This window comes from Ranitomeya variabilis, chromosome 2, assembly GCF_051348905.1.
Source record: "Ranitomeya variabilis isolate aRanVar5 chromosome 2, aRanVar5.hap1, whole genome shotgun sequence".
NCBI lineage: Eukaryota > Metazoa > Chordata > Amphibia > Anura > Dendrobatidae > Ranitomeya > Ranitomeya variabilis.
In genome coordinates, this window is record NC_135233.1 from 497,160,434 (window position 1) to 497,294,764 (window position 134,331).

General features: G+C 46.9%; 1 protein-coding gene across 3 annotated transcripts; it reads left to right on the top strand.

Moving 5' to 3' along the window:
• Positions 1–36,053: 36,053 nt before the first annotated feature.
• PTDSS2 (phosphatidylserine synthase 2) lies at positions 36,054–109,706 on the top strand. Of its 3 annotated transcripts, XM_077288015.1 has the most exons (13): positions 36,310–36,582; positions 38,665–38,845; positions 78,614–78,715; positions 86,689–86,771; positions 87,676–87,743; positions 88,721–88,855; positions 92,086–92,136; positions 92,372–92,485; positions 93,577–93,695; positions 93,966–94,080; positions 96,757–96,902; positions 106,213–106,398; positions 109,375–109,706. In XM_077288015.1, the coding sequence occupies exons 1-13, from the start codon at positions 36,417–36,419 to the stop codon at positions 109,499–109,501; spliced, it is 1,593 nt and encodes a 530-aa protein (XP_077144130.1). In that variant the 5' UTR covers positions 36,310–36,416; the 3' UTR covers positions 109,502–109,706. The 3 variants fall into 3 exon arrangements, with proteins under 3 accessions (XP_077144131.1, XP_077144130.1, XP_077144132.1); XM_077288016.1 differs by lacking the exon at positions 38,665–38,845 and having other exon boundaries at positions 36,054–36,582; XM_077288017.1 differs by lacking the exons at positions 36,310–36,582; positions 38,665–38,845 and adding an exon at positions 61,166–61,247.
• Positions 109,707–134,331: the final 24,625 nt, after the last annotated feature.

The window sequence follows — 134,331 nt, forward strand, 5'->3', positions numbered from 1 at the left end:
CCTCTGCTTGGGGGTTATATGGCTGTGACCCTCTGCTGGGGGGTTATATGGCTGTGACCAACTGCTGGGGGGTTATATGGCTGTGACCTCTGCTGGGGGGTATATGGCTGTGACCTCTGCTGGGGGTTATAGAGCTGTGACCCTCTGCTGGGAGGTAATATGGCTGTGACCCTCTGCTGGGGGGTTATATGGCTGTGACCTCTGCTGGGGGGTTATAGAGCTGTGACCCTCTGCTGGGGGGTTATATGGCTGTGATTGACCTCTGCTGGGGGGTTATAGAGCTGTGACCCTCTGCTGGGAGGTTATATGGCTGTGACCCTCTGCTGGGGGGTATATGGCTGTGACCCTCTGCTGGGGGGTTATATGGCTGTGACCTTCTGCTGGGGGGTTATATGGCTGTGACCTCTGCTGGGGGGTATATGGCTGTGTCCCTCTGCTGGGGGGTTACAGTGCCTACAAGTAGTATTCAACCCCCTGCAGATTTAGCAGGTTTAATAAGATGCAAATAAGTTAGAGCCTTCAAACTTCAAACAAGAGCAGGATTTATTAACAGATGCATAAATCTTACAAACCAAAAAGTTTTGTTGCTCAGTTAAATTTTTATAAATTTTAAACATAAAAGTGTGGGTCAATTATTATTCAACCCCTAGGTTTAATATTTTGTGGAATAACCTTTGTTTGCAATTACAGCTAATAATCGTCTTTTATAAGACCTGATCAGGCCGGCGCAGGTCTCTGGAGTTATCTTGGCCCACTCCTCCATGCAGATCTTCTCCAAGTTATCTAGGTTCTTTGGGTGTCTCATGTGGACTTTAATCTTGAGCTCCTTCCACAAGTTTTCAATTGGGTTAAGGTCAGGAGACTGACTAGGCCACTGCAACACCTTGATTTTTTACCTCTTGAACCAGGCCTTGGTTTTCTTGGCTGTGTGCTTTGGGTCATTGTCTTGTTGGAAGATGAAATGACGACCCATCTTAAGATCCTTGATGGAGGAGCGGAGGTTCTTGGCCAAAATCTCCAGGTAGGCCGTGCTATCCATCTTCCCATGGATGCGGACCAGATGGCCAGGCCCCTTGGCTGAGAAACAGCCCCACAGCATGATGCTGCCACCACCATGCTTGACTGTAGGGATGGTATTCTTGGGGTCGTATGCAGTGCCATCCAGTCTCCAAACGTCACGTGTGTGGTTGGCACCAAAGATCTCGATCTTGGTCTCATCAGACCAGAGAACCTTGAACCAGTCAGTCTCAGAGTCCTCCAAATGATCATGAGCAAACTGTAGACGAGCCTTGACATGACGCTTTGAAAGTAAAGGTACCTTACGGGCTCGTCTGGAACGGAGACCATTGCGGTGGAGTACGTTACTTATGGTATTGACTGAAACCAATGTCCCCACTGCCATGAGATCTTCCCGGAGCTCCTTCCTTGTTGTCCTTGGGTTAGCCTTGACTCTTCGGACAAGCCTGGCCTCGGCACGGGAGGAAACTTTCAAAGGCTGTCCAGGCCGTGGAAGGCTAACAGTAGTTCCATAAGCCTTCCACTTCCGGATGATGCTCCCAACAGTGGAGACAGGTAGGCCCAACTCCTTGGAAAGGGTTTTGTACCCCTTGACAGCCTTGTGACCCTCCACGATCTTGTCTCTGATGGCCTTGGAATGCTCCTTTGTCTTTCCCATGTTGACCATGTTTGAGTGCTGTTCACAAGTTTGGGGAGGGTCTTAAATAGTCAGAAAAGGCTGGAAAAAGAGATAATTAATCCAAACATGTGAAGCTCATTGTTCTTTGTGCCTGAACTACTTCTTAATACTTTAGGGGAACCAAACAGAATTCTGGGGGGTTGAGGGGTTGAATAATAAATGACCCTCTGATAAAACGTTTCACAATTTAAAAAAAAAATAAACAAAGAAATAACATTCTTTTTTGCGGCAGTGCATTTCACTCTTCCAGGCTGATCTACAGTCCAAATGTCACAATGCCAAGTTAATTCCAAATGTGTAAACCTGCTAAATCTGCAGGGGGTTGAATACTACTTGTAGGCACTGTATATGGCTGTGACCTCTGCTGGGGGGTATATGGCTGTGACCCTCTGCTGGGGGGTTATATGGCTGTGACCTCTGCTGGGGGGTATATGGCTGTGACCCTCTGCTGGGAGGTTATATGGCTGTGACCCTCTGCTGGGGGGTTATATGGCTGTGACCTTCTGCTGGGGGGTTATATGGCTGTGACCTCTGCTGGGGGGTATATGGCTGTGTCCCTCTGCTGGGGGGTTATATGGCTGTGACCTCTGCTGGGGGGTATATGGCTGTGACCCTCTGCTGGGGGGTTATATGGCTGTGACCTCTGCTGGGGGGTATATGGCTGTGACCCTCTGCTGGGAGGTTATATGGCTGTGACCCTCTGCTGGGGGGTTATATGGCTGTGACCTTCTGCTGGGGGGTTATATGGCTGTGACCTCTGCTGGGGGGTATATGGCTGTGTCCCTCTGCTGGGGGGTTATATGGCTGTGACCTCTGCTGGGGGGTATATGGCTGTGACCCTCTGCTGGGGGGTTATATGGCTGTGACCTCTGCTGGGGGGTATATGGCTGTGACCCTCTGCTGGGAGGTTATATGGCTGTGACCCTCTGCTGGGAGGTTATATGGCTGTGACCCTCTGCTGGGGGGTTATATGGCTGTGACCTTCTGCTGGGGGGTTATATGGCTGTGACCTCTGCTGGGGGGTATATGGCTGTGTCCCTCTGCTGGGGGGTTATATGGCTGTGACCTCTGCTGGGGGGTATATGGCTGTGACCCTCTGCTGGGGGGTTATATGGCTGTGACCTCTGCTGGGGGGTATATGGCTGTGACCCTCTGCTGGGAGGTTATATGGCTGTGACCCTCTGCTGGGAGGTTATATGTCTGTGACCCTCTGCTGGGGGGGTATATGGCTGTGACCCTCTGCTGGGAGGTTATATGGCTGTGACCCTCTGCTGGGGGTTATATGGCTGTGACCTTTTGCTGGGGGGTTATATGGCTGTGACCTCTGCTGGGGGGTATATGGCTGTGTCCCTCTGCTGGGGGGTTATATGGCTGTGACCTCTGCTGGGGGGTTATATGGCTGTGACCCTCTGCTGGGGGGTATATGGCTGTGACCCTCTGCTGGGAGGTTATATGGCTGTGACCCTCTGCTGGGAGGTTATATGGCTGTGACCCTCTGCTGGGGGGTATATGGCTGTGACCCTCTGCTGGGGGGTTATATGGCTGTGACCTTCTGCTGGGGGGTTATATGGCTGTGACCTCTGCTGGGGGGTATATGGCTGTGTCCCTCTGCTGGGGGGTTATATGGCTGTGACCTCTGCTGGGGGGTATATGGCTGTGACCCTCTGCTGGGGGGTTATATGGCTGTGACCTCTGCTGGGGGGTATATGGCTGTGACCCTCTGCTGGGAGGTTATATGGCTGTGACCCTCTGCTGGGGGGTTATATGGCTGTGACCTTCTGCTGGGGGGTTATATGGCTGTGACCTCTGCTGGGGGGTATATGGCTGTGTCCCTCTGCTGGGGGGTTATATGGCTGTGACCTCTGCTGGGGGGTATATGGCTGTGACCCTCTGCTGGGGGGTTATATGGCTGTGACCTCTGCTGGGGGGTATATGGCTGTGACCCTCTGCTGGGAGGTTATATGGCTGTGACCCTCTGCTGGGAGGTTATATGTCTGTGACCCTCTGCTGGGGGGGTATATGGCTGTGACCCTCTGCTGGGAGGTTATATGGCTGTGACCCTCTGCTGGGGGGTTATATGGCTGTGACCTTCTGCTGGGGGGTTATATGGCTGTGACCTCTGCTGGGGGGTATATGGCTGTGTCCCTCTGCTGGGGGGTTATATGGCTGTGACCTCTGCTGGGGGGTATATGGCTGTGACCCTCTGCTGGGGGGTTATATGGCTGTGACCTCTGCTGGGGGGTATATGGCTGTGACCCTCTGCTGGGAGGTTATATGGCTGTGACCCTCTGCTGGGAGGTTATATGGCTGTGACCCTCTGCTGGGGGGTTATATGGCTGTGACCTTCTGCTGGGGGGTTATATGGCTGTGACCTCTGCTGGGGGGTATATGGCTGTGTCCCTCTGCTGGGGGGTTATATGGCTGTGACCTCTGCTGGGGGGTATATGGCTGTGACCCTCTGCTGGGGGGTTATATGGCTGTGACCTCTGCTGGGGGGTATATGGCTGTGACCCTCTGCTGGGAGGTTATATGGCTGTGACCCTCTGCTGGGAGGTTATATGTCTGTGACCCTCTGCTGGGGGGGTATATGGCTGTGACCCTCTGCTGGGAGGTTATATGGCTGTGACCCTCTGCTGGGGGTTATATGGCTGTGACCTTTTGCTGGGGGGTTATATGGCTGTGACCTCTGCTGGGGGGTATATGGCTGTGTCCCTCTGCTGGGGGGTTATATGGCTGTGACCTCTGCTGGGGGGTTATATGGCTGTGACCCTCTGCTGGGGGGTATATGGCTGTGACCCTCTGCTGGGAGGTTATATGGCTGTGACCCTCTGCTGGGAGGTTATATGGCTGTGACCCTCTGCTGGGGGGTTATATGGCTGTGACCTTCTGCTGGGGGGTTATATGGCTGTGACCTCTGCTGGGGGGTATATGGCTGTGACCCTCTGCTGGGAGGTTATATGGCTGTGACCCTCTGCTGGGGGGTTATATGGCTGTGACCCTCTGCTGGGGGGTTATATGGCTGTGACCTCTGCTGGGGGGTTATATGGCTGTGACCCTCTGCTGGGGGGTTATATGGCTGTGACCTTCTGCTGGGGGGTTATATGGCTGTGACCTCTGCTGGGGGGTATATGGCTGTGACCCTCTGCTGGGAGGTTATATGGCTGTGACCCTCTGCTGGGGGGTTATATGGCTGTGACCCTCTGCTGGGGGGTTATATGGCTGTGACCTCTGCTGGGGGGTTATATGGCTGTGACCTTCTGCTGGGGGGTTATATGGCTGTGACCCTCTGCTGGGGGGTTATATGGCTGTGACCCTCTGTAGGGGGGTTATATGGCTGGGACCCTCTGCTGGGGGGTTATATGGCTGTGACCTCTGCTGGGGGTTATAGAGCTGTGACCCTCTGCTGGGAGGTTATATGGCTGTGACCCTCTGCTGGGGGGTTATATGTCTGTAACCCTCTGCTGGGGGGTTATATGTCTGTGACCCTCTGCTGGGGGGATATATGGCTGTGACCCTCTGCTGGGGGGTATATGGCTGTGACCTCTGCTGGGAGGTTATATGGCTGTGACCTTCTGTAGGGGGTTATATGGCTGTGACCCTCTGCTGGGGGATTATATGGCTGTGACCTCTGCTGGGGGGTTATATGGCTGTGACCCTCTGCTGGGGGGGTTATATGGCTGTGACCTCTGCTGGGGGGTTATATGGCTGTGACCCTCTGCTGGGAGGTTACATGGCTGTGACCCTCTGCTGGGGGGTTATATGGCTGTGACCTCTGCTGGGAGGTTATATGTCTGTGACCCTCTGCTGGGGGGATATATGGCTGTGACCCTCTGCTGGGGGGTATATGGCTGTGACCTCTGCTGGGAGGTTATATGGCTGTGACCTTCTGTAGGGGGTTATATGGCTGTGACCCTCTGCTGGGGGGTTATATGGCTGTGACCTCTGCTGGGGGGTTATATGGCTGTGACCCTCTGCTGGGGGGTTATATGGCTGTGACCTCTGCTGGGGGGTTATATGGCTGTGACCCTCTGCTGGGAGGTTACATGGCTGTGACCCTCTGCTGGGGGGTTATATGGCTGTGACCTCTGCTGGGGGTTATAGAGCTGTGACCCTCTGCTGGGAGGTTATATGGCTGTGACCCTCTGTAGGGGGGTTATATGGCTGTGACCTTCTGCTGGGGGGTTATATGGCTGTGACCTCTGCTGGTGGGTTATATGGCTGTGACCCTCTGCTGGGAGGTTATATGGCTGTGACCTCTGCTGGGGGGTTATATGGCTGTGACCCTCTGCTGGGAGGTTATATGGCTGTGACCCTCTGCTGGGGGGTTATATGGCTGTGACCCTCTGCTGGTGGGTTATATGGCTGTGACCCTCTGCTGGGGGGTTATATGGCTGTGACCTCTGCTGGGGGGTTATAGAGCTGTGTCCCTCTGCTGGGAGGTTATATGTCTGTGACCCCCTGCTGGGAGGTTATATGTCTGTGACCCTCTGCTGGGGGGTTATATGGCTGTGACCTCTGTTGGGGGGTTATATGGCTGTGACCCTCTGTAGGGGGGTTATATGGCTGGGACCTCTGCTGGGGGGTTATATGGCTGTGACCCTCTGTAGGGGGGTTATATGGCTGTGACCCTCTGTAGGGGGGTTATATGGCTGTGACCCTCTGTAGGGGGGTTATATGGCTGTGACCCTCTGTAGGGGGGTTATATGGCTGTGACCTCTGTTGGGAGGTTATATGGCTGTGACCCTCTGCTTGGGGGTTATATGGCTGTGACCTTCTGCTGGGGGGTTATATGGCTGTGACCTTCTGCTGGGGGGTTATATGGCTGTGACCTTCTGCTGGGGGGTTATATGGCTGTGACCCTCTGCTGGGGGGTTATATGGCTGTGACCTTCTGCTGGGGGGTTATATGGCTGTGACCCTCTGCTGGGGGGTTATATGGCTGTGACCTTCTGCTGGGAGGTTATATGGCTGTGACCCTCTGTTGGGAGGTTATATGGCTGTGACCCTCTGCTGGGGGGTTATATGGCTGTGACCCTCTGTTGGGGGGTTATATGGCTGTGACCCTCTGCTGGGGGGTTATATGGCTGTGACCCTCTGCTGGGGGGTTATATGGCTGTGACCCTCTGCTGGGAGGTTATATGGCTGTGACCCTCTGTTGGGAGGTTATATGGCTGTGACCCTCTGTAGGGGGGTTATATGGCTGTGACCCTCTGCTGGGGGGTTATATGGCTGTGACCTCTGCTGGGGGGGTTATATGGCTGTGACCCTCTGCTGGGGGGTTATATGGCTGTGACCTCTGCTGGGGGGTTATATGGCTGTGACCCTCTGCTGGGGGGTTATATGGCTGTGACCCTCTGTTGGGGGGTTATATGGCTGTGACCCTCTGTTGGGGGGTTATATGGCTGTGACCTCTGCTGGGGGGTTATATGGCTGTGACCCTCTGCTGGGGGGTTATATGGCTGTTACCCTCTGTTGGGGGGGTTATATGGCTGTGACCCTCTGTTGGGCGGTTATATAGCTGTGACCCTCTGCTGGGGGGTTATATGGCTGTGACCCTCTGCTGGGGGGTTATATGGCTGTGACCCTCTGCTGGGGGGTTATATGGCTGTGACCTCTGCTGGGGGGTTATATGGCTGTGACCCTCTGTTATGGGGTTATATGGCTGTGACCTCTGTTGGGGGGTTATATGGCTGTGACCCTCTGTTGGGGGGTTATATGGCTGTGACCCTCTGTTGGGGGGGTTATATGGCTGTGACTCTCTGTTGGGCGGTTATATAGCTGTGACCCTCTGCTGGGGGGTTATATGGCTGTGACCCTCTGCTGGGGGGTTATATGGCTGTGACCCTCTGTTGGGGGGTTATATGGCTGTGACCTCTGCTGGGGGGTTATATGGCTGTGACCTCTGTTGGGGGGTTATATGGCTGTGACCCTCTGTTGGGGGGGTTATATGGCTGTGACCCTCTGTTGGGGGGTTATATGGCTGTGACCCTCTGTTGGGGGGTTATATGGCTGTGACCCTCTGTTGGGGGGTTATATGGCTGTGACCCTCTGTTATGGGGTTATATGGCTGTGACCTCTGTTGGGGGGTTATATGGCTGTGACCTTCTGTTGGGGGATTATATGGCTGTGACCCTCTGTTGGGGGGTTATATGGCTGTGACCCTCTGCTGGGGGGTTATATGGCTTTTACCCTCTGCTGGGGGGTTATATGGCTGTGACCCTCTGCTGGGGGGGTTATATGGCTGTGACCCTCTGTTGGGGGGTTATATGTTTGTGACCCTCTGCTGGGGGGTATATGGCTGTGACCTCTGCTGGGAGGTTATATGGCTGTGACCCTCTGTAGGTGGGTTATATGGCTGTGACCCTCTGCTGGGGGGTTATATGGCTGTGACCTCTGCTGGGGGGTTATATGGCTGTGACCCTCTGCTGGGAGGTTATATGGCTGTGACCTCTGCTGGGGGGTTATATGGCTGTGACCCTCTGCTGGGAGGTTACATGGCTGTGACCCTCTGCTGGGGGGTTATATGGCTGTGACCTCTGCTGGGGGTTATAGAGCTGTGACCCTCTGCTGGGAGGTTATATGGCTGTGACCCTCTGTAGGGGGGTTATATGGCTGTGACCTTCTGCTGGGGGGTTATATGGCTGTGACCCTCTGCTGGGGGGTTATATGGCTGTGACCTCTGCTGGTGGGTTATATGGCTGTGACCCTCTGCTGGGAGGTTATATGGCTGTGACCTCTGCTGGGGGGTTATATGGCTGTGACCCTCTGCTGGGAGGTTATATGGCTGTGACCTCTGCTGGGGGGTTATATGGCTGTGACCCTCTGCTGGGAGGTTATATGGCTGTGACCTCTGCTGGGAGGTTATATGGCTGTGACCCTCTCTGGTGGGTTATATGGCTGTGACCCTCTGCTGGTGGGTTATATGGCTGTGACCCTCTGCTGGGGGGTTATAGAGCTGTGTCCCTCTGCTGGGAGGTTATATGTCTGTGACCCTCTGCTGGGGGGTATATGGCTGGGACCTCTGCTGGGGGGTTATATGGCTGTGACCCTCTGTAGGGGGGTTATATGGCTGTGACCCTCTGTAGGGGGGTTATATGGCTGTGACCCTCTGTAGGGGGGTTATATGGCTGTGACCCTCTGTAGGGGGGTTATATGGCTGTGACCTCTGCTGGGGGGTTATATGGCTGTGACCCTCTGCTGGGGGGTTATATGGCTGTTACCCTCTGTTGGGGGGGTTATATGGCTGTGACCCTCTGTTGGGCGGTTATATAGCTGTGACCCTCTGTTGGGGGGTTATATGGCTGTGACCCTCTGTTATGGGGTTATATGGCTGTGACCTCTGTTGGGGGGTTATATGGCTGTGACCTTCTGTTGGGGGGTTATATGGCTGTGACCCTCTGTTGGGGGGTTATATGGCTGTGACCCTCTGCTGGGGGGTTATATGGCTTTTACCCTCTGCTGGGGGGTTATATGGCTGTGACCCTCTGCTGGGGGGGTTATATGGCTGTGACCCTCTGTTGGGGGGTTATATGTTTGTGACCCTCTGCTGGGGGGTATATGGCTGTGACCTCTGCTGGGAGGTTATATGGCTGTGACCCTCTGCTGGGGGGTTATATGGCTGTGACCTCTGCTGGGGGGTTATATGGCTGTGACCCTCTGCTGGGAGGTTATATGGCTGTGACCTCTGCTGGGGGGTTATATGGCTGTGACCCTCTGCTGGGAGGTTACATGGCTGTGACCCTCTGCTGGGGGGTTATATGGCTGTGACCTCTGCTGGGGGTTATAGAGCTGTGACCCTCTGCTGGGAGGTTATATGGCTGTGACCCTCTGTAGGGGGGTTATATGGCTGTGACCTTCTGCTGGGGGGTTATATGGCTGTGACCCTCTGCTGGGGGGTTATATGGCTGTGACCTCTGCTGGGGGGTTATATGGCTGTGACCCTCTGCTGGGGGGTTATATGGCTGTGACCCTCTGCTGGTGGGTTATATGGCTGTGACCCTCTGCTGGGGGGTTATAGAGCTGTGTCCCTCTGCTGGGAGGTTATATGTCTGTGACCCTCTGCTGGGGGGTATATGGCTGGGACCTCTGCTGGGGGGTTATATGGCTGTGACCCTCTGTAGGGGGGTTATATGGCTGTGACCCTCTGTAGGGGTGTTATATGGCTGTGACCCTCTGTAGGGGGGTTATATGGCTGTGACCCTCTGTAGGGGGGTTATATGGCTGTGACCTCTGCTGGGGGGTTATATGGCTGTGACCCTCTGCTGGGGGGTTATATGGCTGTTACCCTCTGCTGGGGGGTTATATGGCTGTGACCCTCTGCTGGTGGGTTATATGGCTGTGACCCTCTGCTGGGGGGTTATAGAGCTGTGTCCCTCTGCTGGGAGGTTATATGTCTGTGACCCTCTGCTGGGGGGTATATGGCTGGGACCTCTGCTGGGGGGTTATATGGCTGTGACCCTCTGTAGGGGGGTTATATGGCTGTGACCCTCTGTAGGGGGGTTATATGGCTGTGACCCTCTGTAGGGGGGTTATATGGCTGTGACCCTCTGTAGGGGGGTTATATGGCTGTGACCTCTGCTGGGGGGTTATATGGCTGTGACCCTCTGCTGGGGGGTTATATGGCTGTTACCCTCTGTTGGGGGGGTTATATGGCTGTGACCCTCTGTTGGGCGGTTATATAGCTGTGACCCTCTGCTGGGGGGTTATATGGCTGTGACCTCTGCTGGGGGGTTATATGGCTGTGACCCTCTGCTGGGGGGTTATATGGCTGTGACCTCTGCTGGGGGGTTATATGGCTGTTACCCTCTGTTGTGGGGGTTATATGGCTGTGACCCTCTGTTGGGCGGTTATATGGCTGTGACCTCTGCTGGGGGGTTATATGGCTGTGACCTCTGCTGGGGGGTTATATGGCTGTGACCTCTGCTGGGGGGTTATATGGCTGTGACCCTCTGCTGGGGGGTTATATGGCTGTTACCCTCTGTTGGGGGGGTTATATGGCTGTGACCCTCTGTTGGGCGGTTATATAGCTGTGACCCTCTGCTGGGGGGTTATATGGCTGTGACCCTCTGTTGGGCGGTTATATAGCTGTGACCCTCTGCTGGGGGGTTATATGGCTGTGACCTCTGCTGGGGGGTTATATGGCTGTGACCTCTGCTGGGGGGTTATATGTCTGTGACCCTCTGCTGGGGGGTATATGGCTGTTACCCTCTGTTGGGGGGGTTATATGGCTGTGACCCTCTGTTGGGCGGTTATATAGCTGTGACCCTCTGCTGGGGGGTTATATGGCTGTGACCCTCTGCTGGGGGGTTATATGGCTGTGACCTCTGCTGGGGGGTTATATGGCTGTGACCTCTGCTGGGGGGTTATATGGCTGTGACCTCTGCTTGGGGGTTATATGGCTGTGACCCTCTGCTGGGGGGGTATATGGCTGTGACCCTCTGCTGGGGGGTTAAAGAGCTGTGACCCTCTGCTGGGGGGTTATATGGCTGTGACCCACTGCTGGGGGGTTATATGGCTGTGACCTCTGCTGGGGGGTATATGGCTGTGACCTCTGCTGGGGGTTATAGAGCTTTGACCCTCTGCTGGGAGGTAATATGGCTGTGACCCTCTGCTGGGGGGTTATATGGCTGTGAGTGACCTCTGCTGGGGGGTTATAGAGCTGTGACCCTCTGCTGGGAGGGTATATGGCTGTGACCCTCTGCTGGGGGGTTATATGGCTGTGACCTTCTGCTGGGGGGTTATATGGCTGTGACCTCTGCTGGGGGGTATATGGCTGTGTCCCTCTGCTGGGGGGTTATATAGCTGTGACCTCTGCTGGGGGGTATATGGCTGTGACCCTCTGCTGGGGGGTTATATGGCTGTGACCTCTGCTGGGGGGTATATGGCTGTGACCCTCTGCTGGGAGGTTATATGGCTGTGACCCTCTGCTGGGAGGTTATATGGCTGTGACCCTCTGCTGGGGGGTTATATGGCTGTGACCCTCTGCTGGGGGGTTATATGGCTGTGACCCTCTGCTGGGGGGTTATATGGCTGTGACCTCTGCTGGGGGGTATATGGCTGTGACCTCTGCTGGGGGTTATAGAGCTGTGACCCTCTGCTGGGAGGTAATATGGCTGTGACCCTCTGCTGGGGGGTTATATGGCTGTGACCTCTGCTGGGGGTTATAGAGCTGTGACCCTCTGCTGGGGGGTTATATGGCTGTGACCCTCTGCTGGGGGGTTATATGGCTGTGACCTCTGCTGGGGGGTATATGGCTGTGACCCTCTGCTGGGGGGTTATATGGCTGTGACCCTCTGCTGGGGGGTTATATGGCTGTGACCTCTGCTGGGGGGGTATATGGCTGTGACCTGTGCTGGGGGTTATAGAGCTGTGACCCTCTGCTGGGAGGTTATATGGCTGTGACCCTCTGCTGGGGGGTTATATGGCTGTGACCTTCTGCTGGGGGGTTATATGGCTGTGACCCTCTGCTGGGAGGTTATATGTCTGTGACCCTCTGCTGGGGGGTATATGGCTGTGACCTCTGCTGGGGGTTATATGGCTGTGACCCTCTGTAGGGGGGTTATATGGCTGTGACCCTCTGCTGGGGGGTTATATGGCTGTGACCTCTGCTGGGGGGGTATATGGCTGTGACCTCTGCTGGGGGTTATATGGCTGTGACCCTCTGCTGGGGGGTTATATGGCTGTGACCTTCTGCTGGGGGGTTATATGGCTGTGACCCTCTGCTGGGAGGTTATATGTCTGTGACCGTCTGCTGGGGGGTATATGGCTGTGACCTCTGCTGGGGGGTTATATGGCTGTGACCCTCTGTAGGGGGGTTATATGGCTGTGACCTTCTGCTGGGGGGTTATATGGCTGTGACCCTCTGCTGGGAGGTTATATGTCTGTGACCCTCTGCTGGGAGGTTATATGGCTGTGACCTCTGCTGGGGGGTTATATGTCTGTGACCCTCTGCTGGGGGGATATATGGCTGGGACCCTCTGCTGGGGGGTTATATGGCTGTGACCTCTGCTGGGGGGTTATATGGCTGTGACGCTCTGCTGGGGGGTTATATGGCTGTGACCCTCTGCTGGGGGGTTATATGGCTGTGACCTCTGCTGGGGGGTTATATGGCTGTGACCTCTGCTGGGGGGTTATATGGCTGTGACCCTCTGCTGGGAGGTTATATGGCTGTGACCCTCTGCTGGGGGGTTATATGTCTGTAACCCTCTGCTGGGAGGTTATATGTCTGTGACCCTCTGCTGGGGGGATATATGGCTGTGACCCTCTGCTGGGGGGTATATGGCTGTGACCTCTGCTGGGAGGTTATATGGCTGTGACCCTCTGTAGGGGGTTATATGGCTGTGACCCTCTGCTGGGGGGTTACATGGCTGTGACCTCTGCTGGGGGGTTATATGGCTGTGACCCTCTGCTGGGAGGTTATATGGCTGTGACCTCTGCTGGGGGGTTATATGGCTGTGACCCTCTGCTGGGAGGTTACATGGCTGTGACCCTCTGCTGGGGGGTTATATGGCTGTGACCTCTGCTGGGGGTTATAGAGCTGTGACCCTCTGCTGGGAGGTTATATGGCTGTGACCCTCTGTAGGGGAGTTATATGGCTGTGACCTTCTGCTGGGGGGTTATATGGCTGTGACCCTCTGCTGGGGGGTTATATGGCTGTGACCTCTGCTGGTGGGTTATATGGCTGTGACCCTCTGCTGGGAGGTTATATGGCTGTGACCTCTGCTGGGGGGTTATATGGCTGTGACCCTCTGCTGGGAGGTTATATGGCTGTGAACCTCTCTGGTGGGTTATATGGCTGTGACCCTCTGCTGGGGGGTTATATGGCTGTGACCTCTGCTGGGGGGTTATAGAGATGTGTCCCTCTGCTGGGAGGTTATATGTCTGTGACCCTCTGCTGGGAGGTTATATGTCTGTGACCCTCTGCTGGGGGGTTATATGGCTGTGACCTCTGCTGGGGGGTTATATGGCTGTGACCCTCTGTAGGGGGGTTATATGGCTGGGACCTCTGCTGGGGGGTTATATGGCTGTGACCCTCTGTAGGGGGGTTATATGGCTGTGACCCTCTGTAGGGGGGTTATATGGCTGTGACCCTCTGTAGGGGGGTTATATGGCTGTGACCCTCTGTAGGGGGGTTATATGGCTGTGACCTCTGTTGGGAGGTTATATGGCTGTGACCCTCTGCTGGGGGGTTATATGGCTGTGACCCTCTGCTGGGGGGTTATATGGCTGTGACCCTCTGCTGGGGGGTTATATGGCTGTGACCCTCTGCTGGGGGGTTATATGGCTGTGACCCTCTGCTGGGGGGTTATATGGCTGTGACCCTCTGTTGGGAGGTTATATGGCTGTGACCCTCTGCTGGGGGGTTATATGGCTGTGACCCTCTGTTGGGGGGTTATATGGCTGTGACCCTCTGCTGGGGGGTTATATGGCTGTGACCCTCTGCTGGGGGGTTATATGGCTGTGACCCTCTGCTGGGAGGTTATATGGCTGTGACCCTCTGTTGGGAGGTTATATGGCTGTGACCCTCTGTAGGGGGGTTATATGGCTGTGACCCTCTGCTGGGGGGTTATATGGCTGTGACCTCTGCTGGGGGGGTTATATGGCTGTGACCCTCTGCTGGGGGGTTATATGGCTGTGACCTCTGCTGGGGGGTTATATGGCTGTGACCCTCTGCTGGGGGGTTATATGGCTGTGACCCTCTGTTGGGGGGTTATATGGCTGTGACCCTCTGTTGGGGGGTTATATGGCTGTGACCCTCTGCTGGGGGGTTATATGGCTGTGACCTCTGCTGGGGGGTTATATGGCTGTGACCCTCTGCTGGGGGGTTATATGGCTGTTACCCTCTGTTGGGGGGGTTATATGGCTGTGACCCTCTGTTGGGCGGTTATATAGCTGTGACCCTCTGCTGGGGGGTTATATGGCTGTGACCCTCTGCTGGGGGGTTATATGGCTGTGACCCTCTGCTGGGGGGTTATATGGCTGTGACCTCTGCTGGGGGGTTATATGGCTGTGACCCTCTGTTATGGGGTTATATGGCTGTGACCTCTGTTGGGGGGTTATATGGCTGTGACCCTCTGTTGGGGGGTTATATGGCTGTGACCCTCTGTTGGGGGGGTTATATGGCTGTGACCCTCTGTTGGGCGGTTATATAGCTGTGACCCTCTGCTGGGGGGTTATATGGCTGTGACCCTCTGCTGGGGGGTTATATGGCTGTGACCCTTTGTTGGGGGGTTATATGGCTGTGATCTCTGCTGGGGGGTTATATGGCTGTGACCTCTGTTGGGGGGTTATATGGCTGTGACCCTCTGTTGGGGGGGTTATATGGCTGTGACCCTCTGTTGGGGGGTTATATGGCTGTGACCCTCTGTTGGGGGGTTATATGGCTGTGACCCTCTGCTGGGGGGTTATATGGCTGTGACCCTCTGTTATGGGGTTATATGGCTGTGACCTCTGTTGGGGGGTTATATGGCTGTGACCTTCTGTTGGGGGGTTATATGGCTGTGACCCTCTGTTGGGGGGTTATATGGCTGTGACCCTCTGCTGGGGGGTTATATGGCTTTTACCCTCTGCTGAGGGGTTATATGGCTGTGACCCTCTGCTGGGGGGTTATATGGCTTTTACCCTCTGCTGGGGGGTTATATGGCTGTGACCCTCTGCTGGGGGGGGTTATATGGCTGTGACCCTCTGTTGGGGGGTTATATGGCTGTGACCCTCTGCTGGGGGGTATATGGCTGTGACCTCTGCTGGGAGGTTATATGGCTGTGACCCTCTGTAGGGGGGTTATATGGCTGTGACCCTCTGCTGGGGGGTTATATGGCTGTGACCTCTGCTGGGGGGTTATATGGCTGTGACCCTCTGCTGGGAGGTTATATGGCTGTGACCTCTGCTGGGGGGTTATATGGCTGTGACCCTCTGCTGGGAGGTTACATGGCTGTGACCCTCTGCTGGGGGGTTATATGGCTGTGACCTCTGCTGGGGGTTATAGAGCTGTGACCCTCTGCTGGGAGGTTATATGGCTGTGACCCTCTGTAGGGGGGTTATATGGCTGTGACCTTCTGCTGGGGGGTTATATGGCTGTGACCCTCTGCTGGGGGGTTATATGGCTGTGACCTCTGCTGGTGGGTTATATGGCTGTGACCCTCTGCTGGGAGGTTATATGGCTGTGACCTCTGCTGGGGGGTGTTAAGTCCTTCTCAGTCCCTGGCTTACTAGAGGTAGGGATCCGAGTAAAATGACACGCAGCACAAAAGGTTGTGTGATCATATACAGGGGAAGCCCAGGAGCACGTCTGACTCACTGGGCTCTACCCCTCCTTTATATAGAAAAGAGTTATACATTTACAGACATGCGCACAAGCGCTCATATTTCACATCCTTTTAAAAAAACAGTCTATACTAGAGATAAGGTACAGCTTCTGGTATGTAGGTAAAAGGTTACAATATCAAGAAGGAATGCGTCCATAAAAGGAAATGTCAACTTTGCTTAAGTTTCCTGATATATGCCAGATGTCTCAGGAGAAAGACACAATGGATTCTTTCAGTCTGATCTCCACAATTCCCCCCTTTGACATATTCTTTTTTTATTACCACAGGGCCAAAGACAAAGCCTTTATTTTTGGTATTACACATGCACACACTTATATTATTAATAAGAGAATCAAATCTAGTATTAATTCTTCTATCGCAAATTATTTTCTTCTTTAGCATTATACTAAAATATAGAAACAAAAATTAGTACGGTAATATTAATTAGAATCACTAGAGGATAATAAAAGAAAAAAAATTTATACTCTTGCATCTATTACACAAAGTTTATCTGTGCATACTGAGATACCCTTGAGCACAATCTGGAATAGTACGTATATGACTACAATAATCATAACTATATGTATTATGCTCTGCATAATCCCAGCAACCCACCCACCGATTCCTCTGAACCAGTTGGCTGGGTTAAGAAAAGAAAAGGTATCTGACCACCAGCTATCCTTATTCTGGTCATTATCTTTGTCATACTGATCTCTGAGTCGTTGTACGTCTTCTAATTTAAATGTCATACTCATAGTACTATTCGGGTCTATATAATGACAGCAGGTGGGTCCGATGATTTGACACATACCCCCTTGTGAGGCAGTTAGGTAATCCAATACCAGGGTATGTTGGTTGACGACTATTATAAGCTGATTCTGTACAGCTATACTAGTGTTTAGTATATCCAATATATCCCAGATCTGATCATCTAAATAATCCGTGGCTCTAACTAATTTATCCCACATTTGTGTTAACATAGGATAAATAAAAATGGTACTAGCAATTTTGTTAGGAATTCCCATTTGTACTATATGTGGCCTCCCCGAGGGACGTGGTGAGTTATCTGCAGCTCTTTTATATAGTGTGTGCTTGGGCACGGCTTGCATATTCACTTGTTTATTTGAAATTATGAATGTAGCTGGGGTTAGGCGTCCTAATGTACAAGTACCCTTTATACCTACGGGAAGCCATTTATATGCTCCTTCTCCGCATATCCAAAATGTACCTTCAGGCAGATCCCATAGAGCTGAGTGCTGCAATACCAATCTGTGAGCCAAATCCACAAATCTAGATACATCCTGAAGCATACACCAAGAGGGTTTTTGTCCCAAGGGGCTACAGTACCCGGCTGCGGGATTTCCACATACAGGCATTCCATTGACATACTCATCAGATTCATTACAAACCAGGTTCCCCGGTTTGCTTGTACAATCGCTTGCATTACCTTGAGGGAACAACTCAGAATGTTCCCAATTTCTATTGTGTATGTATCTTTCCAATACTACAGGTTTGAAAGCATCAGAGGGATCGGCGGTTGTACTGAAACTGAGCTGTAGATTTTCTGTGGGGACCTGTCCTAAATTAGTTAATCCAGTCTTATTCCTAGGTACCCAGGCCCCACCCTTATAGGCCAAATATTGTAGATGTGTACCAGTCCCTGAGAGATTACCCTGCCACCAAGGAAATTCTACCCATCCCACAATTGGTATGGCGATTGTAGTATTCCACAGCCTAGCATTACCAGTTTGGTTGTTGGCCAGGTTGTCTGAACAATTAGGCCAAGCGAATATTTCTTCTGCTGATACAGGAACTGCTAGAAAAGGTATACTTGTGGCTGATACCGGTGAATGGGTACAGATCCAACAATCTGTCAGGGTTTGTGTATTGTTTAACAAGTCATGCACTAATTTTTTATGATGTTGTACTAATCTATTGTTCAAAGGGGCTAGAGAATTCAGTCTATCCCATGCCTCCGTTGAGGTTATCATTATTAACATCAATATCATGAGTTTATATTGCTTTTTTTGCAATGGCTTGCATGTATCCATGATGCCTTTCCTTCAAGCTTGACTGATGTAGGTGTTGTCAACAGGACTTGGAAGGGTCCGTCAAACCTTGGTACTAGAGCCTTTCTGGTGTGTCTTTTTACATAGACTTGATCACCTGGTTCCAACTTGTGACTTCCTTCTGTGTTGTCAGGATCTGGAAGGGAAGCAAAAACTTGTGCATGCACCTTAGTTAATTGTTTCTGAAGATTTTGCACATAAGAAGTCAATGACTCAATATTTAACACAAGTTGCTGTGGAAAATAACATCCTAAATTGGCAGTCCTGCCAAACAAAATTTCATATGGAGACAGTTTAGTCTTACCCCTTGGGGTATTGCGTATTGAGTAAAGGGCCAGTGGAAGGCATTCTGTCCAAGGCTTTCCTGTTTCAGCCATGGCTTTCTGTATTTTTAATTTTAAAGTTCCATTCATGCGTTCCACCTTACCAGAACTTTGAGGATGGTACGGAGTGTGTAACTGACTTTCAACACCCAACATTTTCAGTACATTTTGAAATATTTCTCCAGTGAAATGAGTACCCCTATCTGACTCGATCACTTCAGGGAGACCGTAACGGGGTATCAGTTCGGCAACTAGCTTTACAGCAGTGTTTTTAGCTGAAGCCTTCCGAACTGGATAGGCCTCTGGCCACCCTGAGAACATGTCCACACACACCAACACATACTCATACCCATTACTTTTTGGCAGCTGGATAAAGTCTATTTGTAATCGCTGAAACGGATAGAGAGGTCGGACGTGGTGCTTCATAGGGGTCTTTGTTGTCTGTCCGGGATTATGTGCCAGGCATATAACGCATGCAGCACAATAGTCTCTTGCGTAGTTGCCAAAACCTGGAGCCAACCAGACTTGCTTTGCCAGTAGTGTCATTGCATTTGCAGACACATGAGTAGGGTGGTGTAGTCCACCAACTACAATCGGGTACCAGGCTCTAGGTAGACATATTAGTCCATCTTTCTTCCAAATTCCCGCTTGTTCTTCTGCCCCTTCCTTTTTCCACCTGTCCCTCTCCTCTTCTCCTGCATCTTCCTGTGCTTGTCTCAGTCTATCTTCAGTATTTTCTGTGAGGTTTACAGTATGAACCTGTTGTAAGGGTTTGACTGCTGCTGCTTTGGCTGCTTTATCAGCCCTATCATTTCCCCTAGATTCCCTAGTGTCGAGTCTCACATGTGCAGCTACCTTAATTACTGCTACTTCTTTTGTTTCTTGTGCAGCCTCTAAGATCTGTTTGATCAAAGAAGCATGTTTTACAGGTTGTCCTGACGCTGTCATGTAACCTCTAGCTCTCCAGATTACTCCAAAGTCAAACACAATACCATGTGCATACCTAGAATCAGTGTATATATTAGCTGTCTGATTCTCAGCTATTTTTAGCGCTTCGATCAATGCTGTTAGTTCTGCTTCTTGTGCAGACTGTTTTGGTGGAAGTGGTTCTGCTTTGAGAGTTTCAGATTCTGACACAACTGCATACCCTGTATGGAAGTTACCTGTGTCATCTGCAAACCTACTACCGTCTATAAACAGCTCTAAATCTGGATTTTGAAGTGGTGTTTCGGATACATTGGGTAAGCCTGCCGTTTCTTGTAAAATGAGCTCTGTACAATCATGTGTGTCTGTAGGGAAAAAATTTGCGTGTGGATCAGTGTCCTTATTCCCCCCTTCAGACTCGAGAGGTAGCAGTGTTGCTAAATTAAGAGTCTGAAGCCTTGCAAATGTGATAGTAGAGGGGAGCAGCAAAGAACACTGTAGCCGCAAATGTCTGGCCATGGAAATGTGTTTTGGTTGGACCTGGTTTAATATCCCATAAACATCATGCGTAGTTTGAACTGTGAGTGGATACTCTAGGACAATTTCTGATGCTTTGTCCAACAATAGTGAGACAGCAACAACTACACGTACACAGGTTGGCGCTGCTCTAGCTACGGGATCTAACCTTGCTGAAAGATATGCAATTGGTCTTTGTTTCCCTGCAAGCTTCTGGGTAAGAACTCCTGTAGCATGAGAATCAACTTCTGCAGCCATAAGCTGAAATGGTTTGGTGTAGTCTGGTAGCCCTAACGCTGGAGCTGAAACAAGGGCATCTTTTAATTGTTGGAACGAAATCTGACCTTCTTTTGTCAACAAATAAGGTTCACTTTTTACACAGTCATACAGTGGTTGCATTAGTTGACTGGCATGTATAATCCATTGTCTACAATGAGACACTATTCCTAAAAATGCTCGTAGCTGTTTATGATTTCTAGGCTCATTCATCTGTCTTATTGCTTCAGTTCTTTGAGGTGTAAGATGCTTTTTACCTTGAGAAATGCAATGACCTAGAAAGACCACTTTGGTCTGACAAACTTGTAGCTTTTGTCTATTCACTTTACACCCTTCTTTTTCTAGAAAACATAGTAAACTCACAGTGGACCTTTCTGCAGTTTCTAGATCTGGGCAGCAAAGTAGTATGTCATCCACATACTGTAAAATTACTACCTGTGGTTCGGGTTCAAACCTTTGAAGAACTGTTTGTAGGGCATTTGAATAAAGAGTAGGGGAGTGTATCATTCCCTGTGGAAGGCGTGTCCACGCCAACTGTTTGCCCTTAAATGTAAATGCAAACAAATGCCAACTATCTTGGTGTAAAGGAACCGAGAAAAATGCATTTGAAAGATCTATTACAGTAAACACTTGAGAACTGGCTGGTATCTGTGATAGTAACGTATGAGGATTGGGTACAACTGGGGTGATTGGATCTAGAACTTTGTTTATGTCTCTTAGATCATGTACCATACGATATTTGGGCATAGAACCCTTATCAAGAGTTCTCTTCTTGACTGGATACAGAGGAGTGTTAGCAGGTGATTGTATCTCTACCAAAACTCCTTTCTCTCTATATCCCTCTATCTGTTTTGTAATCGCTAATTCCTGCTGGGCACTCACAGGGTATTGTCTGAGCTGTGGGAGAACAGTTCCTGGTTGCACAGATAATTTTACAGGAGAAATATGCAATAATCCCACATCAGTGTCACCCTGTGCCCACAGTGTTTCTGGGATCATTGAGAGGTCTAGATCTGTAGTGTACTTTTTCTTCAGTATAATCCTCAAAAGCCTGAATTCTGACATATTGTTCTAATGATTCTGCATCATCAGGGATAGTCAGCATAACTGTGCCATCTTCCCTAAAATTGATGTTAGCTTCTAATTTCTTTAGTACATCAGTTCCTAACAGACATGTTGGGGTACCTCTGGCATACAAAAATCTGGATGCAAAACATTTAGGTCCTAATGAGACCTCTAGGGGCACAGTATATGGCAGTGTTCGAATTACCCCATCATAACCCTCAGCAAAAGTTGTTTGTTCTGAAATATCTTCCGGATTCGGAAGAAAATCTTGATTCAAAATTGAGGAAGTTGCACCTGTATCTATCAAAAATGGAATCTCTCTCCCCCCCACATTCACCTGTATCATAGGTCTTCTAGCTGGTAGGGAAGTTTGTAACACATCGAGTCAATCTGAATCTGGTATGGGACCATCTATGATGGTAGATTTCTGCTGGTTGTCCGTTTGGGGAGGGTTATTTCTGGGAACAAATTTGCCTGACTTTATATCTGCCAACTTCTTCCTGCACTCTCTTTGGAAATGACCTGGCTTTTTACAGTAGTGGCAAGGAAAATTGTGTCTCACTCTTCCTCCTGTATTAGCTTGTGCTATTCTAACAGGCTTACGATTCTCTCTCATATCCATGGCTATTCCTAAACATCGTTGTTTCACAATATTTGGTTGTTCAATTGTTCTCCAATCTGGAGTAGAGGATTTAAATTTTTCTCTGATTTTCGGATCTAGCCCCTCTATTAATTGTTTTGTAAAAAGTCTCCTTACTGAAGCATCAGTCAAATCCAATCCTTCATCCCTAAAGCTATTTTCTAGTTCTTGACTATATTCTTCAATACTTTGCCCAAATTTCTGCATAATCACACCTGTAGACCCCCTTTCCCTCTGTTTTCCTCTCATGAAAATTATTAATGCCTCTGTGAACTGGGTACCTGATGCTTCTGTCTGTAAGGCACCCCCTTCTGCCACTGGTCTATTGGGCTGTAGGTGTGTCAATAATTCCTGAAAAAGTCCGGGGGACATTTTCATTCTACATAATTCTTCCCCGTCCGCCCAGACCCCAGCATGAGTCTGCATGATTTGTTGTATGTATTGTGCAAATCGGATAGGATATTGAGTGGGATCAGGCGCATTATGCAGGAGGGACATACCCTCGGCTGGAGACCATGGAAAATACTGTCGGGTCTGATGATATCTAGTTCCCATTACCCCGTCAGCACCAGGTTCCCTAAAGGGTCTTGGTACTACCCTAACAGGGGCAAGTACAGCGCCATATCTAGGTGTACCACAGGCTAGGCAATCATTTCTCCAATCTGGATTTTGTTGTCCACAGTGTGAACATTCCCATCCTCCTACCCCACCAAGATTGGGATACAAGGCTGGAAATTGTTTTCCTCCTTCTGCTCCTCCAGATGGTACAAATGATTGGGCATTTGGATCTAGGTAAGGTGGCGGGATTATGTCACAACTTTTTCCCTTCCCCATGATCCATTTGGAAGTGTCTGGATCGTACTTCCAATTCTCCTCTTTAGCTGTTTTTGAGACCTCTATCATACAATGTATGATTTCTTCCCACCCATTGTCTTTGATAATTCCACCTCGTTCTTTACTCAGTTTTTCCCATTCTGTACTGAACATAAGTGCTTCTGAAATTCCCAATTTTTCTCTTACCCTTCTAATCTGACTTCTGACTGTCTTTCCACATCTTTCCTGTATGATATCTGCTGCTTCCACTTGTCCTAAGACGGTTTTTGTCTGTTTATTTCCCATTTTTCTTTTTCAATATTAGCTATTTCTACCCCAGGTGACGTTTGGACAATCACTTACTCTATGGTGATGTCTCGTTGCCTTCTCTCCTAGGGAGCTAAAATATTGAAAGGCTTGTCTGCTCCGTTCTTCCTAACGTGCAGAACGTACTTAAGTGCTATTATACACGCAAACAGACCCAGCAACACCATACAGATCACAAAACTTTCTGTGTCAGTTAGCATACTTGTCCCAGGCTCATGAAACCGCGTCCTGGGCTCATTCTATCAAACCTTATCCAGAAATGAAGGAGGTTAAGCACTTAATGAGAGTCAAGCATGGGCGGAGGTCTCCCAGAAGGACGCAACCACATGACCCAGTTAGGCTGACTTCCGTGTATAAGGCTTATACCCCAACTATTTCGGCTTATTTTTCTACGCACTTTTGCTCTTCTTTCACAACATACCACAACCTTCACACTGTTCACACACTGCCAGGGACAGGACTCATAAATCTATACAATATGGTAACCCGAGTTTTATAGGTATCTACTCACTACTAGACTAACCCAGCGTGACACGGCTCATAGAGATCTTTCGGATAATACAGGGCAGATAAAAGAGAACTAATAATGTCTCTTACCTGGCCAGGTTTTTCAGTTCATTTGCCGTCCATTATCCCAGATCTCCGTTGTCCGTATCCGCAGGTAAATCTCGAGCAAATACTCTCACCTCGGGTCCCTGTTCGGTGCACCAAAGAAATGTTAAGTCCTTCTCAGTCCCTGGCTTACTAGAGGTAGGGATCCGAGTAAAATGACACGCAGCACAAAAGGTTGTGTGATCATATACAGGGGAAGCCCAGGAGCACGTCTGACTCACTGGGCTCTACCCCTCCTTTATATAGAAAAGAGTTATACATTTACAGACATGCGCACAAGCGCTCATATTTCACATCCTTTTAAAAAAACAGTCTATACTAGAGATAAGGTACAGCTTCTGGTATGTAGGTAAAAGGTTACAATATCAAGAAGGAATGCGTCCATAAAAGGAAATGTCAACTTTGCTTAAGTTTCCTGATATAAGCCAGATGTCTCAGGAGAAAGACACAATGGATTCTTTCAGTCTGATCTCCACAGGGGTTATATGGCTGTGACCCTCTGCTGGGAGGTTATATGGCTGTGACCCTCTCTGGTGGGTTATATGGCTGTGACCCTCTGCTGGTGGGTTATATGGCTGTGACCCTCTGCTGGGGGGTTATAGAGCTGTGTCCCTCTGCTGGGAGGTTATATGTCTGTGACCCTCTGTGTTGTGAATTTGCTTTTTGCTCCCTCTAGTGGTTACTAGTTTTTTGACTCTGGTTTTTCTGTCATTCCTTTTATCCGCACCTGGGTCGTTAGTTAGGGGTGTTGCTATATAAGCTCCCTGGACCTTCAGTTCAATGCCTGGCAACGTAGTTATCAGAGCTAGTCTGCTGTGCTCTTGTCTACTGATCCTGGTTCCAGTTATATCAGCTAAGTCTGCCTTTTGCTTTTTGCTATTTGTTTTGGTTTTGTATTTTTGTCCAGCTTGTTCCAAATCTATATCCTGACCTTTGCTGGAAGCTCTAGGGGGCTGGTGTTCTCCCCCCGGACCGTTAGACGGTTCGGGGGTTCTTGAATTTCCAGTGTGGATTTTGATAGGGTTTTTGTTGACCATATAAGTTACCTTTCTTTATTCTGCTATCAGTAAGCGGGCCTCTCTGTGCTAAACCTGGTTCATTTCTGTGTTTGTCATTTCCTCTTACCTAACCGTCATTATTTGTGGGGGGCTTCTATCCAGCTTTGGGGTCCCCTTCTCTGGAGGCAAGAAAGGTCTTTGTTTTCCTCTACTAGGGGTAGCTAGATTCTCCGGCTGGCGCGTGTCATCTAGAATCAACGTAGGAATGATCCCCGGCTACTTCTAGTGTTGGCGTTAGGAGTAGATATATGGTCAACCCAGTTACCACTGCCCTATGAGCTGGATTTTTGTATTCTGCAGACTTCCACGTTCCTCTGAGACCCTCGCCATTGGGGTCATAACAGTTTGCCAGGCCAGTATTAAATGTTTAATGCATTGCAGAAGAGGGATTATAAGAAAGAAGATTCTGAGTTTTTTTTTTCTTTTTCCCCTTTACCTCAGAGTGGCTATGCTTGCTGCAGACATGAATGTCCAGACCTTGATTACAAGTGTGGACCAGCTGGCTACTCGTGTGCAGGGCATACAAGACTATGTTATCAGAAATCCTAGGTCAGAACCTAAAATACCGATTCCTGAACTGTTTTCCGGAGACAGGTTTAAGTTTAGGAATTTCGTGAATAATTGTAAATTGTTTTTGTCCCTGAGACCCTGTTCATCTGGAGATTCTGCTCAGCAAGTAAAGATTGTTATTTCGTTCTTACGGGGCGACCCTCAGGATTGGGCTTTTTCGCTGGCGCCAGGAGATCCGGCATTGGCTGATCTTGATGCGTTTTTTCTGGCGCTCGGTTTACTTTATGAGGAACCCAATCTTGAGATTCAGGCAGAAAAGGCCTTGCTGGCTATGTCTCAGGGGCAGGATGAGGCTGAAGTGTATTGCCAAAAATTTCGGAAATGGTCCGTGCTGACACATTGGAACGACTGTGCACTGGCCGCTAATTTTAGAAATGGCCTTTCTGAAGCCATTAAGAATGTTATGGTGGGTTTTCCCATTCCCACAGGTCTGAATGATACTATGGCACTGGCTATTCAAATTGACCGGCGGTTGCGGGAGCGCAAAACCGCAAATTCCCTCATGGTGTTGTCTGAACAGACACCTAATTCGGTGCAATGTGATAGAAAAACCGCAAATTCCCTCATGGTGTTGTCTGAACAGACACCTGATTTAATGCAATGTGATAGAATCCTGACTAGAAATGAGCGGAAAATTCATAGACGCCGGAATGGCTTGTGCTACTACTGTGGTGATTCTACACATGTTATCTCAGCATGCTCTAAACGTATAGCTAAGGTTGTTAGTCCTGTCACCGTTGGTAATTTGCAACCTAAATTTATTCTGTCTGTAACTTTGATTTGCTCACTGTCATCTTATCCTGTCATGGCGTTTGTAGATTCAGGTGCTGCCCTGAGTCTCATGGATCTTTCATTTGCTAAGCGCTGTGGTTTTACTCTTGAACCATTAGAAAATCCTATTCCTCTTAGGGGTATTGATGCTACACCATTGGCAGCAAATAAACCGCAGTATTGGACACAGGTTACCATGTGCATGACTCCTGAACACCGCGAGGTGATACGTTTCCTGGTTTTACATAAAATGCATGATTTGGTTGTTTTAGGGCTGCCATGGTTACAGACCCATAATCCAGTCCTGGACTGGAAGGCTATGTCAGTCTCAAGTTGGGGCTGTCGTGGTATTCATGGGGATTCCCTGCCTGTGTCTATTGCTTCTTCTACGCCTTCGGAAGTTCCGGAGTATTTGTCTGATTATCAGGATGTCTTCAGTGAGTCTGAGTCCAGTGCACTGCCTCCTCATAGGGACTGTGACTGTGCTATAGATTTGATCCCAGGCAGTAAATTTCCTAAGGGAAGACTGTTTAATCTGTCGGTACCTGAACATACCGCTATGCGTTCATATATCAAGGAGTCTCTGGAGAAAGGACATATTCGTCCGTCTTCTTCCCCTCTTGGTGCGGGATTCTTTTTTGTGGCAAAAAAGGACGGATCTTTGAGACCTTGTATTGATTATCGGCTTTTAAATAAGATCACTGTCAAATTTCAGTATCCTTTACCGCTGTTGTCTGACTTGTTTGCCCGGATTAAGGGTGCCAAGTGGTTCACCAAGATAGACCTTCGTGGTGCGTACAACCTTGTGCGCATTAAGCAAGGTGATGAATGGAAAACCGCATTCAATACGCCCGAAGGTCATTTTGAGTACTTGGTGATGCCTTTTGGGCTCTCCAATGCGCCTTCAGTTTTTCAGTCCTTTATGCATGACATTTTCCGGAAGTATCTGGATAAATTTTTGATTGTTTATCTGGATGATATTTTGTTTTTTTCTGATAATTGGGATTCGCATGTGGAGCAGGTCAGGTTGGTCTTTAAAATTTTGCGTGAAAATTCTTTGTTTGTCAAGGGCTCAAAGTGTCTCTTTGGTGTTCAGAAGGTTCCCTTTTTGGGGTTCATTTTTTCCCCTTCTGCTGTGGAGATGGACCCAGTCAAGGTCCGAGCTATTCTTGATTGGACTCAGCCCTCGTCAGTTAAGAGTCTTCAGAAGTTCTTGGGCTTCGCTAACTTCTACCGTCGTTTTATCGCTAATTTTTCTAGCATTGTGAAACCTTTGACGGATATGACCAAGAAGGGCTCCGATGTAGCTAACTGGGCTCCTGCTGCCGTGGAGGCTTTCCAGGAGTTGAAACGCCGGTTTACTTCGGCGCCTGTTTTGTGCCAGCCTGACGTCTCACTTCCCTTTCAGGTTGAGGTGGATGCTTCGGAGATTGGGGCAGGGGCCGTTTTGTCGCAGAGAGGCCCTGGTTGCTCTGTTATGAAACCTTGTGCCTTTTTCTCTAGGAAATTTTCGCCTGCCGAGCGAAATTATGATGTGGGCAATCGGGAGTTGTTGGCCATGAAATGGGCATTTGAGGAGTGGCGTCATTGGCTCGAGGGTGCTAAGCATCGTGTGGTGGTCTTGACTGATCACAAAAATCTGATGTATCTCGAGTCTGCTAAACGCCTTAATCCGAGACAGGCCCGCTGGTCATTGTTTTTCTCCCGCTTTGATTTTGTTGTTTCGTATTTACCAGGTTCAAAGAATGTGAAGGCCGATGCTCTTTCTAGGAGCTTTGTGCCTGATGCTCCTGGAGTCGCTGATCCTGTTGGTATTCTTAAAGATGGAGTTATCTTGTCAGCTATTTCTCCGGATCTGCGACGTGTGTTGCAGAGATTTCAGGCTGATAGGCCTGAGTCTTGTCCACCTGACAGACTGTTTGTCCCGGATAAGTGGACCAGCAGAGTCATTTCCGAGGTTCATTCCTCGGTGTTGGCAGGTCACCCAGGAATTTTTGGCACCAGAGATCTGGTGGCCAGGTCCTTTTGGTGGCCTTCCTTGTCAAGGGATGTGCGGTCATTTGTGCAGTCCTGTGGGACTTGTGCTCGAGCTAAGCCTTGCTGTTCTCGTGCCAGCGGTTTGCTCTTGCCCTTGCCTGTCCCGAAGAGACCTTGGACACATATCTCCATGGATTTCATTTCTGATCTTCCGCTATCTCAGGGCATGTCCGTTATCTGGGTGATATGTGATCGCTTCTCCAAGATGGTCCATTTGGTTCCTTTGCCTAAGCTGCCTTCCTCTTCCGATCTGGTTCCTGTGTTTTTCCAGAACGTGGTTCGTTTGCACGGCATCCCTGAGAATATTGTGTCAGACAGAGGATCCCAGTTCGTTTCCAGGTTCTGGCGATCCTTTTGTAGTAGGATGGGCATTGATTTGTCGTTTTCGTCTGCTTTCCATCCTCAGACTAATGGACAGACGGAGCGAACCAATCAGACTTTGGAGGCTTATTTGAGGTGTTTTGTCTCTGCTGATCAGGACGATTGGGTGACATTCTTGCCGTTGGCTGAGTTTGCCCTTAATAATCGGGCTAGTTCCGCCACCTTGGTTTCGCCTTTTTTCTGCAACTCTGGTTTCCATCCTCGCTTTTCTTCGGGTCATGTGGAGCCTTCTGACTGTCCTGGGGTGGATAGGTTGCAGCAGATCTGGAATCATGTGGTGGACAACTTGAAGTTGTCACAGGAGAAGGCTCAGCGCTTTGCCAACCGCCGCCGCGGTGTGGGTCCCCGACTACGCGTTGGGGATTTGGTATGGCTTTCTTCCCGCTTTGTTCCTATGAAGGTCTCCTCTCCCAAATTTAAACCTCGTTTTATTGGGCCTTACAAGATATTGGAAATCCTTAATCCTGTATCTTTTCGTCTGGATCTTCCTGTGTCGTTTGCTATTCACAATATATTTCATAGGTCTTTGTTGCGGCGGTACATTGTGCCTGTAGTTCCTTCTGCTGAGCCTCCTGCTCCGGTGTTGGTTGAGGGCGAGTTGGAGTACGTGGTGGAGAAGATCTTGGATTCTCGCCTCTCCAGGCGGAGGCTTCAGTACCTGGTCAAGTGGAAGGGCTATGGTCAGGAGGATAATTCCTGGGTGGTCGCCTCTGATGTTCATGCGGCCGATTTAGTTCGTGCCTTTCATGCCGCTCATCCTGATCGCCCTGGTGGTCGTGGTGAGGGTTCGGTGACCCCTCACTAAGGGGGGGGTACTGTTGTGAATTTGCTTTTTGCTCCCTCTAGTGGTTACTAGTTTTTTGACTCTGGTTTTTCTGTCATTCCTTTTATCCGCACCTGGGTCGTTAGTTAGGGGTGTTGCTATATAAGCTCCCTGGACCTTCAGTTCAATGCCTGGCAACGTAGTTATCAGAGCTAGTCTGCTGTGCTCTTGTCTACTGATCCTGGTTCCAGTTATATCAGCTAAGTCTGCCTTTTGCTTTTTGCTATTTGTTTTGGTTTTGTATTTTTGTCCAGCTTGTTCCAAATCTATATCCTGACCTTTGCTGGAAGCTCTAGGGGGCTGGTGTTCTCCCCCCGGACCGTTAGACGGTTCGGGGGTTCTTGAATTTCCAGTGTGGATTTTGATAGGGTTTTTGTTGACCATATAAGTTACCTTTCTTTATTCTGCTATCAGTAAGCGGGCCTCTCTGTGCTAAACCTGGTTCATTTCTGTGTTTGTCATTTCCTCTTACCTAACCGTCATTATTTGTGGGGGGCTTCTATCCAGCTTTGGGGTCCCCTTCTCTGGAGGCAAGAAAGGTCTTTGTTTTCCTCTACTAGGGGTAGCTAGATTCTCCGGCTGGCGCGTGTCATCTAGAATCAACGTAGGAATGATCCCCGGCTACTTCTAGTGTTGGCGTTAGGAGTAGATATATGGTCAACCCAGTTACCACTGCCCTATGAGCTGGATTTTTGTATTCTGCAGACTTCCACGTTCCTCTGAGACCCTCGCCATTGGGGTCATAACACCTCTGCTGGGAGGTTATATGTCTGTGACCCTCTGCTGGGGGGTATATGGCTGGGACCTCTGCTGGGGGGTTATATGGCTGTGACCCTCTGTAGGGGGGTTATATGGCTGTGACCCTCTGTAGGGGGGTTATGTGGCTGTGACCCTCTGTAGGGGGGTTATATGGCTGTGACCTCTGCTGGGGGGTTATATGGCTGTGACCCTCTCTAGGGGGGTTATATGGCTGTGACCCTCTGTAGGGGGGTTATATGGCTGTGATCCTCTGTAGGGGGGTTATATGGCTGTGACCTCTGCTGGGGGGTTATATGGCTGTGACCTCTGCTGGGGGGTTATATGGCTGTGACCCTCTGCTGGGGGGTTATATGGCTGTGACCTCTGCTGGGAGGTTATATGGCTGTGACCCTCTGTTGGGCGGTTATATGGCTGTGACCCTCTGCTGGGGGGTTATATGGCTGTGACCTCTGCTGGGGGGTTATATGGCTGTGACCCTCTGTAGGGGGGTTATATGGCTGTGACCCTCTGCTGGGGGGTTATATGGCTGTGACCCTCTGCTGGGGGGTTATATGGCTGTGACCCTCTGTTGGGCGGTTATATAGCTGTGACCCTCTGCTGGGGGGTTATATGGCTGTGACCTCTGCTGGGGGGTTATATGGCTGTGACCTCTGCTGGGGGGTTATATGGCTGTTACCCTCTGTTGGGGGGGTTATATGGCTGTGACCCTCTGTTGGGCGGTTATATGGCTGTGACCCTCTGCTGGTGGGTTATATAGCTGTGACCCTCTGTTGGGGGGTTATATGGCTGTGACCCTCTGCTGGGGGGTTATATGGCTGTGACCCTCTGCTGGGGGGTATATGGCTGTGACCCTCTGCTGGGGGGTTATATGGCTGTGACCCTCTGCTGGGGGGGTTATATGGCTGTGACCCTCTGCTGGGGGGTTATATGGCTGTGACCCTCTGCTGGGGGGTTATATGGATGTGACCCTCTGCTGGGGGGGTTATATGGCTGTGACCCTCTGCTGGGGGGTTATATGGCTGTGACCCTCTGCTGGGGGGGTTATATGGCTGTGACCCTCTGCTGGGGGGTTATATGGCTGTGACCCTCTGCTGGGGGGTATATGGCTGTGACCCTCTGCTGGGGGGTTATATGGCTGTGACCCTCTGCTGGGGGGGTTATATGGCTGTGACCCTCTGCTGGGGGGTTATATGGCTGTGACCCTCTGCTGGGGGGTTATATGGCTGTGACCCTCTGCTGGGGGGGTTATATGGCTGTGACCCTCTGTTGGGGGGTTATATGGCTGTGACCCTCTGCTGGGGGGGTTATATGGCTGTGACCCTCTGCTGGGGGGTTATATGGCTGTGACCCTCTGCTGGGGGGTTATATGGCTGTGACCCTCTGCTGGGGGGGTTATATGGCTGTGACCCTCTGTTGGGGGGTTATATGGCTGTGACCCTCTGTTGGGGGGTTATATGGCTGTGACCCTCTGTTGGGGGGTTATATGGCTGTGACCCTCTGCTGGGGGCAGAGGCGTAGCTAGGGTTTCAACTTAGGGGGGGCGAAACATCTGAGTGGGCCCCTAACCAGCTAACCCTGATTACAGCTACGGTTGCGCACTCTAGTTGTGAATATAGGGGAACCTCAGAATATGACCCTACTGTTATTGAAAATAAATCTATATACAAAAACGAACGATGACTTTACCGCCATATTGTGACCATATGCAACTTTGATGGTCACAATACTCTGAGTGCCCCTATAACAATGATGCTTAAGTGCCCACTTAACATTTAATAATGGTCCCTAAGTTCCCCCATGTATTGCTCCATTATACACAGTATGGTGAGCTTAAAGCTTCCCTATACACAGTCTAAGGCCCCCACAGCTCCCCTATACACAGTATGGTGATTCTATAACTCCCCTATACACCGCATGATGTTCCCACTGCTCCCCTATAGACAGTATGATGTTCCCACTGCTCCCCTTTACACAGTATAAGGCCCCCACAGCTCCCCTATACATCGTATGATGTTCTCACTGCTCCCCTCTACACAGTATGATGTTCCCACTGCTCCCCTTTACACAGTATAAGGCCCCCACAGCTCCCCTATACATCGTATGATGTTCTCACTGCTCCCCTTTACACAGTATGTTCCCACTGCTTCCCTATTTACACAGTATGATATACTGCTCCCCTCTACACAGTATGATGTTCCCACTGCTCCCCTATAGATATGAGCCCAATGCTCCCCTATACACAGTATAATGCTGACAGAACTCCACTATAGAAAGTATAATGCCCCCCAGAGCTCCCCTATATACAGTGTAATGGGCCAACAGCTCCCATATGCACAATATGCCTTCACAGCTCCCTTATACACAGTATGATTGGCCCGCAGCTCCCGTCAAACAGTATGATGTCCCTCACAGTTCCCCTGTACACAGTATGATGGGCCCACAGCTCCCTTATATACAGTATGATGGACCCACAGCTCCCTTATACACAGTATGATGGGCCCGCAGCTCCCTTATACACAGTATGATGGACCCGCAGCTTCCGTATACACAGTATGATGGGCCCACAGCTCCCTTATACACAGTATGATGGACCCACAGCTCCCTTATACACAGTATGATGGACCCATAGCTCCCTTATACACAGTATGATTGGCCTGCAGCTCCCTAATACACAGTATGATGGTCCCGCAGCTCCCTTATACACAGTATGATGGTCCCGCAGCTCCCTTATACACAGTATGATGGGCCCGCAGCTCCCTTATACACAGTATGATGGTCCCGCAGCTCCCTTATACACAGTATGATGAGCCCGCAGCTCCCTTATACACAGTATGATGGGCCCGCAGCTCCCTTATACACAGTATGATGGACCCGCAGCTCCCTTATACATAGTATGATGGGCCTGCAGCTCCCTTATAAACAGTATGATGTGTGCACAGCTCCCTTATACACAGTATGATTGGCCCGCAGCTCCCTTATACACAGTATGATGTGTGCACAGCTCCCTTATACACAGTATGATGAGCCCGCAGCTCCCTTATACACAGTATGATGGACCCGCAGCTCCCTTATACACAGTGTGATGAGCCCGCAGCTCCCATATACATAGTATGATGGGCCCGCAGCTCCCGTATACATAGTATGATGGGCCCGCAGCTCCCGTATACACAGTATGATGGACCCGCAGCTCCCATATACATAGTATGATGGGCCCGCAGCTCCCGTATACATAGTATGATGGGCCCGCAGCTCCCGTATACACAGTATGATGGACCCGCAGCTCCCTTATATTCAGTATGATGGACCCGCAGCTTCCTTATACACAGTATGATGGGCCCGCAGCTCCCTTATATACAGTATGATGGACCCGCAGCTCCCTTATACACAGTATGATGGACCCGCAGCTCCCTTATACACAGTATGATGGGCCCGCAGCTCCCTTATACACAGTATGATGGACCAGCAGCTCCCGTATACACAGTATGATGGGCCCACAGCTCCCTTATGCATAGTATGATGGGCCCGCAGCGCCCTTATACACAGTATGATGGGCTTGCAGCTCCCTTATACACAGTATGATGGGCCCGCAGCTCCCTTATACACAGTATGATGTGTGCACAGCTTCCTTATACACAGTATGATGGACCCGCAGCTCCCTTATACCCAGTATGATGGACCCGCAGCTCCCTTATACACAGTGTGATGAGCCCGCAGCTCCCATATACATAGTATGATGGGCCCGCAGCTCCCTTATACACAGTATGATTGGCCCACAGATCCCGTATACACAGTATGATGTGTGCACAGCTCCCTTATACACAGTATGATGTGTGCACAGCTTCCTTATACACAGTATGATGGACCCGCAGCTCCCGTATACACGGTATGATGGACCCGCAGCTCCCTTATACATAGTATGATGGACCCGCAGCTCCCTTATACATAGTATGATGGGCCTGCAGCTCCCTTATAAACAGTATGATGTGTGCACAGCTCCCTTATACACAGTATGATTGGCCCGCAGCTCCCTTATACACAGTATGATGTGTGCACAGCTTCCTTATACACAGTATGATGGACCCGCAGCTCCCTTATACACAGTATGATGGACCCGCAGCTCCCTTATACACAGTGTGATGAGCCCGCAGCTCCCATATACATAGTATGATGGGCCCGCAGCTCCCGTATACATAGTATGATGGGCCCGCAGCTCCCGTATACACAGTATGATGGACCCGCAGCTCCCATATACATAGTATGATGGGCCCGCAGCTCCCGTATACATAGTATGATGGGCCCGCAGCTCCCGTATACACAGTATGATGGACCCGCAGCTCCCTTATATTCAGTATGATGGACCCGCAGCTTCCTTATACACAGTATGATGGGCCCGCAGCTCCCTTATATACAGTATGATGAGCCCGCAGCTCCCTTATACACAGTATGATGGACCTGCAGCTCCCGTATACACAGTATGATGGACCCGCAGCTCCCTTATACACAGTATGATGGGCCCGCAGCTGCCTTATACACAGTATGATGGACTCACAGCTCCCTGTCATGATTTGGATGCCCCGGTCATTTACTCATCCTCCGGCATATTCACTATTTTGTGGCACTGCTGCAGTGCCTCTGCTCAAACTTGTGAGCGCAGTTTCTGACCAGAAGTTAGAAGCTATGTCACAAGCGCTCAATGTAAGACTATGAGGCTATGTGCACTTGTTGCGGATTCGTGTGCGGATTTACTGCGGATTTCCTGTGTTTTTTGTGCAGATTTCACCTGCGGAATCCTATACAGGAGCAGGTGTAAAACGCTGCGGAATCCGCAAATAAAATTGACATGCTGCAGAAAATACAAAGCAGCGTTTCCGGGCGGTATTTTCCGCACCACGTGCACTGCGGATTTGGTTTTCCATAGGTTTACAAGGCACTGTAAACCAGACGGAAAAATGCTGCCAATCCGCACCGTGTGCACATAGCCTGAGAGTGAGGAAGAGGCCAGAACGAGGCTCCCATAGACTTACATTGATTAGTGACCTCTGCGCTGCTCCATGAAACACTGGAGCCTCGGACAGGTCACAAACTGCAGGAGACGGAGCCGAGCGGAGACTAAAACAGATGAAAACGCCAGAAGGTGAGTATCAGACAGGGGGCAGGGGACGGGGATTATCAGCACCGCTCCAGCATTGAAATTAAAAAATAATGCTGGAGTGGTGCTGTAAATGTGATGCAGCTCTTGGTTACTGTATGCGGGCTCCTTATACTAATACTCATAAAAGACCCAGGTGGTACGTATCAAAAGCCCCCTACCCCCCCCCCATCTCCAGCCTCCCCAGACAGCAAATATTACATGTGATGGAGTATATATAATATCAGAACAAAACATTATAATATTCAGCCCCCAGTGCCCTGTCCCCCCTCCCCCACTTCAGCCCCAATTCCCCCATCATCTCACATCCACCCCTCAGTGCCCTGTCCCACCTCACCCACCTTCAGCCCCCACAACACCCCCATGGTCTCACATTCACCCCCCAGTACCCTGTCTCCCCTCCCCCACAATACTCCCATGGGCTCACATTCACCCCCCAGTCCCCCGTCCCCCCTCACTCACTTTCAGCCCCCACAATACCCCACGGTCTCACAGTGACATACCTGAATTTAATAAACCTAAAATGTCCCATCCCCAGCACTTACTGATGAAGTTTGCACTGCAGGACCAGGAAGTGTCTAGGTGAAATGCAAGATGTGGGCACTAGGACCCAGCGTGCCTGAGCCAATCCCAGCGTGCACAGAGTGAAGAAAACTGCAGCCAGGAAAAGCTTCATGATCAGGTCAGACGGGCGAAACCATTCACTGCAGGGGGGAGACTGCAGCCGCCACTGTGCTAGCAGCCTGCTGCAGAGTCTCCGTCAGACGGGAGCAGACATTATACTGCTCTGCTCCTATGTGGTGTTCTGCCTCCTCACAGAAGTGGCCCTGGCTCCCGGTGGGCCCCTTCATATGACAGGGCCCGGGGCGATGGCCCCCTCTGCCCCCCCAGTAGCTACGCTACTGGCTGGGGGGTTATATGGCTGTCACCCTACGGCTCCAGGCTCGGGTCAGTGACTGAGCGGTCAGCATTGCGCCTGACAACTACTGGATGGAAATCCACAGACAGACGACCAGACCAACTTCAGCACCGCGGACAGCGCATGCGTGACAAACTCACTTTCGCCTGGCTTGATCCCTAACACCACGCCCCTTAGCAACGACTGTGCGGCCTCGTCGAGCCGGCTGTCAGGGCCGGTGACGTCACGTAGTCATGTGCCCCCCAACCCACGTGGTGAGGTGAAAGCGTGCGTCCCCCTGCTCCTCCCACTCCCCGGTCAGTGGGGGTCGGGAGACTTGTTCCCAGCGGCTGAGGAGGACGGAGCTGCTCATGATAGCGGCGCCCGCTGCTGAGCCATGATCCGCCATGAGGGCAGGAAGGCAGCCGCTAGTAGGAAGTCCTCCCTGGACGGCCTGGACGAGACGGAGGTCAGGAGCAGATACCCGGCCGGCAAGTCCCTGCTCAGGGGGGAGACCTCCAGGACCACCACTGAGTCTGAAGTGTTTGATGATGGCACCAACACTTTCTTCTGGTGAGCCGCCTGCAGGGCTTGTGCCCGGGCATCTTGGGGCTGTGCGTGTGCCAGGCTGGGGCAACCTGTGGCTGCTGCCCTGTAGTACTACTGTCCCCAGCAGTGTCAGTGGGGAGTTAGGCCCGGGCTGTGCTCCCTGCTCGCAGACACAATGGCCCTCTAATAATGCTGAATACTGGGGTCTCCAGTGGCTGGGGAACTACAACTCCCAGCATGCCCCAGGCTTCACGACTGCTGGAGAGCCACAGGTTCCAGCACTTCATCCAAAGCCGAGTGCAGAACTGAGGAACCTCTGATGACCCATAGAGCGGATGGTGCGACCCCCAAAGTTATAGGTCCTGAGGCTAGTAATGGGGCTGTCATCAGCCCCTTCCTAGCCAGGCCAGCCTGTAATAATGGGGGCTTCACCCACCACTGATGAATGGTGTCTATATTAGTGATGCCCCCATTGTTACTGGTGATCTACAGGGGTGTGCTGGGTGGTCCCTGGGGGCTGATGTCTTCGATCAGCTGAGGGTGTATGTAGTGCTGCTCTGTAGACCACCTCAGGGGCAGACATACCATTGGTGCAGCCGCACAGGGGCCCACGACGTAAGGGGCCACTGGAATTGTGCATTATGATGAAACATTAGACTGTTAAGGGCCCGTGTAGTGTTCTTACACAGGGGTCCTCATCTGTCTGTGTGCGCCAGCGGACAACCCAATCCTTGGAGGAACCAAACTTCTCTGTCTGAGTCCATGTGGTAATTGGGTCAGTTACTGCCGATTGTCCGGTGTATGATCCCGTGTAGTGTGCACGCATCCTATAAGTCTACACGGGACCAAACACATGAGGGCAAAGCGTCTGCACCCAAACTTACCGACTGCCGTGTGTGTGTGCTCCTGAGTCTCCCCTGATAATGATGGCCGCCGGTGTAAGAAGGATTGGTCGTGATGATATTCGATGCCCGATAGTCCCCGGAGTCTGGCGGCAGCTCGTTCTTCATTCCATAGAAAGATCAGTTGCACATTTGTCCGAGCCGAGGGTCTGCGTGGTCCGGCACTGGCATCTTGTGCTGCAGATCTCACTGCTGTGGTTGTGGTTTTATTGGAAACTGCAACTCAAATGTGAGCGATGTCTGACAGGCTGGTGACACCTTGGGATGTGGGGAGATCACTTTAGCGGTACTCTATTTAGCGCTCTCCATAGATGTGGTGTATGTATGGAGCCTTTCTGCTCCTGGGATGTGCGGTTGGTTGTTTCTCAGCCCGGCGGGCGCTCCCCCTGTAGCCCGGCGGGCGCTCCCCCTGTAGCCCGGCGGGCGCTCCCCCTGTAGCCCGGCGGGCGCTCCCCCTGTAGCGCTCTTGTTCCCGCGTCCTCCTGTAGTTCACTTATCCCTTTACTGACTTGTAATGGGATGTAACTTGCTGATAACGCCGCAAAGCAAATAAAAGGCTGATAAAATCCTGACCTTGAAAGCTGTAATCGATTTTGTGCTCCTGTGATTGCAGGATGCGGTCACACTACGCCGTGTATCATGTGCTGTCACACTGTGTAATAAATATCACTAATATTATGGTTTACTAACAATATCGGAGCATAAACAAGTTCGACCCCTTCCATGCCGGGCAATAGGATTGTATCTGCCAAAAACTGCATGGCCGTGAGTCGGGCACAGGATAAATATATTTTTCCAGTATATGTTTTTTGTATTTTAATGAGTTTTAGAAATTAAATGTACATGTGATGTTTCTGCTGTGTATTTTACGTAGCGTGTTTGGTGCATAAAATACGTGGCGCTTCACAGTACAAGCCTAATCGATGAGATTTTAGAAATGCATACTGAGGCTGTTTTTGTTTTTAAACTTTATTTCTATAGTGCGAACGTATTCTGCAGCACTTCACAATTAAGCGGTGACATGTAAAAGTATCACATAGGTCACCAGTTACAGGAGGAGTGAGCCGTGCTACTCGCTAGCTTACAATCTATAAGGAAATGGGGGACACAACAGGTAGAACGTGCTGTCATTATAATAAGTAGGGGCTATGATATAAGGCTGCATGGTATAAAAACAATTGTAGAATTTCACTTTTTTTTGCAGTTTCACCGCACTTGGAATTTTTTCTCTGCTTTCCAGTACGCTATATTGTGTCGTTCAAAAGTACAACTCGTCCCGCAAAAATCAAGCCCTCACATGGCCATATTGACCAAGAAATAACAAAGTTATGGCTCTGGGAAGAAGAGCAAAAAATGAAAATGGAATATCCTAAGGTGGTGAAGAGGTTAGTTGGATCATCCAGGGTAGTGCTTTCCAGAATACTGGCGCAGCATGAGAGAAGTCTTGGAGATGGGAGTGGAAGGTTTGGATTATGGAGGATGTTGGCTCAGCTGCAGAACAGCGGGCATGGGAAGGGTGATGGATAGATGAAACAGCAGCTGTAGGGCAGTGCAGAACTGTGGAGCGATTTTTGGGTGAGAGAAGTTTATATTGGACTCTGTAGCAGATGAGTAACCAGTGCAGTGACTGGCACAGGGTGGAGGCATCGGTGTAGCGGCTGGACAGCAATCATTCCTGTTTGCTGCTTCCAGGACTGAATGGAGAATAGAAGGGTTGGTAAGAGGGAGACTGATCAGTAGAGTGTTGCAGTAGTCCAGACGACAGTGACGAAGAGTGACACTAAGTTTTGCAGCTTCAAAGGTGAGAAAAAACAGATTTCGGGGATGTTTTTTAGATGCAGATGACATGAGCTAGTGAGTAACTGGATATTGAGAACAAGGGAAAGTACTGAGGCAGATATGGCCCCAAGACAGCAAGCGTTCTGCTGGGGAGTTATGGTTGAACCCCCGAGGGTAGGTTCGTTAGTAGAGGAGGGGAAACTTGAGCCGTCCTGTCTTGGAGCAATTCAGCTTCATGTAAAGGGAGGACATGATGGTGGGGATAGCGGTCAGGCAATCCCTTCTATTATGTATTAAGGTGGGGGAGATGGCAGGAGAAGAGCTTTATAATTGGGTGTCATCAGCACAGAGCTGGGGCTGGAAACCAAATCTGCTAATATTTTGTCCAATAGGGGCAGTGTATAGGGAGTGTACTGTTCTTTTTGTTGAGTCCTGCTTCATTTTGGCCAAGACTTGGCATATGGTTTTCCAGCACTTTTCATCCATTCAAATGAATAGGGGAAAAATGCTTCCAAAATGCACATGTTGTACACAGCAATTGTTTCCTGCCACCATTCTGATTTTTTTTTTTTTTTTTTTTTTTTTTTTTATTGTTGGTTGAGAAAAAAAAAAGCTGCAAAAACGCCACCTCAGAACTCCACATTAGAGGTAAAAAAAAAAAACTACCTGACTTGTAGGACACTTTTAATTTGCAAGCTGCAAGCATCCACAATCTGATGAACTACAACTCCGTTGATTGTGGCGAATGATGGGACTTGTCAGATGATTGTGAAGCTTCCTCCAGGGATTAGTCTTGTATTATTCATGTGTTCAATGTGCGGGAGATGGTTGAGGATCAGACCTGTGGGAACACTTTCTCTTCATGACAATGGATGCGTATATGGTTTCCGCTTCAATAAACCTTTACATTAGGAGCCACTTACATGGATATATTGGGCTCTGGTAATGCTCTGTCCTGGCTTCTGTCTTGCACAATCTATTTTAGAGCAGTGGTCATTATTTTTCCCATTGATTTTATAATGGATTTTGCTGGATCTCCATTATTTTATTTATTTATTTTTTTTAAGCAAGTTTTCCCATCTAAATGTCAAAGCAATGAAAACTGAAGGGAACTTTAGAGCCTGAACTTCCGAATGCAGCCCACCAACAATCAGCAGGTATGGCCGTGGGCACGCTACTGGCACTCTTACATTTCCTTTCGCAATGATGTTTTAGCCAAAGCTGTAGACTGATCTTAATCTGTGAACGGTGGACATGTTTCCCTGAGTCTTCTGGAACACCAGGGCTGTGGAGTCATAAGCCAGACCTCCGACTCCTCAATTTCCATGTCTCTGACTCCATGATTCCGACTCCACAGCCTTGTGGAACACAAGACTATATGTGACGTGATTGCTGCCGAAAAGCAAAGGAACAGATCAGCAGGGACCACTGAAGCTCCATATTTCATGCCATCAATTGTTCCGTTGTTTTCATGCATTATATGTTGGTATGATTGGTGTCACTCAGAGCTACAGCTGGTTCTGTTAGAAAGAAGCCCTCCTATGGCTATGTCAGGGAGGAAAAAAACACAAGTTCTAGCTTTTAGAAGGGGCAGAAAAAAACTAAAGCGTTAATACTAACAATCTCCTTGTCCTTAAACAGGATAAGAAAAGCAGAGTTAAGACTGTGCACACGTTGCGGATTTTGCTGTGGATCTCAGCAGTTTTCCATGCTTTGTACAATACCATGTAAACCTATGGGAAACAAAATCCGCTGTGCCCATGCTGCGGACAAAAACGCGCGGAAACACAGTGGTGCTTTTTCCGCAGCATGTCAATTCTTTGTGCGGATTTTGCAGCGGTTTACACCTCAACTCAATAGGGATCCGCAGGTGTAAAACCACACCAAAACCGAGGCAAATCCGTGGGTAATCCGCAGTGTGGTTTACCTGCTGATTTTGTAAAAGGCGCTGGAAAAATCTGCACACCAATCCGCAACGTGTGCACATAGCCTTAGAAAACTGCCAAGCAATGTTTCCCAAACTCGTCCTCACTGCCCCAGCTAATGTGCTCAGGGTTTCAGGATAGAAGGCTGCTCTCTGGGATGGAGGTTAAATAGTGGCCCAACACCGTTCAGTACAGTGACTTTACTCTTCAGCAGTACACCCAGCGTGCGAATACTGACCTACCACCTACCAGCAATCTGATGTTTGTTGAAGGTCACCTGAAATGGTAGAAACGTTACGCCCTTGGATTGGATGCCTTTGTCTGTAAGTGATGATTGAGGGCTAACTTCTTTCTGAAACTTTCAAAAGTGGTGTCCACAAATCTAGGCTTTGTATTGCAGCCCCCTAATTGTCTCTATCTGAGCTGCTATGCCAGAGACCCCCTTTGGACCAGAGGCACACTTTTTATGCGTAGTTAAATAGAAAAAAAATAAACATGGTTTTCAGTTCCTGCGTGGCCCCTTCAGCACTTAATTACCCAACTGCTTTCTTCAGCTTTCATTGCCAAGTGTGCCACAGTGGACTTTTGCTTAACCCTAGTACAACATGGACAACTCCTTTACATTTCCTCTTAATTTTTAAATGCAGAATGGCATTAATTAGTGATGAGCGAATATACTCGTTACTTGAGATTTCTCGAGCACGCTCGGGGGTTCTCCGAGTATTTTTTAGTGCTCAGAGATTTAGTTTTTGGCCGGCGTCACACTGGCATATTGCATCGGATGCGATATGCTAATGACCCTCGGTTCCTGCTCGCAGCAGAGTAGGAGCCAAGTGTCATGCGTCTGTGCTCTGATTCTCTCGCACAGGGAGGATCGGAGCACAGCTGCGGAGGAGGCGGAGAACTTAATTTCTCCATCTCCTCCATTGCTGGGGTCCGCTTATAACGCACATCACTCGGATGATATCCAAGTGATGTGCGCTGTCTCACCCGCATCCATAGGCTTATATGGGTGCGAGTGAGCTGAGAGTTTTCCTCGGTCCGAGACAATCGCAGCATTGTCGGCCGAGGAAAACGGTCGACAAAAAGTCGGCTGGTGGGAGCTGCCCCATAGCTTAACATTGGTCCGAGTGCAATGCGATATATGTATATATATATCTATATCTATATCGCATTGCACTTGGCCGTTTAAATCGCCAGTGTAAACCCATGGGAAGCAAAAAACGCTGTGCACATGCTGCGGAAAAAAACGCGCGGAAACGCAGTGGTGTACATTCCGCAGCATGTCACTTCTTTCTGCGGATTCCGCAGCGGCTTTACACCTGCTCCGCAGAAAAACCACGGTAAATCCGCAATAAATTTGCAGCAAAAACGCAGCGTTTTTGCCCTGCAGATTTATCAATTCTGCGGAAAAATCCGCAGAGGTCCTTTAGACGTGTGCACATAGCCTAACACTTAGGCAGCTGTACTGGAGTGAGACCTAATGTCCATTCCCGGTGCTCCCTGTACCTGCCATGTTCAGCTTTGACTGTTACATTTGCTGCCTCTAATTCTTGGCCAAGTGTTGGACTTCCTTTGCTGAGAACGTGTGAATTGTCACCTCTCCTACAGGATGTCTTCTGCTCCAGTTAATGAGCGCTGGCGCTGTCTCACAGCCAACGTGTCCATATTAATAGATAAATGCCTTCACGACTTCTCATCTTCACGCAAATTACTTTTTCTCAAGATCATAAAAATAGCTTGTCTGCTCAGATGGTGTTTTCTTGTCCCTGTAATTGTCACCACTGTGCAGCTCTCGCGAGCGGCACCTTGGGGGATCGGTGTTTGGCATGTTCCTGCTTCTCTTGGGATGTTTCCCGGCTCGGTTTCAAAGACGACATGGAAGCACAGGCTAATAAGTCCTTCATTTATTTTTCTCCTTTCTTTTTTATTCTTGTCGAGAGGGGGGTCACAAATTATAAGTGTAGGCCAAGACTAAAGTTAGACTCATCGCACCACCACGGCTCGTTTCTGACATTTGGGATGTGCAGAGATCCTGTTTGTTTGGTGTCATACTCCTAGTTGCTTTTTGTAAGGTGACATGGATCTTTACGTAATGAATATTTTACAAAACTTGCATTCTTGGCATCTACTTGAGCAGTTCAGAGAACTGTGATGAAGGAACTGGCAGTCCTCAATGTGCTGGCGTATGATTGCTTTCCAGATCTTGATCGCGGGGTCATTACTCTGCAGTGGTAATCCTGTATTGTATGCGCACCCTTCATTATCATACCCGTGTGTTCTCTGCATACCTGCCCATCATGGGGAGTCTATAGCGGGAGTTTATATGCAGGTGTTTTTTTTCTTCAAGGAATGGATCTAAAAAACTGTGTGTTATGCATAATGATTTCTAGGGAGTAACTTTATGGTCTGTTATGGGTACGAGTTTGACCTCCTTTCTGTATTGGTTTCCACTGGTTTAAGGTGCATTTACAATGCAAGCTGATCCTTAACAAGGATTAAGAGCGCTCGTTTCATGATTATCATGCAGTGTAAACAGGCTGACGATCAGCTGATGAAGGAGCTAAACACCCGTTCATGGGGTGCATCTTCTTCTGCATGGTGAAAGATCATCGTTCTCGGTTGTGAAGAAGAAGAACCATGGCAGCCTATATGAACTGAGTGATCTAGTGTAGATCACACAGTGCACATAGATTACTTTGCTCTGCCGGTGTAAACAGGTGTAAACAGGCATTTAAACGAGTTTACTGTATCGTAAGTTCACGTAACCGGACCTTTAGTCTGTGCATATAATATTAGTGATCTATCCTTTAGCTAGGTCATCAACATCAGATCTGTATACATGGGACTAATGGCCTGCAGTGGCCGCATTATGTCCAGCTGCTGTCAGAAGTGCGTGGTGCCCACCAATCTGATACTGCTCACTTATCTTAAGGCTAGCTCATCATTGGGGTCTTTCAGCTATGCATAAAGAGAAGAACATAAATGTGTGTATTCCTCGTAAGAATATTAATTTCCACACTGTCTCCATAAATGAGACCAACATAGAAGGGCGGGGTGAGGCTCAGCGTTGGGTATATTACTGTATATCAATGACAGGGCAGATCCCAGCTCTTGTACCATTCCAGCCCAAGCTTCATTATTGTCACTGTGTATTGGCACAGAGCTGAATGATTGGAAACATGGCCATATCTAAGGTTATGTACTCTATTGTGTGAATTATAGTAGGATTACGGGTACATGCATAATTATGGCAGCTCGTATGATGCGGATTTGTGTGGAAAATCGTGCAGAAAATGCCGCCCACGAGGCCCAGATTTGTCCACTGCAAGTTTAACGTCGTCTTCAATAAGATGGTTGGTATAAGTGCAGTCTGTAGGTGCGCATTCACACTGGCCATTTAACAAAGCCAGCTCATTTCTTTGGTTTTGCTTTAGTTTTTTGCACTTTGTACATACCGGGGCATTTTGTCTATATAGCTTTCTGTGGGCAGGTGCAAATGGTCATGTCAGGCTCCTGCTCTGCCCCCATCTATTTTGAGGCCTGCTGACACATATTGAGAACTAAAGAGTTGGGGACCACCCTGGTTCGGTTCACCTTGCTGCCGTGCGATGACTTTTACACTCTTTTGATCAAAACAGGGTAAGCAAGGTACGTTGTATTAGTATGCAGTATTGCTATTTACTTACTGCAGGGTATTTGCTCACTTTGTTTTTCCCAGGTTTTTACTTTAATAAAACACATGGTACATGGAATTTGATTAATCTGCATGTAGACCCGCAGCACAAGCTGTGAATCCCCAGCTGTTATCACGGGGTCAGTTTTGGATTTTTATTATGCAAATACTTGGCCGGTCCTTCAACATGAAAAATCAGCCAGTCGAATGTACCCAAGGGGCGCTGGGAAGAGCCGGGCAGATGCTTTAAAGTATATTGTCCCTGAAGCCCCGGAGCGGCTCGGAGAATGTACCTGTCTGCCATGGTGCTGCCCGCTGTCTGTCCAGCAGAACTTATCTGACAGGTTCTCTTTACTATAAACTGCTTATATTCCATGTCCACCGGGCCCTGGAAACTGGTTCTGCCTCTGTTTATTCTTGCACCAATACTTTAAAACGCTCGTTCTATTGTCCATTCCTCCTAGTGCATTCCTTTCTGCCACAATCCAGTAATTGACATATCGCCTTCACCCTGGGGCAGAAGCAAGTAACGGTTGATGAACATGCAGCTGTAAAACCTGTTTCAAACCTGCTTTTATTAGTAAGGCTGTGTTCACACAATGCATTTTTTTTTTAATGCAAACTTTCAGCTGCTTATTACAGTACCAGCAAAAGCTTTGAGAGGTCAGAAATCTCGTGCTCATAATGTTGTTTTTTCCTGACTGATTTGGAAAACTGCAACAGCTATCAGATTTTGCAGCATTTTTGGTGCAAAAACCTTAAGGAAGTTGAATCCTGATTTTTTTTTTTTTTTTTTGGGGGGGGCGGGGGGGACACTAAACTTTATCAGCATGCAGGAGAGACCACAAAAACGCAGCAAAGCCCTCTTATTGTAGGCAGCTTCACATGGGCTAATAGTCCGCCCATGAGCATCTGCTTGGCACCTGCTCACTGGTGCCGAGTCCTGGACCTTGGAGGCCCCGACGTCGGCTTGCTGTAATGGAGCCTTCCTTTCTCCTGCTCTCCTCCTCAGGAAACCTACTCATAAATGAATTAGTAGGATGAGAGCGATGCTTTCAATAGCTCGGATTAAGTGGATTGAGATTAATGTTCTGGATAAAGCACTTCATGTTAACATGATGCGTCCTGCAGACACCACAGAATTAAGAGCAGCTCATAAACTCCCCCCAATATAAGCTGTCTTACTGTCCGCCATGCACATACCTCCTGATCCCGTCTCCTCTGCCTTCACTCTTTTCTTTTGCTCCTCTATAGACTCCTCTTAGTGCATACTACTGTGTATGGCCTGCATCTCTTGGCAGGTAAGCCTCTTGGTGTAGTAGAAAAGCTGAGGGATAACTCCTGCGATCCGTCACCATAGGGCTTACCAGTATGCGTGCCATTGTGTAGGCAGCACAGTAATACTTTGTTTGCCCTGTCCTGCTGTAATGTAGTAATTCGGGATCAGACTGCACAATGTTGGTGGTCTGTAACCATATAGAGGCATGGATCCTTGTAGCTGAACATTGGGACACATGTCACTTACTAGGCGGTGTTTTATTAGCAGGAGATTATCACTACAGGACGAGTCCAATTCATGATGAGAGGCACAACAAATCTTACTCCAGCATTATGGGCCTCGCCTGGATTGCTAAGGCTACGTTCACATTTGCGACGCATGCGTCATGCGCCCCTATATTTAACATGGGGGGGCGCATGGACATGCGTTGTTGCATTTTGTGACGCATGCGTTTTTTTGGCACAAGCGTCAGGGCGCAGAGGACGCAGCATGTTGCATTTTTTTGCGCTAAAAAAAATGAACACATGCGTCACAAAACGCTGCGTTTTGCATGCGTTTTTGCGTTGTCGCCGACGCAGCACACAACAACGCAAATGTGAACGTAGCCTAAGAGGTGCGTGCTGCGAATGAATTGGGTGTGTCCACTCCAAAGCACCCCCCTTGTCACCTTGTCAAGACCAGTGAGAGAATCCTCGGTCTTGATTAGTTGCCCCCATTGAGTTTTTAAAACTCCTTCCACTTGTTGGGGGGGAAAATGTTCAGCGTGTGCTTTATATTGCAGAAAGTTCTTTAATTCATCTGAAAAATCGCACCTTGGTGGTAAAAACCTAACTTTTCTGCAAGCCCTCTTAGGATAAATGGGGCAGGTGCTATGAGATGCTGCGTATTATCTCTGTGCCAAAAACACAACGTATTACAGTTCAGCAATGCAAAAGGCGATTTATAGAAAACTCTTCCCACTGTGCATTTATTTTATTTTGTTGTAACGTCGTGTAAACTGACATATCTGTTCCTATTGCGGTAAATATATATTGTAATCACAGACTTTCCCCATAGGCCTGAATGAGACGTGGGCAATCTGCAGGTAAAAAAATCATTTAATTTTTAGAGCAGTGTAAATCTAGTAAGAACCCATAAAATACTCACATGATCGTATCTATAAAGTTATGTCAAAGCCAAATACCAAGAAGTGTAAAAAACAAAGCTTTATTTAAAACCTGACATATCATGAGACAAAAGCCGCAGCTGAAATAAAAAAAAAAAAAAAAAAAGGGATAAAACATATTGAAAAAACAAGTTACCGGATTTTCCTAATGGGCTGCAAAACTCACCAAATACTCATCGTGCGGATTTTGCCTAAAGAAGTTGTCCACTACTTGGCCAACTTCTTCTCATACCCCTCGCTTGGCCTCTATAAAGGGAATTAGACCTACCGGTAATTCGGTTTCCAGGTAGTCCCTCAGGACAGCACAATGGAGGATGTCCTTCCTTTGACCTATAGCGGGACAGGATCATAGAGAGGTTAAAAGGACCCTCCCACCTCCACCCTCCAGTGTTTTTTCAAAGTACCACAGAAGGATGGAAATAAATGGTCTAAACATGCCCTTACAAACACGTGTGTTATAATCCATTTAACGGCTTCATCTTAATTTTGAGCCATGGTGACTCAAAGGACGAACGATCTGCCGGTAGATTAATCCCGTACAAGCCTAAAAAGAGAAACATAAGGGAGGGAACTAAGGGTGCTGTCCTGAGGGACTACCTGGAAACCGAATTACCGGTAGGTCTAATTCCCTTTTTCCATTACGTCCCTCAGGACAGCACAATGGAGAATACCAAAGAAACTCTCCCAGGGTGGGTACAGAAGCCCAGGAATCAAAGTCCCAGGCTAAAACCAGACTAGATGTATAAATGATATGAAAGATCAGAAAAACCATAGATATCTAAAGAGATCCGCAAAGAAAATCACCGTAGTGAGTGTCTGATATACATCTATAATGGCCAATTTCAGTATGAATGTGGTAAACGAAATAAGCATCAGAAACAGAGAGGGAAATTCACCCATTGTACTCCAATACCAATAATGAACCACAGCAAGTTATTTATTGTGATAGATACTTATAGACATCACCGCCCCAGAATATGGTTAGAGAACCTTACTGCCCAGCAAAATATGGTGAAAGTCACAGCCACCACACAATGAGGACTGTACCGACCAATAATAAGCTGCATGTGCTTATAACAGGACTGTTCCTTCATCGGACCTTCTGGGCTCAGGTTAAGTCTTGGTTACAGACCAACTTACCGTACTAGAAGGAGACCTGCAGGACAGAGGCCCTGGACTGGGAAAGATCAAACCAATAACAGTTAGTACATGGATAATGGCACAGCATTGGGATGTACACACATTACTCATCCAGGAGATCACGTCTATTCTAAATCCTTAGATGTCTAATCCCAAGTAAGGGTTGGATATTATTGAAACTAAGGGATACACCATCCGGCAGGTAATATCTCCTGCCATTACCAATGCTGGGCTTCTATTAGAAGCGCTGAAAGAGAAATGTGGATCATCACTCCTGTTTTCCTTGATGTTAGACACAATAAATGTGGTGGTGCTATTAAAAATCTTCCGACACTTGAAATTATTCGAAACTGCATTTATACGAGTCATTAGTCCAGACATTATAAGTATGTCGACTATTTGTCCATATATGCATATTACACTCATACATATCCCAAGAGGCAATCTTCTCAGGAATCTTTATACACCCAGACTGCCATTGTGGGAGTAACCATATTCCATGGCTACAGAAAAGTAGGTTTCTTCCTCATCACAGAGGGAGATTATCTACTGTGAGGCAGTGAGACTATGGGGTCTTAACAGTAAGAACCCTGGATCCAGTTTCATTTATCTTAGGAGCTGTGACTGCTGTAAGAGCCGCGAGTATGGGATCCTCTGCCACACGACACAGTGCTGCTGCTTCACCACAAGGTACAGAAGGCAGTGCTGATGTCCCTGGTAAACATTCGCAACAGACTTATGGGACAAGAATCTGTCTGATTGCCGAATGTAGAGTTTGGGAAGGATCAATAATAACAACAACAATAAACTTTATATAAAGTCAACATATTCCGCAGCGCTTTACAGCTTGACAGTTTCAAACGCAACAGTCATAAGTAACCACCATATAATAATTAAAGCAAAATAAAATGACCCTGCTCGTGAGAGTTCAATCTACAATGAGGCGGGGAAGATACAATGTACAAGTATTAACAATGTTGTATAACAATGATGGCACAGCCATCTTTTAGATTGTGTGTGTGTGTAGCCCATCCACTAACACAAAATGACTGATTAGGGAACGTGATAGGCCGCTCTGAACAAATGTGTTTTGAGGGAGTGCCCAAAACTATGCAAATTGTAGATGGTCCTAATATTTTAGGGCAAATCATTCCAAGGAGGAAGGAATCCTTCCTTTCAACTCGTGGGATTTTTCCCATTCCCAGGACAGTAGTATGTCCTTTTATAGGATTATAGGATGTACCAAAATGACATATGTCATCTTTTAAAGCTAATTATGTAATAGACTTGCCTTTAGCACTCAAGGTAGAATCTACCTGACAGATCTGTTCCAAACAGAAGAAATGCAAATTCTACTAAGACAATTCAAGCATATCTGTTTGCTTGACTAAGCCCTGTTGTAAAGAATGAAGTAACAGAAGCTGGATCTGGGTCCAAAAACACAAGGACTCCATATCCAGAGTTGCGGCCCAAGACAAAATGTGAAGCGGTAGGCCGATGATACAATGTGCAGCCACACAAGGCACAAGACAGAAGTTCTAACCCAGTGGTTCACCGCCAGAGGCGAAAAAAGCACCAAGCCTGACACACTAATGATACCCCCTGAGGCACAGGGCACCAAAACCCTATGATGCAAAATGATGCATGTAGGAACTATGAAGCAATATAATGCAATATGATGTCCAAAGGCACTATTAAGTAATCTGATTCAATACGATGCAATATGATGCAAAGTCACTATGAAGCGCTATAATGCATATAGCAACTATGAAGAAATATGATGCACAAAGGCAATCTGAAGCACTATGATGCATACACGAACAATGAAGCAATATGATGCATATAGGAATAATGAAGCAGTATGATGCATGAAGTAACTATGACGCGCTATGGTGCATATAGGAACAATGAAGCACTATAATGCATATAGGAACTATGAAGCAATATGATGCATGAAGTAACTATAAAGCACAATGGTGCATATAGGAACAATGAAGTAATATGCTGTAATATAATGCACAAAGGCAATATGAAGCACTATGGTGCATATAGGAACAATGAAGCAATATGCTGTAATATAATACACAGTCACTATGAAGCGCTATGATGCATATAGGAAACATGAAGCAATATGCTGTAATCTAATGCACAAAGGCAATATGAAGCGCTATGATGCGTATAGGAACCATGAAGCAATATACTGTAATATAATGCACAAAGGTAATATGAAGAGCTATGATGAGTATAGTAACCATGAAGCAATATGCTGTAATCTAATGCACAAAGGCAATATGAAGTGCTATGATGCGTATAGGCACCATGAAGAAATATGCTGTAACCTAATGCACAAAGGCAATATGAAGAGCTATGATGCGTATAGGAACCATGAAGCAATATGCTGTAATCTAATGCACAAAGGCAATATGCAGTGCTATGATGCGTATAGGAACCATGAAGCAATATGCTGTAATATAATGCACAAAGGCAATATGCAGTGCTATGATGCGTATAGGAACCATGAAGCAATATGCTGTAATATAATGCACAAAGGCAATATGAAGCGCTATGATGCGTATAGGAACCATGAAGCAATATGCTGTAATATAATGCACAAAGGCAATATGCAGTGCTATGATGCGTATAGGAACCATGAAGCAATATGCTGTAATATAATGCACAAAGGCAATATGCAGTGCTATGATGCGTATAGGAACCATGAAGCAATATGCTGTAATATAATGCACAGAGGCAATATGAAGCGCTATGATGCGTATAGGAACCATGAAGCAATATGCTGTAATATAATGCACAAAGGCAATATGAAGCGCTATGATGCGTATAGGAACCATGAAGCAATATGCTGTAATCTAATGCAGAGAGGCAATATGAAGCGCTATGATGCGTATAGGAACCTTGAAGCAATATGCTGTAATATAATGCACAGAGGCAATATGAAGCGCTATGATGCGTATAGGAACCATGAAGCAATATGCTGTAATATAATGCACAAAGGCATTATGAAGCGCTATGATGTGTATAGGAACCATGAAGCAATATGCTGTAATCTAATGCACAGAGGCAATATGAAGCGTTATGATGCATATAGGAACCATGAAGCAATATGATACACAAAGGCAATATGAGCACTATGATGCATATAGGAACAGAGATGCAATATATGATGCAGAAAGGCAATATGAAGCACTCTGATGCATAAAGGAACCATGAAGCACTCTGATGCATAAAGGAACCATGAAGCAATATGATGCAATATGATACACGAAGTAACTATGAAGCGCTATGATGCATATAGGAACTATAAAGCAATATGATGCCGTATGATAACCCAGAGGCACTCAATATGTTGCATAGATGTACTATGATTCAGTATCATGCACAGACACCCTCCATATGATGCATAAAAGCAGTATGATGCAGTATTATGCACGGAGGCACTTGATATGATGCACCGAAAGACTAGGCCATGCTTGAAGGTGCCAAACAAGAGACCAGGCCTACACTTTTAAGCAAAAGAGCAATCTATCAGAGGTCCAGATAAATCTCCACTCTGAACAGTACCTCTCATTTGTCAGACTGACTCCACCCAAAGGAGCTAATTAATGAGCCGCAGCTGGAGGGCAGACTTCATGAAGACAATGTGCTGAATAAACACCTTGTGTCCTCCTACGGACGGAGTAGTTAAGTTGCAAAGAAAAGTGAAACACTTGTTTATTGAACCAAAAAATGGAAAGCATGCTTCCAAAAAAAAAACCACTCTGAAGCCCAATCATAAGGCTCTGTGCAGACAAAACCTGCAACTAACTGAAGTCCAGTCATGAGATGTAGCCTGGACACATGGCCCTACCATAGCCTAGAGGTCCAAGGCCTAGCTGCAAATGGGTTCCAGGTACAGCTTTGACACAAAGACATGAGACTAGAGTCAGCCCAGAGGCCCAGGCCATCAATGCAACATTTAAACCATGCACTCACCTGTGCTGGCTCCATACCTGCTAGAAGACAGGGGGAGCTGGTAACGCCGAAAGCCTACCGTGGAAGGAAGCGGCGTCCCCTTTACTCTTCTCCTGTGCCCCCTTCCGTGTTCCATCGTGGAATGCACGCCAAACCTATGTGCCGGCGCTCCATCACTGTAAGCGCCACGGCCTTCTCCACCACACGACTTTCGGACATAGAGGTGTTTTGCCGGTTGGCGTCCGAGCCGAGAGCCCCCCACCGGGAGGAAGCGGCTCTACCCAGGAGCCCGTCCGCTCGACTGGTCTCTGGGGCTGAGGGACTCCCCACCGGGGAGTTTCCACCCTGGGCTACTTGACAGGGGGAAGGATTGGACCAGCCGCACGATCCCCCTGAGCCCATTGCACAGGCTGACTGTTGGCTGAGGAACCTCTCAAAGAGGAGTCGGCCACAGTCCACTTGACAGGGGTGAGAGAATCCACAGGCTATCTTCGCTCTAGGAGCAACCTCTCATACAACCGTCCCCTGTAGGGACAGGAAAAACACTGGAGGGTGGAGGTGGGAGGGTCCTTTTAACCTCTCTATGATCCTGTCCCGCTATAGGTCAAAGGAAGGACATCCTCCATTGTGCTGTCCTGAGGGACGTAATGGAAAAAATAATAAAACCTATACTCGCGTTCCAGGGGCTGTAATGTGGTGGAGTGACACGTGATGTCCGGCGTCCAATCATCGCTGGCGTCACTGTCTCCGCCTTCAGACAAACTGAACATGAAGAGGAAGTCGGGGAACGAATGCAGCACTGGCTTCCTCTTCATGATTGATTTGTCCAAGGGCGGAGACTGTGACGCCAGCGATGATTGGGCGCTGGGGTCACTTGTCACAACGCCAGCACAGGAGGGGAAGATAAGCTTTATTATATTATGGGGGCCAAACATTTTGATCAAGAAGGGGTTTCCTAATAGTGGACAATCCTTTTAAGGCTTCATCCACACAAGACTGATGTGCAGCAGATTGTTCCACTGTGCGTTACGTTACCAGCAATTTGGATGAGGTTCTCGAAGACCAGCGAGGACGTACTATTAGGCCGGGTTTCTAATGATCAGTTTAATGCCTGGGCCAGAAATAACTGATGCAGAACTTTGTGCTCCGGTCCAGTGACCACATCTGAGTCGGAAAACCTTGCATGCAGGATCTTCTGATCCATATCTAGCACCTGCCTGGTGCCACAACTGATGTCCCGGAAAAATCCCACAGCAACGTGTAGGATCAGTGCTGACATTTAGTTCCACTGGAGCAAAAACCAAATGCATAGCTGAATAAATAGTAAGCCTATGTTCACACGTTGCGTTTTTTTCTGCTGGCAAAAACCTGCTGTCTTGGCAGTAAAGAGGCTGCTTACAAAAAGCAGATTTTGCTGCGTATTTGCCTTTTTATAGTCTCTAGTGCTTGCTGATAAAGATTAGAGGCACCCCGAAAAAACATAATGCAACTTCCTTAAGGTTTTTTATGAAAAACGCAGCAAAACGCTGAAACATGACGTGCTGCAGTTTAAAAACCCAGCCAATTAATTCAGGGAAAAAGTGTGTGCATGAAATTTCTGAAATCTCATAGCTTTTGTTGGTTCTCTAAAATGCAGCTTAAAACTTGCATAAAAAACATCGCCAAAAAAAAATGCAGCAAAAACGCAGTGTGTGAACATGGCATAAGCAGGGGTGAGGAATCTTTTTTTTTTTTTTTTTTTTACCTTACCTCTGCTAAGGGCCATTTGAATATTGATACCATCCTTCGGGGGCCGTACAAACTCCACCCACAAAGTACATCCTGACTCTGGCACTGGTGTCTGGTGTTGCATGCCCTTCAGTGTTCAGTAGTGAACACTCTGTGTGTGCTAACAGAGTAAGAAGAAATTAATGAGCTGGTTGTAATCAAAATACTCCTCCCTGCCCAAGAATGTGATCCCTGAGAATCTGCTCGGGGGCCTGATAAAAGGTCATCGAGGGCCTGAGGTTCCCCACCCCTGGCATAAGGAGTTCTTGGTTGCTTAACTGGGATTTCATTTAGACCCAGTCCTAGTAATGGGATTTTCCCAACAGATGCATTTCTGACATGGGTAATATCCAGTGGATCTTTTCCTGAGGATGCTATAGACTGGTGCTTCACGTGGCTCATATACACGGATGCGGTGACCTCGAAGTACAGCGCTGTGTTGGTTGAGGAACATCTCTGGAGACTTCATGTTCTGGGCCACACAAAGTCGTAATTGTGTGCAGCCGTAGGGTGTTGGTCACCACGTGATCCTTCCACCATTCTCCTGGCAGCGCTTTATAATCCAGTCTTTGTGATGTAATAAATTAATTTTAAAGGGGTTGTTTGCTTTTCGAACATTGAGGGGAAAAAAGTCTGTAAGACTGCGTGGCCTGTTATGTCACACTGGGTGCATTGTCTCTAGGCCGAGTGTCCTGGTATAAAGCCTTGTTACATGACGTTTTTACAGTACGTGTGTTCAGGCATTACGCAGTTTTTTGTTTTGTTTTTTGTTTGTTTTTTTACTGCTTCCCAGTTTCTTTCTTTAAGTTATCCCCCATCTTTGCATTTCATAGATAACCCCTTCTGCTCAGCGAAAATGTTGTGCATAGCGGAGTCGCTGTACCATCATATACTCTACAGAAGGGGTAGACTATTAATTTTCCTTAGTTGCCAGATAAGAGATCGTGACTGTTGTGGAGGCCGAACCACGAGGACAAAATTAATTCTACTCAATATTAACATATTAATTACAATGAATATAATTTTATATTCTCACTTAATATTGCGTAGAATTAAGTGTGCTGACCTCCCCTATACATCGTAAGAGCCCACACACGGCCCCCTATATGCACTGTGAGCCCCCCGCCTCCATATCTACACTGGGAGCCCCCCCCCACGGCCTCCATATGGACACTGGGAGCCCCCCCATGGCCTCCGTATGGACACTGGGAGCCCCCTTCCCCCCCACGGCCTCCACATGGACACTGGGAGCCCCCTTCCCCCCCACGGCCTCCACATGGACACTGGGAGCCCCCTTCCCCCCCACGGCCTCCATATGGACACTGGGAGCCCCCTTCCCCCCCCCCACGGCCTCCATATGGACACTGGGAGCCCCCTCCCCCCCCCCCCCCCCACGGCCTCCATATGGACACTGGGAGCCCCCTTAAACCCCCACCCCCCCACGGCCTCCATATGGATACTGGGAGACCCCTTCCCCCCCCCCCCACGGCCTCCATATGGACACTGGGAGCCCCTTCCCCACGGCCTCCGTATGGACACTGGGAGCCCCCCTCCACGGCCTCCGTATGGAAATTGGGAGCTCCCTCCTCCTCCCCCCCCCCCCCACGGCATCCGTATGGACACTGGGAGCCCCCTTTCCCCCCCACGACCTCCACATGGACACTGGGAGCCCCCTTCACACACACCCCTTAACCCCACCCCCACCCCCCCGGCCTCTGTATGCACACTGGGAGCCCCCTCCCGAAAAAAGATAAAATGACGTAATCGCGTTGGCTGTGTAATACACACATTGGTGGGAGGTGTAAGCGGCTGCTCCCTCACCAATGTATTAATCGTTGTTTGCACCCTGAGAATTCAGATAGGCAGGAGAGGCCATGGTGTGGCCCGCGCCGCTGTGTCGCTTTCAGTCCGCTAGTCGAGCCAGAGGGCCGGTTGTGGCCCGCGGGCAGCAGTTTGCCCGGTCTGCCCCAATGCCATTGACATCTTCCTTCTACTAACACAGATTGAGGGACGACTGAACTATGTAACTCTGTGTACATTTGTTTTGGGGGCACAGAGTTATGTAGGGGTGTGTTTCCTAATTATGTGACTGTTTTCAGTCCTGGTATTTGTAGGTACTTGCTGGATGGGCTTGGCATTGGCTAGTGAGGGTGCTATTGCCCAAATCTTATGTCTACATCCATGAGTCCCGATCACTTCTAAATACCGTAACCTTTGGCAGCAATCTTGATGGCCTCAGTCCTGGCAACTACGCTGGTATTTGTAATATGAAGTGGAAAACCCGGTCACTGGGGACTGGACGCCCTGACACATTTTACAAGACGACAACATTTTTTAGATCTTTAAAAAAAAAAAAACCTGTGTGAATGAATAGGCCCTATAGAGGAAGAGGTGCTGCCTGCACTCGGCCCTCTATAATGGGTCATGGGTTTTTGCTTACTGCCTAAAATTTCACAATTCCCGTAGACTACAGTGGAGCCGCAGACATGGAGGCCACATGCCTTACTCGCATACTCAGGTGCCAAATGGGTTAAGAGACCCCATTCTCCTGATGTAGGAGGCATCCCGAGAGTCTACACATACAGTTAACCTGTATACATATTCCCCAAAACATATTATTTGATACGAATTGCATTGCATGCATATGCCTTTATATGCTAAATTGCATATTGCGAAATAAAGCGACTCTAGAATAAATGCTATACAGAGAAAAATTGAGTCTTGCTAGATAATAGAAGTATATATAAACACATTTTATTAATTAAATAAATCACACAAGATATTGTTATAAAATGGGGCTTGAAAAGAGCACAAAAAATAGCCCAAAGTGTAACAGAGCAATAAATAAGTAACAAACAATGTAACAATATTCCGGGTAAGTGATAAATAGTCCAAGTTAAATAGGAGCTGGGTACAACCCTAAAACGTATAGGGTAAATGCGTATATAGCTAGTGATGTCGCTATTGCAGAGTCTCTGTCTGCAGATCCAGAGAATGTCTCACCAATTATATCAAAGGGAGATATATATCACCCCTGTGGTTACTAGTGACCGCAGAGTGCAACCACGCCCCTTGAAAAAGGAAAACGTATTTCCGAAACGTGCGTTGGGGAAGGAGCTGTGGCGCAACTGCCTGGACGTTATGATGGGTAATTTAGTTTTCAATTCTTCACTATTAGTGCTGTGCAGGTCTCAGTATGTATAGGTGCTCTTAGAGCCGACTTGATTTATATTAAGGGGAGCAAACTCTGCGGTCACTAGTAACCACAGGGGTGATACATATCTCCCTTTGATATAATTGGTGAGACATTCTCTGGATCTGCAGACAGAGACTCTGCAATAGCGACATCACTAGCTATATACGCATTTACCCTATACGTTTTAGGGTTGTACCCAGCTCCTATTTAACTTGGACTATTTATCACTTACCCGGAATATTGTTACATTGTTTGTTACTTATTTATTGCTCTGTTACACTTTGGGCTATTTTTTGTGCTCTTTTCAAGCCCCATTTTATAACAATATCTTGTGTGATTTATTTAATTAATAAAATGTGTTTATATATACTTCTATTATCTAGCAAGACTCAATTTTTCTCTGTATAACATACAGTTAACCTGTCAGACAAGCATTATCCTGTTGGGACCACACAGAATGGCATCATGGGCCGTGTGTGGCCCCCAGGCGGCAGGTTTTGCCCCCTCGGGATTGGACCAACTATCCGAACTTTCTGACACATCCCGTGCACCATTCTTACTGGTAACAAGATGGACACCACAGAAGCCTCCTGTATACCTCAGGGGGTCCGCAGCAGGCCAAGTCATGAAGGGGATCCGGCTGGTTGAGCAAGTAATGGTGTCCTCTAATAAGTAGTCAGACCGGTGGCACTGGTTTAGTCTGGATGGGAGGCCGGCAGGAATGCGGACCATAAGTGTTCCTAGATTTATCTGCTCAAGTCATTAGGCTGAAATGAGGTTTCCCACAGGTTACGTCTTGGCCATTATGGGATTTTTCTCCTATTTTTTTTTTTTTCCTTTAATCATTAACTGATTTGTATTTCCCATGCACATAATACGGTTCTGTTCCGGTGACTTCTTCCATGGTGGTGTAGAATAGTAATGCCACCAGTCATTTTCCTGTAGTTCTCTGCTGTCCTGGGCGCGCTCCTGGCGGCTATAACCTCCCTATAGTGGTACGTGCACATGACTACAAGCCGGCGTACCCAGATTCTTGCAGGATGAAGGCCATCTTGGAAAACTCCAGCCGTGTTTTTTCCTGAAGCCTCTTTTTTTTTTTTTTCGGGTCTTTTTGGCATCGGGAGAGTTGTCATGTCACTCCGGAGAACCGCTCCCAGAGTGTGAAAAATCTGCTAAGACGCCCAAAAGACTGACCATGAGCACGGCAGGTGGCTCTTACCCTGCAGGGCGAATGTTCATTATTTTTTTGTATTTCTTACATTGAACCTGACCTGCTGCCCGGCCTGTATGGTCTCGGCCTGTATGGTCTCGGCCTGTATGGTCTCGGCCATGTGTGTGACTCTGAGATGCTGCGCTGTTTCAAAGAAAAACATTTCTTAAAAGCTGCCATGGACTAAGCAGCACAGAAGACTAGCCAGACAGGCGGGACCATGGTGGCTTCTCCCTGCTTCCATAGGGAAAGACCTGTCAGTGATTAGCGGCAGGTGGGCGGCCCGCCTCTTCCACTAGTGTCTTGTGCGGCTCGGTCTCTGGTGGCTTTTAGAATGTTTCTCTCTGAAATGCCGCTACATCTCGGGGTCACCTACATGGCTGAGATCATATATCCAGTGTGTGATACCTGTGGCTTGTGGTTCAGGCAACATGTAGCAGCTGGCGGCTTCTCTTTAAGCACTTTCAGGTGGGTTGTGGCGGACCCTTCTGAAAAGACGCCGTGTGCACATACCTATCCTCTCCGATCATGGTGGCTTACGCTCTCTGATGGTGGAGGAGGTGACAGTAACTTTGCTGCCTTGTAGATAGGCCAGTGCCCCATGCGGATGGATGGAGAAATATGCAAGAAGAGTCTTGAGGTATTGCCAGATACATTCTTTTTTATGGCAATGTTTCGACATATAGGCCTTTTTCTTCACCCAAGACATGAAGTGAACATATACCCTGCCATAAGTCAATCAGTAAAAGCAATAGTGCGTATAAATAACATGGGGTACTAGGTAAACGAACAAAAAAAAAAGCGTAAGGCCATCCCACCAGCGCCAAGGTGTACCCAAATTTGGGATGGTCCTAACCTCTAGAATTAAAACCTTACCCTGCGTCAATGTGAATAAGGGCTGAGCAGGACCAGGTCCCAAATATGGACACCCAGCAAAATGGAAAACTATATAAATGTAATGTCCAGCTCATGGAAGGGAGGCCGCATCTTTACCTGCACCTATCTATCTATATAATCATCTAAGGGTCACTTCCATCTGTTTGTCTGTCACGGAAAGCCCGTGTCGCTGATCGGTCGCTGCTGGCAGGCCACAACCAATCAGCGACGAGCACAGTCCGGCCTCGAATTCACACCTTCCTACTCTTCGTCAGTGCCCCCCTCTAGTCAGCGCTCACACAGGGTTAATGGCTGCATTACACCACGTTATGCCGCGGTGTAACGCAGTCCGTTAACGCTGCTATTAACCCTGTGTGACCAACTTTTTACTATTGATGCTGCCTATTCAGCATGGGCTGTTATATACTATGTGGCTGTTAGATGCTACATGGCTGTGCTATATGCTGCGTGGGCTGTGCTATATGCTGCGTGGGCTGTGCTATATGCTGCGTGGGCTGTGCTATATGCTGCGTGGGCTGTGCTATATGCTGCGTGGGCTGTGCTATATGCTGCGTGGGCTGTGCTATATGCTGCGTGGGCTGTGCTATATTTCTCTGCTGTATCTGTGCATCATGAATCGTGGTATGTGTTAGAGGGGGCCCACTGAGACTTTCGCCCGGGGCCCTCAAAAACCTGGAGCAGGCCCTGGCTTCACTGTTGCCCGCAGGGCGTGACCAATCAATCAGCCACAGTTGCAGTCCGGCCGAGAATTGGCGCGGAATTTGAACCACGCTTCGCTAATTGGTCGCGCCTGGCCGGCCGAATCCTGTTTATAAATTGCATTATTCTGAAAACTTCATAAATAAACTACATACATATTCTAGAATACCCGATGCGTTAGAATCGGGCCACCATCTAGTTTATTTATATACACTATTGCTTTTATTTACTTACATGTGTATATGTGAATGTTGTTGATTTGGGTCCTGTCTGTGTAGCGGCCGGTGTGGACATGTTCCTACTTTGGATGCATCCCGCCTTATACTCCAGGAAATGTTTTCGGTTAGTTTTCCTTTCCAAGCTGTTTGTCTCTAGATGGCTTCACGTATCTTGTGACCGATAACCCATGTACGCGGTGCAGTCGTGTTGCGGTTTTATGGCTGCGCTGTATGTGTGTTAGTACTGCTTGCTTGGAGCAGTAAAATGTAACCTCAGAGCGTTTTTAACTCCTTGAGAATTGAGAACCTGTTGTGCTGGTTCTTCTGAGTTCCTGTCCTTGCTGGTGAGAGGTCAAGTGAATGGCGCTATTGCTTTACTTGGTGCTAACGTTTTATTTCTCTGTTGCCATTCTTAAGTGCTCATTGTTAAGTGTAAGTGCGCGGCTTGGCAACCGTGAAGAATGCCGTGTGTGGGGGTTGTTTGTCGTTTGTGTGCAGAGTTCGTTAATGCCCTCGTCCTCACTCCCTTAGGGTTACATATTTAGAAACCTTCAATCCAAATAAAGGAATCCAAGTATAGAAAATGCAAAAAATAAAAATCCCAGCATGTCTGCCTTGTATATACTCTTCTTCTCATCCTATTCTGTGATATGGACCTGAAAACTAAAGACTCCTCTGGTTATCTGACTTAGCCCATTGACTTTCACCTTCCTCTTTGTAACAAACCTGAAGCTGTGACTGGTAGACCCTGGCCCCACCTCTTTAGTCCCACCCACTTGTCTGCTGAGAATGAAAAGTAATGCCCATGAGCACAAGATTTTGTTTTAGGAGCATGCAGGTCCCCGAGCAGACTGACGGACACTGTGGGCAAGTTTGTTTTTCTTTTATAATTTAACTCTGTGTCTTGTGCCTTTAAATGACATTCTATTACTTGCATGCTTATAAACTGTATTGTGCATAGTTTACTGTCCTGTGCAGGCAGCCGTGCTTTTTACAGCATTGACCAGAGACCTGTCACCCCTCAAAACTGAAGCTACTTATTCATGCATATAGGAGACTCAATCAATCCTACTCCTAGCATAGATATTATGTACTTTGTTTTACCTAAAGGTTTAATTTAGTATGTAAATATTCAGTGTAAAGAGTCCTTGGCACCCCCTTAGCTTGGCCGAGCGCTCAGTGCCCTATTCTGCCTTTCAATTACATTCCTCCTTGCTTTCCTAATTTTTTATAATCGCTCTTACTTTGGAGCACTACCGGGATTGAATCCTCAGCCCTGCACACACTGACACTGCAGGAGCCCAGTGAGTACTGGCATTGTCAGTGCTCTCACCTATCTCTGCAGCATCAGGCCTCCAGCTACTGTGTGATCCTGTCTGCAGCGAGCGGCCATGACATACAGGAGAGGAGGATGAGACTGTACCTGTACACACAGCCATTGTGCGCTCTGATCCTGCAGTGTCAGTGTGCGCAGGGCTGAGCGTTCATATCAGGCAGCGCTCCAAAGCGAGCTCTGTATCCTCATAAGGGGAGATGCTCAGGATTATAACCAAGGGGACAGAACTGTGCACCTGAGCCCTTGGCAGTATTAAATGTGTGCAAAAGACCCCTCATTTACATATCCATTAAAATGGATTTTATATAAAACAATGAGTTAAACTAAAATAATTACGGTATTTTATGTCAGCCTGTCCCCTTAAATGAATATATGGTTTACTTTCATTTTGGGAGTGGCAGTCCCTTTAACCTTTTGAATGAAGAGCTTACCAATGACTCCCAGATTTCATGCTCCATCTGGACGAACACGTGACTGCTGCAGCCAATTACTGACTATAGCTGTGACTAAGGCCGGACAGATCTGTGTTTCACAGTCCAATGTATGGACTGGCCACAGGTCTTCATATAAAGCTGCCTCATTCGGGTCAGGAGACCCTTGGCCAGATCGTGCATTGGACCATGAATCTCCATCTAATGAAGATATCCTGAAAGGTGGGGATCTCAAACTTACAAAAGAGCTGGCACATCCCACAACCAGCCCCCATATGAGCTCACCAAGGGGGAGGTGTGTGGGCCTAACCAGATAATCGGTGTTTGGGTTTTGGTCTCGTCATTACTGGAAGGTACAGGTTGCTGTGGAACTGTCTGCTTTCCGAAGGAGTACCTCCCTACACTAAGCGCTGAGCCATTTCCGTGACATCAGGTGTAATCATTTTCTATTGTTATCCATTTTACGCAGTTGTATATACTGTAGTGTTTGTTCCCATTTTGTATCATCTTTGTGCTTTATAAACGCTGCCTACCTTTCTGGATTAAATATATAAAATTTAATAGTTCTGTTCCTCTTGCTCTGTAAACCGCACCCCTGAAGCCATATACTGCCTGGGTGTCCAATTGGACTGTGTAAATGATTGGTGATGGCAGCTAGTGCAGTAATTACTTTTATTGTTCATCACTCATCAGTCAATTGCATAATTGTCCTGACGATTGGGGACAGTGGAGCTGTGTCCTCTGACAAACTGGTGCTAGCGATGGGATCTGCGTGACCTCTCCGGTGTTATCCGTGACAGTTGCCATATATTATCACAGATATGCAGCCACCCAACGTCTCCAAGTAATTGATGGCTGGGGGTTTCAGCTGCCAGACCTGTGACCCATCAGCTGATTGCTTATCGGTCCTCATTTTGGGAAAGTTCAGGTGGTATGAGCTGCCCATGCATCTCTCTCCGATCCTATCGATGTGTGGCAACACATCCAGATTCTGCCGCTGGCTTTTCTGGGTGGCTACGGATGAAGGTCAGTCTACACCAGCGGCACAGATGGCAGCAGACCTTTTTGAGATTCCATGGTTTTCTCCTGTCAGCAGTTCTCTGACACTGGAGAACTCTGCTTCATAATCGGAGGAAGCAGCGCTGAGCTCGTAGAAGGCTTGGGATAGAATAGCCCTTACCGCGGAGGCCAGGTCACAGCTCCTGCAAAATGGAAGGTTGGTGGGAAATGCTTAATGGCCTGTGATTAAGGTGTTCAGGGGTTATTACTGAGCAAGAACACTTTTTCCATGTCTCGTATAGAAATGCAAGTTGTGATTTTCAATATACCGGTAGGGTTTCCATAGAAATCTTTCTAGAGAACTAGTGCACAGGATCGTGGCGTGGCTGCAGTCTCCATCATTGATGGATTGTTAGCTGGAGCCGTCGGGTCACGTGGTAGCCAGAGACCAGAGGTATTTGGTTGCCTTGTCTATACGGCCCTGAGTGACGTTCACATAAATCTCATATATCTTTAGGATACCAGTTTACACTATAACTACCATACTCTAAATCGATTTGTGACCCATCTTTTCTTATTTCAGATGAGATAAACAGACGTGTTTTTAAAGAGGATCTTACACTGGATTATTTTTATTTCTTTACTTTAACAGTAGGCCCGTTAATTGGTGCTACCCCAGTGATTCTGGAACAGTTTTTTTTTTTTTTTGTGTGTGTCATTCCACTCCAGCCATAATTTCCATTTGCAGACACTGTGTTTTGGGGTACTGCCCCTCATCAGTACAAAGTGTGTTATCTGGTTTGGCTGGGTGAGAGGCGTCTGACCAGGATCCAAGGGGTAACGCTTCTCCTTGCGAAGAGTGACATGCTAAGCCTGACATGCTGAGATGAGGAGGAAATACCCCGAAACAGTATCTGCAAATTGAGATTCTGGTTTTGGCCTTTATCCTAAGTCATATGACAAGTTTCGTTCGAGAGTTGACACTGACTGTTAGGATTGCTGCTTCCTATAGGTGGCGCTAGAGATCTAGCAGTTCCTCTCTGAAGAGACCATTTGTATGTGTCCCAGAGGAGCATCGTTCCAGAATGAATGGAACCTCGGTAAAGGACGTACTCCGTTTAAAGAAGAGCTATCCTTGGATTTTTTTATTTAAAGAGTAAAATTGACTTGCTGCCATGCCCAATGGCCTCGCAAATCCTTACAGTGCTCTACCGTTATCTAAGCCCTGAAACTACACCCACAGAATGCTACTAGTCTGTACAGCAATGACATAGGCGGGGCTGGAAGGGAAATTAATTTGTCATCATTACTTATTATCATTATTGGATTTTGGCAGTGCCTGCCATGTAATGATGAGGTAACTACAGTTCTTCATTTTCCTCCTTGCAATGCTTATGTTCCCTCTGACTGGGGAGTTCCTAAATGTCTGACCAAAGTTACTGTATACCTACATGAATGTCATTTAACATGATGGTCCACATATTTACCTAATTATGCAGAGCATATAACCTCAGGGTAACACAGAAAACCCCTCCTTGTCTGTGTCCAGTGGTTTGTTCCACAACAAACAGTTCTCTGCTCAGCTGAATCTGTGGAATAGGCCACTTCAATCAATTAATGGAGGGGTTCTGGGTGTATCCCTGGAGCTAGTGTGGTCGGGTATCAGTGCCTTCTTGGGGTCAATCTGTTTTTGCAGGGTTTTTTTTCTGTCTTCTTACTTTCTGCTCCATAGCAGAAATGTAGAGAAGAATCTCCTGGTAACCCAACTGGCCAACACCCTCCCTCCCCCCTAAATATCATTGTGCTGTGCCCAGCTTATGAATATAGTCAGTTATGGACACACTATTCTGGAACAGACCAACGAGAGTAAAAAGAAAGGCTTTCCGGTAATAAACAAAAACACAACAATTTTTATTTTTTAAATTGGAAACTCGTGTCAACGCAACATAAAGGTTTTCTTTTCCCTGTTACAAATTTTATGCCAAAAATAAATGTAGTTATAATGTCAGTTCACTTAAGGGAGAAGCATTACAATATGTAGGGCGGGCCGCTTATGGTGGAAGTTGTGTGGGTACCACAGCGATGTGGCACAAATGACCCGGAGGATTGCCCAGTAATATAGCTGTGGTGACGTGTTATCTGGGGAGTAACTCCCTCTGATCGGTCTCCCATCATTGCAGCCACATTAATCCACTATTGATGTGGCCGTCTGTAGATGCCCATACTGATCTAATCTAACCATCTGTGTATGGCACCCCTGGATCTCTCCCAACAGAAGCGTGCTGCCTCCTGGCTTCCAGCTCATGGTGGGTGCTGTACTCCTGATTGAGCGTTCGGACCAGCAGTGTAGGTGCATTACTGGTCTGGGCTGGCAGAGAGCTAGGGCACTTGTGCCGGCCAGATCCATCCAGCTTCAGGGCAGGATTTACAACCTCTATCCTATAGTAAATGGCATGCAAGTGCTGCGCCCCTTCCCTACTTGACCATTTATGATGGTTTGTAAGTTGGGCATCGAGCTGTAAACTAGAGAAATGAAAAATATTTCCTTGAGAATGGAGAAGATTTTTAATAAGATGTAAATAGGAAAGTTGCTTTCATTTCAAGCACTTAGGAATTTCATCCATTTAAGTAGATGAGACGACCCCATTAAGGATCATGTAGTTTTAATTTAAACACCTGATCCTTTCATTCCCGCAGGAGATCAGTGGCTGGTGTCTCATTGTGGCTTAGGCTACTTTCACACTAGCGTCGGGCTCGGCCCGTCGCAGTGCGTCGGGCCGAGGTTCCCGACGCTAGCGTTGTCTCCGCCGCACAACGGGGGCAGCAGATGCATTTTTCCAGCGCATCCGCTGCCCCATTGTGAGGTGCGGGGAGGTGGGGGCGGAGTTCCGGCCGCGCATGCGCGGTCGGAAAAAGTAGACCGTCGGCGGCAAAAAACGTTACATGTAGAGTTTTTTGCTCCCGACGGTCCACCACTGCACGACGCATCCGTCGCACGACGGGTGCAGCGTGTGGCAATCCGTCACAATGTGTCGCTTCATGTTAATCAATGGTGAAAAAACGCATCCTGCAAACACTTTTGCAGGATGCGTTTTTTCGGCAAAACGACGCATTGTGACGGAATGCAGTTAACGCTAGTGTGAAAGTAGCCTTACCACGCTGAAGGCACATGAACACTTGTCTGTGTGGCCGATATTCATCTGATACATGGCCAAGGTGTATTGGCGCCATAGTGACACGGTCACCCATCACGTTGTATATTGCAAATCCAAGATGTAACTTATTACTCTGATATCTGTGGCAGAATTCCAAGGCTTACACTGGGATTTCTGCAGTGGAGGTGCTGAGAGAATGCAGCAGATCCGCACAAGGATGAGCCCCGCTGTCCTACAATGGCGCTAAGCCTCAGCTTCTCTGCCTGAAATAACTAGTGCAGAGGATTCATTTTTGTGCTGGGGCTGAAAATGCGTGTTGGCTCTGAGGCTTAATTTGAAAAAGTGACTTGGAAGGAATACATTAATATTATACAGAAAGGTGAGAACCCCATATTAGATCCCTCTCTAGCAAGCCATAAGACTTTATCTTTTATTTAATTGATTAAAATACATGTGAGGTGTATATAAAAATGTCCCTAATCTGCCTTCTATTTATATACTTTACGGAAGACTTTCTTACAGACTTTCAATAGATGGCACCCTGGGGTGTCCTCATTATATGGCAGAACAAGACCTAAATTAGTGCACAAGTCCCCCCAACATGTTTCATGCCTTGTCCCATCCCCTGATGTGTTTAACACACGTTGGGGTTCCGAGACTTGTATACGGACCTTCCATTGTAGACGTTCAGTGGCCGGTCTGTCATGTACAGGAGTAATCCTATGCTGATTGCTTGTTAGTTGTTCTAAGGTTTTCCGGTCACTTCCTTCCTCTAGATAATGCCTATGCATTAGAATAATGGTTATTTTATCGTTATCGGCTAGTAGTCCGGATCAGGTTGTGTGCTGAGTTACTATCTGTGACAAGTTCTCAGGAGCACATTCCCCCCTCCTCAATTATCTATTCGCAGCAGAAGACTATGAGAAGCTGCAGTGTCAGATCTTGTAAAACGGGACCAGTCACTATATTCTGCTGTCAGCACTGCAGGGTTTACATATCTGCTCATTGGAAGGGCACCTTGTAGATACACTACTCACAAAAAGTTAGAGATATTTGGCTTTAGGTTGAAATTCAGGAAAACTTAATATGACCATTTCTAAACTTTTAAGTGTCCATGTCCAACCGTTCAATGTTTCAGTACTTTTTGCACAACTTGGAGCTTAATGGCAAAATTCACAACAAATGTTTTATCCACGAATTGGCCAATAAATTTGGGGCTCAATTAGAATTGGTATTACAGTTCTTCTCATCAGTCTGTTCACATTTTTACATCATGAGACCAAGACCAGACCTAACAACTGTTCACCAGGACCTCGCTATTGTGAGGCTTCAAGCATAATGTTCTCAGACGGAAGTGACCACTGAGCTTAGAGAGTCTGTCATCAGCAGGTGACAACAGAGAGACTGGAAGAGTCAGAGAGGCAGAGAAGCGGACGTCCTTTGGCCACATCGCACCCTGATGACCGCTTCATTGTGGACAATGCCCTTCGGCACCTGATGATGAATGCCACACAACTCCAGCCACATTTTAGAGGAGGTGGGAAGCACCCAAGTGTCACGTCAGACCATTCAAAATCATTTACTCCAGCGAGGTCTGCGTGCTAGTTGGCCTGCAAGGGAGGTATCTGACCTCACCACCAGGCACAGGAGTCCTCTACGCTGGACAAGGGACCAGTGGGCCTCAGAACTGTGCACTGATGAAAGTGGATTCACGCTGAGCAGAAATAATGGCCACCAACTATGTTGGAAACATCAAGGAGAGCGCTATGCATCAGCCACTGCTGTCTCCAGACGAGCCTTTGGTGGTGGTGTTAGTGTGGCCAGGTGTGCCTAGTCAATACAGAAATGCCCTACACTTTGTAAATGGCACAGTGACAAGCCCCTACTACTTAAAGAACATAATTAAACCAGTCATTGTGCCTCTGCATGAACACGACAGGCCAAATCTTCATGGATGACCATTTTCCAGCTCTTCAAGGTCCCATAATTAGGGAACGGCTGCTGGAGACTGAGGAAGTTCAAATGGAGCGGCCTGTACTTTCTCCAGATCTCAATCACATAGGAAACCTTTAGGATCAGCTGAGTCGCTGTGTAGAGGCTCATAACTCTGTACCCAAGAACCTCAATAACTTGAGGGCCGCCATTCAAGAATCTGTATGGTGATATCCTGTTGCACCGCTTTACAGCAGATGATGGACTGGGCATGTTTTATTTCAACATGCCCAATCTTCTTTCTATTTTTCACGTGAGAAACCATGTGAGGTGTCTGCCAGTAGCCTTGTCCCCTCTATACAGAATGCATGCTGGCTTATCTAAGCCCATTATGTATCTGTATAGAGCAGTTGGGAGAAATAGTATTCAGCTGACTGGTATCTGAAATATATTGCCAACTTAAGAGGGTTGTCAGCTATTCTTGAGTGCAATATTCATTAGTGTAAAATAAAAATAACCTACTCCCCTCCCACACTGGTACCATTTCAGGGATGTTGACCCAGGTGCTTGCCTGACATTATGCTAGAAGAGCACTGCAGCCAGTCGGTGGTCAGTATTTGCCTGCTGCACTTGCACTTTCTTCAGGTGAGCTTCAGATGTCTGAAGAAAGTGTGATAACGTATTAAACATCAGCCCTTTAATATGGGTTGTGATGTTCTACTGGCATAAAGTCATGGTGGTGCTATACTGGCATCGCTGGACCGCTTTACATGGGGGATTATATTTAAGAAAGGAATGTGCAAGTGCAAGGGATCTGTCAGTAACATTTGCCCCAGACTAGTACTGGATAGGGAAGCGTAAAACCTTTCCATAGGTACCAATTTCACTGCAATATATTTCATATGGTGTACAAATTAGTAATTTATTCGCATGCACTGGTGGGTGTAATACCGTAGTCTTGCAGTCCTCAGCTCTGCTTCTTTCAGTCAGCGCTACCCTCTGCTGCTTTACTGTGAGAACAGTGGTGATGTCCTGCAGCAGAGCCTCTGTCTCCACTGTTAATTATGAAGAGGAGCTCCGGGGAGCTGAGGACTGCAAGTGCACCCGTAAACCCAGCAGCGCACTTGTGAGCCTAATTTACATATGACTAAAACCCACATTTCTGTGCCCCCAGTTTGTGGTGTAAGGGAATGTGCACACGTTCAGGTTTTTTCGTGTTTTTTTCGCATTTTTTCACGATAAAAACGCTATAAAAACTCATTAAAAACGCATACATTATGCATCCTATCATTTAGAATGCATTCTGCAATTTTTGTGCACATGATGCGTTTTTTTCCGCGAAAACGCATCGCGGTAAAAAAAGCAGCATGTTCATTCATTTTGCAGGTTTTTTTCCGCGTTTTTCCCGCTATTCTATGCATTGGGAAAAAACGCAGTAAAAACGCGTTAAAATCGCGGTAAAAACGCATGCGGATTTCTGGCAAAAATGTCCGGTTTTTGTCAGGAAAATTTCTGCCAGAAATCCTGACGTGTGCACATAGCCTAATAGGTACCATGCACATGTTTATACCCTGTCCTGCGCTACTGCAGGGCCAATGTTACCGAATGCCTTTACAGACTTCAGGGAAAGTCTAATAAAACCCACCTGACACTATAATTGCTATGCCTAATTACTCTTGTGTCCCACCCTTGTAAACGTTTCATCGCTGAACCTTCCCACCCCAACTCATGTTTCTCGCACTGTATCATTTGATCCTCCACTGCTGCCATTACTAGGAACAGAGAGCGGGAAATCTAACAATCCTAGGTAAGACTTTGAAGCCATACTCCATTAGATTCTTGCTACCTTAGATGCCAGAGGCTAAATGGATTGTAATTGCACTTTTAGCTTGATTGCCGAGCATCAGACGGCTTTAGTTTTGCTTTTTTTCCTTCTGAGGGAGTGTGCCACTCTCTTCTAATGTCGGGCTAATTTACCTAATCCTCCTTACTGCGGTGTATGATAGGGGCACGCGGCACTTGGATAAGGTATTTTTCCCAGAAATATATGTACGTGTATAATTTTTTATTACAATATTTTAAAGGCCATTCCTTTAATTTAAAAGGGAATCTATACTCCTCTTTGACACCAATAAACAGCAATCATAAGAGGTTCAGTAATTGCAAAGGAACCCATGTTTCCAGATACTTATGACATCACTTTGTTGACTTTGCCTTACGTAGAAGTGTTTATCTGTAAAGTGTTCTATGTTATGGTGTCAGCCCCCAAATCAATCAGATCTGCACCAGATTGGGGTTTCCTGCTACGTCCTGTGTCCTCAGACATCGTCTGCTGGAGATGTCCGTCCTGTGCAGACGGGAGAGGATGCCCCTGTTACACAGGACACTTCACCCATGAGAGAGCCTGGCATCAAGACTGGCATATTTTTCCCCATTCATTACTCTCCTTATTCTTCCTTTTTTTTTTTTTTTTTTTTTTCACTCGTACATAGAATTTTAAAATGTTTTGCTTGTTCAGTTTCAGTTGTATTTTCTAAACTCTATATGCGAGTCCTCATTTCTGACACTTTTTTTCTCTGTGGCTTTTTTTTGCCAATACCAAGAGGGTAGAAATAATATAATAGCCACTAAAATGTATTTAAAATTTTGCTCCATAAAAATTGTTCCTGCTTATACCCAGCAGCTTCTGCTCACTCCCTATACCCAATAATCACTTGCTGGGATTGTGATCTGGAAGGCAGACGCGGCAATAAACCATCTCTTCCTTCTATGATGCCCCGATGTTCTGAATGCTCAAAAAGCGTTTTGTTTTATACGTACAGTACAGACCAAAAGTTTGGACACACCTTCTCATTTAATGATTTTTCTGTATTTTCATGACTATGAAAATCGTACATTCACACTGAAGGCATCAAAACTATGAATTAACACATGTGGAATTATATTCTTAACAAAAACGTGTGAAACAACTGAAACTGTCTTATTTTCTAGATTCTTCAAAGTAGCCACCTTTTGCTTTTATGACTGCTTTGCACACTCTTGGCATTCTCTTGATGAGCTTCAAGAGGTAGTCAATGGGAATGGTTTTCACTTCACAGGTGTGCCCTGTCAGGTTTAATAAGTGGGATTTCTTGCCTTATAAATGGGGTTGGGACCATCAGTTGTGTTGAGCAGAAGTCTGGTGGATACACAGCTGATAGTCCTACTGAATAGACTGTTAGAATTTGTATTATGGCAAGAAAAAAGCAGCTAAGTAAAGAAAAACGAGTAGCCATCATTACTTTATGAAATTAAGGTCAGTCAGTCCAAAAAATTGGGAAAACTTTGAAAGTGTCCCCAAGTGCAGTTGCAAAAACCATCAAGCGCTACAAAGAAACTGACTCACATGAGGACTACCCCAGGAAAGGAAGACCAAGAGTCACCTCTGCTTCTGAGGATAATTTTATCCGAGTCACCAGCCTCAGAAATCACAGGTTACCAGCAGCTCAGATTAGAGACCAGGTCAATGCCACACAGAGTTCTAGCTGCAGACACATCTCTACAACAACTGTTAAGAGGAGTATTTGTGCAGCAGGCCTTCATGGTAAAATAGCTGCTAGGAAACCACTGCTAAGGACAGGCAACAAGCAGAAGAGACTTGTATGGGCTAAAAAACACAAGGAATGGACATTAGACCAGTGGAAATCTGTGCTTTGGTCTGATGAGTCCAAATTTGAGATCTTTGGTTCCAACCACCGTGTCTTTGTGCGACACAGAAAAGATTTATGGATGGACTCTACATACCTGGTTCCCACCGTGAAGCATGGAGGAGGAGGTGTGATGGTGTGGGGGTGCTTTGCTGTTGGCGATTTATTTAAAATTGAAGGCATACTGAACCAGCATGGCTACCACAGCATCTTGCAGCGGCATGCTGTTCCATCCGGTTTGCGTTTAGTTGGACCATCATTTATTTTTCAACAGGACAATGACCCCAAACACACCTCCAGGCTGTGTAAGGGCTATTTGACCAAGAAGGAGAGTGATGGGGTGCTACGCCAGATGACCTGGCCTCCACAGTCACCAGACCTGAACCCAATCGAGATGGTTTGGGGTGAGCTGGACCGCAGAGTAAAGGCAAAAGGGCCAACAAGTGCTAAGCATCTCTGGGAACTCCTTCAAGATTGTTGGAAGACCATTCCCGGTGACTACCTCTTGAAGCTCATCAAGAGAATGCCAAGAAGTGTGCAAAGCAGCCATCAAAGCAAAAGGTGGCTACTTTGAAGAACCTAGAATATAAGACCTAATTTCAGTTGTTTCACACTTTAAGTATATAATTCCACATGTGTTAATTCATAGTTTTGATGCCGTCAGTGTGAATGTACAATTTTCATAGTCATGAAAATACAGAAAAATCTTTAAATGAGAAGGTGTGTCCAAACTTTTGGTCTGTACTGTATGTTACAAATTGTGGCCATTGTTTGTTTACAAAAGCCTTAAATACGGTAATTTAAAATTAACAACTCCCCAGAATAAAAATGAACTACATCCGCAATCTTATCCTCTCCCGTTGGGACAATGCCTTCTCCAGTGTATGCTTTGTCTAACCAACACTCAATGGTGCCGCAGGTGGGATCCCAGCCGGAGGACAATCATGGGTGTTGTAAGATACATTATTTTTGGAGGCTAGTCTTACTTGTTCTATCACCCATGAGGCACCATTTGGGTTCATGGTGACATACATACAATATACAGGCCATAAATATCTTGGCGCACCCAGTACCCTTCTGGACCTGCATGTGTCCAATTTAGGAGGAGGCCACAATTATGACAGATTTCTTTTCTTTGTGCAATTTACCTAGAATATTTCACTACATTGTGATTGGGAAGCACTGACTGCTCATGTAGCTTTTCAAGCGTCTATTATATAAGCCTATATAAAATTAACTACAGAGACCTCCGCCCATAAAAAGAGCGTTAGTACTTGGGAGCAGAGGGGTCCCGTCACTGTACACTACACACTACACTGGTCCTCGCAGTAGAGGGGTCCTGTCACTGTACATTACACACTACACTGGTCCTCGCAGTAGAGGGGTCCCGTCAATGTACATTACACACTACGCTGGTCCTTGAGGAAGAGGGGTCCCGTCACTGTACATTACACACTACACTGGTCCTTGCAGTAGACGGGTCCCGTCACTGTACGTTACACGCTACACTGGTCCTTGCAGTAGAGGGGTCCCGTCACTGTACGTTACACACTACACTGGTCCTTGCAGTAGAGGGGTCCCGTCACTGTACGTTACACACTCCACTGGTCCTTGCAGTAGAGGGGTCCCGTCACTGTACGTTACACACTCCACTGGTCCTTGCAGTAGAGGGGTCCCGTCACTGTACGTTACACACTCCACTGGTCCTTGCAGTAGAGGGGTCCCGTCACTGTACGTTACACACTCCACTGGTCCTTGCAGTAGAGGGGTCCCGTCACTGTACGTTACACACTCCACTGGTCCTTGCAGTAGAGGGGTCCCGTCACTGTACGTTACACACTCCACTGGTCCTTGCAGTAGAGGGGTCCCGTCACTGTACGTTACACACTCCACTGGTCCTTGCAGTAGAGGGGTCCCGTCACTGTTAAATTGGTCATTGGTGCTTTCTAATGCTAATTTATGCAGTTGATCTCGTGGGGCCTTAAACCCTTAATCAGACTAGACTGTGGAGCTACTCGCAGGACGCATGGCCTTATGTAGAACTAGTAATTTTAGAAATAAGGAATGAAAGAAAAACCTACACAATGTCTGGCAATGTTTGTTGTCGTTTGTTCCTTGTTTCTAACTCGTTCTTTTCTTTTTTTGGTGATTATCATTTTATCAGCTTGTGTTTTGTTCTCCTAATCCCCCCCCAGTAAGTTGTACATCGTAATTTTACTTGGCAATGACCATACAAACAAAGCAAACAAGGGGGCTGACCAATCCTGAATTCTCTGTTCCGGAAATATATATTTTTATTTGTGGCTCTGGGCTCTTGTTTTCTATCAGCAGGCTGCATTCTCTCCCAGGATGACCATTGTGTAGACTTTCGATTTTCTCATTCTCTCCTCCAGTATTCGTGGCCTTCATAGTAGCAGAGTCACTCTGAATAGGTGGTTTTCATCCTGTATTAGTCATTGTGGAGAAGACTTTCTATATTTGACCTTAAATTGTGAAATATTATTCACAAACTATGCATTTTGGAGTGATATGGTCACCTAATTGTCAGTGCCCCCCCAAAAAATATCCCTTTTATTAGGAGCACTCCCGCAGCCATCACGGCTTCCCAGGGAAGGATACGGTCGGCTGCGGCCACTGAAGGGGAGATGTGGTATCGCGTTCCTGTTCAGTTGAAGTGGTGTCCATGTCGTTTCATGGACAGACAAGAACCGGCAGAGCGAAAGAGGCTTCTGGTCTTCACAATCTTGAGCATAGTGAGAGTTCTCCTGCAAGTGGTCAACAAGAGGAGTCTACACCCTACGCCCTTTGTAGCTTTCCTCTTTTTTTTTTTTTTTTTTTCCTACAGATGTTGTCTTGTACGTTGGTGGATTTTGCTTCATGTTACAGGTTAAAGGGTTCGTCCGCAGCTTTCATATTGACCTTAATTGACAACATCTGCAAGGAGTTTGTATGTTCTCCCCATGTTTGCGTGGGTTTCCTCCGGGTTCTCCGGTTTCTTCCCACAGTCCAAAAACATACTGATAGGAAATAGAGTTTATGAACCCCAATGGGGACAGTGAGGATGTCCGTTAAGTGCTGTGGAATTAATGGTGCCATAAAAGTGAGTAAAATAAATAAATTGTAAAGGAGCTGACTTGGCGCACACTGCAGCGGCTGCTACCTGCATCCATCTGGAGCTGATCGGTGGTGGGGTGGGTCACTGGGTGTCATACCCTTACGCACATACCGTGTTTCCCCGATAGTAAGACACCCCCGATAGTAAGACGTAGTGGGGGTTTTAGCGGGGTCGGCTAATGTAAGACGCACCCCGAAAGTAAGACATAGTAAACTGTACATTGGAAAAATATAAGCCATAGTACCGGTACCTTTTGCTGCATTACCATATTTTTCCGCTGCCGGAATCAGAGCTGGGAAACCAAGTGGTCCCGCTGATTAAGTGCAGTGAATATTCATTAGCGGCTCCCCGCCCACCGATCAGCTGAGCGGTGAGCCAGGAGCAGCAAATGAATGCTGCACTTAAGCAGGGACACACATGGCTTCCTCAGCTGCTGATTCCTGCTGGGGAGATTTGTGTGTCCGGGGGAGGAGGAGGCAGCATCAGGGTCCAGGAGATCGCTGCATACCTGCCTGCCATGCTTGGACGCCTAGTGTTGTGCACACACAGGACCTGTGATGATGTAAGAAGTGGGCGGGCTGGAGCGTCACATGGCAGCTCAGAGCCCTCTTCTTGACATCATCACAGGTCCTTCAGGCTCTCCACTAGAATCTGCAGCTTCCTCATAACCTGTGCTGTGGAAAGGCAACAAGAGGGAGGTCCAGGGGCCGCCGGAGGGGTGAGCATATCCATATTTTTTATTTTAATTCTTTATTTTTTACATGAATTTGGATCCCAGGGCCTGAAGGAGAGTTTCCTCTCCTTCAGACCCTGGGAACCATCCTGGATACCTTCCGATACTTGCGTCCCATTGACTTGCATTGGTATCGGGTATCGGTATCGGCGATATCCGATACTTTTTGGATATCGGCCGATACCATACGATACCGATACCTTTGAGTATCGGAAGGTATCGCTCATCACTACTTACGGCGCAATCGCAATATACGGCGCAATTTTCCAATATAAGACATACCCCGAAAGTAAGACATAGTGGGACTTTTGAGTGGTAAAAGAATGTAGGACACTGTCTTACTTTCGGGGAAACACGGTAATATCCTAAAGTTTGCCATACACTCTACTTGATGGTCGTACAGCGATCTCTTCCAACAACTCTTTACATTTCTGCATTCAACCGAGTGTTCATATGTTTTCAGTGGGGTGAAGTCTTTTGTTTGGATAAATCCTTTTCTTGGTTTCGATAACACTATGTAACACAATTTTTGTTCCTGGCTTCCAAGTGTAATATTTCAACTGCTTATGTTTAAAGACTATGGAAAAATTACTACCTTCAGCACGAACTTTGATTTTATGACCACAGGCCAGAATAATTTGCTGTGCCACATTGTTGCAGAAGTACAACCCATCTTCCCTACTGAAGAAGTTGGAAAATGTTTGGTGACTTTCTCTGATGTGTGACTTGCACACTTTCATCCAACAAGTTCCACTGCTTGAGCCTGGATTTCAGAAGCTCAGCATTGGACTTGGTAAGATGAAGGTCTCTGATCAGATCGTTGACGTCTTTCTGGTTAGGAAAGTATGGCCTTCTCTCCTCAACCGCATCTGTGAAAACCTAATCTTGATCTCCAATATCTTCCTCGCTGTCTGACTTACAGCTTTTTCCTGAAGATGGCTGATCCCTCTTTGGGGGAGTTGGGGCAGTGTGGTACTGGTGCAATGGAAGAAGGAATGTCTGGATAAACTATTTGAGGTGCATTCTTGCCCGTCCGACGTTTGGCAGGATCCACCATGCAGAAGTAGCAGTTGCTTGAGTGGTCCGGTTGCCACCAAATTTGCGGAATAGCAAACTTCATGGCTCTCTCTTCTCCACTGTACCAACCTGTAACATAGCAGATATAATTAATTCGATAAAAGCAGGAAATTTTTCACATTACTTAATACAGGTAGTCCTCGACTTACGACGTTGATCCGTTCTAACACGGCATCGTAAACCAAATTTCAATGTAAGTCGGACCATACATTCATACAGTACTATACCATAATAACAGTACAGTACTGCAGACACTTAGCCTATCCAAACACCTATCCTAACACAGTACCCTACATAATTAGGGTGTTATGGCATGCAGGAGACTCGTTTTCCCCGTGTAACCGGGTACAGTGTACAGTACTGGACTCTATTCTTCCGCCACTGCACGTAGTTCGACTTACGACGCAAACCGTGTAAGTCGGAATGAGGCGTTGTATAAAGCGTCGTAACCACGAAACGATGTAACTCGAGACCGTTGTAACCCGAGGACTAACTGTACATATTTTGCTATAGTGCATTGACATATGTGAAAATGTTTTCAATTGCAACTTCTTAAACTGTACTAGATCTAAATCATTGAAATTCTACAAAATAAAGCACTGCCATCTAAACGAGCAGCAATTGTTCACCTTACCTTCAAGAGCTTTCTTGCAATATTTGCATGTGAAATGAGATGCCCAGGACTTGATCCCTGACAGGCATGCAAAAATATGCCTTGTAGGCCTCGCACATCATACGACATGCTTTCACGGAATATTTTCTCCCTGTTTCTAGAAACTTCCAGCTAATTCTGGAAAATTGTAGAAACTTCTGCACAATTCTAGAAGTTCAACAATATTCTTAAAGACTACTCGGTATTGAATACGAATCGATAAATTTCCCAAAAATGGACAAATTTCAAAATGTAATTGTCCTGATCACAGAAGCAAAGTTTTTGTGGAACAACAACTATTTTCTATTTTTTTAGGCATAATGGGTTAGGACAACACACTTTGTACCCAGGAACAAAAAAATAAATAAAAATTTGTTAGTATAATTTTTTTTAGGCACTGTTATCTTGCTTAGACCAGAATGGCCTTTTATCATCTACCTGCTGGCACCCCTCTATTGTCAAACCAGGGAACTTGTGTACCCCATTCTGTCCTAGCTATGAGCTGGCAGCCCGGAGGAGTTACACGGAACAAAGTTGTACGTGTGTCCTGCCCTTTACTTGATTGAGACCCGTGATCTTGTGACCAAGGGAGAATGGGTGACCCAAATCCCTTTATGTTTTGGGGTCCACACAGACGTAAAGCTGCCCGCACACACAAGATGGCTGATGGCTTGTTTATCACTCCGCTATCTCTCCCTATTCCCTCATTCACCTGTCTTGGCTGAATGCTCTTGTGCTTTCGTAGAGGTAGAAGAGAAAGCCACTGCCGAATGGCCCTGGTGGCGGCTTGTCTACTGAAAAGAATCAGGTGTTAAAATTCACACTGCTCGACATTGATCTCCCCCGACCTCATCTGTTGGGGTGAATTGAGGGACTATATTTACTATGTCAGTGGGTTTGGCCAACTTTAGGGGTCCGAAGTGTTGGCACTTATCCAGTGAATAGGTGAAGGCTAACTTGCACCAGAATACTTCTTTGAGGACTTTACAGCCATAGATTCCCCATGAGATTATTTAATGCGCTTTTGAGTTGTGTGTAATAAGTATGTAGTCCGATCATTACCACATTGTAATACATAACTTTTTTTTTTTCTCCCACCTTTTTGAAATGTTTATAGGAGAGCGCACACATTAACCGTGCTATTTATCCTGACGTGTTCCTTGGTATATGTCACGTTACTTGAAGAGACGCCGCAAGACACCGCCTTTAATACAAAAAGGTAAAACTTTAATGTGTCCTATTTACTGATTACATTACCGGTCTGCGGTAAGCCCTGTTCACACTGGTGTACAAAGCCCTATGTTATGGTAAAAACACATTGCCAGATACCAACTAATTCTCCCCCGAAGGATGATTTCCTGGATACACATAACATTGCGGGTTATACAGTGTGGGCCATGTATATGGATACACCTAAATAAAATGGGAATGGTTGGTGATATTAACTTCCTGTTTGTGGCATATTAGTATATGGGAGGGGGGAAAACTTTTCAAGATGGGTGGTGACCATGGCAGCCATTCTCAAGTCTGCCATTTTGGATCCAACTTTATTTTTTCCAATGGGAAGATAGTGCACCACCACATTATGGGTGTCAGATCCGAGCATTCCTACATGAACAGTTTCCTTGAGAGTGGATTGGTCGTCGTGGGCCACTTGAATGGCCACTAAGGTCTCCTGATCTGACCCCCTTAGACTTTAATCTTTGGGGTCATCTGAAGGCAATTGTCTGTGCTGTGAAGATACGAGATGTGCAGCATTTGAAACAACGGATACTGGAAGCCTGTGCTAGCATTTCTTCTGCGGTGTTGCTATCAGTGTGTCAAGAGTGGGAGAAGAGGGTTGCATCGACAATCCAACACAATTGGCAGCACTTTGAACATTATATGGGGTCATAAACTTGTAAATAACTCATGAAAGAATAAAGTTACGTTAAAACCAAGCACACCATTGTTTTTCTTGTGAAATTCTCAATAAGTTTGATGTGTCATATGACCCTCTTCCCATTGGAAAAAATAACACAAAAATATTGGGGCAAGCATATTACAATACCAAATACGTAGCGTATGTCATATCAGGAACAAAATCCAATATGCAATAGGGACTAATAAGGATCAGCTGAAAAATATATAACGCAAAACAACAAAGAAACAACAACCATAAAGATCCTATATAAAATACTTTTATTTAAATATCATTAAAAGTACCAAAAATGAACAGGTAGAAAGCACAAGGGAGGGGGGCACCCATTAAACCATGACTAGGCCAGAATATACAGGACCAGGTGTCCATTCATGAACCAGGTCGGCAGCAAAGGTGCAACATTATACCGGATTATGTACTGCACAAACCCATATAAAATTAGAGACCATGCCTATAAATCAATATCCGAATCATGGGCAGTACAGTGCTGCACAACAGTCACCATATCACGATGTACATACCTAGGCTGCAAGACCGGTGAACGAACAGGACAGCTGGGCCGAACCCCAACGCGCGTTTCGGAGCGAACGCAACGCTCCTTCCTCAGGGGGTGGGAGAATAATGAACAAAATGTGCCTTATATTCATTTCCGTGTGAAGGCAAACTAGCCGCACCTGCACATCGGCGGTGCAGACCGCCTCCATCATGGCCGCCGGCAACAAGGAACACGTGGGGCCCCACGTGACCAAGCGCCGGACGGCAAGTGGAAGCGTCCACACCGCAGAGTAACAGGCGCATGCGCACCAGGCAAAACATGTTGAAGATGCCATATTGGAAACAGGCAAGTATACGGGCAACCAGAATGTTAAATAAAATATGAAACAAACAATAAGAACACCATAAGAATGTGAATTGGCAAAACAATAATATCATACACCATAGTATCAGATGTCAATACAGAATGATAAACCCGCATAAAAAGAACTTATTGACACGAATGCAAGATTATATAACTGTAACACTAGACATCAATAACAAACAAATAGTGCATATCAAAAAGTACATATATATACATACACATGTGTAAACACATATACACATCCAGATACCACCCAAAATCAAAACGAATACACATTAAACAATGATGCACCAAAAATAAATAAAATGTCCAGTATAAACAATAACAGTAGCCCAGAAAAATGTTGACACGTAGCCACGAGAGAAAACTTGATAGATGAATCCATAGATGTTCAAAGGTTCAAATTTGTTTCAATTCTAGGCGAAGCAAATATAAAAATGAGAACATAGACAAGGCACAAACACACAATATTAAAAAAAACAGAAAAACACAAAAAGTAGGTATTGGTAAAAATACGAATTAAAATCATATGGCCGGGACATGGCCCAAGAGGCCACATAACGCACAGCAGAGAAATGGGTCACAAATATGGGGCAAAAGAGATGTTCTCATTAAGACCATCCGGATGGATGGTCCGTAGAGTCCACATCCACCTGGTTTCCAGTTGGGCCAGGCGTTTAGAGAGAGCACCTCCCCTAATATTGATGTTTCGCCTAGTATTGAAACAAATTTGAACCTTTACTTTTTGATATGCACTATTTGTTTGTTATTGATGTCTAGTGTTACAGTTATATAATCTTGCATTCGTGTCAATAAGTTCTTTTTATGCGGGTTTATCATTCTGTATTGACATCTGATACTATGGTGTATGATATTATTGTTTTGCCAATTCACATTCTTATGGTGTTCTTATTGTTTGTTTCATATTTTATTTAACATTCTGGTTGCCCGTATACTTGCCTGTTTCCAATATGGCATCTTCAACATGTTTTGCCTGGTGCGCATGCGCCTGTTACTCTGCGGTGTGGACGCTTCCACTTGCCGTCCGGCGCTTGGTCACGTGGGGCCCCACGTGTTCCTTGTTGCCGGCGGCCATGATGGAGGCGGTCTGCACCGCCGATGTGCAGGTGCGGCTAGTTTGCCTTCACACGGAAATGAATATAAGGCACATTTTGTTCATTATTCTCCCACCCCCTGAGGAAGGAGCGTTGCGTTAGCTCCGAAACGCGCGTTGGGGTTCGGCCCAGCTGTCCTGTTCGTGCACCGGTCTTGCAGCCTAGGTATGTACATCGTGATATGGTGACTGTTGTGCAGCACTGTACTGCCCATGATTCGGATATTGATTTATAGGCATGGTCTCTAATTTTATATGGGTTTGTGCAGTACATAATCCGGTATAATGTTGCACCTTTGCTGCCGACCTGGTTCATGAATGGACACCTGGTCCTGTATATTCTGGCCTAGTCATGGTTTAATGGGTGCCCCCCTCCCTTGTGCTTTCTACCTGTTCATTTTTGGTACTTTTAATGATATTTAAATAAAAGTATTTTATATAGGATCTTTATGGCTGTTGTTTCTTTGTTGTTTTCCATTGGAAAAAATGAAGTTGGATCCAAAATGGCCGACTTCAAAATGGCCTCCATGGTCACCACCCATCTTGAAAAGTTTTCCCACTCCCATATACTAATGCGCCACCAACAGGAAGTTGATATCACCAACCATTCCCATTTTATTTAGGTGTATCCATATAAATGGACCACCCTGTAGCTAATTTAGTGATAAAATGTACAATTGGTGGAGAAAGGCTGAACTTGATGGACCATGGTCTTTATAAACCTATGGGAATATGTATAACAGGAGACGTTACTTTTGAGTAGTGATCTAATTAGATCCCAGGTTGGATTACAATTAATGGTATAACCTGTTTATAGAGAACCCAGGATGCCACCATACACATTGGGTGATGGTCACAGGTCACCTCCCCCCTCAATGCGCAGGCACAGAGCATGCCCACTACACTTTACGATGGAGGTCCTTGAACATCTGTAGTCTGCAGGGTCCTAAAAGTCAGAAAAGTTAAATTTGCTTCCAATCCTGAGTTTCCCCAACAGTTTGGTGCAGTTTTTGACGCCAACGATCAGAGTGGATGTACCCTAATGACAAAGATGGGAAAGAGGAAAAAAGGAGCTATGAAAGAACGCAAGTAACCTAATTTAGCTAATAGGTGCCGAAAAACATAAAAACAAGTTATCAAACACTGATCATGGGAAGGCAGCCTTAGGGTGTGTGCCATGGATAACAGCTGAGTATTATACCATTAGCACTGGGGATTAGATTATAGGAAACCTCGTCCACACGATGCATAGAACATATGCAGGGATAATTGTCCGATGCCGCAGTTTTCACTTCTGCCTCCTGTCACTTTATACTGCCCCCCTCAGTAAAATGACACCTATACTCCTCCTCCGGTGCAGGTGTCGTTCTAGCAGTGTGAGCGCTGTCTTTCCCCTGGAATCGTGTGACATAATGTCATGCCATCCCTGCTGCCAATCAGCACTGGCTTCACTCTCCTCTCTTCAGGTAAGTCAAGAAATCCGGAGGAAGTGAGAGCAGTCACAGCTCTCAGAAAGCTTCGGCTGTCTCTTGCATCCGTAGGCAAGGACGGTGAAGTCAGCACTGATTGGCTGCAAGGATCGCGTGACCTTGTCACCTGATGCCCGGGAGAGCGAGTCTCAACACGGCTGGAACAGCGCCAGCACTGGAGGGGAATATAAGTGTTGTTTTATGATGGGGGGGAGATCATAGGGATTCAGAAGGCGATGTCTGGGTGGTGGACAACCCATTTAAGAAATTTAAATAAATATATAGAGGGAACTGTAAGGATTTTTTATTTTGATGTATATTAGAAAAGTAATTAGATTATTAAATAGACATTTAGGGTTAAAGTCATTCAAATTTGGTTTGTGAGAACCCCTGTAAGCCTTAAGATGATTTGATGGCAAAGTCCACACGTTACATACTCCCCTATGGTAGAGAAGGGAATGGAAGGTGGAGTGCAGGTACTGATCAGGAGACCAGAGGGCACGGCACAAGGACGGTCTGAGTGCCATAACCGAACACGTGCTTCATACTGGTCATGCTACTCATTCTGCCTCTCCTGACTGGAGGATGGTGGGGGTGGCTGTCTGGTTACTAGGAGGTTATCTCAAGGGCATAATCAGTTGTAGGATATTATGTTTTTGCCTGGAGCTGAGGGATTACCTCTGTGTAACCTGTCAGGTAATTAAACTGCCACTGTATGAGGAATGTTGCTAAGTCGGGCGCTGAGGGGGCCAGCAGAGCCGCCATTAATCCTTGTACCTGCGGAGGTGACACCTTTGTATAGAGCTGCACCACAACTCGCTGAGAAATAAATGTACAGGAATCCACCGATGGGCTCAAGATCCATGCCTTAAAGTAGCTAGAAGCTGAATATCAATATACCGTGTATATAATTTTATTCATAATGTTTTATTTTTGTTTCACAATCATTTTAAATAGTAGCAGCTACTTTTTTTTCCTCCCTAGAACCTTTTTATGAAGAAAGACATTCATTTTTGTTTGTTTTTTTTGCCTGTTTTTTTTTATTTACTCCCTGAGATTATTAAATTTTTCGCCTTTTTTAATGTTTATTCTTTATCTATTCCCCTGTTTTATGTTCACCATTGTTTGCAAGGTTTGGGGTTTCCAGATTTCTTTAGCTGTTTAATCTATTGCGATTTTTTAAAATTTATTTATTTATTTTTGTTACAAAACTTTTTGTGCAGATGTCATCCAATCTTCCGCCCGCTCCCTGCAGTGTATTTATGTACACCTGGACTTTTTCCCAATTTTTGTGACATTTTTAATAAAACTTGTGGCTTTTACACTAGAAAAAGTGAAAAAGTCACAAAATAGTTAGGCAAATTAGTGTCGATTAATTTTGCAGAATTCTTGACCCATGTGCACCATTTTGAAGAATTTGGCACCAAAATAATCTACCAATAGCACAAGACAGAAATAAGTGAATTTTTAATAATAAAAAAAGAAAGCCAAAACTTTAGTGTAGCCTAGCCTTTTAAAGGGGTTGTCCACTACTCAGATAACCCCATTCTTAAGGACTTCTCACAAATGGCTTTTGTATTCACGTCCTGGGAAGGGGTCCTCGGGCATGGAGGAGGCCCAGGAGCTGCGCTCCCACCATACGCTGCAGATACTGGTTATTTTAAGTTCCTCATATTAGAAATAAAGGAAAATAAAACATTTGATATAGTCTTGTACGTAAATTTCTAATCTGCTAAAATATGAAATTAATAAACCCAATCTTAAACACCATAAAAATTAAAACAATTTAATTTCCAGAATTGCATGTTTTTGGTCACTACATCTCTCTAAAAAATGTAACAATCAAAGCATCACATTTGTGCAAAATTGGCATAAAAAAAAAGTCCGCTCACTTCGCAATAAAAAAAAAAAAAGTTGGCCCCATCATCAGAAAAATAAATTTGAAAGGGGTTTGGGAAAACTGTGACTTTAAGAACCGTTTTCGTTTTACAATATCCTGAATCTTTTTTTATTTTTTCAATCACTTAAATAGAAATGATCGTTTGTTTAAAATTGCTGTTATCGGTCAGACATGGACGATCAATTTTTCCTGGTTATTTTTGCCGCATGATGAACTCCGTAAAAACAAAAACATCTGTCAAAATTGCATTATTTCACCCCACTAGGAATTTTTTCCCCATATGTTTCAGTACTTTATATGGTAACATGAACGGCGCCATTCATAACTACTAGTGATGAGCGAATATACTCGTAACTCGAGATTTTTCGAGCACGCTCGGGGGTCCTCCGAGTATTTTTTAGTGCTCGGAGATTTAGTTTTTCTTGCCGCAGCTGAATGATTTACATCTGTTAGCCAGCATAAGTACATGTGGGGGTTGCCTGGTTGCTAGAGAATCCCCACATGTACTTATGCTGGCTAACAGATGTAAATCATTCAGCTGCGGCAATAAAAACTAAATCTCAGAGCACTAAAAAATACTCGGAGGACCCCCGAGCGTTCTCAGGAAATCTCGAGTAACGAGTATATTCGCTCATCACTAATAACTACTATTCATCCAGCAAATAAACAAGCATTCATACAGCTATGTTGCCAGAAAAATAGAAAAGCTATGGATCTTGTAAGAAGGCATGTAAAAACACAAACGTACAAACAAGAATAATTTCCTGACCCTTTTAATGGGTTAAATACTATATTCCCTGGTGTAAAATAAAAATAACCGATACTTACCTCCTGCATCTGCATCATTCCAGTGAGGTCTGCACTGGGGCTCGCCTGACGCTGGCTGCACTGGGGCTCGCCTGACGCTGGCTGCACTGGGGCTCGCCTGACGCTGGCTGCACTGGGGCTCGCCTGACGCTGGCTGCCCTGGGGCTCGCCTGACGCTGGCTGCCCTGGGGCTCGCCTGACGCTGGCTGCCCTGGGGCTCGCCTGACGCTGGCTGCCCTGGGGCTCGCCTGACGCTGGCTGCCCTGGGGCTCGCCTGACGCTGGCTGCCCTGGGGCTCGCCTGACGCTGGCTGCCCTGGGGCTCGCCTGACGCTGGCTGCCCTGGGGCTCGCCTGACGCTGGCTGCCCTGGGGCTCGCCTGACGCTGGCTGCCCTGGGGCTCGCCTGACGCTGGCTGCCCTGGGGCTCGCCTGACGCTGGCTGCCCTGGGGCTCGCCTGACATAAGTCAGTGGCGCTATTGAGCCGCTGTGCTCACTCACCTCGTCTGGCGAAGGAGGGAACTGCAGCCCATTAGTGACCGCTGGCTGCAGGGCTCACGTGGCAGAACAATGTCAGTGGAGACTTGTGCCTACATTGCTGGATCAGCGCTGGTACAGTCCTATTTTGTAGATCCTGTACCATAAATCAGTGTGAAATCCTGTCGGACTCGGCCGGGATGAATAACCTTTGCATTTGGCTCTGGAGATTTCCTGTTTATTCCTTGTGCGCAGAGAACAGGAGGAAGTTTGTGCCGCTGGCCCTTCCCGGCCCTTCCTGACCTCCACGCACTCTTCTCCTATTAGATAAACCCACGAATCTTCTGTTACACGCAGAAAATGGCGTGTCACCTCGTCCTCAGCATTGCACGGGCGACCACAGAACCTGCACGTGGCCGCTGATCTGTCCCAGGACGGGGCCGGTTTATGGCAGCCTGGGGACTGCCGGAATCTGCCCCTTTATTAAAAATGTAATGTCCTTTGTATTACTATTGTGTATTTGTTAGATTAGTTTAGTAAGTGTACGATCAACGATTCATATTGTTCTTGTTTGTATATTTTCTGATCTATTAACAGTGATGATACAGTTGCCATTGCACTAAGTTTTCCCATTGTGTATTTCCAGAGGAATTGTTGCCAGCATATTGGTGTTCCTATGTTTTGGAGTGACACAAGCTAAAGATGGCCCATTCTCCAGACCTCATCCAGGTATGTTGGTGGGTGTCGGGTATTGTGCAGCCGTGGCTGAATGATGGGGGGCCAGTCGGGATGAGTATAGAAGTAATGTCGGTATAAAGCCTCGTCCACACCGCTGTATTGGGCTATAAGGAGCCGTAACACCGCACCCATAGGGTTTCCTGGGGCTTCGCTTACCCCCTCGGCCCCTGAATCCAGCAGTCATTATTTTGATGCCAGATTCTGTAAGCTTGTAGCATTGCTTTTAGGGGGACAGTATATCCCACGTACTGCATCCTCCATCTACAGAGCCACGGAGACCTGAATGGCTTGTCCAGGACTTTGATATTGATGGCCCATCCTTAGAATAAGTCCTCGGTGTCAGATTGGGGCGGCACTCCCATAGATCCCATACATCAGCTGTTGTCAGGTCCAGCAGCAATGTCAGAACAGCACAGCTCCATACTCTGCATAGTGGCCATTGTTGGGTACTGCAGGTCATCTCCCATTGAAGTGAATAGAAGTTGAGCTGCAGTACACAACATTGACCCCTACACACATACAGATCTTTCTCCATGCACAGTGTCCTTCTAGCTCTGGGGCCTTCTAACATCTGATCAGTGGGGTGCTGGGTGGCCGACCCTAGTAACCCCACCGATCTGATACTGATGATCCTCGTGTCTCTGCTTTCATGGATTCCCTATGAAGTCAGGACGTTAAGTCTTTATTTGGAAACTGTGAGGCCATAACTCATTCCAGATCTGTTTTGTACGGACCCACAGCGCTCAGGTGTGTATAAGCCCTTATGCTGTGGACCAGTCCCTGCCTGGGCACGTAATGTGGGCTTACCTGCTGCAGTTTGGTCACACCTAGTAGAACTTTGTTTGGTCCAGTAGCGGAACCGCGCAGTAACAGTGTCCGCTCTGATGTCTTGCAGCTTATTGGAGGTTCTGGCTGTGTGTCAGTGTGGTGTACGAGCTCTTCCTCATCTTCATCCTCTTTCAGGTAAGTGGTGAAAGTGCCTACATCTTACGTGTCACTAGGGTATGTCCATGCAAAGTGTGGATTTCTCCTATAAACCGCCCAGAGACGGCCTTGTTTTTCCTCCATTAATTACATCGCTACTTCAGTAAGTGACCTGTCATTAATTGCTGCAGTCTCCTTGTGAAACCACCACTAGTAGCCATGTGTCAGTCAGCCCCAAGGGTTTCTCCGTCACATTTATTTTCCTGTGTTGCACACTACATATACGCACTGTGCTCTAGTTCTAGTTATTAGAGGGCAGTTGGTGCCTATAAGATTCTATGTAGATGGGAGGAGCTGTAAGAAGGCGGGGCTCTGCCTCTAGCTCCTCCCCTCCATAGAACTTTATCAGCACCAACTATCATCTCGTATCTCCGTAATGGGAAAATCTGTATTCACAGAACTATTCTGAGAATGATTAATCAGTCCAGAAGAATAAAGAACACGATTTCTCAAAGATCTATTAGTTTCTAATTTTATGTTTTAATATTGATTCATGAAATAAAAAAAAAAAATAAAACTACGTTTACTCTTTAATGATTTGGGTCAAATTTTTTTGCCCATCAATCTATAGTGTCCATAAAGACCATTATACAATGTAATGGGTCATAAATGTGAGACTGAAACCTGTAGGAAAGAAGGACTGAGCTGCAGGACTGGACGCAGCCTAGGTGGGGGAAATAAGTGCACCCTAATATTTGTGAGCAGGCTCCATTAAAGAGCTGCTGTCGCTCAGCCCTAAGCTGGTGACCATTGCCGCCCTGTAAATAAATGGCTGTGGAAAACCATGAACGTGTGAACCTTCTCCATCACTGACACATTTCATTGATCCCTGCATGAACTGCAGATTTTGGGTTAGTTCCCATATAGGAGGCCATGCTAATTATCGTTCCCGCCTGCGCTTTGTACTTCCAGTGCTGCGTGTGGTCTTGTTACTGATGTGTCTCTGGTTTTTGCAGACTGTACATGACGGGAGACATTTCATGAAGTTTATTGACCCCAAATTGGGAGTTCCTCTACCTGAGCGAGATTATGGCGGAAACTGCCTTATATACGACCCGAATAATAAGACTGATCCTTATCACAACCTATGGGTAAGACAATTCCGAGGAGCTGCAGGAAACGCTTTGCACAAATGGCAAATTTATATAGGTTAAAGTTTATTTTAAAGTGGTGGTCTCATCTCTTGTAGCCTCCTTATTATGGAGCCGCTGTGACCTCACTTGTAGCCTCCTTATTATGGAGCCGCTGTGACCTCACTTGTAGCCTCCTTATTATGGAGCCGCTGTGACCTCACTTGTAGCCTCCTTTTTATGGAGCCGCTGTGACCTCACTTTTAGCCTCCGTATTACTGGAGCCTCTGTGGCAATCTGTTAACCGTTTGGAGTCTGCTTCCGGATTCATTAAGATCATCTGTTGGTTGATCACTGCCACTCTAGTGGCCCCTGCAGGGGAGGTGCAGCATTACACACAGCATTCATCATGAGAACCTGTCTGTATGACACATGAATGCTCCACATATACTCATGCTTCGATTACAAATTATAAAATTACTGTTACTCACCATCCTCGGGTCCAAAGCGGCATCTCCACTGCTGCTCTGGTGATTGTTTACAAGTTGCAGTAATGATCAACAACGCTGCAGCCAATCACTGAGCTCAGCGGCTCGTGCCAAGTACATTACAACCTGCGAACAATCGGAGGAGCGTTGGCAGAGATGCGGCTCTGGACCTTGGGAGGGGATGTGACTCTTCTCTATCCATCTCTGGTGGTCTTCCTCAGTGACGCACTCTGCAGCCACATGACCCCTGATTAAGGTCCGTTTTGGTTGCGAGCCGTCTCCGTGTAACATCTGTGGGACTGAAGATGCTGCGTACATTGGCGATATCCCGCACTTCCATGGACTGACGGGTCAGTGAAGTAGTTATCAGCATTTCAGAAGTTTTTACCCTTTTATAGACAAATACTTCAAGTTTATGCGAAGACTCAATATTTACAGTGATGACCCTTATTTTTCAATTCTTCCTTCTGGATGTTCCAAACACTCTGAAGGGGGCTTCATCAGATAACGACTGCAGGAAGTACAGGGACCGGACGGCCGAGGACTGGGGTAAAGGCACTTTCTCTGATGAAGCCCCCGTCACACTGTTTAGGACATATGGAAGAATTGTCCTAAGGAAAGGTGAGCGCTGCCATGAGTCCTGTGTCCTGCCGACAGTAAAGCCTCCTGAGACCACTCGTGTGGGGGCTTTTCGTCCATGGAGGGGCTCACTCTTTGCCTAAGAATAAAGAATGGGATCGAAACATGCTCCAAGAGGAACTTCTCCCAACCATCCAGGAGCAATGTGGTGATGGCCAATGCTTTTATCATCCTGATGGAGACAATGTCAGAAGGAAAAACTGGTAACTAAGTGTCTTGGTGAATAAAGCATTGTGACTGGATCCGCGGCCAGGAAACTCCCCAGATCTCTCTACCAGTGAGAGCCTCATGTTAGTATTCATACGGAAATGAATGAACAAACAAAACCCAGAGCTCATGATAAACTCCAAGCCCTGATTAGGCAAGAATATGTTGTCATCAGCCAGGATTTGGCCCAGAAGCCGATATCCAGCTGTCGGGGCGAAGGGCAGAAGTCTGGAAAATAGGGGAAAACACTGGAAATACTGAGTCTTTTGCACAAAACTTGATATCCTTTTGATAAATAAAAGTTTTTAAAAGCTTATAACTACTTCAGTAACTACAGAAACATCTCGTTACAGGATCTGGCAACACTGAAGCCATAATTGTTAGGAAAACCGAGGTTTGTCAGTCTCAAAACTTTTGGCCACGAGTGTACAAGTCCTACTCCTAGCCAATCATGTGCCGTCGTTCTTGTCATCATTGGTGTCACTAATTAGACGGATTTCCAATATTTTAGATCTGTGATCACTTGTTAGTCTGAGAACACCCCTATGTAAGGTTCTTTTGCCTGTAATTTGGATGTCTGGTATGGGGCCTTTGATGACCAAATCCAGGCTGCTGTGTGTGGCGCCTATTTTGTGTTGTCGAGGTATGATGCTCCGCGGCTCTCCACAATGCAGATACTTGCTTAACAAAGCATTAACCACAGGAAGTTAACGGTCTCCTACCGACCATGCCGCATGTAAATGGCAGTGCCAATAGTTCACGGGTGATAGTCCACATCTGGAAGCCATAGCTGACAGCCCGAGCCTGGATTAGGAAGGGATTGGAAAGGATTTGTCCTCTCTCTAAACTCCAGCAACAAAATGACAAGCCAAAGGCAGGGAGGGGGTAATCACCGTAAGCAAGTCCACAGGGTGGGGGTCGGAGACTGTAAGTGACGGCGCAGCGTTGTCACCCCCGAATTCTCTGCTGCTTTGTCATGTAACAGAGACGTGACTGATTCCGGCTGCAGCTGATCGGCTCTGCTACGTCTGCCCGGGTATTGTCATGCGCACAGATTACTTGGCTGAAGTCAGTCCTGTCTCCAAGAGTTTAGGAAACAGATTATCTGCTTAACACTCCTAAATGACACCGTAACCGCTAAACCAGGAAGCCAGCAGAAGGCAAATGGATGGCTGCAGTCACATAGCCTAGGATATCACTTTCTGATAGGTGGTGGGCCAACACACAGCGGTGCCCTGGCGCTACACGAAAGGAGCAGCACGTCCCCAATATAGTGAATGGGCCCAGCTCTATACTCAGCAGCAGCCCGGTACAATAAGATGTGGACGTGAATTACCTCTGTAGTCTCTTCATTCTTAGGATCGGTGGCCTCTACTGGAGATGAAACCTCTTCTGATTTATAAAGTGAATTATTCTAGTGACGCGCCATAACATTTCTCTTTAGACCCCTGCCAGAGGCTTCTCATTCAGCCAAATCAAATCTCCTGCTGTGTGCTGAACAGGGGCGAACACCCTGAAACACATTTCTGCAAATAGGATGAAAAGTCAAAGCAGACATTAGGTGGTGTGGCAAGGCTCGTTAAAGGGTCGATAATGACTTTTAGGATTGCTATGCCAATAGGTGACGCTATAGTTCTACTCCTCTTCCTCTCTGGAGAGGTTATTTTGCACTTGACATAACTTTAGATGGGAATAGCGTTATAAAGTAGCACACATCACTTAACATTCAGGACACAAGCACCAAAAGATCCATAGTTAGGAAAACCACGGCCAGATGTTCTTTGAAACAATTTTTTGCAGCTGCCAAATAAATAAGGACATTATAGAAAGGTCTCCTTGCTGCGGACCCTCTCCCGTCAGCGACAGCGGACTTGGATTCAGTTAATTATCTTGTATTCTTCTTCTGTTATTTTGTAGGATAAGATGGATGGCTTTGTACCTGCACACTTTCTTGGCTGGTATATAAAAGTAAGTTCTAGCTAACATTACTTTCTTTTGGGAGGAGGGAGAGATGGAGGGGGTTATGTATTCGTGGAAGCACACATTGGGGATGACTGACCATCTCCTTGGCTTTGCCGTTCTAAGCATATAATGCCTGTTACATTAGTTCAGACCACAGATCCGCGGCCTCCATGATGGTGTCACAGTGGAGTCCATCTTCTGAATTTCTACATGGCCTCATTCTTGTCCTCTTGCTTCTCAGACACTAGTGATCAGGGACTGGTGGATGTGTATGATGATCAGCGTTATGTTCGAGTTCCTGGAATACAGCCTGGAGCATCAGCTGCCTAATTTCAGTGAATGCTGGTGGGATCACGTAAGTTATTTTCATATAATTGGGGGGATTGACTGTATACAGCTCAGTGGTTGGAGGCTGTAATCTACGCATGTCACACATCAGATCTGGGCATGCTGGAGCATTTCCAACCTATACCTCCACCGTAGGCTACTGTACAACCCCACTGTGGCAAAACACCCACCCCAAGCCTCCCGTGTTACATAAAATTCACAGTGTGATATATTTTCTTCGTTTTGTATGGTTTAGCACAGCAGACTATGGCTCTGCACCCAGAAAAAAGCTATAGGAGCCCAATACAGGCTAAATGACACTTATTTAGCCTCCATCGAGTAGATGTGGGCCTTTTATACTATGCATCTGGAGCGTTGGGGTTGTGTGCAGCAGTCGGACACTGAGGTGTGAATATAGCTTTACATCAGTCACTGAAACCTAGGCAGTCCGTTCTCTCATGACATCCTGCATGTGGCGCAGTAATGTGAGGATACCACAAAACATCTGCTGTTTCCTAAATCTTATTGATTTGGGGCTTCCTTCTGCTTACCTGCTCCATTGATGGATTGTTCTGACCATGTAGCCTGGTTAGGAATTTTCCTTTACATGTAGTGTCCCAGCAGAGAAGGTAACATTCAACCCTACATGTACAAAAATGAGTGATAAATATATGAAAGCATCATGGTGACATTTCATCCATAGTGATAGGACATGCTCACATAGCATTGTCTCGCTGACCAGAGCTTGGCGACTGCCGGCTGCTCACATAGCATTGTCTCGCTGACCCCAGCTTGGCGACTGCCGGCTGCTCACATAGCATTGTCTCGCTGACCCCAGCGTGGCGACTGCCGGCTGCTCACATTGTATTGTCTCGCTGACCCCACCGTGGCGACTGCCAGCTGCTCACATAGCATTGTCTCGCTGACCAGAGCTTGGCGACTGCCGGCTGCTCACATTGTGTTGTCTCGCTGACCCCAGCGTGGCGACTGCCGGCTGCTCACATTGCGTTGTCTCGCTTACCACAGCTTGGTGACTGATGGTCTGGACAGGTTACTTGATCTTTATATGTACGGTCACCGACACTTTCAGTGTTGTAACTTTTTATTCTCTTTTTGCAGTGGATTATGGATGTACTAGTGTGTAATGGATTAGGAATTTATTGTGGCATGAAGACCTTGAAGTGGCTCTCCATGAAGCCGTACAAATGGCAGGGTCTGTGGAACATTCCTACATACAGGTGGGTCAGACGGACACAGCGCTCTACCTTTGCACAGTAATCTACAAAAACCTTTGAATCATCTTCTGGGGCGCAGGCTGCTACACATCGCTGACTCCTTGGGCAGCTGCAGCCGCTCGCTGCACAGTTAGTCCCTTTGCCCCGCTGCCTGCCTCACCAGAGGGGGCCACATGAGGGACCGTACAGGCGCTGTGACCACAGCAGAGTAGATGGGGGATTTGGATGGTGACCTCTGTACTGCGGGGTGCTTATGCTGTCTTCTACTTCCAGGGGTAAGATGAAGAGAATAGCCTTCCAGTTCACACCTTACAGCTGGGTGAAGTTTGAATGGAAGCCGGCCTCAAGCCTTAACCGATGGTTAGCGGTGTGTGGCATCATAGTGGTAGTAAGTATCGCCGCTCCGTCCATCGTAAGGTTGGGTCTCACTAATTGGCACTGATTACTTTCCAGGTAGATGATGCCCTGACTACTGGGACCCCCATGTGTAGGGTCCTGTCTTAAAGGGAGCCTGTCAGCAAATTTTGCCGCTATAATGCTGTAGATAAGGCCCTGGTCCGACCTGCAAGAGAAGAAAAATAAGTGTTATTATACTCACCCATGGGGCAGTCCTGTCCGATGGGTGTTGCAGGTCCGGGTCCAGCGCCTCCCATCTTCTTGCGATGTCGCCCTCCTGCTGTTTCTTCACTCCCCGGCATCGGTGCTCCTGCGCAGGCGTGCTTCTCTGCCCTGTTGAGGGCATAGTAAAGTACTGTAAGGGACACAATGAGCTGTCCATAAATATTACTTGTAATGTCTTTGTAAGTGTCCATGTTGTGCATTTCCCTGCTATGTATAATTACTGTTATAGTTGTAGGGAAAGCGTAGTACCCTAGTTTGGCCACTAGATGGGGGTGCAGAGTTATTCAGCTTGTAAATAGTTAAGTGGGAGGAGCTAATGGCAGTTAATCTGGGAAATCTCTGGAAATTTTAATCAGTTGGGCGGGAGCGCTATGTCGGGGTAGTCAGCTCTGCAGGAGCCCAAGATCCAGTCAGGCAGCATCAGGGCCAGGAAGGCTACGAGAGAAAGAAGGAAGGCATAGAAAGGGTCACTGATGGCACAGTATAAGTGGGACTGCGGCTGTAGGTGCTAGAAAAGAACTAGGCAGTACAGACTGGTCACTTAGAATGTGGCGGCTTGCTAAGTGGATGGATGTACCTGGGACCAGGGAGAAATGGTTTAGAGGAATCCCTACTAAAGTAAGACTTGGCACAGAAGACGCTGGAGGAGCCATGGACACGGTCCGTTCCGGAAGCGGGCTTAGTAAAGATGAAGGAAAGACAGAGAAAGAGGAGAAATGCAAAGCCTGAGGTAAATGTTGACAAGGAAAGAGCGGAGACAGGGACATAGAAGGAATTGTGTATTGTAAAGCCTGCTGTCAATACTGAAGAGCACCATTACATGCCTGTTTCTAGTAAAGTTCATTGTTCAGTATTCAACGGGACTGTGACTGATTATTCTGCTTCGACTGAGGAAAACGTGCAGATCTTTATAGGAAGCCCCGAGAGGAAAGGAGCTGTAGGTATGCTGACTGAGTCGTGGAGTGTATGTGAGGGGAGGTCAGGGTGTGAAAGAGACTTTTACCTCAGCCATGACTACCACCCTACCTGACCCTTACAGTACTGCTGTGCGCAGGCGCTGGGAAAGGTCAGAGCGGCCCGGCCCCTGCTCAGGAGCGCGGCATCGGGGAGCGAGGAAGAATCAGGAGGGCAGTGCCGGGGAGTGAGGAAGAAGCAGGAGGGCGGTGCCGTGGAGTGAGGACGAGGCAGGAGCGCGGCTCCGGGGAGCGAGGAAGAGGCAGCAGGGCAGTGCCGGGCAGCGAGGAAGAAGCAGGAGGGCGGTGCCGGGTAGCGAGGAAGAAGCAGGAGGGCGGTGCCGGGCAGCGAGGAAGAAGCAGGAGGGCGGTGCCGGGCAGCGAGGAAGAAGCAGGAGGGCGGTGCCGGGGAGTGAGGAAGAAGCAGGAGGGCGGTGCCGTGGAGTGAGGACGAGGCAGGAGCGCGGCTCCGGGGAGCGAGGAAGAGGCAGGAGGGCGGTGCCGGGCAGCGAGGAAGAGGCAGGAGGGCGGTGCCGGGCAGCGAGGAAGAAGCAGGAGGGCGGTGCCGGGCAGCGAGGAAGAAGCAGGAGGGCGGTGCCGGGCAGCGAGGAAGAAGCAGGAGGGCGGTGCCGGGCAGCGAGGAAGAAGCAGGAGGGCGGTGCCGGGCAGCGAGGAAGAAGCAGGAGGGCGGTGCCGGGCAGCGAGGAAGAAGCAGGAGGGCGGTGCCGGGCAGCGAGGAAGAAGCAGGAGGGCGGTGTCGCAAGATGGGAAGTACCAGACCTGGACCTGCGACACCCATCGGACCGGACCGCCCCCTGTGAGTATAATAAAACTTGTTTTTCTTTACTTGCAGGTCAGACCAGGGGCAGATATATATAGCATTCTATAATTCTGTATATCAGCCCTGAAAGGCAGTGGCCGTATCTGATAGCCGCAAAATCTGCTGACAGGTTATTATTATTATTATACATTTTTATAGCGCCATTTATTCCATGGCGCTTTACATGTGAAAAGGAGGCAAATATAGACAAATACATTAAACATGAGCAAAAACAAGGCACGCAGGTACATAAGGAGGGAGGACCCTGCCCGCGAGGGCTCAGTCTTGAGGTTCCCTTTAAGCATTTTTTCACTAGACATTGTTCAGAATTGCCCATTCAGAGCGGTCTTGTCTCATGTGGCTGCCTCCCCAGTACTGGGCCTTCTCTATTAGTATATGATGCTCAGTGCCTTGAAGAGAAGTATAAAAGTACGTACAGGTCCGACCACCGATGATCAGAGTGGTGGAAGAGACCACCCTGATCAGTGTAAGGTTACAACCCCTAATATTGCTTTTATTACATGGAGCTGCACTGTTTAGGGCAATGAGTGGATTTCATAGATAGATACAGGAGGATGTAACTTTTTCCTCCTAGATCCACTTCTCCATCAGAACCTGTAGTTGTCACACTTCTTGTGTTCATGTGTAATGATCCATGATTTCTTCTTAGTTTTTACTTGCAGAACTCAACACATTTTACCTCAAATTCGTCCTGTGGATGCCTCCAGAGCATTACCTGGTGCTGCTGCGTCTGGTGTTTTTCGTGAACGTGGGCGGTGTGGCCATGAGGGAGATATATGACTTCATGGACGACTTGTAAGTTTCCTGTGGTCCTTGCCTATAACCTGATGTGTGTCTCCTGTGCTTGCTCCACAGTTTCATTGAATACTGAGATTCTCTGGTCAATACTCGCTATATTTAATTATTGGGACGCCACACATTACACCTACGTGACACCCATGCCACATCCATAGGTGCAGCCAAGATGGCCTCCACACTTCTAGGGAGACTTTGTAAAAGATTGTCTGTGAATTCTTGCTGATTTGTGAGATTAAGGCCCCGTCTCACATAGCGAGATCGCTAGCGAGATCGCTGCTGAGTCACAAGTTTTGTGACGCAACAGCGACCTCCATAGCGATCTCGCTATGTGTGACACGTACCAGCGATCAGGCCCCTGCTGCGAGATCGCTGGTCGTGTCGGAATGGCCTGGACCTTTTTTTGGTCGTTGAGGCCCCGCTGACATTGCTGAATCGGTGTGTGTGACACCGATCCAGCGATGTCTTCACTGGTAACCAGGGTAAACATCGGGTTACTAAGCGCAGGGCCGCGCTTAGTAACCCGATGTTTACCCTGGTTACCAGCGTAAATGTAAAAAAAAACAAACAGTACATACTCGCCTTCTGATGTCCGTCAGGTCCCTTGCCGTCTGCTTCCTGCTCTCACTGACTGCCGGCCGTACAGTGAGAAGTGAGAGCACAGCAGTGACGTCACCGCTGTGCTCTGCTCTCAGTGTACGGCGGCTCAGTCAGAGCAGGAAGCAGACGGCGAGGGACCTGGACACCGAAAGGCGAGTATGTAGTGTTTGTTTTTTTTTGTAACCAGGGTAAACATCGGGTTACTAAGCGCGGCCCTGCGCTTAGTAACCCGATGTTTACCCTGGTTACCCGGGTGCTGCAGGGGGACTTCGGCATCGTTGAAGACAGTTTCAACGATGCCGAAGTCGTTCCCCTGATCGTTGGTCGCTGGGGAGAGCGGTCTGTGTGACAGCTCCCCAGCGACCACACAGCGACTTACCAACGATCACGGCCAGGTCATATCGCTGGTCGTGATCGTTGGTAAATCGCTAAGTGAGACGGGGCCTTTAGACGCCAATGTTGGAGGAGACGGCTGGGTTTATAATCTCCTTTCTAGTTTATCTGAAAGGTGTTGGAGGAGGTTGAGGTCAAAGCTCTGTGGTTGGTCATATTGTTCCGCTGAAAACTCCCCAGCCATCTCCTTATGGACCTTGTGCCTTGGGCTCAGTTATGGGGAACAGAAAAGGGACTTCTCAAAACTGTTCCCCCAAAACCAGAAGTATACAACACTGCAAAGCATTATATCTTTCCCACCCAACTTTACAGGCAGTGCAGTGCAGTCAGGCAGGTAACGTTCTCCTGGCAATCACCAAACCCAGACTCCTCCATTAGATCAGATATAGATACTGCACAGGACACCTTTACTCCAGAGTCCAGTGGTGGCGACTTTACACCACTCCATCCATCGCTCTGCATTGTGCTTGGTGCACTACCAGCCATTCTGTCACATGGTAGGAAAGGCAGACGGCATGGCGAGGGGCCAGAGCTTAGGCCATGTGCACACGTTCAGGATTTTTCGCTAACCTATGCCTCCTATTATTTACAGTGTATTCCGCATTTTTTGTGCAAATGTTGCGATTTTTTTCCGCGAAAAAATCGCATCTCGGAAAAAAAAAGCAACATGTTCATTAAAAATGCGGAATTGCGGGGATTCCGCACACCTAGGAATGCATTGATCTGCTTACTTCCCGCACGGGGCTGTGCACACCATGCGGGAAGTAAGCAGATTATGTGCGGTTGGTACCCAGGGTGGAGGAGAGGAGACTCTCCTCCACGGACTGGGCACCATATAATTGGTAAAAAAAAAAAGAATAAAAATAAAGAATAGTGATATACTCACCTTCGATGTCTTCCCGCCTCTCAGGTGCATGCTGCCGCTTCGGTTCCTGTAGCTGGTGTGCGGTGAAGGACCTGCGATGACGTCACTGTCCTGTGATTGGTCGAGACCGGTCATGTGACCGCTCACGTGACCGCGACGTCATGGAAGGTCCTGCGCGCACACACCATCTATACGGAACGGACGCCGCTGAGGTCTGCAGGTGAGTATAAGCATTTTTTTTATTATTTTTAAACATTCTATCTTTTACTATAGATGCTGCATAAGCAGCATCTATAGTAAAAAGTTGGTCACACTTGTCAAACAGTATGTTTGACAAGTGTGACCAACCTGTCAGTCAGTTTTCCAAGCGATGCTACAGATCGCTTGGAAAACTTTAGCATTCTGCAAGCTAATTACGCTTGCAGAATGCTAAAAAAAACGCAAAAAAAAAAAATGCGGATTTCTTGCAGAAAATTTCCGGTTTTCTTCAGGAAATTTCTGCAAGAAATCCGGACATGTGCACATACCCTTATACACCAGGGATCACAGGTCTGAGTAAAAACCTGGTTTATATGATTAAGGGGCCTGTTACAATACTCTTACTCATGTAATGTATCTGCATTCCCCTCATGCCCAGATAACTAGAGGACTTCCCAAATTTACATAAAAATGATTGATGTCGTACTCCATTATAACAGCTTCCTGCATCAGTGGTCGGACCACCACCTCCTTGTAGTAATATAGGAGTCACATAGTTTTGTATAACTGCACTTCTCTTTAGCTACACTAGATGGCATAGCAGAGCTTTTTATCCCGATAAGATCCCGAGTCCCCAGATCTTCTACATTGGGCACTTCTGACCTGCACCCACTGAACACCTCTCACTTTGGCCACGGTATCATGCATTTTACCCCTATAACCCTTTTATTGCTTTGTACTGTGAAATAAATGTAGCCCAGGTCTGAAGATGCCCAAACACACCTAAGGTCTGCCGAGCCGGCTGACTTAGGAACAGCCACCCTGTAGTATTATTGTTTGGGATTGTCCAGCATTTGTGTGCCCATCTTTTTAGGCTATTTGCACAGGAAGAATCCCACCAATCCCAAAACTGCAATTCTGAACTGCTCTGAATCATTGGTGCAATGACCCCGCATGTTCACTGCCGCCCCTCATTGTCTGAGACCACCATAAACATACTGTTCTCGGCTGTAGCTTGCAGTCCCATCGCATGTCAGGTCCACCCTGCGGCTGGTGATGACCTCTTTAAGCCTTATCAGAATACATGTGAGATGCCACAAACATTAAGGTCTGGTTTTTTCCTTTGATGGACCCTGCTCACATTGCAGACCCCAGTATGAACCTCAGGCCAGAAGATTATGGAGCTTCCATTGCCATCATCTTTTGTGACTCCGGCATTAACATTTTGGGTAAATTTGGTGGTAAAACCGCCGTCATGTAGCCCAGGAAGGCACAAACCACATCCATGCCATTCTGTATGGCTAACCAGCCATCAGGGCAGAGATGCATCAAGGGGCCACTACTTTGAGGACTTTGTTGAGCATTGGGTGTTCCCTCTGGCCCTGCACTAGGCATAAGGCAATACATAAGATTTACCAAGTGTCTGCCTTCAAGGGTTATTTCCAGGTCACCGCCTGACAGCACCATGGAGGTCGTCCTTAACCATAGTGGGACAGGAAACCACAAGAGTTTAAAAGGACCCTCCCCCTTCCACCCTTCAGTGTTTTTCCTGTCCCACTGTGGATGGGAACGACGAGAGCTCCGTGTCCCGTGCAGGTGGTGAGGATCCGGGGGGCTCGGCCTTCTCCTTCCCACTACAAGACCCTGCTTGGCTGAAACCCGAGTAATGGGGTCCCTCAGCAGCACCGGTGTAGCGCTGCTCCTGGTGAGGGGTCGCTTCCCCCTGGGGGGGCTCTCGACCCTGGATGTAGCCCTGAGGTACCTGCGTCCGGGCGCCTCTGCAGGGTGCTTCCTCGGCAAGCGGATCCTGGGGTGAGTGCAGGCCATGGTGAGATCGGGAGCCGCGCTGTGGCCAGGAGGCGGACCACATCGGCTTCCGGGATAGTCGCTTCCGGGATAGTCACTTCCGATTCACGGCTGCCGCGCGCGTCACTTCCGGATCGCGGCCGGCAGCATCCTCTTCCCTCCTACTCTCCGCGACGTAAGAAGGCTCCGGGGCAGGCGATGGCGACACTAACGGATATAAAAGGTATGTGTGACAGCGCAGGACACAGCTGTATCTGATTCGGGAGAGCAGTGTATGTGTTCAGTGGGTGCCAGGCAGCAGCATGGAGGACATGAGATCCGAAACACTGCAGGAGGGCCAGGCACATGTGAGTCCCCGGCTGGGGGTCTGCTCCCTATAAATCCAATAATTGTACGGGCCCATCAGGTGTTTATATTATCTGTTTTAGGCCCCGTCAGTGGCTAAGAAACCCGGCAAGTGTAAGAAGTGCCCCATCTGTGCTGTAAAGCTCAAGGACTCCTGGCAGAAATCGCTTTGCGAATCTTGCACCAGCCGTATTGTGGGAGAAGAGCAAGCTTCCCTGATGTCTAACATGAGAGCCATTGTCAGAGAAGAGGTGCAGGCCTCGATATCTGGCTTGACCTTTCCCCAACCCATCCAGTCTGACCCTCAGGATCCACAGAGATCTAGGAAAAGACAGAGGGAATCAGATCGGTCATCCGAGGACAGCTCTTTTGATTCAGATCTGGAAGATGAGGAGTTGATCAGAGAGTCTCCTGAAAGAGGGAAGAAATATTTGTTCTCCTCTAATGATATAGATGAGCTCTTGGAGGCAGTTAGGCGGACTATGCAAATTGAGGAGCCCTCAACTACTCAGTCAGTTCAAGACGAAATGTTTGGGGGGCTACGTTCTCGGACTTCAAAAGTGTTCCCTGTAAATGCTCATATTCGTTCTATGATCTTAGAAGAATGGGAAGAAGCAGAAAGGAGGATATCAATTCCTAGAGACTTCAGACTTCACCTACCTTTTGATCGTGAGGGGGTCAAGGAGTGGGAAGATATTCCCAAGATTGACATTCCGCTTGCAAAAGTGTCTAAAAGAACCGCCATTCCATTCGAGGACTCCTCTAACTTAAAGGAGCCAATAGACCGTAAAGCGGATGGGCTCTTAAAAAGAGCCTGGGAAAGTTCAGCGGCTGTAATCCGCACAAACATTGCGGCGACATCTGTGGCGCGAGCCATGCATTTGTGGGTAGATGACCTGAAAGATCAATTGTCTGCTAGAACCCCTAGGGAGTCTATTATTAAAGCTATCCCTCTATTGAAACTAGCAACCGGATTTCTTGCAGATGCTACTGCAGAATCGGTTAGGTTCACAGCTAGAGGCCAGTCTTTATCAAATGCAGCCAGGAGGGCTATATGGTTAAAGAACTGGTCAGGAGACGTTCATTCAAAAAATAAATTGTGCTCTATTCCCTTTTCAGGAGGCAGAGTTTTTTTGCCCATACTTGATGATATTCTGGAGAAAGCTTCAGATGATAAAAAGGGGTTTCCAGAGGAAAAACGTAAGACGTACCAGCCCTTTCGCAGGCCCTTTTATAGTCAGAGATCAGACTATAGGGGTAAGGGAAAACAGGGGAGGTGGAGCTATCAGAAAGGGGATAGAAACAAAAATAGAGATTCCGGTCCCTCGACCTCTAGATCAGAGTTTCGAAGGAAATGACGCCACCAGGATAGGGGGGCAGTTGTTGAACTTCCTGGGAGATTGGGAGAGGATTACCAAAAGTCCTTGGGTCCTTCAGGTCATATCCCAGGGGTACAGAATAGAGTTCGACTCTCTTCCTCCAGAAAGATATTTTGTATCAAACGTCCATCTCTCCTCAACCTCCCCTATGTGGTCAGACATACAGGATCTTCTGCGAATGGAGGCAAGATCTCCTGTTCCTCCTCAACAGATAGGAAGAGGTCATTACTCAGGCCTCTTCTCTATAAAGAAACCTTCGGGGGAATCCCGAACTATAATAAACCTCAAGCCTTTAAACAAATGGCTGCAGTACAAGAGCTTCAAGATGGAATCAATACGTTCCACAATTCCCCTGTTAGGAAAAAATGTGGTAATGTGTACTTTAGACTTAAAAAGTGCGTATTATCACGTTCCAATCTTTCCAGATCATTAAAAATACCTCAGGTTTGCGGTAGAAATGGAAGGAAGGATTTTTCATTTTCAGTTTCGTTGCCTCCCATTTGGTCTGGCAACAGCGCCCAGAATTTTTACAAAACTTGTCGTAGAAGTAGTGTCTTATCTAAGAAAACGAGACATCATGATAATTCCCTATTTAGACGACTTTCTAATAGTGGCAGACTGTGGGGCAGCTCAAAATCGACTGTCAGTTGGTGATTTCCACACTGACCAGTTTATCACCCAACCTAGTTTTTGCAAAGTCAGACCTCACACCCAAACCAAGGATAAAATTCCTAGGCGTTATCCTGGACTCAAATGTAAGAAAATCTTTTCTTCCAGACAAGAAGCGGTCCTACCTAATAATAAGGATTCGCCAATTTTCGAGGAGTCGAATCTCTATCAGGGATGCGATGAAAATACTGGGATTAATGACATCCTGCAATCCCGTGTGTCAGCTGGAGCCAGTTTCATTCTCGTCGGTTACAGAGAGCAGTTCTCGCTTCTTGGGACAGAAGACAAACCTCACTGGACAGGGAGTTCCACCTATCTCATCTGGTCAAGCAGTCCCTACACTGGTGGACTATTCCAACAAACCTACAAAGGGGTGTCCCATGGATCCAGTCTTCAGCTGTCATGGTGACTACAGATGCAAGCCAACTAGGTTGGGGCGGTCAGGTCCTTGGAAGATACTACCAAGGGCAGTGGAATTCAACAGACAGCAGGAATTCCTCAAATCACAGAGAACTACATGCAGTTTGGAAGGTCATCTGTTCGGCGCAGGCCCTGCTATGGAACAAACATCTGAAGATTTTCTCGGATAACACGACGACTGTAGCTTTTCTTCGCCACCAGGGTGGTCCAAGACATCCAAAACTACAATATCTGGCGGATCAGATCTTCAGATGTTCGGAGAAGTCCGTGCTTTCAATTTCTGCAGTGCATCTGGAAGGTTCGAGAAACCAAGTTGCAGATTTTCTGAGCAGAGGAAAACTATCGGCAACGGAGTGGGAACTGAACTGCGAAGTTTTCAGCAGAATATGTCAATGCTGGGGAACACAGACAGTGGACTTATTCGCGACCAGACGAAACGCGAAGGTCGGAACCTTTTATTCGCTGAACCCTTAAGAAAGACCTGCGGGAGTAGATGCTCTCTCTCAATCATGGAGCAGGGGTCTGTTATATGCTTTCCCCCCTCTTGCATTAATACCGAGAGTCCTCAGGAAGATATGCGAGGACAGAGCTCAGGTTATTCTGGTGGTTCCTTCCTGGTCCAAAAGAAGCTGGTTCCCTTTGCTGAGGAAGTTGTCGGTAGAGGAACCCTATCTCCTTCTTGGAAGGGAAGATCTACTCTTCCAGGGTCCGATTCTTCATCAGAACCCAGGAAGCCTCCAATTAGCAGCTTGGATCCTGAACGCCAGATCCTAAGAGCAAAAGGGCTCTCGGAAGGAGTCCTCTCCATACTTTAAGCAAGTAGGAAGCCAGTAACCGCTGCAATCTATCTAAAGATATGGAAAATATTCTGCAGTTTTTGTGGAAACACAACAGTCGATGTTGACCACCCTGACATTCCTAAGATTCTTGATTTTTTGCAGCAGGGATTCAAAAAAGGTCTTAAACCAAGTACTCTGAGGGTCCAGGTGGCAGCCCTAAGTGTATTTTATGATTCTACCCTAGCTTCCCCACCCTTGGATAGCTCGGTTTTCCAGAGCGGTTCAAAGGTTGAGACCCTTAATTAGGAAATCAGTCCCACCCTGGGATCTTAACCTGGTCCTTAACGAATTGTGTAAAGATCCATTTGATATAACAAAAGAGATAGACATTGCTAATCTTTCCCTTAAGACAGTCTTCCTAATGGCCATTACATCGGCTAAAAGGGTATGTGCACACGTCCGGATTTCTTGCAGAAATTTCCTGAAGAAAACCGGACATTTTCTGCAAGAAATCCGCATTTTTTTTTTTGCTTTTTTTCCGTTTTTTTTCGCCTTTTTTTTAGCATTCTGCAAGCGTAATTAGCTTGCAGAATGCTAGTTTTCCAAGCGATCTGTAGCATCGCTTGGAAAACTGACTGTCCTTTATGGGGGTCCTAATAAGGGGAAAAAGGCATCAAAGTCCACCATTACGAGATGGATTAGGTCCACCATTAGTCTGGCTTATCAGGCACAGGGTAGGGATCCCCCAGACAATCTTAAAGCTCATTCGTCCAGGGCTATGGCGGCTTCATGGGCAGAGAAAGGGGGGGCCTCGGCAGATCAGATCTGCTGAGCTGCATCTTGGTCTAGCCTCAGTACCTTTTCTAAACATTACAAGCTAGATGTAGTCTCTTCTCAGCTAGCTTTTGGCAGGAAGGTGCTTCAGGCAGTAGTCCCACCCTAGGACCAAAAGATCTCCTTTGGTACTTCTCCATGGTGCTGTCAGGTGGTGACCTGGAAAACTGTAATTAAACCTACCGGTAATTGTATTTCCAGGAATCCATCCTGACAGCACTGTTGTTCCCTCCCTATTACAAATATGTTGTATACTTATGTGAAGTAACAGTGGTATAAAAATTATGTTCAGAATAAAATTATCTTTTTGCATCCATCCAGATGTGTTACTTTGGAAAATCACTGAAGGGTGGAAGGAGGAGGGTCCTTTTAAACTCTCGTGGTTTCCTGTCCCACTATGGATAAGAAGGACAACCTCCATGGTGCTGTCAGGATGGATTCCTGGAAATACAATCACCGGGAGGTTTAATTACCATTTTCACTTTTAGACCTCTATGTAACCACAAGATGATGCCTTGGGTATGTGGGTTTCACCTCTGGAGTCCACATATATTGGTAAAATGAGGGACCCCTAGTAGATTGTGCTGAGTTTTGGGGTGCCAGTTACAATTGACAAGTGCTACTGGAAATTTAAAGAGGCATTCACTAAAAGACATTTACAAGCACATACATAGGGGAACCTAAGGTACAAGGTGATAGAAGATAAGTGCCTAATTGACTGTGTGCTGCCTTTATATCAGCCTCACAATTGGGTCAGTCTTCTCCAGGAACATACACATGGCTGCTGACATAGTCCACCTTTAGGAGAGGGTCAATCTGGTCCAGCATGGATTAGAGGGTCATTTGCGGTGGTCATCCTCTCCCTGTGGATGGCGTTCTTGGACTTCAGATAAGTTGTTTTATGATCTGGTTGAAGTCAACTGTCCATTTCAAGCCTTAGAATAGTCTCTAACATGAGCGTGATTCTTGCCGTCTGATGCCAAATACTTATATTCTTCCTATTCTTCCTCTTCACGCCTTAGGAAGTTCCACAAGAAGCTGGGCCAGCAGGCGTGGATGGTGGCCGCCATCACCGTAACAGAGTTTCTGATTGTCGTAAAATACGATCCTTACACTATAACACTACCATTACCGTTCTATGTCGCACAGTGCTGGATTTTGGGTATAGTTCTGGTTCTATTGTGGACAGCATGGCGGTTCTTTATCAGGTAAGCAACCACTGTGCCTTATTTCTGTGCTCCGCTTTGACCCCTCCCCCCCCCCCCCCCATGGCTGAGTGCTCACTTTTCCCAATTATCCTTTGTTTCGGTGACCGGGGAGAAGCACCGTTATAGACAAGTGTTATCACACTTTAAATTATTCCAGAAAAATGAACTATTTCTCCCAGAAAATTACTACAATTACACATTTTGTTATACACATGTTTATTTCCATTGAGTGTATTGGAACAACAACAAAAAAAAACTAAGAAAAAAGGCAAATTGGACATAATTTCACACAAAGCCCTCAAAATGGGCTAGGCTAAATTGTTGGCACCTATCCAAAATTTGGGGTAAACCACTTTTGTTTCGAGCATGTGATGCTCAATCAAACTCACCTGTGGTAAGTCACAGGTGTGGGCAATATGAAAATCACACCTGAAACCAGATAAAAAAAAAAAAAAAAAAGGTGAGAAGTTGATTCAATCATTGCAACAGAAAGAGGAGAAGAGAACTGTCTGAGGACTTGAGAAGCAAAATTGTTGGACAATATCAACATTCTCAAGGTTACAAGTCCATCTCCAGAGCTCTTGATGTTCCTTTGTCCACAGTGCGCAACATAATAAAGACATTTCAACCCATGGCACTGTAGCTAATTTCCCTGGATGTGGACAACAGAGAAAAATTGATGAAAATTTGCAACACATCATAGTCCAGATGCTGGATAAGTCGCCCCAATAAAGATTCAAAGAAATGCAAGCTGTCCTGCAGGTTCGGGGTGCATCAGTGTCAGCGTGAACTATTTGTCGCCATTTGAATTAAATTAAATGCTATCCCAGGAGGACCCCACTGCTGACAGAGACCTAAAAAGCTAGACTGCAGTTTGCTAAAATGTATGTGAGTAAACCAAAATCCTTCTGGGAAAAGGTCTTGTAGACAGATTAGACAAAGAGAGCGCTTTGGTAAAGCTCGTCGTTCTACTGTTTATTGAAAATGAATTGAGGATTACAAAGAAAAGAACACAGTACCTACAGTCAAATATGGTGGAGGTTCTAAATCACATTCAACACTTGTGGAAAGATCTTATAATTGCTGTTGGGAGAAGGCACCTTTCAAATGAGATCTGGAGAAGTTGCAAAACAAGAGTAGTCTAGAACTCCAGCCAAGAGGAGTAGGAAGCTTATTTATGGTTATTGGAATTGATTGCAGTTATTTATTCCAAAGGGTGTGCAACCAAATATTGGGATGAGGATGCCAACAATTTTGTTTGGCCCATTTTTTTTTTTTTTTTTGGTGAAGTTATGTCCGATTTGTCTTTTTTTGTGTTGTTCCAATACATTAAAGGAAATAAACATGTATAACAAAACGTGTAATTGCAATAATTTTGTGGGAGAAATACTTCACTTTGTGGAACAATTTCAAGGGTGTCAACACTTTTGGCCATGACTGTATGTATTTTATATAGTGTGTATATTAAAGGGAATCTGTCAGCAGATTTTTGCTATATAATCTGATCACAGCATGGTGTAGGGCAGACCCCCTGATTCCAGCAATGTATTCCTTATTGGGCTTCATTCAAACGTCTGATTTTCCATAAATATGGACTGATTGTTCTGATCAGTGTGTGGTCCAAGTGTCATTCGATTTTCTTGTACGTGGAGAAATTAAGAAAAGCGTCCACCTTTTCCATTGACAGTCCATGAAAAGTGTCGTCAGTGCTGTGTTTTTTTTCATGGGCCCATTGCCTGGCATTGCTGATTTTGATTCGACCTTCAACTCAAAATCTGATTTGTCTCCATGACTTTTCCACAGACTGCTCTGTCCATGAAAAATCAGACTTGTGAATGACACCATAGACTATTACAGGTGCCAGTGTTATCCATGAAAATTGGACTTGTGAGTGATGCCATAGGCTGTGTGCTGTATTTTCAGTACAATTAGTGTTTTATCAGCAGGAGATGATCACCGCAGAGCTAAGTGACATGTGCCAGGCAGGTGTAACACAGAAAGCAGCCAATCGGGTGTGGGCGGGGTTATACATTCGCTAAGTGACATGTGCCAGGCAGGTGTAACACAGAAAGCAGCCTATCGGGTGTGGGCGGGGTTATACATTCTGAGCCCTCGACAGCTACAGCAGAGAAGACTGGGATTGTATCAAAACTGCACAAAGTCGTCCAGTAAGTGACACATCACTGGAATCAGGGTCTCTGTCCCTTTATCATGCTTATCTGATTCCATAGCAAAACCTTGCTGATAAATTCCGTTTAATAATATAAAGAAAAAAAACAGCAGTTCCAGCCCAGAATATTACTGGGGCAAGCCTCTAGAACCTGACCTACTGGTTCAGTGAATAGTCAAAAAATGGTAAGAGGTAGCCCTGGAAAAAAAAAAAACACCTTCATTTATTCCCCATGAAACGGGTTGCTGCGAGTGGTGGGTTTAAGTGCTGTATGTTTTCTGATTTCCTTGTATTTAAAAAAAAAAAATAAAAAAAAAAAAAATGCCCCCATCTCCCTCTAGTGGTGACTATCAGCAGCAAGAATTGTATTATTTATCCCAATCTATGCTGGGATTCTGTATCAGAAAAGCTCCGCTCCAAGTGCTGTACCTATAGGATAACTGGCGTACTTCCAGTAACAATCTGGCAACAATGGATGTTGGGTAGTAATGAAGACCACCTATCATTACGCTCACTATAATCAGTGGTGTAACCTTAAAGCTTTTGGGCACAAATGCAAAATCTCAAACGGTGGCCTCAAACTATCCCAGAACCTTGGCCTTTTCTTATGGGCCATAAGGCCCTTTTGGGCTTTCTAGGCTCCAGAGCCCGGGTGCAATTGTGACCTCTGTGCCTACTATAATTATAGGGACCCCCCCTGACCCCATATGTCTCCAATCTGATGAAGCCTATATGTCTAGCTGACATAATATGGAATGTATGGAGCACGTAGGTTCTGAACTTCCTAAATGTTTCTTCCTCCTCAGGGACATTACATTGCGCTATAAAGAGATTCGCCGTCAGAAACAAGAGTACAGACCTGAAGAAGACGCACTACAAGTGAACGGGGGAGCAAATCCCGAAAGGAACTTTTCCAAACAAAAGAACCTCTGAGTGTTTCCGAACCGACCATTCAAGTTCTTTCCTCCCAACCCACCGCTACTGAACATGAATTGTACTTTTTTTTTTTATATTTTAATGTTATGGATATTTCTGCTATTTAATAATGAAACACATAAACCTCATGTTTTGCTCACTTTTTTTAATTTTAAAAAAAGGAACTGGAACTTTTTTTGAACGTTAAACCTGCTGATTTGCACCAGGGGAAAAAAAGCGAGAAAAAAAATCACCTGCCTCATGATTTGCAGCTTTGGCAGTGAAGAAACTAATGTTTTACATGTAGCAAATAATTTTAAAGCATAACTGGTGGGATTCTATATTCTTGTTCCTTTTTTTTTTTTTTTTTATATTAATGGTGGTATAGTCTTAAGATTTTTTTAAGGTGTTGCGCTACAGAGATATTACCGTCTTAATACGTAGGTATGAACTAAAGAGGTTCAGTGTTTGTTAAAGGAAGCTAATATTTGTGAAGACGGATACATTTTCTAAAACCACGTCATTGCTGTTATGAGCCATTGCATGGGCCGAAACGTTTACCATGAGAGTGAATGCCATGGATTCGCTCTGGAACAATGCCTTGGATCAGTCCTTGCATCATAGAGACCGGATGGATGAGCGGAGCCAGTCAGCGCATCTGGAGATGGAACCATGCTGTTTGCTATGTGACAAGCTATGATGCACAGTTTAATTTAAAGGGAACCCGTCCGGTCCCCCATTACCGTCTAGAGCCCTAACCCTGCCTCCCATTCCCATATGCTAAACAGAATCTCTTCTCTTGCAGTTCTCAGTATCTGCGAATTACCCGAACCAGTCCGACTGGGCGCCGGTTCACACAGAAGCCCGGCTCACGTGCAATAATCCCACCACCGCTGGGACTGACTGATGTCCCCACTGCTGTGCTATAAAGATGGTGTGGCCAGTGATGTAGGTGTCACTCAGGCCCAGCGGGGGCATGATACCAGCATCTGAGGTCGGTCTGCTCTGGGTAATACAACCCCAAGCCGGACTAGTCCCAGCTCATTTACATATGCTGAGGACCGCAATAAAAGTTGTGTGCACAGGAAGGGAGAATTGTCTGCATTCTCTTATTTTGTCGACGCGTTTCGAAGTTTACACACTTCATCAGGACAAAAGCCATTCATTTGTTGTTGTTTTTTGTATTGTTTGTTTGTTTTGTTTTTGTCCTGATGGAAGTGTGTAAACTTCGAAATGCGTTGAGAAAAAACCTCAAACTTTTGCGTGGTCCAGATTTCACATTTGGATTACCAGCAGCGCGGATTGTGCACTGTTCTCTCGTCCTGTGGTTTCTTCGCTCCGAGGGCCCGTGGACCTGCAGCTGCCGGGTGTCTGTCATAACAATGTTGTGCGAACTCCACCGGACCAGGTTACCATAACCTTCTAGAATATCTAATTGTCGCTATTGTCCCTTTACGCCCTCTAGATTTATATAAAAGTCGTGTTAGCTCAGACTGTATTTCCTCTGTGCGCTGCTGAGGACATGATGGGATGCAGGATTAGAGCTCCAAGTAGTAATGGGGTTGACTTGAGGGACTTGACAGGTTCCCCTAATGCTGTACCCCACTCGGCTGGTTTTGTGGGAGCAGATAAACATCCATTGTGTATGGGGACCTTCGGAATCTGCCCTGATGGCAGAAATTGCCAGATCTCTTATTGCATCTAAAGCAGGGGGGAAACGCCGGCCTCCTTGACTGAAGATCAGGTATTTCTGACAAATTATAAAACGGATTATTTCTCTAGTTACAGCACCCAGAACTGAAAGAGCCACCTTGTCAGAATGCAGCATTACTGCTGCTCAAGGTGGCTCTTTAGTTTGAAACGACTGGGGGGGGGGGGGGGGGTGACCGGTTCCCTTTAATGTGTATTTGCCAGCCTTTATCTCTTTAGTTGCGAGGTTTCCTTGTGCCAGACATGCAGTGCTCCCCATTGTCTTTCCTGCATAATCATCCTCTCTGGTGTAACCAGGCTCGATGGCTGCTGGCAGAGCGTACACCTACTGTCACTCCAGGCGCGCTCTTCACTTTTCGGCTATAGTACTGAAGCTTTAATTGCTCTGAGTTTTTTCACTGATTTTCCTAGTACCAAGAGGAAACATAAACTTCCACGGGTCTGCTCACCCCTTTTTACCCTTGCTTAGTCTTTACCTTGTCATCCAGTAAAGTAGTAGGACTTTACAAACTGTGGGGTCTGACATTTTAGGACCCCCCAGCAATCTGGAGAATTAAGACCACAGAACTGATTGTTGTGGGTTTTTGCAGTGCTAGGAAAAACCGTGAAAAGGACACAGAGCTAACTAAGGACACAGGTGGGTTCCCCAGAGGTCGGACTAACACATTATGACATGACTCAGTATGAGGGGGCATATCCATTTCTAGGACACATCTAGAGATGTCCATGGTACCCATTTTATCTGCATGACTGCAAAAGGGGCAGCTCCTTGGCGTAAGCAGAACGGGCGTGGGGGGGATTCAGAAGTCTGCAGAGTGACACACAGTGACTACAGACTTATCGGTTTGGACCGGACAACCCCTTTAATGGATTTACAATTGTGGACACTGCTGCACATGCATTGAAGGGATACCGAAGGGTTGACTTGCTAAAATAATTCTAGAAGGAAATAGGATATTACATGTTTTTATTGCTGGAGGCCGCCCGTGCAACTAGAGGGAAGTAATGCGAGTACCATGGAAAGAATTGTGTATGTATCATGCTCAAGATTTTAGAATTTTTTTTGTGTTTTTTTCAGCAAAATCTACACTAGTTGAACTACATCTAATGCTATTGCTTTTCTGATTCAAAGTGCTCGATAAGCAGATAAAAATGTAATATTATCCCGTACAGAACAGTCATTGATCTATACGGAATCCATAGCCTGGCACACTGGAGGAAAGATGCAATGAGACGATTCATAATTTGCCATTTCTTGAAGACACTTTTCTTTTTTCGGCTTGAAGTATTTGATGTTTTTTGCTCCAAATTCTTCTAAATGGCACACGCTGTATATGAACTTGGTGCAAAATCAAGAGTGCTTGGTTAAAAGTTGTGTTTCTCCTTGCGGAGAGTGACATGATAAGCATGTCGAGGTGAGGAGACTTAAAGCCGCAATGCTCCTCTGGGAAATATGCAAATTGCCTCTTCAGAGAGGAAGAGGACTGGAACTCTAGTGCCACCTATAGGAAGTAGCAATCCTAACAGTCAATGTCGACCCTGAGCCTTGTCACATGACTTAAGATAATAGCCAAACCAGAATCTCGAAGTTTGACATTTCTAGCACCAAAAGTAGTGTAAAATGTATAAAGAATAAGGTGGAAATACTAAAGTCACTAAAAAGGAGCAAATTACTCAAGAAACAGGAATGATGAATTGGGGCTGCGATTTCTTGTCTGGGCTCTTCAATGTCCATCATCTGAAACATCACCATGTTCTAGTCCTTGGAGGTGACTTCCATCTCTCCATAACTTTTGGCAGTAGGTTACAGTATTCGATGGAGATCTCTCGGCTATCAAAAAGGTTTAAAATCAGCACAAAATGGAGCTGCTGGCTTCAGGAAGAAAAAGCGTCACAATATTTGGAGTATAATCCAATTTGCGATTGTATGTTTTGTACAAGATTTGTGCCGTCTGGTGATCAATGTTTTCTATCGGCGAAGAAGCGCTACATTTCAGTAAAGACACATGGTGGTGATAATGTCGTGTCTGGACCTTGTTTGTGGCCGATTTGGCATTCTCTTTACAATCTAGTTGACCCTGGCCGGTAAAGAATAGTCACTGATCCAAAGATTGAGCCTCTTCTACAAAAAGCCCCCAAAGTCTCGATAAAAGGGTCTGTAAGGGCAATTCCATTAGGTTACAGTCTGAATTCTAATTTTTTTTTTTTTTTTTGGTCTTCATCTAGAAATCTTGGTTTCTTTCTGAAGATCACAAGTTTGTGGTCAGTCAGTTAGTAACTGAAGCGATGGAGAAGATTTGTAAAGGGAAACGTGCCAGGATTCAATCACAGACGGAACTAAAGATATTAGCGGGCTTGGCATGCACCCAACATCTAGGGTGCATGAAAAGTGTATGCCATTTATGTATGGCAGCCATAAAGTGCGCCTCCCCATTGCACCAAAGTTATGTGCTGGTTTGCTCATCTTGAATATTGACTCTTGAAAAATATTTAGATTTGTTTAGTTGTGACGAGCAAACGCCTCTGTGTTTTATAAAATGATCTGTAATGGAGTTGGGTGAGAATTGCTGAAAATAGAAAAATATTTAATAAACAGGTTCAAGGAGGGCCTGGATGCCCCTCTGTAAATGTATCATGACAGGTTCTGGGTAGTGATGAGCGCACGTGCTCGTTACTCAAGATTGCCTAGGGTGCTCGGGTGTGCACCGACGATCACGGGTGCTGGAGTGACATGTTTGAATCCCCGCAACCACATTTTGTGGCTGTTAAGACGGCCACAAAACATGCGGGGATTACCTTACAGCTGTGAATATGCGGCCACAGGAACTCAAACATGTCACTCAAACACCCTAGTCAAACTCCCAAGAACGAGCACTTGCGCTCATCATTGGTGTGGGCACTAGATTCTGCGATAGGTCATTGATCCAGGGAACTAGTCTGGGTGCTGTATGTAGAATTGGTAAATCATTTTGCCCCTAACATCCAGCAATTAGCATCTGCATCACGGGTTATTTTTTACCTTCCTCTTGATCAACATCTTGGGCTTCAATTTGAACTTGATGGACCTGTTATCTTTCATCATTGAAACTATGAAAATCAATGAAGGTATAATCCTGTATAAGATGTGTGACTGTAAGGGTGCAGTTCGACTGTTGAATTACTCACGTGATGACCGCATCGCAATCCTCGGACTGGCCGTTGGCGCTCCTGACCTCAGCATGACGGCTGCATAGAAATCCATGCTGTCACTCTCCAGTCAGGAAAGCTGATGACCAGTCCGAGGATTGTGATGCGATCCACCCATGAGAACTATGGCAGTGACTGCACTCTAAAACAGCTGCCTGCAGCATGAGCCTCTCCCCACTGCACAAAACAATTGTTAGGCATTGCTCTTTTGACTGGTCACTAGCCAAAAATGGAACAGATCCTCAGAAGTTTAACCCCTGTATTTTTTGCAGTATTTCTGCTCACTGTTTGAGGATCATGCCAAAGATTTGGTGAGCCTAATATAGAAAGAAACCGATTCCTGTTAGTCTTCTGACTTTTTCGACAGGGCAGCAATGGACTGATTTCTTTGAAAAAGGAAGCTATGCAACTAGCAGGGTACATCGGTAGCAGCATGAGGAGCTGCAGGGGTACACTAATAAAATATAAAAGTCAACCCTTTTAATATTTTGTATTTATTATTTTTAGGTTTTCAATCCCTTTAATGTTGTGCAGTGATACATTTGCATCTACATATCATATTGACGGATAGATGGGCTCGGGCAGCTGCTTTTGGCTTGTAGACCACAGTAGCAGGAAACATTACCCTGCGTAATTTGTGAGCGATGAAAAGCAGGACATGTGTTTTTAATATTTTAAGAGGTACAACAACACGCCAACAATGAATATACAGACGCTTCTCCAGAATTCATACCACATCTATTATTACCTAACAGTCTCTTCTAGGGTTTCTCGTTAACATAATCGCCCATCAGGCACCTTCCTGACACTCTGATCTTGGGATGCCTGAGCTCAGTTTTCCAGTACAACTGAAGAACAAAAACCATTGTTGACATTTCTTATCATAACGTTCATTTCATGGAACTTTATGTGATTGTGAACATGTGAAGTCTTCTATACCTACAGTATAGCGTTACAACAAAAGCGAAAAAAAAAAGTCTACAAGCCTGCCGTCAATCTTGGAGGAGACCAGAGCTCGGAACAGCCCCTTTGACTTTTTTATTGTGATCCCCAAAGATCAATAATTCTGGCATGAATTGGCAGTTCAAAAGTTGTGAGAAAGTTCAGTTCCACTTTAAAGTGGGTCATCCACCTCTGAGAAATCATCAACAAGCCCTGCAGCTTACCGAATCCTGACAGTGAGTAATGTACACACCCTGCTAGGATGCAGCTCCTCTTATCTGGTCCACACAGACGACCACAGGAGCCGAATCCTAGCAGTGTGTATGTTAAACACCATTAGGACATGGTCAGTATTTTACATCAGTGTTTTCAAAGCACAAGAGAAACAAATAAGCGATCAATATCCTAATAATAATAAAACACAAAAGTCATCATTGTAAAGAATGAGGAGATGGGACAAGATTAATACATACATTGTGCAGGGGCGCATGTCCAGTAAGGAATCAAATAGAGCACTCAAAGTATGTCAATGTAGGAGTACTTCACACTATAAGCCTCAATAGGCGCCTATTAGAATATAATGGCAACATCCTATATGGCCTAAGGAATCCTAAAACATCACCTACTGTAATATAGGGATGCAAAGCGTACTTATAGGGCTGTTTATAGAATCTCAATAGATATAAATAATATATAACAGAGTACACCCATTACATTTATAATTGCATCATCCCATGTGGCCTGAGGAAGCATAGAGATCGCCTGTTGAATGCAGCTATGCAAACAATATTTGAGGGCTACAAGGTAATGTAGTATAAATACGTCAGTAGATCTAGCAGAAGGATAGTATGATCTCTGGGTGGACACGCACCCACCCCGACGCACGTTTCCGAAAGCATTTCGTCAGGCTTCATCCTTAAAGGAGACGAAAACTCTGCCGAAAAGCGTGTTGGGGTGGGTCCACCCAGGGATCATATTATCCTTCTGGCTAGATCCACTGACATATTTATAGTATATTACCTTACCTTCTATGTATTTATCTTGTCCTGTCTCCTCATTATTGTTTGAATAAAGTTTCAGATTTTATTATGATTGAGATATTGATTGTTTCTATTCTTCTCTTGTGCTTTGCTAATTCTACAGCGATGCATCCTTGATATACCAGTCCTATGTGGTGCATACAATACTGTGCACTAGTTGCGATTATACTATGCAGGAAACATGCATCTATTTTCTATGAATTCTTTATATTGGTATTTGTAAGCCAAAACCAGGAGTGGGTGATAAATACAGAAGTGGGGCATATGTTTCTATTATACTTTTCCTCTGATTGTTCCTCTCCTGGTTTTGGCTTACAAATACTGATGTAAAATACTGACCAAATACTGCTAGTGTGAACGTGGCCTTATACATAGCACTGATGCCGCTCCAGTTGTGTCGGTACTCTCTCTCGCTGGGCTCGTGTGACATTGTTACATCAGGTGAGCCCTGCAGCCAAACAGTGGTCGCTTCACTTTATCCGCCTTCGGCTGTATCATGAATATCTGGCAGAGAGAGAACAGCAATGCTCACTTCCTCCAGATGTATGTGACGATGTCACTTGAGTTCCGGGGGAGTCAGTACCGACGCGGCTGACGTGGTGCTGGCACGGCAGGTGAGTATAAGGTCTCGCTCACATGAGCGTATAACTCTGGTGGGTGCTATCCGATGTCATACTAGGGGGCAGTGCAGATCTGCTAGAAAAAAAATCACAGCATGCTGGGAGTGGCTCTGCAAATTGAACCACAGGCACTCATTCAAGTCTTTGGGTGCAAGTGAACATCAGACTGCACTTGGACGACATCAGAGTGCAGTTCGTTTTACACGGACACAGACAATAGAGAAGATGGACACATTATGTTCTCAGCCTTCACCGCACCTGTGCTGTTATTCTTTCATGCCAGGGAATCGTATCACAGTAAACTAACACTCTGATCAGAGTTTGAGCCGAGTGTCCTTCGCATAATTGTTCCGATTCTCTCGCAGACAGTATATACCATCGTGTAAGCACAGTAAGTGTTATTTTACTAGAGGTAAACATATGGATTGAGAAGCAGCCGTAATGGGGTGCACTTGGCCTGTACAATATTGAGGGAGGAGCATGTTCCAGGTAACATCCGCATGAAAGCCAGGACTCTAAGGCTATGTGCACACTTTGCGGATTCTGCTGCGGATTTTTCCGCAGCGGATTTGATGAAATCCGCAGTGCAAAAAGTACTGCGGATTTATCGCGTTTTTTTGTGCGGTTTCCACTGCGGTTTTAGACACCTGTGGGTTTTTAACATGGAGCAGGTGCCAAACCGCTGCGGATTCCGCACAAAGAATTGACATGCTGCGGAATGAAAACCGCTGCGTTTCCAGGCGTTTTTTCCCGCAGCATGTGCACAGCGTTTTTTGTTTTCCATAGGTTAACATTGTACTGTACACCACATGGAAAACTGCTGCGGATCCGCAGCGTCCAAAAACGCTGCAGATCCGCAGCAAAAACCGCAAAGTGTGCACATAGCCAAAGACTCCAAGCTGGATATTGTCCGGATCCTGACACTGCTGGTCTCCTACACATAGTGCGTCCTGGCCCATCTGGTCCCCAGGTAGGCAATGTACACGACGGGCTGGTCCACATGATATTGAAGAAAGTGTGAGATGTGAGTCAGCCTCTTATCTTATTTCTTCGTAGTCCAGCTCCGATTCTTGCATGCTCACTTCTAAATACAGTGAGGCCAATTCATCAATGCTTTTACACTAGAGAAGATGCAGAAAAGCTTTGAAAACTCACAGTTTTGAAAGGTTGCCCAAAATGTTTCAGCTTTTGGTGCTTTCAGACCACTATGGATTGGCTCCACTGAAATGGACAGTGCTGGACTTAGGACTGGTCGTGGTCATGCTCCTCACTGAGCTAGACATTCCTGCTCCAGTCTATTACAGGCCCAGAGCCCATCATTTAGAAGAGGTGTTGAATTCTTAAATGGCGTGTGTCTCCTAATGAATTCAGCATTGTGTACATTGTCAAAACTGAGGTAGTGCGAGCTTATGCTACGCCATTCTTGATGAATCCGCCTCTGTGGGCTCTGATCCCGGTTTATCATAGTCAGTATTAACTGTTTTTAGCATTTCTAGTACAGTAGCCCATGTGTGGATTTAGACCAAATATGCTAGCCTTCGCTCCCCACCGAGCCCAGGGCACCAACAACCCTCTCCCAAGTTCACTCGTTGATTAGCAGACACCCCACAGCATGTCCGGAACTCTCCTCGCGGTTTTGGAGAAACTCTGACCCAGTCATCCAGCCAGCACAATTTGTCAATGTTCTCAGCTCCTGAGGTTTCATTCAATCATCCTTCAGTTTTCTTGTACGTAAAAACACGGACTGTTTTTCTTCAGGGTTATTGATCCGATTCTCGTCAGTATTTGGTCAGTTTTTACCATCAAAGTTTCATCAGGGATTTTCTCATATGAAATAAACCACAAAGCTTCTCCTATTCATTACCATGTTAAAGAGGTCGTCCACTACTAGTACAATCCCTTCTCAATCACCTTGTTCCCCCAAATAATAGCAGCTACACTACCCTCCGGTGTTCACCACCAGTCCTGATGAATCAGGCTCTTGGTCCGAAAAAAAACAAAACAATTAATGTAAATTCTGGGACACCTCTCTCATCCCCACACCCTCAATAATGCATCTACTGTGTGAATGGAGAGGTAGTGCACATGTGTAAGCACATCTCCATTCGCTGTATTCGGGAATGGGGGTCACACAGGCCCTTATAGATACATCTAACCTCACCAAGAGGATAAGGTTATGTGCACACGACATCTTGATTCCGATGTGGAGGTGCTCCGTTAGGGAAAAGCCGTCAGTCTTCCACGGGGCCATGTATCTTGCTGAGCTCCTAGATCTGGAGGTGCTCCATTAGGCCGGCGTCACACTGGCGTTTTAAACGGCTGAGTACAATGCGATAAAAAATCGCATTGCACTCGGACCAATGTCACGCTATGGGGCAGCTCCCACCAGCCGACTTTTTGTCGGCCGTTTTCCTCGGTCCGAGACAATCGCAGCATGCTGCGATTGTCTCGGACCGAGGAAAACTCTCGGCTCACTCGCACCCATATAAGCCTATGGGTGCGAGTGAGACAACAAACATCACTTGGATATCATCCGAGTGATGTGCGTTATAAGCGGACCCCAGCAATGGAGGAGATGGAGAAATTCATTTCTCCGCCTCCTCCGCAGCTGTGCTCCGATCCTCCCTGTGCGAGAGAATCGGAGCACAGACGCATGACACTCGGCTCCTGCTCTGGAGCCGAATGTCATTAGCATATCGCATCCGATGCTCTCGCATCGGATGCAATATGCCAGTGTGACGCCAGCCTTAGGGAAAAGCCGTCAGTCTTCCGCCGGGGCCAAGTATCTTGCTGAGCTCCTGGATCTGGAGGTGTTGCGTCAGGGAAAAGCCATCAGTCCTCTGACGGGGCCATGTATCCTGCTGAGCTCCTGGATCTGGAGGTGCTGCGTTAGGGTATGTGTCCACGTTCAGGATTGCATCAGGATTTGGTCAGGATTTTTCATCAGTATTTGTAAGCCAAAACCAGGAGTGGGTGATAAATGCAGAAGTGGAGCATATGTTTCTATTATACTTTTCCTCTGATTGTTCCACTCCTGGTTTTGGCTTACAAATACTGTTGAAAAATCCTGATCAAATCCTGATGCAATCCTGAACATGGACACATACCCTTACGGAAAAGCCGTCAGTCTACCGCCGGGGCCATGTATCTTGCTGAGCTCCTGGATCTGAAGGTGCTGCGTTAGGGAAAAGCCGTCAGTCTTCCGCGGGGGCCATGTATCTTGCTGAGCTCCTGGACCTGGAGGTGCTGCGTTAGGGAAAAGCTGTCAGTCTTCCGCCGGGGCCATGTATCTTGCTGAGCTCCTGGATCTGGAGGTGCTGCGTTAGGGAAAAGCCGTCAGTCTTCTGACGGGGCCATGTATCTTGCTGAGCTCCTGGATCTGGAGGTGCTGCGTTAGGGAAAAGCCGTCAGTCTTCCGCCGGGGCCATGTATCTTGCTGAGCTCCTGGATCTGGAGGTGCTGCGTTAGGGAAAAGCTGTCAGTCTTCCGCCGGGGTCATGTATCTTGCTGAGCTCCTGGATATGGAGGTGCTGCGTTAGGGAAAAGCCGTCAGTCTTCTGACGGGGCCATGTATCTTGCTGAGCTCCTGGATCTGGAGGTGCTGCGTTAGGAAAAAGGTGTCAGTCTTCCGCCGGGGCCATGTATCTTGCTGAGCTCCTGGATCTGGAGGTGCTGCGTCAGGGAAAAGCCATCAGTCTTCTGACGGGGCCATGTATCCTGCTGGGCTCCTGGATCTGGAGGTGCTGCGTTAGGGAAAAGCCGTCAGTCTTCTGACGGGGCCATGTATCTTGCTGAGCTCCTGGATCTGGAGGTGCTGCGTTAGGGAAAAGCCGTCAGTCTACCGCCAGGGCCATGTATCTTGCTGAGCTCCTGGATCTGAAGGTGCTGCGTTAGGGAAAAGCCGTCAGTCTTCCGCGGGGGCCATGTATCTTGCTGAGCTCCTGGATCTGGAGGTGCTGCAGTAGGGAAAAGCCGTCAGTCTTCCACTGGGGCCATGTATCTTGCTGAGCTCCTGGACCTGGAGGTGCTGCGTTAGGGAAAAGCTGTCAGTCTTCCGCCGGGGCCATGTATCTTGCTGAGCTCCTGGATCTGGAGGTGCTGCGTTAGGGAAAAGCCGTCAGTCTTCTGACGGGGCCATGTATCTTGCTGAGCTCCTGGATCTGGAGGTGCTGCGTTAGGGAAAAGCTGTCAGTCTTCCGCCGGGGCCATGTATCTTGCTGAGCTCCTGGATATGGAGGTGCTGCGTTAGGGAAAAGCCGTCAGTCTTCTGACGGGGCCATGTATCTTGCTGAGCTCCTGGATCTGGAGGTGCTGCGTTAGGGAAAAGCTGTCAGTCTTCCGCCGGGGCCATGTATCTTGCTGAGCTCCTGGATATGGAGGTGCTGCGTCAGGGAAAAGCCATCAGTCTTCTGACGGGGCCATGTATCCTGCTGGGCTCCTGGATCTGGAGGTGCTGCGTTAGGGAAAAGCCGTCAGTCTTCCGCCGGGGCCATGTATCTTGCTGAGCTCCTGGATCTGAAGGTGCTGCTTTAGGGAAAAGCCATCAGTCTTCCGCTGGGGCCATGTATCTTGCTGAGCTCCTGGATCTGAAGGTGCTGCATTAGGGAAAAGCAGTCAGTCTTCCGCCGGGGCCATGTATCTTGCTGAGCTCCTGGATCTGGAGGTGCTGCTTTAGGGAAAAGCCGTCAGTCTTCTGCCGGGGCCATGTATCTTGCTGAGCTCCTGGATCTGGAGGTGCTGCGTTAGGGAAAAGCCGTCAATCTTCCGCGGGGGCCATGTATCTTGCTGAGCTCCTGGATCTGGAGGTGCTGCGGTAGGGAAAAGCTGTCAGTCTTCCGCCGGGGCCATGTATCTTGCTGAGCTCCTGGATCTGGAGGTGCTGCGTTAGGGAAAAGCCGTCAATCTTCCGCGGGGGCCATGTATCTTGCTGAGCTCCTGGATCTGGAGGTGCTGCGGTAGGGAAAAGCTGTCAGTCTTCCGCCGGGGCCATGTATCTTGCTGAGCTCCTGGATCTGGAGGTGCTGCGTTAGGGAAAAGCCGTCAGTCTTCTGACGGGGCCATGTATCTAGCTGAGCTCCTGGATCTGGAGGTGCTGCGTTAGGGTAAAGCCGTCAGTCTTCCGCCGGGGCCATGTATCTTGCTGAGCTCCTGGATCTGGAGGTGCTGCGGTAGGGAAAAGCTGTCAGTCTTCCGCCGGGGCCATGTATCTTGCTGAGCTCCTGGATCTGGAGGTGCTGCGTTAGGGAAAAGCCGTCAGTCTTCTGACGGGGCCATGTATCTAGCTGAGCTCCTGGATCTGGAGGTGCTGCGTTAGGGTAAAGCCGTCAGTCTTCCGCCGGGGCCATGTATCTTGCTGAGCTCCTGGATCTGGAGGTGCTGCTTTAGGGAAAAGCAGTCAGTCTTCCGCCGGGGCCATGTATCTTGCTGAGCTCCTGGATCTGGAGGTGCTGCTTTAGGGAAAAGCCGTCAGTCTTCTGCCGGGGCCATGTATCTTGCTGAGCTCCTGGATCTGGAGGTGCTGCGTTAGGGAAAAGCCGTCAATCTTCCGCGGGGGCCATGTATCTTGCTGAGCTCCTGGATCTGGAGGTGCTGCGGTAGGGAAAAGCTGTCAGTCTTCCGCCGGGGCCATGTATCTTGCTGAGCTCCTGGATCTGGAGGTGCTGCGTTAGGGAAAAGCCGTCAATCTTCCGCGGGGGCCATGTATCTTGCTGAGCTCCTGGATCTGGAGGTGCTGCGGTAGGGAAAAGCTGTCAGTCTTCCGCCGGGGCCATGTATCTTGCTGAGCTCCTGGATCTGGAGGTGCTGCGTTAGGGAAAAGCCGTCAGTCTTCTGACGGGGCCATGTATCTAGCTGAGCTCCTGGATCTGGAGGTGCTGCGTTAGGGTAAAGCCGTCAGTCTTCCGCCGGGGCCATGTTTCTTGCTGAGCTCCTGGATCTGGAGGTGCTGCGTTAGGGTAAAGCCGTCAGTCTTCCGCCGGGGCCATGTTTCTTGCTGAGCTCCTGAATCTGCCATCAGTCTGTTCCTTCCCCCCACACAGGGAAGCAGGAAGTAGTCGTGTATGGCTATACACCAACCTGACTACAAAGTAGAAAAAAAAAATCAGCTCACCATGTCTTTTACCTTGACCTCCTGTGTGATTACCAAACACCTCGCACGGACCAGGGTGAAGTAGCCACAATGAATCCAACAGAAAAGCAGGTGGGTCCAGCGAGTGGTGAAGGTAAAAAATACCTTTTAATGAAAATATATTAAAAATACATCCATATATATGGTATCCAGCACTTAGTACACACTGGCTATAGAACCTAATGACGATATACGCATTTCGACCTGGTGGTCTTAAGGTACCTTCACACTAAGCGACTTTACAACGATAACGATAGCGATCCGTGACGTTGCAGCGTCCTGGATAGCGATATCGTTGTGTTTGACACGCAGCACCGATCAGGATCCCGCTGTGAGATCGCTGGTCGTTGCTGAAAGTCCAGAACTTTATTTTGTCGCTGGATCTCCCGCTGACATCGCTGAATCGGTGTGTGTGACACCGATCCAGCGATGTCTTCACTGGTAACCAGGGTAAACATCGGGTTACTAAGCGCAGGGCCGCGCTTAGTAACCCGATGTTTACCCTGGTTACCATTGTAAAAGTAAAAAAAAAAACACATACTCACATTCCGGTGCCCGGCGTCCGCTTCCCTGCACTCCTCCTGCATCCTGTGTAAGTGCCGGCCGTAAAGCAGAGCGGTGACGTCACCGCTGTGCTCTGTGGGAGATGCCGGAGATGTTCGGCGCTGACACAGGATGCAGGAGGAGGGCAGGGAAGCGGACGCCGGGCACCGGAATGTGAGTATGTGTTTTTTTTTTTTTTACTTTTACAATGGTAACCAGGGTAAACATCGGGTTACTAAGCGCGGCCCTGCGCTTAGTAACCCGATGTTTACCCTGGTTACCAGGGGACTTCGGCATCGTTGGTCGCTGGAGAGCCGTCTGTGTGACAGCTCCCCAGCGACCACACAACGACTAAACAGCGACGCTGCAGCGATCGGCATCGTTGTCTGTATCGCTGCAGCGTCGCTTAGTGTGAAGGTACCTTTAGTCTAGATCTGCATTAGAAGCAAGGTATTACAATTGAGTAGTTTCCTCTGAGACTTTCATTGGTGGATATTTGCATACAATCAATTCCACCTGCCCATATACAATGCATGTGTACATAGTTAAAAACAACATAAATATAACATTATATACATTTTATGCATGATTAAGAGAGACTGAAGGCATATTTCCGACACTGTAAATAATTTATATTGAGTAATTAGATCACCGGGTCGAAATGCGTAGATCGTCATTAGGTTCTATAGCCAGTGTGTACTGAGTGCTGGATACCATATATAGATATATTTTTAATTTATTTTCATTGAAATTTATTTTTTACCTTCACCACTAGCTGGACACACCTTCTTTTCTATTGAACCTGACTACAAGGTAATAAGAACAGGGATACAGGAAAATACCAATCATACAACTACGCACACACAAACAACAGAGGAAAACACTGGGGAATGGAGGAAGGGAAAAGCCAAAGTAGGAGAAGTAGAGGATTTGCACACAGCCAAAAACAAACAATGGCCATGGATAATCCACCAAACGTCTTCTCAAACAACACACTACCAACTCCTGAACCATGCAGCAATAAAGCTGGCTCTTGCAATACCTACTTGCCAGAGTCCAATTTATATAGGAGAGGGGAGTGGCCAACACTGAAAAGCTGAGAGCCTTAAGGCAGGCAAGCTTCCAAGAGCTGTCATGGGGTTACCGCGACAGTGTGGAGCCAGAAGACCGCAGCGTCTGATTGCTCCTACTCTTGCACTGAGAAGAAACACTTCTTCATTTTAAATGTATTTATTTCTTCTGGCAGAAGAAGGGTTAATCGGCCATGTTGGAACTCCCTGTGTTCATAGCTGACCTCAGTTAGCCACTCCTTTCCCCTTTATAATGTGGGCTCTGTTACAAATCCTTGTCAGAGCTAGCATTTGCGGCATGGCTAACGGTGGGAGAGGAGTACATATGAGGAGAGTTGAAGGAGCTATCTGTGACTGTTGTTTGGTTTGTAAGTGTGGTAATTCCCTATCTATCTCAATTTTGGTTTATTCCCCTACCTCCATGCCCCAGTGCATTCCTCTATTATATGTGAGAGAATATTTTGTATGCTCGGAGTTTTCTGTTGACCCTTGTCTGTGTTGCCTTGTTTGTTGGGTTGGTGTACTATGGTGCACAGTAGCGCCCCCTCTTCCCTGGGTGGGGGAGGACAACAGACGGAGGGCTAACTTAGGAGATAAGGCAAGGGCAGAGGGCCCAGCATCTTCGCCATCTGAAGTATCCCGGGGAGCAGGGCGAGCTAGGATGCTCCCTTGTGTTAGGGACAGGGAAGGAGCCCCTGGTCCTGGGTCACCCGACAGCTGTGTTGTGATATTTGCTCTGACCGTAACAATTTTTTCTGATCTACTATTGATCCACGATCCAATCGCTGCTCTGACAGGGCAACTGCAGCAGCTTACTCTGGAGGTGGCGGCTTTACACATGGTGGTTTTGCAGCACTCTGAAACATCTGGTGTGGGACTCTCATATTCCCAGCAAACCATAGTGGAGCTCAAGATCGCGTTACCTGACAGGTTCCTTGGGGGGCGTGACAAGTTTGCTGTGTTCTGAGAGGCCTGTAAACTGTACTTCAGGCTACATCCGGTTTCCTCAGGTACAGAGGAGCAACATGTGGGGATAGTAATCTCGCTCCTCCAGGGGGACCCACAAGCGTGGGCATTTTCTCTCCCGTCTGACTCTCATTCGCTTCAGACGGTGGAGGGATTTTTTCTGGCACTGGGCCTTATATATGATGACCCTGTCGCGTCTCCTTAGCTGAGTCCACACTGCGCCAACTTCAGCAAGGAGACCGACCAGCGGAGGAATATTGCTCTGAGTTCTGGAGGTGGGCCACGGATGCCAAGTGGAATAACCCCACTCTCTGTAGTCAGTTCTGTGAGAGGTCACAGTAAGGGTGAAGGATGACTTAGATGAGACTTGATTGATTGAGTGTGTGGACATGTGTCTTTTATACATGTAACAAGTTCAAACAGGTGCAATTAATGCAGGTTATGAGTGTAGAGTAGGGGGCTTCTTACAGAAAAACTAACAGGTCTGTGAGAGCCAGAATTATTGCTGGTTGGTAGGTGATCAAATACTTATTTCATGCAATAAAATGCTCTTTCATTATTTAAAAATCATACAATGTGATTTTCTGGATTTTAATTCTTAGATTCTGTCTCTCAAAGGTGAAGTGTACCTATGATAAAAATTACAGACCTCTCCATTCTTTGTAGGTGGGAAAGTTGGCAAAATCGTCAGTTTATCACATTCTCATTTTCTCCACTGTATAACCAGTCGCACCTGGTCCTTGTAGCTTAGGGACAATCCAAGGGTCCTTTTGGCTCATATGAGAAGACCAATACTATTAAAGACCTGTGACAATTGGGGACCCTGATATAGATTTTGCATTGGGTCCTAAAAGCTTCAAGTTATGCTACTGTATATAACCCCTCACTTCTGAATTCACTTTAATTTAGCTCCATCCTAAGCTACATCATGATATGACTTATGACATTTAATCCATGTAATAAGACCATGAGTATGAGCTCTAAGGGGGAGATGGAGGAAAATTGCAGTTTCATATGTCAGTCCTGAGCCAATAGTCTGCTTGAACAATGTAAGCAAAATGTATTTGTAGGGCCAAACCTCTTATAGTTTTCTCAAGCTTATGAGGCTTAAATGAAGAGTTCAGATGCCTGATTTGTAAAGTACATTGGCATTGCAACCCAAAACACAAAGACTTGAACTTAGTTTTGTCATACTTTTATTTATTGCTTTTAAAGTTCTTCTTAAAAAAAATAAGTAAAATACCTTGTAAAAATCCCAGAGAATCCCTGATTCTATAGCTCTTTTCCTTTTTGTGCTCAGTGTGTGCACTGCAGAGATATTAACATTTGATACTTTTGGAGAGCAGTATGTGAAATCTCCGTTTGTAGGCCAAATGGGCAGAATCTGGAAATCTCATGGATTTTTGCAAGGTATTTAACACAATTTTCTTTTGCGTAATCAACAGGGCCGTGAACTTTTTTTTAACATTCCGTACAGCATGAGATTCATCTCCCTGCTGGGTAAAATGCTGGAATGAAGAGTTTTAGAACAGTATTTTTTTTAATTCCCTTTTACAGGAAGTTTCTACAAGAAATACTTTTCTCTAGGATCGATTCACATCTGATGTGATATGCTCCAAGTGTGATCCGAGTATCTGTGCTTTGAGCTCCATCTCGCATGAGCGAACCGCAGCACAGGTGCAGAGGAGATGGAGAAAGTAATTTCTCCATCTTCTCCATTGCTGGCATCCTCGGGAATCAGAGTCACAAAGAATCCAACTGGGTCTAACCTATGCTGCTGCCAAAGTCGTAGTATAGCCCCAGCCTAAAGGCCTGGGTTATTGTTGCCCTTGAGACCTGGTGTCTGAGATGGTCCAGAAGTAAAATAGCAGCACAGATTCATTTTCCTTTTAGGCCCCTGTTATGACCCCAATGGCAGAGGGTCTCAAAAGTACATACCAAGTCTGCAAACACAAAAAACCAGCTCATAGGGCAGTGGTAACTGGGCTGACCATATATCTAATCCTAGCACCACAAATAGCAGCAGCCGGGGAACGTGCCTACGTTGGTTCTAGACGTCTCGCGCCAGCCGGAGAACTAACTAACCCTAGAAGGGAAAAGATAGACCTTTCTTGCCTCCAGAGAAAAGACCCCAAAAGTTGGATACAAGCCCCCAACAAATAATAACGGTGAGGTAAGGAGAAAAGACAAACGTAAGAATGAACTAGATATTTAGCAAAGAGAGGCCCACTGACTAATAGCAGAATATAGTAAGATGACTTATATGGTCAGCAAAAACCCTATCAAAATTTCCACGCTGGATATTCAAGAACCCCCGAACCGTCTAACGGCCCGGGGGGAGAACACCAGCCCCCTAGAGCTTCCAGCAAAATCAGGAATCACATTTAGTACAAGCTGGACAAAAAATAAGAGCAAAGCAAATAACCAAAAAACAAGGAAGCAGGACTTAGCTTAATTTTGCAAGATCCAAGACCAGCAGACAGGAGCAAACAGAAAGGAACTGATTACAACGATGCCAGGCACTGGACTAAGAAACCAGGAAGTTTATATAGCAACACCCCTGGACTAACGACCCAGGTGGGTGCCAAACTGAGGAAAGACAATCCCAGAGTCATATCACTAGTGACCACAAGAGGGAGCCAAAAAGTCTAATTCACAACAGGCCCCTAAGAGAGATTTTACATCAGGGATCAGGAGCTTTACTTTAGAGCTTTAGCACATTTTAGTAAAATTAAGAGACCACCTTAAAACCCTAAAAATAAATATGATCTTGTCCAGGTTGTCCAAGTTTGGGAAAAATGTCTGCAGACACTCTACGTGACTGCATACTAGTGAGTCATGATAGTGAGCGGTGCACACAGTGTCCTGATTCCCGGTATTCATGGTGTGAGCGGGTTAAGAAAAGTCAGATGAGACGAGTTGGAACCTGCCGGCAATAACGTAAATCACTCAACAGGAATGCCAGGAATGATGACAGTGTGTGCACCGCGCACTGTCATGATTCAGCAGTCTGCAGTCACATAGAGTGCCTGCAGACTTTTGTCTCAAGCCTGGACAATGCCTTTAATATGTCAGCATTCCTTACTGGTGATGAACTTGATCTGATGATTTGCATTTTGAAAATTGAATTATTTCTTCAATTTAATAAATTTACTGTGCACTAATCTAAGAGTGTGTGCACACGACACTGGCTCACCAGCCGGGGATTTCCTAGTCAGAAGTTATTTTCCTGAAGAGGCTTTGCTGACGGTTTTTCTGCTGTCTTTGAGTTTGTTTTTCTATCATTTAAACCATATCTAGAGAGCAGTTTCCCAGTAGAAGCTGTCTGAAGAATGAACATGCTACTTCTAACCGCATCATGGTTTCCAAACTCTAAAACATTTGAAAGATGTGACAGAACACTTAACATGTGCACAGCAAGTCGTTTTTACATTACTGTGCATTATGCTCATTTTTTGAATGTGTTCCGCTGTGCTTTTTCAGGAGGTTTCCAAAGGCAAAGCACCTGAAAAAAGACATAATGTGCATAATCCCTGATGTGAGATGAAAGCTATCTTACTACATTTATAGAATCTCATTTTACGGATCTTGTCAAAGATTTTGATGACTGTTTCCACCAGCAGCTATTGATTAAAATAGAAACTGTAACGTATGAGTATCAAAAGAAAGTCAGCAGTAATTCTGGAAACTGTTCTGGGGGTTCTGATTCTCACAAAGTCTCCAAAATATTAACAAAAGTCTTCCTTCACAATTTGAAAAACGTCTGCACAGTAAAACCAAGTATGTCCGTGACATACTACTAGCCATACCTTCTCTTGCCAGTAGAGAGCAGCATCACACCTATGCACAGCGAGGGGATGCAGTGAATTTTCTCTAGGACAGGACGTCTGAGGAAAAATCTGATATTTGCACACCCCATAGAATAACACTGGTGTGAGTGCCACACAATGTTTTGCCAGATCTCACTCAGACCAACATGTTCTATTTCAGGATTTCCAGACTACTTAACCCCTTTCCGACGTTGAGTGTAACAGTACACCCACGTCGGCCTCCCCTGTTTGGTGCGGGCTCCGGAGCTGATCCCGCACCTTTCCGGGCACATGTCAGCTGATCTATACAGCTGACATGTGCCCGCAACAGCCATGGGTGGAATAGTGATTCATCCGCGGCTGTTAACTAGTCAATCTCTGACAGCGTCATTTAACTCGCGCTTACTGGAAGCGCATCCTTTATCCCGCACATCGGTGACCTCGTTACATGATTGCGTGTCACTGATGGGTCGGCATGACAACCAGAGGTCTCCAGCAGACCTCTGTGGTTGTCATACCCAGATTCCTATGAGCGCCACCCGGTGGTCGGCACTCATAGAAAGTGAGCATTTCTGCTACACACAGGCGATCTGATCATGTCCTGTATGTAGCAGATCAAAGTATTGCAGCTTTTAGTCTCCCATAGAGACTATTTAAGCATGCAAAAAGTAAAAACAAAATGTTTTTAAAAACCTATAAAAGTTCAAATCACCCCCCTCGCCCCATCCAAACGAAAACACAAAAACTGATATGCCCCTGGTCGTTAAGGGGTTAAGCTGATGAAGAGACCTAAATAATCTGGAAATCTCGCTTTATAACATCAGTTATTTTATGTTTGCAATTCATTAACATGTAAGAAATATGCAAGATTATTATTATTTCTCTTAGTACTTGGTACTGTTATGTAGGCACTGGATGACATTAAATGGTGGGCATTATATGTACTTCATTGTTTTTACGATTTTTTTTATTTTTTTAGAAAAAAAAATATTTTTAGTGGTAACTTTTATGTTTTTTCTTTATTCTTATTTAATCTTCCTTTAACTTGGTTGCATCTATTTTTTTTTTCTTTCTTTACAATGTAGGTCTGATTTTCCTTATCCAGAAGTTTTCCTAATTCATAATTTGCAACTTTTCAAAATTATTCAAAATACTTGTGCAAATTTACTCCCATCCCCTAATAAAGTTGTGTGTCATCAGTGTTTTTCAAGGATGGATAAAGACATTTCAAAGGTTCTTTGTAATGTTAACTATGCATGCCACATGGATGACACACTGATGCCAGAAAAAAAACATTGACGTGAACAGAACCATTGATTATAATGGGTACGTGTTCTATCCATGAAAAACATGGAAAAAAACACATACTGTATGTACGACATGGAAGTCTGAATGATGCCTTAAAAGGGTATTCTCCAAGGTCCTATCCCAATATGTAGTTGGAGTAATAATAATATCAAATACTTGCTGGACACACTGGGGCAATATGCTGGAGTCAGAGTCAGACACTGGGGCAGATTGGTGGACACACTGGGGGCAATATGCTGGAGTCAGACACTGGGGCAGATTGCTGGACACACTGGGGGCAATATGCTGGAGTCAGACACTGGGGCAGATTGCTGGACACACTGGGGCAATATGCTGGACATACTGGGGCAGATTGCTGGACACACTGGGAGTAACATGCTGGTCATACTGGGGCAGATTGCTGGACACATTGCGGTAATATGCTGGACACACTGGGGCAGATTGCTGGACAGACTGGGGGCAATATTGGAGACACTGGGGCAGATTGCTGGACACACTGGGGGCAATGCTGGAGACACTGGGACAGATTGCTGGACACACTGGGGGCAATATGCTGGAGTCAGACACTGGGGCAGATTGCTGGACACACGCGGCAATATGCTGGAGTCAGACACTGGGGCAGATTGTTGGACACACTGGGGGCAATATTGGAGACACTGGGGCAGAATGCTGGACACACTGGGGGGGCAGATTGCTGGACACACTGGGGGCAATATGCTGGACACACTGGGGGCAATAAGCTGGAGACACTGGGGGCAACATGCTGGACACACTGGGGCAGATTTCTGGACACACTGGGGGATGGATGCTGGACACACTGGGGGCAGGGTGCTGGACACACTGGGGGCAGGATGCTGGACACACTGGGGGCAGGATGCTGGAAACATTGGGGGCAGGATGCTGGACACATTGGGGGCAGAGATGCTGGACACTGGGGGCAGAGATGCTGGACACACTCGGGTGTTGTGAATTTGGATTCTGGGCTCCCCCGGTGGCTACTGGTGGAATTGAACTGGTGTCTTCATCTTCTCTGTTCACCTGTTCCCATCAAGATGTGGGAGTCGCTATATAACCTTGCTGCTCTGTTAGTTGCTTGCCGGTCAACAATGTTATCAGAAGCCTCTCTGTGCTTGTTCCTGCTCCTAGACAACTACTAGATAAGTTGGACTCTTGTCCATGTTTGTTTTTGCATTTTTGTTCCAGTTCACAGCTGTAGTTTCGTTACTGTGTCTGGAAAGCTCTTGTGAACAGGAATTGCCACTCTGGTGTTATGAGTTAATGCCAGAGTTTTAAAGTAATTTCTGGATGGTGTTTTGATAGGGTTTTCAGCTGACCATGAAAGTGTCCTTTCTGTCTTCTGCTATGTAGTAAGTGGACCTCAAATTTGCTAAACCTATTTTCATACTACGTTTGTTATTTCATCTTAATTCACCGCCAATACATGTGGGGGGCCTCTGTCTCCTTTCGGGGTATTTCTCTAGAGGTGAGCTAGGACTAATATTTTCCTCTGCTAGCATTATTTAGTCCTCCGGCTGGTGCTGGGCATCTAGAATCAACGTAGGCATGCTACCCGGCCACTGCTAGTTGTGCGTTAGGTTTAGTTCATGGTCAGCTCAGTTCCCATCTTCCAAGAGCTAGTTCCTATATATGCTGATGCTATGTTCTCTTGCCATTGAGATCATGACAGTTTGACCGGCCCACTAAAGGGTTAAAATCCTTGGCTGAGAAAGGAGAGAAATAAGTAGTCTGCTGAAATTTTTTTTTTTTTCCTCTCCTTCTAATCTTTGAATGGCTCTGTGTCCACCTGTTGGTAATGGATCTTCAGAGTGTAACTGCAGGTTTGAATAATCTCGCCACGAAGGTACAAAATTTGCAAGATTTTGTTTGTCATGCACCTGTATCTGAGCCGAGAATTCCTTTGCCGGAATTTTTCTCGGGGAATAGATCTGGGTTTCAGAATTTTCGAAAAAATTGCAAATTATTTTTGTCCCTGAAATCTCGCTCTGCCGGAGACCCTGCACAGCAGGTCAGGATTGTGATTTCCTTGCTCCGGGGCGACCCTCAAGACTGGGCCTTTTCATTGACACCAGGGGATCCTGCGTTGCTCAATGTGGATGCGTTTTTTCTGGCCTTGGGGTTGCTTTATGACGAACCTCATTTGGAGCTTCAGGCAGAAAAAACTTTGATGTCCCTATCTCAGGGGCAAGATGAAGCGGAAATTTACTGCCAAAGATTCCGTAAATGGTCTGTGCTTACTCAGTGGAATGAGTGCGCCCTGGCGGCGACTTTCAGAGAGGGTCTCTCTGATGCCATTAAGGATGTTATGGTGGGGTTCCCTGTGCCTGCGGGTCTGAATGAGTCCATGACAATGGCTATTCTGATCGATAGGCGTTTGCGGGAGCGCAAACCAGTGCACCATCTGGCGGTGTCCACTGAGAAGTCGCCAGAGAGTATGCAGTGTGATAGAATTCTGTCCCGAAGCGAGCGGCAGAATTTTAGACGGAAAAATGGGTTGTGTTTCTATTGTGGTGATTCTACTCATGTTATATCAGCATGCTCTAAGCGCACTAAAAAGCTTGGTAAATCTGTTTCCATTTGCACCTTACCGTCTAAGTTTATTCTATCTGTGACCCTGATTTGCTCTTTGTCATCTATTACCACGGACGCCTATGTCGACTCTGGCGCCGCTTTGAGTCTTATGGATTGGTCCTTTGCCAAACGCTGTGGGTATGATTTAGAGCCTTTGGAGACTCCTATTCCTCTGAAGGGGATTGACTCCACCCCATTGGCTAATAATAAACCACAATACTGGACACAAGTAACTATGCGTATTAATCCGGATCACCAGGAGATTATTCGCTTTCTGGTGCTGTATAATCTACATGATGATTTGGTGCTAGGATTGCCTTGGCTGCAATCTCACAACCCAGTCCTCGACTGGAGAGCTATGTCTGTGTTGAGCTGGGGATGTAAGGGGGCTCATGGGGATGTACCTGTGGTTTCCATTTCATCATCTATTCCCTCTGAAATTCCTGAGTTCCTGTCTGACTATCGTGACGTCTTTGAAGAATCCAAGCTTGGTTCGTTACCTCCGCACCGAGAGTGCGATTGTGCCATAGATTTAATCCCGGGTAGTAAATACCCAAAGGGTCGTTTATTTAATCTGTCTGTGCCTGAACATGCTGCTATGCGAGAATATATAAAGGAGTCCTTGGAAAAGGGACATATTCGTCCATCGTCATCTCCCTTAGGAGCCGGTTTTTTCTTTGTGTCAAAAAAAGACGGCTCTTTGAGACCATGTATTGATTATCGGCTTTTGAATAAAATCACTGTTAAATATCAATACCCATTGCCGTTGCTGACTGATTTGTTTGCTCGCATAAAGGGGGCCAAGTGGTTCTCTAAGATTGACCTTCGTGGGGCGTATAATTTGGTGCGAATCAGGCAGGGGGATGAGTGGAAAACCGCATTTAATACGCCCGAGGGCCACTTTGAGTATTTAGTGATGCCTTTTGGTCTTTCAAATG

What these genes read in the sequence shown, in the direction of transcription:
- PTDSS2 (XM_077288015.1), top strand. Translation starts at nt 36,417, where the DNA reads ATGAGGGCAGGAAGGCAGCCGCTAGTAGGAAGTCCTCCCTGGACGGCC. An exon ending in GTGAATGCTGGTGGGATCAC is followed by an intron (nt 92,486 to 93,576) that starts GTAAGTTATTTT and finishes CTCTTTTTGCAG; the next exon opens with TGGATTATGGATGTACTAGT. An exon ending in TGGAACATTCCTACATACAG is followed by an intron (nt 93,696 to 93,965) that starts GTGGGTCAGACG and finishes TTCTACTTCCAG; the next exon opens with GGGTAAGATGAAGAGAATAG.